At 44.6% G+C, this 121,896-nt stretch overlaps 9 protein-coding genes and 1 long non-coding RNA gene across 58 annotated transcripts; 4 read left to right on the top strand and 6 right to left on the bottom strand.

Annotated features, from left to right (window-relative positions):
- Positions 1 to 4,337: 4,337 nt before the first annotated feature.
- On the bottom strand, positions 4,338 to 17,436 carry LOC117645853. 18 transcript variants are annotated; one of them, XM_034386336.1, is made up of 7 exons: positions 17,385 to 17,436; positions 12,228 to 12,391; positions 11,288 to 11,418; positions 10,222 to 10,400; positions 8,956 to 9,239; positions 7,456 to 7,614; positions 4,338 to 4,571 (listed from the first exon to the last, which is right to left on the bottom strand). In XM_034386336.1, the coding sequence occupies exons 1-7, from the start codon at positions 17,401 to 17,403 to the stop codon at positions 4,392 to 4,394; spliced, it is 1,116 nt and encodes a 371-aa protein (XP_034242227.1). In that variant the 5' UTR covers positions 17,404 to 17,436; the 3' UTR covers positions 4,338 to 4,391. The 18 variants fall into 18 exon arrangements, with proteins under 18 accessions (XP_034242227.1, XP_034242225.1, XP_034242233.1 ...); XM_034386334.1 differs by lacking the exon at positions 17,385 to 17,436 and adding an exon at positions 16,017 to 16,085; XM_034386342.1 differs by lacking the exon at positions 17,385 to 17,436 and adding an exon at positions 14,958 to 15,135.
- A 1,463-nt stretch (positions 17,437 to 18,899) lies between these two features.
- Positions 18,900 to 21,909, bottom strand: LOC117645870. Its single transcript, XR_004587750.1, has 2 exons — positions 21,849 to 21,909; positions 18,900 to 19,547 (listed from the first exon to the last, which is right to left on the bottom strand). It is a non-coding gene; the product is annotated as an uncharacterized LOC117645870 (long non-coding RNA).
- LOC117645862 lies at positions 21,909 to 27,533 on the bottom strand. 14 transcript variants are annotated; one of them, XM_034386392.1, is made up of 5 exons: positions 26,467 to 26,485; positions 26,169 to 26,235; positions 23,702 to 23,756; positions 23,062 to 23,242; positions 21,909 to 22,204 (listed from the first exon to the last, which is right to left on the bottom strand). In XM_034386392.1, exons 3-5 carry the CDS (start codon positions 23,737 to 23,739, stop codon positions 21,938 to 21,940), a joined length of 486 nt encoding a protein of 161 aa, XP_034242283.1. In that variant the 5' UTR covers positions 23,740 to 23,756; positions 26,169 to 26,235; positions 26,467 to 26,485; the 3' UTR covers positions 21,909 to 21,937. The 14 variants fall into 14 exon arrangements, with proteins under 14 accessions (XP_034242283.1, XP_034242282.1, XP_034242277.1 ...); XM_034386391.1 differs by lacking the exon at positions 26,467 to 26,485 and adding an exon at positions 26,403 to 26,458; XM_034386386.1 differs by lacking the exons at positions 26,169 to 26,235; positions 26,467 to 26,485 and adding exons at positions 24,865 to 24,931; positions 25,405 to 25,474.
- Positions 25,975 to 47,030, top strand: LOC117645858. Of its 5 annotated transcripts, XM_034386365.1 has the most exons (9): positions 25,975 to 26,110; positions 26,723 to 26,887; positions 27,078 to 27,182; positions 31,321 to 31,483; positions 31,811 to 31,935; positions 32,569 to 32,747; positions 32,874 to 33,169; positions 39,867 to 40,025; positions 40,715 to 42,131. In XM_034386365.1, the coding sequence occupies exons 4-9, from the start codon at positions 31,331 to 31,333 to the stop codon at positions 40,886 to 40,888; spliced, it is 1,086 nt and encodes a 361-aa protein (XP_034242256.1). In that variant the 5' UTR covers positions 25,975 to 26,110; positions 26,723 to 26,887; positions 27,078 to 27,182; positions 31,321 to 31,330; the 3' UTR covers positions 40,889 to 42,131. The 5 variants fall into 5 exon arrangements, with proteins under 5 accessions (XP_034242256.1, XP_034242260.1, XP_034242255.1 ...); XM_034386369.1 differs by lacking the exons at positions 27,078 to 27,182; positions 40,715 to 42,131 and adding an exon at positions 46,833 to 47,030; XM_034386364.1 differs by lacking the exon at positions 27,078 to 27,182.
- On the top strand, positions 47,020 to 56,662 carry LOC117645864. 2 transcript variants are annotated; one of them, XM_034386401.1, is made up of 6 exons: positions 47,020 to 47,036; positions 47,492 to 47,613; positions 47,685 to 47,918; positions 52,046 to 52,215; positions 54,879 to 55,077; positions 56,025 to 56,662. In XM_034386401.1, the coding sequence occupies exons 4-6, from the start codon at positions 52,088 to 52,090 to the stop codon at positions 56,274 to 56,276; spliced, it is 579 nt and encodes a 192-aa protein (XP_034242292.1). In that variant the 5' UTR covers positions 47,020 to 47,036; positions 47,492 to 47,613; positions 47,685 to 47,918; positions 52,046 to 52,087; the 3' UTR covers positions 56,277 to 56,662. The 2 variants fall into 2 exon arrangements, with proteins under 2 accessions (XP_034242292.1, XP_034242291.1); XM_034386400.1 differs by having other exon boundaries at positions 47,026 to 47,036; positions 47,685 to 47,891; positions 56,025 to 56,650.
- A 122-nt stretch (positions 56,663 to 56,784) lies between these two features.
- Positions 56,785 to 68,435, bottom strand: LOC117645851 (probable cytochrome P450 12a4, mitochondrial). 2 transcript variants are annotated; one of them, XM_034386330.1, is made up of 13 exons: positions 68,301 to 68,435; positions 66,092 to 66,155; positions 65,523 to 65,682; positions 64,884 to 65,017; positions 64,264 to 64,367; positions 63,802 to 63,918; positions 63,272 to 63,348; positions 62,995 to 63,193; positions 61,150 to 61,312; positions 60,292 to 60,428; positions 59,902 to 60,013; positions 59,120 to 59,326; positions 56,785 to 57,122 (listed from the first exon to the last, which is right to left on the bottom strand). In XM_034386330.1, the coding sequence occupies exons 2-13, from the start codon at positions 66,137 to 66,139 to the stop codon at positions 57,012 to 57,014; spliced, it is 1,569 nt and encodes a 522-aa protein (XP_034242221.1). In that variant the 5' UTR covers positions 66,140 to 66,155; positions 68,301 to 68,435; the 3' UTR covers positions 56,785 to 57,011. The 2 variants fall into 2 exon arrangements, with proteins under 2 accessions (XP_034242221.1, XP_034242222.1); XM_034386331.1 differs by lacking the exons at positions 65,523 to 65,682; positions 66,092 to 66,155; positions 68,301 to 68,435 and adding an exon at positions 65,239 to 65,349.
- LOC117645865 lies at positions 57,323 to 78,383 on the top strand. The gene is made up of 3 exons (XM_034386402.1): positions 57,323 to 57,334; positions 74,104 to 74,206; positions 77,373 to 78,383. The coding sequence occupies exons 2-3, from the start codon at positions 74,136 to 74,138 to the stop codon at positions 78,004 to 78,006; spliced, it is 705 nt and encodes a 234-aa protein (XP_034242293.1). The 5' UTR covers positions 57,323 to 57,334; positions 74,104 to 74,135; the 3' UTR covers positions 78,007 to 78,383.
- Positions 69,760 to 71,282, bottom strand: LOC117645867. Its single transcript, XM_034386404.1, has 2 exons — positions 71,046 to 71,282; positions 69,760 to 70,079 (listed from the first exon to the last, which is right to left on the bottom strand). Exons 1-2 carry the CDS (start codon positions 71,242 to 71,244, stop codon positions 69,832 to 69,834), a joined length of 447 nt encoding a protein of 148 aa, XP_034242295.1. The 5' UTR covers positions 71,245 to 71,282; the 3' UTR covers positions 69,760 to 69,831.
- A 5,837-nt stretch (positions 78,384 to 84,220) lies between the features above and the next one.
- On the top strand, positions 84,221 to 90,881 carry LOC117645859. 13 transcript variants are annotated; one of them, XM_034386382.1, is made up of 3 exons: positions 84,221 to 84,407; positions 87,340 to 87,447; positions 89,839 to 90,881. In XM_034386382.1, exons 2-3 carry the CDS (start codon positions 87,368 to 87,370, stop codon positions 90,572 to 90,574), a joined length of 816 nt encoding a protein of 271 aa, XP_034242273.1. In that variant the 5' UTR covers positions 84,221 to 84,407; positions 87,340 to 87,367; the 3' UTR covers positions 90,575 to 90,881. The 13 variants fall into 13 exon arrangements, with proteins under 13 accessions (XP_034242273.1, XP_034242262.1, XP_034242272.1 ...); XM_034386371.1 differs by lacking the exon at positions 84,221 to 84,407 and adding an exon at positions 84,469 to 85,014; XM_034386381.1 differs by lacking the exon at positions 84,221 to 84,407 and adding an exon at positions 85,277 to 85,486.
- Positions 90,882 to 94,072: 3,191 nt separating this feature from the next.
- LOC117646565 lies at positions 94,073 to 98,264 on the bottom strand. Its single transcript, XM_034387606.1, has 5 exons — positions 98,132 to 98,264; positions 96,292 to 96,519; positions 94,447 to 94,638; positions 94,247 to 94,367; positions 94,073 to 94,110 (listed from the first exon to the last, which is right to left on the bottom strand). Exons 1-5 carry the CDS (start codon positions 98,234 to 98,236, stop codon positions 94,073 to 94,075), a joined length of 684 nt encoding a protein of 227 aa, XP_034243497.1. The 5' UTR covers positions 98,237 to 98,264.
- Positions 98,265 to 121,896: the final 23,632 nt, after the last annotated feature.

Raw genomic sequence — 121,896 nt, 5'->3', positions numbered from 1 at the left:
GTTGTGCATGCTGGGATCTTTTAAAAATGAATCGAAGAAGTGAAAAATATCCAGGTCAACCTTTTACGACAAAATAGTATGCGCAAGGAGATTTTTTTGGCTGAAAATCCATTAAAATCTGTCACCAAACTTTAAACGCCCTTTTCTCCGAAGACATTTTTTTAACATTTGAATGGTCCTGTGCGCATACAGTTTGAAGTGTCGTCAATGATATTTTTTCCACTGACTCAGTAGGTTATTGCGAGGAAACGCAAGTGACAGTTTTTGTATATTCCACCCAGAAGTATGGTTTAGGAAATCGGTTTTTACAAAAAAAGGGAAAATCTTTGGTTTTTGAAAAATATCAAAATTGAAAAGTTGGTATTTTGCTATCAGTGCCGGAAACTAAAATCTGTCACTTGCGTTTGTTCTTTGGACTTAGACGAACAAAAAAATATGTCGGTCAGGTCATTAACCCAAAATGGGAAACGCACAGGAATTTTTTAACAAACACTTAAAAAATTATAAAAAAGCCTGTATCTCAGGAACCGCTTGATATTATGGGATGGGATTTTGGGTGAAATAGTTTATCATCAAGAGTAAGATTTTGACAGAAAATAAGAAGTTTTGGACCAGCAGTTTCTGAGATCATTTTTTCACCTGTCCCTGGCCTTATCCCCAGAATGGCGTCGATTGGACGTCAGGGAGCGGAGCGGCTACCAATCAAATTTTCGTCAAAAATCGAACTGGTGGAAGTCCCTCAGTCCGCAAAAATGAAGATATCTCAACCCCGTTTACGCCATAATGTGGGTAATTGAAGCGGCTACCGCATGAACTAGAACCATGAACATTGAGCAACCAAAAGTACAAAATTTCATCCAAAAACATTTTTTGATGAATTTGCAAAGATGACTCAAACAGGTTTTTCCGAAAAATTTTGTGCTTTCGATTGCTCCATGTTCATGGTTTTAGTTCAAGCGATAGCCGCTTTAATTACCGTAAACCGGGGTAACTTAAGACAATATTTCACGTTTTTTGGACCGTGTGTCCACAAAACTTCTCTCACCAACCCGAATCCCAACTATGTTTTATTTCACATGATTACATTCGGTTTGGACCCCACGAATTTTTTGGGGGTCTCCTAAAATGAGAGTAATGGGCCTCTAAAGTTGTCTCAAGTTACCCCGTCATTTGGGGTAACTTGAGACACACCTAGTTTTTACTTTGCTTTTTCACGGAAGTGGGGTTTTTGCCAGTCCATACTGATTTTCTGAAACATTTAACTCATTTTCAATGAAAAGTACTACTTGTGGAATATATTAGAAGATTTTTGATCCTTATATTAAGATTTTTTCATCAAGGTTACATTTGGTAAATAGGGTACTTCGGCGTAAGTCTAGACCGGAAGTCAGCGACAGAACGGGAGAAACAAAAGAGCGTCGCCCGTCCGTGCTGGGCGGTGGTGGGGGCCGGAATCGGCCGCGTGGGGGTAGCATGCGCGCGCTGCCTTCACCCCCACTCCGCCGATTTCGACCCCCACCACCGCTCAGCACGGCGGCGCGACGCTCTTTTGTTTCTCCCGTTCTGTCGCTGACTTCCGGTCTAGGCTTTCTCCGAAGTACCCTATTGAGGGATGACGGCACTTCAGAAGCGCAATGATTCTCCCATTTCACATCCAACTCTGTCAACTAAGTACAGCGATTCTCTCATTTCACATCCGACCCTGACACCTGTTAAGACATTTTTCTTTATTTCTACGTACACAAGTCCATTCCTGCAAAGGTATATAGTCTTAGTCAATTTTTAAAATTTACTCAAAATCCTTAAACTATTTTTACAGTTGTTTTTCTTCAAAAAAATCGACGGTTCTTGGGCTTTAAGTTGTCCGATTTCAATGACATTTAGCTCGTTGGAAAGGTAATTAAATTCCCCATCTTTTGAGACTTCAAGATTTATTATATCTCGTCTGGTCATCCGTGTGTAGTTGAGAAAACACTCCAACTTGAAGCTGCATAATCCACTTGGGACCCTCTACACTGTCTAAAAAAGTGATTACCGATCAAATGCGGCTTAGTTTTGATCTTAGAACGGAGAGGTCCGTTACTTTAAACCACCCTGTAGCACAAGGAGGTGCCAGTGTCAAGTTACGCCACTCAACTTCCGTCAAACTCAATGAAATTTGATGTCTCAAGTTACCCCGCACAGTTACCATTTTCTAAAAAAGTCAGTATTACCCGATGAATGATGGGCTTCCCTCAAAACCAATGCTGCATTTAGACTGTTGAAATAATGGGGTTGAAAGGTACTACAGTCATTTGGGTCTCAGCAAGACGTGTTTCGAGTACCAAGGGAGACTTGTAACACTTCTCTGAAATTGTTAAATTTACTAAAATTGAAAAATCGTCATAGATCTGACCAGCTTGGTCCTAACCCGCCGTTCACACGCTTAATTGTCTTTCCAAACAAGTATGAAAAAAAGTGCTAGGGCAGTTTTGACCTCCTAATGTGCCGAGCCAGGTGGCAGCTCCAAAAAGGTGGAAAAGCAGAAGTGTCTCAAGTTACCCTTGCTGTCTCAAGTTACCCCGGTTTACGGTACCCACTGGTGCTCCCTATACCCGCTTTTACGGTTCTCCCCAAACGGCATATAATGTATATGCGCTTGTCTTCCGAGCAGAAACCCTCCTTATATCAGTTTTTCTGTTTGCAGGTGCTGTTATCAATAAGTGGCTTGTCTATATTGGGCATCCAAATGGTAGGAGCTCTCTCTAAAGTAAAAGACGAGGGCCTCATACCGCAGAACTATACGCAATACCTGAATAGTATTGTAGGCACGTCGTAGGGTAATCGGCCATCCTTCTCGTTCGGCCTGGACACTTGGAAGTGCAGAGTTTTGCAGTCTACACTTCAAGTGGGGAGCAGCCCACGGGACAGCCCCACTATCTCTTTGCAAGCTCTGCACTCCTCCGCACTTCAAACGTGGAGCTTTCCACGTTTGGTTTCATAGTGCTTGCTTTGGAATCCTGCAGTGTATCGGAAAGTCCAAAGTGCTTCAAAGCATTGCCACTTCCATTCTAAACGTCCATCAAAACGTCGGTTAACTAACTCACGTCAGCTACGTTCAAATTTCCAATTGGTGCCCTAGACTCCGACGAAGTCCCGGCCCATAGGCCCCGACCCGACCCGACTCGGCCGGGTCGGGGCCGGATCAAAAGGTCCAATAAAATTTTTCAGTCGGTCGACCCCTTTTTTCAAGATCCTGATGTGAACAATTCTTCGAAGCGACCTTTGTTGGGACCAGATCTGGTCCTTCCTACGGCATTGACTGTACGGAAGAACGGTAACTACTGTAAAAAGACTACGGAATATTGTGTAAAACAAGTACGGTAAATACTGTAGGCTGTACGGTGGATACTGGTTTTTGAAGTACGGTAAAGTTTTGCCGCGTTGTGTTGGATAGACTGAATGCCTTTGCTATGCGTACATGTTACCGTGATTAATTCTTTTTGTTTCGTTTTTTTTGTACTGTTCACTAGAGGTTCTTCACCCTACGTTGACAAACGCAGGCCTCTTTCAAGACGGACTTTGACAAATTGCAAATTTAATGGACACTGTTAAAAAAAGTCTGAAAATTCAGAACTCGAGAGTCTTACATTTAAGAGTTTGGTGGTCTGAAAATTCAGTCCTGTACGAAGATTGTGAAATTTAAGGTTCGTGACATGTTCAATATGACATAGAAAGAATCTCAGCTGTGAGTGAACCTCCAGAGAGGACAACATTGAGTAAAAATTGTGATGAGGGAGAAGGTCCTTTGTCCTTCTCCCTGACTCTCGAGGCCGGCCTGTGGCACCCAAGGAAATGGCGACACGGAGCCACCCGCGAGAGGTGAATTAGAATGTGGATTGTTCAACTTCCACCCATATTACGGAGATAAATCTTGCAGCAGAGAATGGTTCTCATATGGCCGATTAAGTCCTGTCAATTTGGAACTTTTCAACTACTATATTTTCACATTAGAAGCCTTTTAAACAGAAGTAGGTATGTTCCACAACATGCGCGCCATCTAGCGGACAAACGAAATCTTGGGTTGGTCTGAATTTTCAGACTTAACCATCTAAATTTTCAGACTGCGCTGGTCTGAATTCAGGTTCTGAGACGATAAGGTCGCAATTTTCATACCGGAAGGCAAAATTTTCAGACAAGCAGTCTGAAACAAGTCTGAAAAATAGATTCAGACCACCAAGTCTGACAAAAGTGGTCTGAATTTTCAGATTTTTTTTAACAGTGGAGAACAAAACTGGTTGTCTCGATGCAAACTGCAACTGGATGAGGATTGCTTGAAGGCTGAATACAACTCTGAATTGTTCAACAGTGTTCTTTCAAACTTTAATTCGCACAAGTAACTTCAAAGACGTTCAAGCATAAGTGTTGGAGGTGAGGGTGTGCTGGTAGACGCGCGCGAGCCGCTCGTGGTGGCACCGGATCTCGCCGCCCTCGTTGCCGTCGCTGCAGACGCGGCCGCACGTGTCGCACGGCGAGTTGGGCAGGTGGTACAGGCGGATCATCGCCGCGTCGGCCGGGTTGAGGCGAATGGCCTGCAAGCACGGCAGAACGTCAAACATGTTGAATTCACTAAAATTCCTTGAAATTGTCTGACTGTAAGTCAGGCGCGAAAACACTGTGAAACCAAGAGGCAGGCGAGGAGCCGTGGAAATTTGAGTCTCCGCACCTGGAAGTGCCTGAGTTACCAGCAGGGGGAAATCACTGTGAAGTTCACAGTGTACCAATTCGATGAATTTCAGGCTAAAACTACTGAATTTTGAGAAGAATTTCGATGAATTTAAATAAATTTTGATGAATTTCAGGGAATTATAGTGAATTTCCCATGTTTGATGAACAACTTTGACTGCAGTTATTTCCCCTTGGTTTCTAATTCTCATTGAGGCCGTGGATCCACGGCCTCCACTCGAGTTCTCCACACGGTAAAACCGGCTCCTGCTTTTCCCAGGAAGCCTATAGTAGACAGGGATCCTTAACTTAACTTTTAACTAACACTGCTTTCATAACGTAACATAAGACAATGTTCTAACGTTAAGGGTACACTTTAAAGGGAAACCACACTTAAATGAAAAAAAACCTTTTGCAAAATTTTAAAATTCAGGAAACAAATTCGAGACCTTGAGGAAAATAACGTACCCTATTGAAAAGGGAATTGTTTACAAGTTCGGGTAAAACCAGGAACCTTATGGTCCACGTTAGATGCCAAAAAGGGGTAGAGTTAAGGACCCTGGTTTTAGTAGAATAGGGGTAAATGTTTACAGGGAGTAAAGTTGGGAAAAACCAGGAACCGTTGATACGGTAGGAGTTGGCGCCTAACAAAAGCTGAAGTGTCGGAATTCCCCAGCCTGCACTGGTCTTTAAAGCTTAAAGTATGCGTCATTGGGTCAAATGCATTCACAGAAGTAATGTAATCCCCACTTTACCTTTGGGGAAGATTACCTAAGGGCAATTTTCATGCACGTAGGGCAATTTTAGCGCCTAACACCAAGGCTCTCAAGTGTCGGGAAATTTCTCAGTTGGGGTAATTCCGGACGACCTATGGGGCAATTCCGGACGACCTTTAAATTTGACACTACTCGAGCTTACTTTCGCTTGTTTTGACGTGAGGCTTCCTTTTAGAAGGCGTACAAGGACATTTGCTGCGAACTGAAGTGTTTGATTATTACTCAAAGCATATTATAAGGAATAGTTTCTATCAAAACCCCTAAATGGACAACACTGTCTTGAGTAAAGCTCTTAAACATAGCTGCAATGCTATTTTTCGTTCTTTCTTTATCCTTCTGAACGGTGGGGATGCATGTCCACAATTTTGAGCCCCCTACCTTAACATTATGCGGGAAATTGAAGAAAATAACACTTCTTGTCCGGATTTACCCCACATGTAGTGAAAACCTTTGATGTTCAATTGTAAGAAAACGGCGAGCCATACGAGCACTCCCGAAACGCCAAAGTAAAGTCCAATGACCATATAATATGATAAAATTTTAGTCTTGGGACTGAACTTGACGGTAAGGTACGATAAGTACATGGAAATATGAGGGAAAGATGCAGCTTTTGCCTATTTTTGATGGTACTCAAATTTCGTGAAGCGACCACAGCCAGACGGTTTGACCTCCTACCTTGGCGATTTGGAATTATCATTTTTAACTGATTATCTTCCTCTGTTAGGCGGGCTTTTGAGTTATCTTCACTCAAACCCAGTGAAAATCGAAGTGTCCGGAATTACCCCGTGTCCGGAATTACCCCACTCTCCCTTAGATAGGAACTCTAGAGCGACACAGAATCCAAACGCTATGAATATAGCGTCAATTGGTGCAATGCAAAAGCATTGCACATGAAGTGCAATGCCTTCCCATGCCCATGCATTAGCATACACTGATAAAAATTTTGTAGTAACTTAGCCACACATTTGTCGCTAATTTTTTTAACAACAAGATTTGTTGTGGAAGGAATAGCTTGTTAAACCATAGTCGTACAGGAACTAAAGGATAATTTCACAACGTCTAACTTGTAATAACACATCAACAGTCCACTTTCAAAAACAAGTCGTTGACCAACAACAAATGTTGTAAGTCAACGACAAGTATTGTTAGTCGAAGATTTTGTTATGTCTGCGACAAGTACTCATGGAGAACTTTTGTCGCTAAATTTATTTTGCATGGTTCTTTTTTATAAATAGTAATTTAACTATGACTTGGCGAACAAAATAGATAAATTTTCATAATTCGCTTTCATTGAGCAGATAATTGCAAAAGATGTTGTTTCCACACAAATTGTATCGTTAAGGGTGATAACAAGAATATTGTTCTTCAACGACAAATTGTCGCTGACTTGAGTCAACAACATTTGTTTCGCTTTGGTTCATGATGAAATTCTATGTTTTGGAACGACTAAATTTTCACTCATCTGATTGTTTCTGTACAACCATTTTTTAACAGTGTAGGGCATTTTCGGGACGCATTGCACGTATGGTGCGAGATCTCAGCTGCATTGCACCATACGTGCTATACTCATAGCGTTTGGAATCTCAGTGTGGGGGAACAGACGTGCACCAGATAACGTGGAACAAATCCGTGTCCCGTGTTACCTTATGCATGCCTGTCACACATTTGGATTCGCAGTGCACTGAACTGGTAATCAACGAATGTGACGTCATATTCGTTCGAATGTGAATTTTGTCACGTTCGTTTGAATATGATGCTACATTCGTTTGAATGTCAATCCACAACGTTCAAACGAATGCGACACCTTTAACGGCCGAGTCACGTTCAAACGAATGTGACATCATATTCAAACGAACGTAGCAAAATTAACACTCCAACGAATATAACGTCACATTCGTTGGCTACCAGTGTGCGCTTTAAATCTGGGAATGAGACGGCGCGTTCGTGAGAATGGAGTTAACAGCATCATCCCTACCTCCTCGTAGTGTCGCGTCGCCTCCTCGCTGCGTCCACCCTGCCGTCGGCACAAGCCAGCCAGCCTGAGGTGCAGGTAACTCTTGTCTCCAGTGATGGCCTTGCAGCGGCCGAGAAGTCGCTCTGCCTCGGCCACGGTAGTCTTCGTCAGGCCGCGAATCTGGCAGGCACGGCAAAACCGCATTTTATAGAGCTGAATCGCCGAGGGGGGAACAACTGGAATTTTAGAGTTCGTTTCCCTTGAAATATCGAGAAGTTACGTCGAGATAACGGAGAAATAACGTTGAAATGCCCTTAAAATACACGGTGAAAACGGTTCCTGGTTTTCCCAGGAATTCCCTGGAAATCGCCTATGCCTCTACAGTATGTACCATAGGCTTCCTGGGAAAACCAGGTACCGTCTTTACCGTGTAACATTGAAATGATGTCGGAATGACTTGAACTTGAAATAATGGTGTACACTGGCAAAACTTAAGCGTAACTCTATGCTTGAGTCAAGCAAGAGTTACGCTTGAAGACGTTACGCTTAAAAAAAAGTATTCTCTGGAAATTCCCCCATGCATTTAGAGAGAGGGAATCTTGGCGGATGAGGCTGTTACGCTCGACTTCAAGCGTAAACTGATAACGCTTGAAAACAGAGGGTAGTAGTACAACGCTTTAGTTTTACCAGTGTACAAAATTTTGTAAGTTATTCCCCCCTTAGACTGAAAATCGATGGACACGTTTCGAGTTGTTTATTTGCCTCCAGAGTGCGCCGCACACACTTGGAGTGAAGCTTACCTTAGCATGCGGCATTGAAACAAGGGTAAATCACTGCGCGTTCTGGTCCACACATGAGTGAGTACACCGCACAGTACACTGTTAAAAATTGTTGTTTTAAAACAACAACACAATTAAGAACCTCGACAACGCTGTTGTTTATGAACAAGTTTGCTTGTTTTAAAACGACGAATTCGTTGCTAATTATTTTTATGACTTATGCTGTTTCAAAACAATATTTTGCTGCGTACAAACAACCCGGACAATCTAAGAAGTGGTTACTGCGGGGTAACCGGGACTCTACTAGGTCTGTGACCTAATCGGCAATAAAAATTGATGCAAATAAGGCTGTCTACCGGTTTACAAACATCTTGTGGACGAACGACGCAACTCGTTAGTAAACAACGAAAGTCATTTGAAAACAACTTTGATCATTAAGAAAATTAGCAACATATTTACTGCTAAATTACAACATAATTTTTAACAGTGTAAAAACTTTACGAAGAGTCGCTTCGTAATACAAAGAAAATGAAGGCATTGTAAAATCTACGAAGAAATGCTTCGTATTATGAAGCAAAATCCTTCGTAATACGAAGCATTTCTTCACAATACGAAGCAATTCTACAATGCCTTCATTTCCTTTGTAGTTACGAAGCTAAGCTATGAAGCAAATGCTTCATAGGCTTTTAAGATTGCGTTGTCTTCCCAGAGGGTCTCCGCAAGACGGTACTCCGGTACTCACCTGGATGAGGACGTCGCCGGCGTTGGTGAGCACGTGCGGGTGGTCGGGGTAGCGTCGCAAGGCCTCCTCCAGGAGCTGCCGCGCCTCGGCCCTGCCCTTGGGCTTCATGGCCAGCTCCGTGGCCAGGGCGAGCCCGGTGTGCGGCCCCGGCCGCAGCCGGTGGGCCGTCCTCAAGTGCTGCACCTTGACCGCCCAGGTCGCGGCGAGCCTGCCGCCCATGGAGTGCCACTCCCCCTCCCGGTCGTTGAGCTCGAGGCTCCGCGCCACGCAGGCGAGAGAGATTTCTGCGGGACATAGCGGGTACACTCACTGCACTAAAAAAAAAGCCTACAAAGCATTTGCTTCACGTAGAAAATGACGGCGTTGTAGAATCGCTTCGTATTATGAAGCAACGCTCCGGATTATGCATCATAATTGTTCATAATACGCAGCATTTCTTCGTAAATTTTTAAAGAAGCGATTCTGCTCAAGGCTGTAAATTTTTTGACCATCCTCCGTACCCAAAATCCAACATTTTCCGTAACCTCTTATCAATATTCTCCATGCCACTTACAGTACCCTCCGTGAGACTTCACTCTCATTCCAGGAACGTGACATCACGTTGAAACGAACGTGACAAAGTGTCACGTTCGTTTGAGCATTGTGTCACATTGGTTTAGTGAATCCGCCAAAAATCAGCTTGTTCACATTCAAACGAATGTGACACAATGCTCAAACGAACGTGACATTTTGTCACATTCGTTTCAACGTGACGTCACGTTCCTGGCATGAGAGAGTTACAGTGCTCTTTCTCCGTATGTGCGTTGCAGACCAAAGAGGTGCAAGCACTGCACTGTAAATTTCTTACGGTGAAAGGCTGCACCAACATAATATGGTGGAGATTTTCTCCATAATACCAACGAAATTCGTCAAAATCTCTATAAGGTATAGTGAATTCTCAATGGTATGTTACGAAGTCAGCTGCACCACCATAATATGGAACATTTTCACCACAATATGGAAAATCTTCACTGTAGAACATTTAGAGTGTGCAAGGAGAAACCTATAACCCCCGGCCAAAATTCTTGACGCGTTTTGAGCTAAGTCGCTACATGGGACTCGAACCGACTCGAACCGAGCGTGTGACCCCACCAACGGATTGCTCTCCGAACGAGGAATCCATTGGTGGGGTCACACGCTCAGTTCGACTCCGGAGTTGAAACGCGTTTTAAGAGTTTTGGCATCCTGCCCCGGCTGTAGGGTCGCTCGATCGTTGTGCATGCTTACCGCGCTGCAGCCGGCTGACTGCGCCGCGGACGGCGTGGATCGCGGCCTGCAGGGCGGGGCTCAGCTCGTTGAAGGGCGTAATCGTTTTCACGAAGTCTCTCAAAAGGGCAGTAGTCGACGGGGCTCGGTGCCACTCAACCATTGCCCAGAACGAATCTAGGATGTGCCGTAAAGCCATGCTGCAGGAACAATAAGATGGGGCACGTGAATGCTTTGCGACCTTACGTGAATTCAAATCACCGCTTGGGAATTCATTCGTTTAGACACCGGTTCACTTATAGGTAATAACATTGCCGCATACCCCTGCATTAAAATTTTCATGTTAAAAAACGTATATTCAGGTAATTAAGTTGCATCAAGCGTGCAAAATCGTCTTTTAGAATGGATAACACTGTAACAGTAAATTGGAAAGTGCCGCCAGTGCGATCGGAAGCTTCTTCGGGAATTTCCGGGGGATTCGTGTTTTAAAAAGATTTTTCGGGTGTTATGCCTTCTGGAAATTAATTCAATAGAGAATTAGGAGATTTTGAAATTCTAGAAAAGTCGGGGCTACGTTTTTCCAACGAGGCATCTTAATTTACCCGTAACATATCGTCCAAGAAACATATTTGTCGGCTTATAAAAGTACGAGACTGGGCGATGGCCAACGTGCAACTGCATAACATGGGCCATCATCATTGCAAATATTATTTGGATTTAATTTCTTAGACTGTGTCTACACTGAAGACTCCTTACGGACATCATGTATCCGCAATACGGACATTTTTGTGCAATTGCAATTACGGATGGATTTTGTTTGTAATACGGATGATTTCATCCGTAATACAAAGGTTTTCGTGTCCGTAACATACAGACGAAAATATCCGTAAGGTACAGACGAAAAACTCTTTGTAATACGGATTACGGATTTCATCCGTATTACAAGCAAAATCTATCCGTAATTGCAATTGCACAAAAATGTCCGTAATACAGATAGATGAATCCGTAAGAAGTTTAGTGTGTATGTTAGCTGTTAGCTTGTGAGATAAAGGTCGACTACTAAACTCCAAGCTGTCTCGAAACTTACCGGTATTCCCCGATGATAGCACAGTCATGCTGACAGAAGGGCTGAGGCAACAGCATCATATAACAGTTCCTGAGGAGTGCGACGCCGTCAGTTTCCCTTCCCTCGGTCAGGTACGAGTAGGCCAGGGTAATCTGGAACCAACTCGTCAACATCAAGATACACTGAAAAAAATTCCGTACTTTTGTACGGAAATGGTACAGAAAAGTATAGTACGGAGGTACGGAGAAAAGTACGGAACGTTCCGTACTTGCTCCATATGAACCCATGTAAATGGGTACGGAAAAAGAGTACGGAACGTTCCGTAGTTGGCAAGTACGGACGGTCCAGGCAAATTATTGACCAGACATGTTCCGTACTTTTTCCGTACTTTTTTCTCACAGTGTACTCAGCCTCTGCCGAGTGAGGCACTGTTTCGTAGAACCTGAGAACAACTTTTGTCGCTTCTTGACTGACGATCAAAACATTATAATCAGTGAAGATCAGGAAAAAATAATAATGTTTCAGGACCCAAAAATACAAACATAAGTTATGAAATAATTTTCCAGACAATCTTTTCACTTAGAATGTGGAATTCAAAAATTTGAAATCTGACATTAAAGGTAATTTTCTCATGGTGTGACTCTTTTCAAAATTGCAAGATAGTTAAGGATACGAATGAAAATTCCGGCGTCAGTGGAAAATAATACAACCAGTGAACAAGTCCACTGTGCTGTGCACACTCTAAGACGGCACCGTTGCACCGTTGCTAAAATTCTAAATGCAAAAACAGTTAAGCGTGGGCACCGAAGGGGTAGTCCACGGGTTGTATTTCCCGTACACGCCGGAATGTTCACGCGTCTTCACCATCTTGCAATTTTGAAAGGAGTCATAATGTGATACAACCGCGCGCGCGCGCGCGCACACACACGCACACACACTCACGAGTAAAAGTTCATCATACCATGTCCACTAGGCGGTGCCAGGGCGTTGGCAGTGAGTCCAGTTCGTCGGCCACTCCACCGGCAGTGCTGAGGGGCAGCGACATGCAGGTCATCTCAGGGGTATCCCACGTGAGCGGACACGACAAAGCTTTCGTCCAAGCTCCATCCTCGGCCATAGTCATCCCTGGAGAAAATGCGAGACACTATTACACTGCAAATTACAGTCGACTCCCGTTAGCTGGCAGGGCAACCGGGAGGCGCGTTGGACAACTAACGAGAGGCCCGGGCAGGTAGGCCAGGCCCAGCCCGGCCGAGGGTCTGGCCGGTCGGCGAGGGATTACCGGCGGCTTAATCCCCTCGCTTGTCGTGTACTATTCCAGTAGAAATATTAAACCTTTTTTTCTGTTCATTTTTCTAACGATCTTTTAAAATCAATGCATAGATGAGTTAAAAAGACACAGGTTTAAAAAAAACCGCACCCCAAAATTCGAATTTTTACCATAACGGTCGGCATGTTGCGCCGGTGGTCAGCTAACGGAGGCCACTGGTCCGGGCGTATGCATCACGGAATGACAGATTTGCGTTGCATTTTGTTCTTGACTGTGATAAAATAATTGAAGACTCCGCAACTCGTCAAAAAGTCAAAAACAAAATCCAACGAAAATCTGTCATTCCCGTGATGCATACGCCTGGACCAGTGGCCTCCGTTAGCTGACCGGCGGGACATGCCGATCGTTATGGTAAAAATTCGAATTTTGGGGTGCGGTTTTTTTTAAACCTGTGTCTTTTTAAGGGGAGGTTCTGGTGAAAATGCTATTTTCTCCTAAATAGGTCCCACTGTGAAAATTTGTTAAAAATTTGATGTCTTATCAAGTATTTATTAAAATTTTTCATTGGGGAAGCACATTCTATGCCCTGAAACCAGTCGCAGAGCCTTTTTGTCCCATTTAGGCTATAACTTTAAAAATCTTCTTGCGCATACTATTTTGTCGTAAAAGGTTGGCTTAGACATTTTTCACTTCTTCGATTCATTTTTTTAAAATGCCGGCATGCCCATCTCAAAATGTGAATTGCATTTTTATTCGCAAGCTTTCTAACCAAGCATTTCACTAAAATTGATCAAAAATGTACAAAATAGACAAATTTTGGGGACTTTTCAGCTTAAAAAGCTAATAATTAATAATATAATGGAAGTTTCGAGCTATGCATGCCGGAATCTTTTGAAAATGAGTCGAAGAAGTGAAAAATTTCAAGGTCAACCTTTTACGACAAAATAGTATGCGCAAGGAGATTTTTTAAGATACAGCCTCTACAGGCTCAAAAAGACTCTTCGACTGGGTTTACAGCCTGGCATGTGCCTTCAAAAGTCAAATTTTAGTCTCCCCAATGAAAAATTTTATATTCCGAACAAATTATGACTGTAGGATCCATTTGGAAAATGGCAAGATTTTCACCAGAACCTCCCCTTAACTCACCAATGCATTTATTTTAAAAGATTGTTAGAAAAATGAACAGAAAAAGTTACAATATTTCTACTGGAATAGTACACGACAAGCGAGGGGATTAAGCCGCCGGTAATCCCTCGCCGACCGGCCAGACCCTCGGCCGGGCTGGGCCTGGCCGCGCTGCCCGGGCCGAGGTGGTGGGGATGACTCCGTGCCAACTATCGAATGGTCAAGGGTGGTCAGCTAACGGGAGTTGACTGTAAATGGAAAGACTTTGCGAGACGAAGAGGTCACGCCAAAATTTGCACGAACTGGCGACTTTTTGTGCGCACCACCACGGTTGGTTGAGGGCGCATGGACCGAATGACCTCAAAAGTCGACAGTGGTCACGTTCATTTTTGCCTGACCAAATTTGTTGGGACGTTATGGTCTCACTGTGAGAAAAAGTTACGGTAGTCAAACCGTTGATTTATTAACAAGGATTTATTTACCGTACTTCCAAGTACAGCGTCTATCGTACCTGGACGTACAGCGTTCACCGTACCTCGTACAGTGCACTGGTTGAGAGACACCCATTACAGCAAAGTCAATCTGTACGATTTCGAAAACTAACTCAATCTCCTTGGAATAAAATCCATGGTCACATCTTTACAATGCAGTGTCCAAACTACGGTAAACGCCGTAGTTCCAAGCACGGTAAATCCTGTGAAAAAATTAACGGAGAAAAACGTAACTTTTTCTCACAGCGTGGCCAAACCGTGGCGAGACTTTGCCTCTCGATTCTTCTGACCTTCGAATGTATTGTGAAGTTACGCAGGAGTGAGATAGGAAAATAGTGAACTGTTGATCTGCGCGGAAAGAGCGCTGTTTGGTGGCAAGTTGCACTGGCATGCGACTCGATCTATATTCCAGAACGATGAACGATGAAGAAGGAACAAGGTTTGACATTTCTCTTCCCAGATTAATTTTGATTCGGCATTGACTGCACGTTGAACTGAAACATTTGGTTTGGCTTCTGTTTCGAACGACAGATGTGAGTTATTTCATCCGCTGCTTCGGAAAGGAGCGTTTTGAGTACACCCTAGGAGGATTGTACTTGGCACCAATTGAAAGTCTCGTTCATCCAAATTTGAAAGCAGGCATCCGCAACCCAGCTGAACTCAAGAATTTTCAACAGATTAACTAAACAACTGATGGCAAATTAGCGTATCGGCATATGAATCAAGTAAGTGGTGCTGCACAGTGAAACCAAACGTGGACAGCTCCACCCCTTAAAACCTTACGAAGTATTTAGAGCATACATACGTACAAACTAATTTTCTTTGCCACACTGCTACTGCTAATCTAAGAGTGGACCAGGTCCATGCTAGGAAGCGTGGGCCACGAATGGTACACGCTAGGAATCGTGGACCACGAATGGTCCACGCTAGGAAACGTAGACCAAGCTGCGAGGTCCACGCTTCAAAGCGTCGAACTCCTCATAGGCCAATCACACTTCCAAGTGAGAAGCTCCAGGCAAAAAAAACCACTTGGTCGGCGACATCCTAGGAGCGGGCGCTTGTGGTGTTTTATCAGTTCCTTGTATGTATACGAACTGCCGAAAAGACACTTGGACGAAATCCGACACCCCCTGAGGCTTTGGTGCGGGTCTAAACACCCCAAAAACAGCTGTTTTCGAGGGTTTGGGACTAGATGGGTTCTCGCAAACCGAGATCCAAAAAAGTACCCAAATGGGTCTCAGATACTCAAAAAAATGCGCTCTTTCGAATGCCGTGTCGAACGAGGCTCTACGACGTCGGGTTTGGATGCTACGGGCTCTCTAAGTTGCTCAATTTCACCATTTTTACTGAAGATTTGAGCATATCAGAGCCGTTTGAAGTAGACCATCGGCGATTTCACTCTTCTTTGTCTTAAATGGTGCCTACCCATAGGTAAACACCCCCACAAAATTTCAGCCATGTCAGGCAATTATTAGAGGAACTGTGAACAATTTAAGTTTTGGGTCATTTTACCACTGGGCTTAGGTGGTTTTGGGTCCAGAAAAAATACTTTTTTTTAGCTATCTACTTTTGATCAGCACCTCTTGGAACGCCTTTTTAACATGGTGCCTCAAAACTTTTTTCGAGGACAACCTTGTCTTTTTTCTAGCTGTAATTGGAACATAACCTAGAGAAAAAGACAAGTTTGTCCTCGAAAAAAGTTTTGGCCAAAAAATCTCAGCTTAGCAGAACCGACTATATAAACATAAAAACCAACCAAAAACGCCATTCGTCGTTGCATAAATTCTAGGACCCCTTGAAATTGAGTCAGGACCCCCTTAGACAATTTATGCAAGTACAAGAAGGACGCTGCAGGGCTACCAACATTCACTTTTGCGAAAATCGCCTTTGGTCGTCTTGCAGCTGTCATGGCCACACTCTGTGACTTGCATAAATTGTGGAACCACTTGATAGTGAGTTATGACCGCCTCGGGCAATTTATGCAAGCGCCAGAACAGCGCTGCAGGGCTGCCAACATTCACTTATGCGGAAAATGCCATTTTGGTCGCCTTGGATCTGTCCTGGCCACACTCTGTAACTTGCATAAATTGTGGAACCACTTAAAAGTAACTCAGGACCACCTCGGGCAATTTATGCAAGCGCCAGAAGGACGCTGCAGGGCTGCCAACTTTCACTTATGCGGAAAAAGGCCATTTTCGTCGCCTTGGATCTGTCCTGGCCACACTCTGTGACTTGCATAAATTGTGGAACCACTTGAAAGTGAGTTATGACCGCCTCGGGCAATTTATGCAAGCGCCAGAACAGCGCTGCAGGGCTGCCAACATTCACTTTTGCGAAAATCGCCTTTTGGTCGTCTTGGAGCTGTCTTGGTCACACTCTGTGACTTGCATAAATTGGAAACCCCTAGAAAGTAACTCAGGGCCACCTCGGGCAATTTATGCAAGCGCCAGAACAGCGCTACAGGGCTGCCAACATTCAATCTTGCAATTCGCCTTTTGGTCGTCTGGGAGCTGTCTTGGTCACACTCTGTGACTTGCATAAATTGTGGAACCATTTGATAGTGAGTTGTGACCGCCTCGGGCAGTTTATGCAAACGCCAGAACAGCGCTGCAGGGCTGCCAACATTCACCTTTGCGAAAATCGCCTTTTGGTAGTCTTGCAGCTGTCTTGGTCACTCTCTGTGACTTGCATAAATTGTGGAACCACTTCATAGTGAGTTATGACCGCCTCGGACAATTTATGCAAGCGCCAGAACAGCGCTCCAGGGCTGCCAACATTCACAATTGCGGAAAATGCCATTTTCGTCGCCTTGGATCTGTCCTGGCCACACTCTGTGACTTGCTTAAATTAAGGAACCTCTCGATAGTGAGTTATGACCGCCTCGGGCAATTTATGCAAGCGCCAGAACAGCGCTGCAGGGCTGCCAACATTCACTTATGCGGAAAATGCCATTTTCGTCGCCTTGGATCTGTCCTGGCCACACTCTGTGACTTGCATAAATTAAGGAACCACTTGACTGTGAGTTATGACCGCCCCGAGCAATTTATGCAAGCGCCAAAACAGCGCTGCCAACATTCACTTATGGGGAAAACCGCCTTTTGGTCGTCTTGCAGCTGTCTCTGCCACACTGTGTGACTTGCATAAATTGTTGAGCCAATTGAAAGTGAGCTATGAGTGAGTTTTGGGTTTTTTTTTGTGAATGCATCCTTAGCATTGGCAAGGACAGACTTACCAATGCACATGCGCAGCATTGACTTGTACGTTGCCAAGCATGCAGTAGTCAGTGTTTACTTGCCAAGCATGCATTTATGGGAACTATGCAAGTCACAGAGTGTGACCAAGACGACCAAAAGGCGATTTTCGCAAAAGTCAGTGCTGGCAGCCCTGCAGCGCTGTTCTGGCGTTTGAATAAATTGCCCGAGGCGGTCATAACTCACTATCAAGTGGTTCCACAATTTATGCAAGTCACAGAGTGTGGCCAAGACAGCTGCAAGACGACCAAGGGCGATTTTCGCAAAAGTGAACGTTGGTCGCCCTGCAGTCCTTCGGTAGAGATAGGAAAATTATGCATTTAAAAACCTCTTATTATGCGACCAAATTTTGCACCTTTATGCATTTGAAACAGGGTGATTATGCGGCCATTATGCGCCCAAAATCCGAAATTATGCGGCTTTTATGCGCCCAAAATGGGCGTTTTATGCACTTTCGTCATTTTAACGTAATTTCTTTAAAACTCAAAAATCAGCAGACCCCTTCCGTCAGGGGTATTTTTAAAAAAGGGTCCTAGACTCATTTTCATTCTGGCCTAAGGGAAATATAGGGAGAGAGGGTGGGGGAAAGGAAAATCTTCAAGAAAATTGTTTTAATCGATTAGCCCCCCTTTCCCCGCCCCTCTCGCCCCCTTCCCGCCCAGTTCCGTCCCCGCAAGTTTGTGCAAGGCGGGGACTCGGAAGCGTGGGAAAATTTGAAATTCGGCTCACGGAATCGGTTTAGAGTAGGAAACGTGCTTGAACAGGGTAAATTGTTTCGGAATTGTGCTATTTTGGCCCATTTTGCGCGCATTATGCGTTTAAGCCAATATGCGCTAAACAATGGCCGATTATGCGTTATTATGCGCTACAGTTTCGGACTTTAGGGGGCACCAGGTTGATAAATATACCACTGCGAAAGCGATCTGACGATTTTAGAAAATTGTGCGATTATGCGCACCGCATAATCTTCCTATCCCTACCACTGTGCTAGGTCGGACCGACCTAAGGGCACTGGTCCACTTGCAGGCCTCTCGGGTTTTCTGCTTTCCTCAGCCTGTATGCTCGGAAAAGTGTCGCGGCTGGTTTTCTAAGGTAAAGACCAAACTAAGACCTGCCTGGAAAATATTTTTTTAGCTCGTCACATGCGTCGTTGGGGGCGAAAGGAAAAAATCCGGACCAATGTGCCCCACTCTCCCTTACCGCAAAATTCAAATCGACTTGATCACTAACGGACCTCCAGCGACCCGTCGAAAAAAATGGCCCACAATGGATTCATGACCCACAATTGATTTTTACCTCATTCGTTTGAATGTTGATTCATGCTCAAACGAAAGTGACATCCTGGTTAAACGGCCGTTTTTCGTTCAAAACGAATATGCCATCTTATTCAAACGAACGTGAAAAAATTTACTTTTTAACGAATATGACGACACGTTCGTTGAATAACAGTGATTGTGAAGGAACAGTTAGGTGCGACACCAATTAGAGTAGAGCAATATGTTTTATAGTGTGTAATTAGATTCAAACGAAAGTAACATCCGTAGAAAGGAACAAAAAAGGCACTGACAAACACAAATCTATCCACCGCACCGTTTCCTGCCGCGGTAAGTCCGATGGGCGTTGAGGAAACGACAAACAACGGTACGACTCAACAATAATAATCATGTCAAAAACAAAAAAGAACTGAAGCTGTCCACGGATGTACCTTGCTGGTGCCACACGAGCACATCCAATCCAAGAGCACTGGTTATTACGGGGGAAGGATTCTCCAGTAACCACCATCGTTGCCACAGTCACAGTCAGAATCGCTACAGTCGCAGTCTTCTTCTTTTGCCCTCTCATGACAGAGGTCGCAGTAGAAGTAGTCCTCAAACTGCTCCAGATCGTCGGAGGCGACGCTCCTGTCATCGTCGTCAGTTGCTGCCGGGTCGACATCTTGATCCAGGTCATGAGTCACTTCGAGACCAGCAACGCCCAGCAGCTCAACCTTCTCGAACTCGATCGAGACGTAGTTGTAGTGCTTGCAGTAGGCGCAAAATCGAATCGAGCGTTTGTTGGGCGTGTGTTCGTAGGCAAGGCTCTTGAGACCGTCCTCCTGGAGAAACCCCAACAGCTTGGCACCTTTGCCCTCGTCAAACCGGCACCTGCGAGGGGCAAAATATCATTCTGTCATATTTCTAAAAAGAAAAGAATTATCAGTTTTTTTTCAATGAAAATCAAAAACTGGGAATCGGGAATGCGACGTCACGTTCGTTTGCACGTGAACCGTGTCACATTCGTTTGAACGTGAATCGGCTGGTCCCGGGCCTGGACGAGGCCGGATTCACGTTCAAACCGATGTTACATAGTATTCAAACGAACGTGACACGATTCACGTGTAAACGAGCGTGACGTCACATTCCCGGATTCCAAGTGAAGTTGAGACATGACCTTTTCAGGGGTGAGACATTAATGTCCTGACCGATAAAGGGTAATTCCAAAATGAAAGGCAAAAAAGGGTGATAACTATTTTGTTATTTTCTCATGGAAAACAAGGGACAGTCTTGGCGAAGTCAGATCTTTTTCCGGTCATACATGGAAGTATCACCGTACTCGGTGATATATTCGTATATGACCTTTTTTCGATGATACTTTTTGTATCGCCGAAAATAGGTCAGATGTCTCACCCTTTGAATTTCAGTGATTTTATATTAGCTGACAGTCACTGAAATAGGACGAAATGTCCAAGAAAAATGTCAAAATGAAAGGGAGGCCGGGGATTCATGACAACTAGTCAACCGGCATAAAAAAACGGTATAAAAAGTGGTCATGGATCCCCAGCCCCGAAACTCCAAATTTAAAGGTTATACTTCTAGAACTTTTTTTGTTTGGCGATACAATTGAGAATCGCCAACAAACGGCCACGCCAAAAATTTTTCCTTCAAAACGGCCAACATTTGGCTATACTACTATCCTTTTGAATATTGCCAAAATTTGGCAATTAACTATGAACTAGTCCCCTTGACTTGTTCAAAGTTTATTGCCAAAGTTTGTGTATTGCCGTTTCGAAGGCAAGAGTTTCGGCAAGGCCGTTTGTTGGGGATGCTTAATTGTATCGCCTAAAAAAGGGACACGAAAAATATCACCTTTAAATTTGGAGTGATCGTCTAGAAACAAAACGGATAAATTTTCGTCTTCCCCCACACCAAAAAACATCAGAACGTATGTAAAACTCGACATCCAAATATTGAAAACAATAAATAAGTTTTGAAAATTTATATTTTTGCCCGATAGGTCAAAACATTTACAAGTAGACCACTTGCCCTTTTTTTTGGCATTATGGGCACTTTTCAATGGTAAATAATACAGGTCTATCATAAGTTGTGAACCTCCTCGCCTCGCTCATTAAAAAAGTCCACTTGGGGCAGTGGTTCCCATCCCCGGGGTCGCGAAAAAATTTTGAGGGGTCGCGGCAAGGTGGTGGGGTCGCCTGGGGGGGCCCGGGGGTTTCCCCCGGGTAGCCCACACGCCGAGCACTGGCGGGAACAAATTTGCGGCATTACTGCTCCCAAACTAAGGCAGATAATCGCACTCCGTAACCAAAGCATGCTAAAGGAAGGCCCAAAGACCAATTGTCTATTAAAGGGGGGACGAAATACCCCCTCAAATCAGACGCAGTGACTTCTTAAATGCCGCAAAGTTGATCAAAACGGTCACAAATGTCTGTGAAAAATCGTGTTTTTGGGGCCCACTTTAAGCACCTACTGTGGCTGATCCGAGGCGGTATTTCGTCCTCCCTCAACGGACAAATTTGGGCTTTGTACCTTTCTTTTGCATGCCTTTTTACGGAGTGCGATTTTCTGCCTTAGTTGGGGGGGCGTATTGCCGCAAAATTAATCAAAACGGTCACGAATGTCTGAAAAATCCGAGGGGGGGAAAAGCTTCCCACATTCATTGTACAAAATTTGACCACATTCCACATTCAGGTGGCAAAAACGCCTGTAAGTAGGCAACAAGTGTGGCAATAGCGCCAGAAATCTTACACATTTTTGCACATTCACACAATCATTGTACACAAAATTTTTCGGTGGTCACCCCCCGGAAAAATCGTGTTTTTATCAACTTTGCGCCAATACTGCTCCCAAACTAAGGCAGATAATCGCACTCCGTAACAAGGCATGCAAAAAAAGGTACAAAGACCAATTGCCCGTTGAGGGGGGACGAAATACCGCCTCGGATCAGACGCAGTAGATGCTTAAAGTCAGCCCAAAAAAAAGATTTTTCACAGAGATTTGTGACCGTTTTGATCAACTTTGCGGCAGTACTGCTCCCAAACTAAGGCAGATAATCGCTTTCCCTAACGGAGGCACGGAGACATTTTGCTGCACGCCAAAAAGTGTGACTGCCTAAAAGTAAATGCAGATCACTGCACATAGCTCCTTCATTTAAGTGGGGCCTAGACTCACTTTCGTGTGTAGATCTCCAGGCGGTGACGGCCCCGGGGAGACGAGCCGGTCCCCCGAAGCCCATCGTTGCCGTAGCCCGGGGGAAATCCTTAAGGTTCGGGAAGAGTGCGAGGACCTCGTCGGGGATGCGCAGCCCCTCCGCGTAGAAGCAGCTGAAGGGACAAGGGGCAGAGTCCCCCAAGCTCCGAGACGTCCTGCATCGCCTCGCGCAGCGCCGCGCCGAGCTCCCGGGGTGAGCGCCGCGCAGTCCCGGCCCGGGACACCCACAGGGGGCCCGGTTCCCAGCCCTCCCCGTCGTCGTTCCCCCCGCCGGGGTGCAGCACAGCCAGCGTGGGGGAGCCGGACGCCACGCCACCCTGCCAAGCGGAGCAACAGAGTCAACACCCCATCCCAGGAACGTGACGTCAGTTCTTTTGAGTACTAATGTCACTTTTAATCTCAAAACCTTACAAACTATTTTGGGCTTTTAATAGGGAAAATACTTGTTATAACAAGTATTTTGAGCATACACAAGCTCACAAAGAAAATACTGTCACAATTTACGAACCATTTCTTCGTATAACAAACTATATAGTTTGTACCTTACATATGCTCAAAATACTTCGTGAGGTTTTATCCGTGTTCGTTTCAGTGTAAATCGGGGCCTCATTGGACCCGATTCGGCCCAAGTGTGGACGATTCACATTGAAAAGAAAGTGACAACAGTATTCAAACGAACGTGACTCAGTTCTCGTTCAAATGAACGTGACGTCAGGTTCCTGGAATGAGAATGAAGTTTCAATGAAAATAGAAAGTTGCGATATAGGTGGACTAATATTCGCGCAACACGGTATGAATATGCCTCGCATTGTGTCGCGCGAATATTGGTCCCTCTGTATTCCTGTGTGTGTCTTGAACGATAAAAGGTGGTATATATTATTTTTCAAATGTCTTTTATTACCTCTGTTATTTACACTGTTATTCAACGAATGTGACGTCATATTCGTAAGAATGTGAATTTTGCTCGGAATTTTGTCACGTTCTTATGTATACACGTAGTCACATATGTCGAAGGTGACTCGGCCGTTTAGTTATCATGTAACACACGTTTGAACGTGAGTCAACATTCAAACGAATGTCACATACTTTTCAAACGAACCTGACACAAATCTCATTCTAACAAATATGACGTCACATTCGTTGAATAACAGTGAAGGAGGTGATGATCACCCACCTGGGTCTTGGTTCGCTGAAGAGACTTTCGAAGGGCGTCCACCATGAGCTGGGCCTTGAGCAGCTTGGACTCGGCAGCGTTGAGTTGCTTCTGGATCGAGTTCGGCCCAGCGTGGCCCACCATGTCCGGAACGTGAATTGGGCACGCAGCCTTCCTGATGCAATTGCGACAGTCCCACCACCTGTTGATCAAGACACACACACCGTTGAGTAAGCCCAGTGACTTCGTTTAAGAAAATTTACGATGCTCATCTGCGAGCCCTGTCGTCTTATTTGCAGTTAACACGACCATTGAACCGCAAGATGCACAATCCCACTGCACAAGCGTCATAGTGACATGAGCGACATACTACTTCTACAGATGTCTAAATAAGACGTTAAATGTCTATCACTTGCCCAGAGCGCAAGGAGACTCACATTAGAAAGACTACTCTTAATTTGGTTAAAATTATAGTACACCTTGAAGTAACTTGAAGACATCTTAATTTTCTGATAGAATAAGATTTAACACTGGTAAAACTCCCGTAATGGCTGATGATTAATACTTCTTCCGGTCTAGGTTCTTCTTGTTCTTCTCTTCAGGCCCTGCTAGGAGTGTGTTACGCTAAGTTTAAAAAGCCGGTCTTGGGCGTCAAACTTACTTATCTCCATTCACGTCTCCTCCCGCAGCGGCAGCCATGATGCACTCGTATTCAACTGTGCAAAAGAAGATAAAGTTCTATTACCATACGAGAACGCAGGGGGTGGCAACGGCCTAGGGAGAACGTGAAGCTATGCTCGCGCCGTCAGTGCAGAGGTTGCGCACTTGTTCGAGATTATGAAAACTAGACTGTTTTTCAAAACACTTTGCACCGATAGAAAGGGCTTGAAATTTAGGGTGCATTAGGCTAATTGCCCTTCTCGAAACTCCTCCCTTACCTAATATTAAGGTGCAGTAAAAACACCGAAAAACACAAAAATCATAAAATTTGGGGAAAAACTCGAATGCGCCATGTTGATGTAAATGATTTCGCCCTTGTGTTCGGTTGAATTGGAAGTATCGGGCAGTCTACTAGGCCTAACGCACCCCAAATTTTGTGCTCTTTCGATCTGTGCAAAGCGTTTTGCAATCAACGGTCTAAATCTTACGATCGAAGCAAAATAAGTAACCCCTGCACTTTACTCGCGCATGGCTTCACGCGCCTCCTAGGCCGTTGCCGACCCCTGCCCGAATACAGATAAAGATCACAAACATGTTCACAACATCCGTCCCCGTAGGTCCCCTTGCCTTCAGAGAGGGGAGAGATGCCGACCCCTTGAACCCCCTCCGAAGATGACACGGATGATATAAACAGATTTAGTGGAATACACTATGGCTGTCCGATCCACGTAACAGAAATAGCAAGCACCGTAAACAGTACCGCCGAAATTGATAGGCCTATAGGAACGTCAGAGCTGAAAAATGAAGCCACTTTCAAATGTTCAGGAGATTAATTCGATAACTAGATGAGTTTTCGGCGAGGGGTTACCCACTCGGTACTTGGGCGTACACACGATTCCGGATTCCCGCGATTCCTGAACAAATCACATAAAAGGAGAGGTTTTTGAAGATTTTTCTTAGCTTTTGAGTGTTTTGTGTCTATTACATATCCCTCTCCATTGAAACTTTTAAGATTTTCGATAAAATTTTGAGCAAATTACGAACGATTCCCGGACTGAGTGTACACACGATTCCCGGAGTGGGTAACCCCTCGGTTTTCGGTATCGGGCGATTGTAATTCTGCTTTTCTTTTCATTCCAACCTCTGTCAAAGTCGTCTTTTCACCTTCGAATCCAACCCCGCAGCCCACAATCAACGAATTAGAACGGATTGTGTAAGAGTGTGTCGGGGTCTACACAGAAAAGACTACGAATTATCGCTTCGTAATAGGGTACCCCATAGGAGCTCTGGCCCTGAAGGATGAAAACAGAAATCAGAAATGACAGTATTTACGAGAAACGTACTACTCCTCGGATTAGGTCTGGAGCTCTTCCGCAGCGTATATTTCCCATAGAAACTGTCATTTCTGACTTCCGTTTTTGTTCTACTTCTTCCAAGCCAGAGCTCTTTCCGAGTACCCTATACGAATACGAAGGCATTGCAAAATCTACGAAGAAATGCCTCATATAGACCCTTTCGCTCGTCCCCTAGTAAAGAACAAAAGTAATCAAAACGCCAGGAAACAGTAGGAACGTTCGTAGTGGTTTCTGGCTTTATGATTACTTTAGTTCTTCACTTGGCGACGAGCGAAAGAGTCTTTTATGAAGCAAAATCCTTCGTAATACGAAGCATTTTTCATTTTTTTGTAATAAGAAGCAATTATACAATGCCTTCATTTTCTTCGTAGTTACGCTGAAGGCCAGTCCTTAAACGAACGCAAACACACCAGGGCATTCGTCACAAACCGTACCAGATCCCAGTAAAGAATACTCCCGGCCCTGTATCCGTTGTGACCAATCGCGGTGGTTGAGCACTTCTCTTGCGTAACCATGAGCCGTAGCTACGCGCTCGGTAATCGGAGCTCGACCTCCGCCTGGGGTAGTTCCGGAGGAACCTGTATTTTTGTCAAACCTTGGTTGAGTCTGATATGATGAGGGAGCAAATGCTAAGTTAGTCCGTCGACAGAGACTTTCTTCAAACTTCACACTAGAATGCCACTCAAAGCCACTATATCGAAGTGAGCTGATTATTGCCTGTGTGTCTAACTCACATGTAATATACTGTAAAAAATAGCAAATGGGCCAAATCGTCCATTTGGGTCTAAAGAACACGTGTGCAAAGTGACTTGCTTCAAAGCCACTTTGAAACGTTCTAGGGGATTTTCCGTTTCGTTAACCCCACTTTAAGGGCGTTGTTCATATGGCTTTGTTTTACCAGTGCCGTTGTACGTGTGAGCAGCGTTGCTTCTAGGTGCAAGTGCGAAACCGGAAGTCAAACATCACACTGCTGTCCTTTAGGAAGTATACTCTACGGGCTCTCTTCATACTCAATAGTGAACATGTGTAGTACTGTTCGTACCGGGAGGGAGCATGTAAGTTTAATTGATGTGGCGCATGCTTGTCAAACACACTAGAGGGGTCATTACTTGCCTGCTCTGAACGTGTGAGATAGGGAGCGTCAGCAACGGTGTCCCTGCAGATGAGCGGTGTGCGCTACCTGGATTGTAGTTAGGAAAACATGCCATAGGCATGATAAAGGTCGTGTGTTTATGGACACACCATTTATCACGTTACGCAGTTATCGACACGTTTTGATCCCCCCCGGCCGAAACCCTCCTCCAGCGTAACGTCAAACAAAATTTCTCATGAAAACACAATATTTACCCTCTTAAATCTAACGAATTTAGCGTAACGTTACGCTGGCTCGGAGCCCCCTCCCCCCATGTACCGCAGCGTTACGCAGACCAGGTACTAGGTACTCCCCCTCCCCCTTAGTTCTTAACGTAATTAATAGGCGTCCCCTTATGCATGCACCTTACCATGTACTGTACACCGCCGTCTAGTTTGATAAGTAACTCTAGATGAGTTTCGATCGCAGTCTTTAAATGTGCCACCCACTAACTTTCGTTGCAGAACATCTTCCGCACCTAGGAAGTGTTTCTTGTGGGAAACAACGTAGATGCCATCATCCTCCTCTTCGACAGGTTCTACTAGCCGCGTGCACCGTCTGACTTTCCCTTGAGCGCTTGTTGAGTGGCAGCGACCAACCTCACCTCCAACTGCCGACGACGCCAACTCTCCGGCGGCCCGCCTACGTCCTTCAAGCCTCAGTCAACCTCAAGAAAGTGAGCCAGTGGTGTCATTCTAAGGTAAGTACGCCGTGTGTATTTACTGAGTGGTCAAGCGATGTAAACGCAAGAAAATTAAACGCGATCCATAGGAAAGACGACATAAGGCACGGAAATTCTTGCTGGCCTGATTCCGGTTGAGGTCGTGAATTGAGAAAACACCCGGTTATTCGAGATGAAGTTGGTGCATGCCTGACCGCACTGTCTACAGGTTTCGCGGGGCTTCGCCTTCGCCGGCGCCGTCAGGCTGTTACCAAACAACCGGAAACTTCAAGAAATCAGCTCATTGAGGGCTTCTGGCTTTTTTCAATAGTGGGTCGGTCTCAAATAGACAACTTTCGGGGATCCTAAACTGGAAGTCTTGCATAATGTTCCAAAGTAACAATTTGCACTGTTTGCTTGCACGGTGGAATGCCGAGAGGTTAGGCTCCGGTCAATACGGCTTAAAGTGACTTCCGGTCCACGATCGTCGACCATAGCGTTTCTTGACTTTCGGTCCACGATTCTACAAACTATGCAATCACGTAACGCTTCTTGGGGAGCCACAATTATTTAACTAATGTGACGTCATATTCATTAGGATGTGAATTTTGTCTCGTTCGTTTTGATAAACCTTACGTTCGTTTGATCGTGACCCGGCCGTTTGATCCATCGTTTGAACGTGGATCACAATTCAAACGAATGTGATATCGCATCTTAACGAACGTGACAATATTCACATTCTAATCAAATACAACTTTTATTAATGTGGCATTGCAGGTGTGTTCAGGATTTTGAGCAATTGAGCAATTTATTACAGGACAGTATTACAGTAGCTCACTGTAGTTCATTACACGATAATTTAAAGTCGGAGGACGATGATCTGGTAACCCCTAGAGTGTATCTCTTTGTGGACTCCCTGACGCACTCTTAAAACCTTACGAAGTATTGTGAGCATACATATAACAAACTAAAATACTTTGTTATACGAAGAAATAGTTCGTAAATTACGAAGTATTTTCTTTGTAAGCTTACGTATGCTCAAAATACTTTGTTATACAAACTACTTTTCTTTGTAAGGCCCAAAACAGTTTGTAAGGTTTTCTCAGTGCGGGGCACAATGTTGGGCCTGACCGGTTGGTTGCGGCTGGGCCTGGGTCATCCTCGAGGTAGACGGGAAAGAACACCTGATTGAGCCGAGGAAATCAGACGCGCCCATCAAATATTACGTCCGCAATAATCAGCTGTATGACATCCTCCTTGAGGCACACGTAACGACGGGAAATGGGCGCCGAAACATAAGGGTCATTCCATATAAAATTTACACGGATCTGTGTGACCTTCGATGAAATTTAGCACAAAGGTAGTCCTAGTGGTCAGGAACATGCCAATAAATTTATAGGTCGATCTCAAGTGGTTTCGTCAGAAGCGGCATTTTAAACTTTTACTCAATAAATTGCAATTTCTTCAAAATCGCTCAAAATGGCCATTTTTTGTCGGATTTTCATGCGCTACAGCTTATTCTGACGGAAAATGCCACGAGGAATCCGAATCTGCTCTCGGATTTGGTCTAGCTTGATTGCCAGTGCGGTAAATTGCGAAAAACATGAAAATGAAGGTATATGTCACGAGCATGTCTACCCTAGTACAAAATCCAAATCTGCACTTCCGAAGCTGGGCATCGAAGGTTACTGATGTGTCATTCTCCGTGTTGCTCTTAATTGGACTACGCTGATCGAGGAATGAAGTAGCTTCTTCAAGTAACCAGGAGAATAGACTATTCTAGTCGTCTCCAACTGAAGAACAAGAAGAATAACGAAACCGGAAGTGGCGCAGGCAACTTAACCTCACTCACCCGTCCGAGTACACCATTTCAGAAGTTCTTCGATTCAACACTCGTTCAAAATCAATTAAGCTTGTGTCAAATACCTTTTGGCAAAGGAAAGAAATATATTTGTCAGCATTCCCATAAACCAGGCTCACTACCTACTCTCGATCTACTCTATTTCCGGTTTTGTGATTCTTTTTGTTCTTCAGTCGACGACGACTAGAATAGTCTATTATTCTAAAGTTAATTAGGTGAAGGTTTCCTCACTGAAATTGGTGATTTTTTTCCTGTGCCGGGAAACAATCTAAAAGAAAACTGCCATTATTTTTGCACGGACACTAACCCAATTTTGATAAGGGCGCCTTAAGATACCTATTTCTCTACCAACCTAAATCTATCGTCTACTTACCTCTACTGACAATCTACAATCGTCTTCAGCGATCGGGATGTGTCGGGGCAATGTGACCCCGTGTAGACCCCAGCCAAACCGAACCGGACAACACCAACAAAGACTGAAACAGAAGCTGAAACAACAGGACGCGCGGGGTGGCGACACGACAGCGTTGCTAAGACAACAGCGTAGGGATGTGCGAATCAAGGATTTTCATTTCAAATCAAATCTAAAAAAAAAAAGTTTCAAATCGAATTTGAATTGAATTGAACTTTTAAAAATTTAGAGTCGAATCAAACTTAAACTAAAACTAAAAAAATAGTGCGTTTCAAAACAAATTTTCTGTCATAAAGGAAGGGCATAGAGCAGGAATACAAACAGAAGAAAATTAAAATATCTGATCTTGCTTTGGTACAAAAACAACGCTATGCGCGCGACATTCAACCGTTCCTGAGCAACCGATTCGAAGACGAACCACTGTTGATTCGAAAATTTCGAATTCGAATATTCGGGGTCGAAGCAATGACAGCCGTCCCCGAATCGTATCATCACCCCTGTTTCGATACGATACCGAACTATTCGCACATCCCCACAACAACGAGGTGCGGAGTGGCCGCGGCTTTGACAACACTGCGGGCGCAGGGCCAGCGGCTCGCGCTTCAGCGAGCGCGAAACAACCACCGCGCAGCGCAACCGACGCGCGGAGACAGTAGGGGAGGGGCAAGCATTGTTGCATCGGGTCGGCGGTGATCGGCGGCCGCGCACCGCGCACGAGGGAGGCAAGCGGCAGCACGCTCTGCTCGCGACCTGTTGCGAGCACCCGACCACGGCAGTTCCCAGTTTGTTTGCAAGTGTTGAGTATTTTGCGGAAGCGCGACTGCGCGTCGTCACCGTCTCCTCCTGTAAAGTGCATTTTGGAGCTTCGGCGCTTGCCCACTGCGGTGAATTTCAGGTAAGTTTAAGCTACCAAACAAACCGATGCGTGTTGGCTAGGGCAAACAACTGCTCACACCACGAGAAGGATTCTCGCTCTTACTTTCAGATTTCTCTTTCACCCTGAAAAGTCAATGGACTATTGCTTCGTAAAACATGGCTGATAGGAATAGCTGGTGTTTAAAAGTAAGAATGGATTTATTCTTAAGGGGTCAACGTCTCAATATGTACAACAACGGGTACCACCAGTTTCAAAAGTATCTGATGACACCTCTGCTGGGGGTTTGGAGTTTTCAGTTTCGGCGACTGAACTTTTCCATTTCAAGAGGTAAGCGAGCCGATCGCAGGTCTCTGTTGAAGGCACAATCGGCTTGCTTACAATTCCGCTCATGATTGAACGGCTTACAAGCTGCGACCGAAAAACCTAGCCGGAGTGTCAGATACTTTTGCAAGAGGTACTTCGTTGCTTTAAAAATTGAAGTTTGAGATCTAACATGAATAAGAGCCGCATTGAACCAACCTTGCGAGGGATTTAGTTCAATATTGTCTTCTTATTAGAAATTGCAATAGACTGACTCCCTTTATTTTTAAATTGAGTAACTTTCGCAATGGCAAAGAAAGTGCTTTAGCAAGTTTGACAAAGCTACCGTATTCTTCCCAGATTTAAGCTGTACGTTGCCTGAGAGAATACACTGCAATGCCAGTGGTAAGTTTACTTGCCACGAATTTGGCAAGCCGTTTTGAATGCCAAAAATTGGCAAGCTTGGCCCGGAAATACTCTCCAGCTTTTGGCAAGCTTACGAAGAGTGCCGACCAAACCTTGCCAAATTTGGCATTCAAAACGGCTTGCCAAATTTGTGGCAAGCAAACTTACTACAGGCTTTGCAGTGTAAGTGTGTTTAACGCCCTTAATACCTTACGAAGTATTTTGAACTTACATGCGTACAACCTAATTTACTTTGTTATACCAAGAAAAAGTTCACTCTCATTCCAGGAACGTGACATCACGTTGAAACGAACGTGACAAAGTGTCATGTTCGTTTGAGCAATGTGTCACGTTCGTTTGAATGTGAACAAGCTGATTTTTGCCCAATTCACACCCAAACGAATGTGACACAATGCTCAAACGAACGTGACATTTTGTCACGTTCGTTTTAACGTGATGTCACGTTCCTGGAATGAGAGTGTTCGTAAATTACGAAGTATTTTATTTGTAAGCTTAGTGTATGCTCAATATACTTTGTTCTAACAAACTGCTTTCCTTTTTAAGGCCTGAAATAGTTTGTAAGGTTTTCTCAGTGAACAATTCATGCTTTTTTTTAGGGCCGCGACAATGGCCGAGGAGTGGCAGGGCAAAGTGTTTTGTCCTTTGACGTGGACGGCGAATGGAGCCCCTCTCGTGCCGATGACCATGGCGATGGCAAGGTCCATCGAGGCGGAGGGACTGGACTTCTCACCTACACCCTGGCATCGTCTGCTTGAGCTCGTAAGTATTGGCGAATTTGCTCCGAAGATTGAACGAAAACTAATTTTGCTTTGCGGAGCGAAGCTCCCTGTTCGGGATTTTGAACGTTCGCAGTGTCACTCTCAGTGTCATTCCTCACACGAGTTCTATGCGAGGTTTCCCTCGAATGAAAACTGTCCCAAAATACTCAAATAGATATTTTTTAAACAAGGTCTCAAACTATCAGGACGATCGTAGGGGTCCATGGAGAGGTGTGACTTCCCCTCATTTTGATTGGTACAGTGAGCCCTCCATAGGTAACAGCCACCCCGACCGGGATGATCAATGTGTTCCACCTTTTTGTTACAGATAGGACTGGCGTACGCCTACCACCAACTTAGTCGAGCAGACGCCTGTGAGAAAGTGATCAATTGTTATGCAATCATCTTGCCTGGAGTTCATGATTCTGATTGCCCACTGATCAAGGAATATCGGTGAGTGTATACACTGATTCAGGGTGCTTGCACGCCAATGCAACGCACTTTATGTCGATATCTCGTATATTGAAATGAGTTGAATACACATGGAATCTGTTTCTAGAGCGATCAACATCGACTTTTTTTTTGGGGGGGGGGGAGGGGAGGGTTTCTATCGAATACTTTTCACTTCGGGTATCGAAAACCAATTACGTGCCCTCATCTAAGAAATGGTAACTTTTCAATCTAAAACGCCTTTGACAAGCAACTAGACGTTTCAAATACAAATAAGTTCTCTTCGTAGATTTGTTAAGGGTTAAGCGTGGACGAATGGTCCACGCTAGGAAACGACCAAGCTGTGGTCCACGCTTCACAGCGTTTGACTCCTCATAGGCCAGCTCTCTCTCAAGTGCTATCTCAAGTGTGGACCACAGCTTGGTCCACGTTTCCTAGCGTTGCCCATTCGTGGTCCACCTTTTCTAGCGTGGACCACCGTGGTCCACGCTACCTAGCGTGGACTTGGTCCACACTTAAATTAGCAGCGTTGATAGTGCAAACCTCCTCGGTTTCGGCTTTAAAAAATTGATGGTGTTTTCAATCACATGTCGCTTTATTATTAATTGCGTCCTGTATTTGTCTGTTCGCCTCCAGGCCGGCAATTAGGCACCTGCTCGACGGCTTCTGGGCCATGTTGGAGTGGGAGAGGAGGCGAAAAACGTCTCCACTGCTGGCGGCCTTCATCGAGGAGATCACTCCCTTCGAGGAGCTGTCGCCGCGCCTCCAAGCTGCCGTCCACGCGGTGCACGCGACCATCAGCAAGGTGCAGAGAGGTGCGAGCAGACGGCAACAGAACGCGGCACGGTGTGCATCGTTCAGTTGACGATGTACACCGTGGAACGAGGTGACCCCGATACTTTTGCCGTCCATCCTAACGGTGTATCCGACTTGTCCCGCAGACGTGGCGCTGACCCACGCGCAACTGGCGGTGCAGAAAAGCCCCGGCGAGGGCGAGTGGCACCACCTTCTTGGCTTGTGCACGGGCCTCCCCGGTTCCGGCGCCACGCCGGCAGAACACGAGGCGCACCTGCGGGAGGCGCACCGCCTCCGTCCGGGCCCGCACACCGCCGTGACGCTGGCGAGGGTCTTGGCCTCCAAGGAGAAGGGCCGCGCCAGGGAGCTGCTGGACGAAGCGCTGCGGGAGCACCCAGATTCGCCCTATGTGCTGAGCCTCGCCGGGGAAGTTCTGGTTGCCGTAAGTCTACACACCCTAAAACCGTACGAAGTATTTTGGGCATACATAAGTGTGGAGGCAGAAGCTGTAGCTCGGGCACCAGGACTCGGGGTCTTGCTTGGGGCTGCGGCTGTAGGGACAGGGGCAGCGGTGCTGATGACAGGACAGGACGCGGCTGGTGCAGGAGTGGCCGTGGGAGTGGGCGCGGCGTGAGGGGCTGGAACTGGGGCTGGGGCGGCAGTGGTGGACAGCAAACGGAACAGTTGTCGGAAGGCCTGGGACGACTGCGCTCGAACCGGCAGCGGCTGCATGCGGAACGGTATTGTGGAAACCACCGAATTGAGGCCCAATTTGCAGCGCTTTGCTCGGCTTTGCGTATCTAGGTAGTACCTTGGCGGCAGGCCTCTTAGGTGGTGGAGGGGTTGGCGGAGTAGTTTCCTTCCGCTTGTCCGCCATGTTTGCCTTCCGGAAATCCCGTCCGCCGTCCGTCCCCTGCCTCGCCGCTGTTTACCGGGACGCCCGGGAATTTCCCGCCTCGGCTTGCGTCGCCCGTTGCCCCAGCTGGCCTGGCACCCTGGGAAACTCCGACAATGGCACTTTTCGGCTGGTCCGCCGGGCAAATATCGCCATTGTCGCGAGGTGATACGCGTATACCTGCGTATGACCTCCAAAAAATTATAGGTTATACGGTACCCTTGATTTCATTTATAGGTCGTACAGCGTATGACCGCGCATACCTTAGCCGGCACCTCTGGAAACAGGGCGGGAATCGGGTGTATCAGGATCAGGTGAATTGGCCTTTGGCCAGAATTCTCAAGCAGAGCCCGGAACTCCTCCTCCGTTGTTAGGCACTTGACATCTCGCGGGAAGCTGCTGAGCATGCCCACCCGCATGTCCATGCCGAACATCGCCTTGTAGGGAGACATCTTTATGCCGGAGTGCAGGGCATTGTTTTTGGTGTATACTGGACAAATTTTAATTCAGCAGCCCAAGCTATCCGTCCGCAGGTACGTAGGTGCGTGTTCAGCATTTTTTCAATGTCTTGGTTCGCCCTTTCGACAGAGCCCTGCGACTGGCTGTGACGCGGTGAACCATGGACAAGTTTCAGTCCAGGCCACCGCGCACAGAGAGCACGCAACGCACCAGCTGATTGGCGAACTCACGCCCGTTGTCCGACTGCAGAATAAAGGGAGCACCAAAGAGACAAAATATTACAGCACCTGGTCCGCTACTTCCGCCGCTTCCTTTTTCTTCAGTGGCCTCAGGATGCAAAATTTGGTCAGGTGGTCCTCCTGGTACACCATTATGTGATTGAACTCGCCGTCGGGCTTGGACTGCATGTCAATTAAGTCGACTTGGCACCGGCTGTTCATTTCAGAATGCAAAATGGTGGCTTCAGCACAATCCCCTTCTTTTGCTTTTTTTGTTTCATGGCGCAGCCTTCACATAGAGTTAAGAACAATTTGACAACCTCTTGGGTAATGTTGCTGTACCTGAAAATGCCATATATCATGATTAGATTCGAGGACTGCAATAATTCAATACAGCACTGCACTACAGCACTTACATTTTGGTCACCTCGCTGTACAGCCTGTGTTTGCCCCAAGGCCAGAGGCTTCATGAGCCTCGTAGAGTACATCAAACATCTCCTCAATTGCGACATGATACTTGATTGCAGCACCGGGCTCGGCTGAGGCCTCGGCGAGCTTCTCTACGCTAGGGTGCCGCGAAAAACACTTTTTTCTGAAATTGATATCGGCTCGGGTGGCAAAGTGTTCTCTCAGGGGTCAATATGAACGGTTTTAAATATCACCCCGATCGGATAATATCTTCAGCCCCCACAACGGCCTTGAAAATCGGAAAAATGGTTAAAAACGCCTTGTGGGTAGGCAATTTGTTTGCACGCTTCCGGCCACTCCCAGGCATGTCCTTAGGCTTAAAAAGTCGAAAGGGGACCCCCTAAGCCTAAAATAAATTTGTGGACAACCTCACTCTATGATTAATACCAGTTTCTGCAAAGTTAACGCATGATATTTAACAATTCTGTCATGATTTGCCTCCAAATCCCCACGTATGTCACTTTCGCCCATTTCGACCGTCTTTTTCTCCGATCTGACTTACTTCCTGATATCAGAAGGGTCGATTTAGGGCGGGTGCATTTTGGGTCAAAAATCGCTAGGACGCTCTGTTTGGCGGGAAAATTGGGTCTAATTAATCAATTTTTCTGCAATTTCGGTTATTTTGACCCAATTTTCCCGGAAGCGTCCTATCGATTTTTGACCCAAAATGAACCCCCCCTAAATCGACCCTTCTGATATCAGGAAGTAAGTCAGATCGGAGAAAAAGACGGTCGAAATGGGCGAAAGTGACATACGTGGGGATTTAGAGGCAAATCATGACAGAATTGTTAAATATCATGCGTTAACTTTGCAGAAACTGGTATTAATCATAGAGTGAGGTTGTCCACAAATTTATTTTAGGCTTAGGGGGTCCCCTTTCGACTTTTTAAGCCTAAGGACATGCCTGGGAGTGGCCGGAAGCGTGCAAACAAATTGCCTACCCACAAGGCGTTTTTAACCATTTTTCCGATTTTCAAGGCCGTTGTGGGGGCTGAAGATACTATCCGATCGGGGTGATATTTAAAACCGTTCATATTGACCCCTGAGAGAACACTTTGCCACCCGAGCCGATATCAATTTCAGAAAAAAGTGTTTTTCGCGGCACCCTACTCTACGCCCTTCCACTTCCTTATTTCATACCGCTTCAGGCGCCTCCGGTCAGTCGTACTGAGAAACTTTTTCTTGTGCTGGGCTGCTTTGACCTCGGACATTAGTTGGGCGTACCGCGGCAAGTCCAGTAGTGAGGCGTTGTCCTTTCTCTTCGAGCTCATTACAGCACCTATTTTCTCGTCGAACTTTTCTTTCATTTTGGCCTTTTCTCTTCCTTTATTGGCCCTTCTCTCAAGCTCGACATCGTCGATATCTTCCATTTGGTCTTGTCAAAAGATTCTCAGCAGCCCGCCGTCAAAGCAAACAATCGAACAATACCCCCCCCCCCAAAAAAAAAAAAAAAAAAAAGAAATGAAGGTCGGACTTTACCCAGTCAGCCTTTGGTAATGTCCGAAGGCGCTGGGTTATGTCCGGCGAAACATGGTCGGACTGACATTACCCAGAGGCCACTGGGTAATGTCGAATCCGCCGGACATTACCCGGGTAATGTCGACACTTCCCGCCCGCCGGACGCCGGACATTACCCGTAACACATACAAATTTGTTATGAAAGCACGAAAGAGCAAAATTGCACACTGAAAACCTGACGAAGTGTTTTAATATATGTAAGGCACAAACCATTTACTTCGTAAATTACCAACTATTTTCTATGTAAGCTTAAGTATTTAAGTTCTTATGTGGGGCTACTTTACTTCGTAACGCCTCAATGGTTAGTAAGGTTTTCATAGTGAGAGAATATCAGATACCGGCTGATATACCTCCTTAGATAGGCTGCAACGGCATCTGTAAGAAACACCACATTCTTTGTTGAAATTGTTGGATTCTTAATCGTACGAGGTGACCTATCAAAATGTCTGACGCCAACTTTTGGAACTAGAGGCATCGTTGTCAGACAGGTCTGTTCGATCGAACGAAATCTGAGCTTGGCATGGAACAATCGGCTTTTGTTGATGCTGATCCTTCGCTCTTCAATGTCTTCCTCAATATACGAAAAAAAAAACATTTTTTTTTGTAAAGACTGCAAAGTTTCAAAACCAATGAAATGGACAGTGTTCACTGCGAATGTCAGAGTGAGAAACAAGACTTCCAGAAAGCCGACGAAGGGGATAACTCCATTTTGACCATTTTTCAGGAGAAACAAAAGACTGTTAGCAGGGAAAATTAAAACTAATCAATAGAATGTTACAGATGATAACAAGTTCAAGGAGCGTTAGTTAAAATATGAGATGAACATCAGGAGTGTCAGGTCACTGCGTATAGGAGTTCTGTGACTTATCACTTTCCGTTAAAATGGGAAACAGAGTCATCGCAACTTATATTTTCTAAACGAATTGGGATTTGGAGACAAGTCAAGTGGAACTGTAGTCGGGAGAGAGTATTGGGGTGATTCCGTGCGTAGAGGGTCATTTTGGATGTACCAAATGTTCTTTTTTAAAGTTCAACTTTAGGGGCTCAATTTGGTGTAGATGGCATACATAGTACACCACAGTACCCCTCTGAGCGTGGCAGCGCTACAACTTGACTTTTAATTTCACCCCCTATGAAATACGGCGGAATTTACAGAAATAATGACGGAATTTACAGATTACGGAATTTACAAAGCGAAGTGTTTAGTCTCCTGACCCGCTGGGTTACAAGATAGGTAAAAACTGTTCACGGTGTCATTTTGAGCATCCAAAATAGCGTTTTTCAGCGAAGGTTGTGGGAACTTTCTCCCTCAGATGGAGGAGCTACGGCCCGAAACGGAATTTACAACTATTTTTACACCCTTACCGTTTTGAACAATTCTGACGGCCTGGAAGCGTCATTTGACCGCCCCAGGTCCCGCGGGCACGGGCTTCTGGAAGCGTTTTTTATGTTCTTTCGATCCCAAGTGGTCGTGAGGTTCTAAAACGAAAAGGAACCCCAGTAGACCGTCATTTTTGAAAACAGCATAGGTCACATGGAATGACATTTTCCCGGTGTTTCGTGGCGACCAATGATGATCGGGCCCCCTTTCCAAATTTTTAAGAAAAAGCAGGGGGGGAATACCAGTTTTCTTTTATGTGGGTGAACCATGTCACCAGCTGGAAGCTGGCCATCAGAACGTGTGTTGATTGTGACAACCAAGAATAAGGTATCCTAGAACCGTTTGTCCATCATGCAGGGAAGGTCTTGATTTTAGTGCTCTTGAAGACGACCAGAAAGTTGGTTGAGAGAACCACTCATCTGAAAAACTTCAGCCGGATACCTTTGTTCGTGGGGAATTTCTATGAACGCTCAGCAAACTCTGTTTCACGTCTATGGTCCTCTTAAATGTAGTGTTATTTACACTGTTCCAAACTGCATCACATAAAAATGAATGAGACGGCACGGCGAAGAGCCGCACCGCATGCTCTCTCCCGGTTTAGCAGAAGACAAGTGGTTGGGGATCTGCCTGAACCTAACCCATTGACCGAACGTAGACGCCAGCGAGAGGCAAAATGAAAATCGTTCTTCTCCGAAATTCAGTCTAATATTTTGTTCCAGAAAATTTTAGCTTTTACGGCTAGAAACATATTTACCAGGCAACAAAACAGTGATTTGCGAAAATTATTTACTTGAGTAACATAAATCGGAAATACCCCAATAGGCGAAAAGGGCACCCGTCACCAAGGGCAGGTCCGTGAAACCTCGACTCTCAGGGAAACAACTTCCTTGAGCAGATGTCGGAGTGACGATTGGCTTTTGGGCCACCAAGTGACTTGTGAGGATTTTAAATACCTAGTGGTTGTGTGAATAGCCGTTCGATGCCCACAATTTTTACTGTAACGACAATGAGTACATCCGATCGTGACACGGAACAGCTTTTTTCAGTGACATGGTCCCCACGGTACCATTTTCGCAAAGCTGTATCGGGTTCAACAAGTGAGTACAAGGTCACCTTTCCGTAATTGGTGAAGAATAAGTCAATGGGGCGAGAGTGAAATCGCCAGTTTTCTTTTGATGTGGCTGAGTCATATACTACAGCATGGCAATTTGACTTATTGTTGGTGACCATTTACGGAACTTACAAAACGACACTTTAGCAGTTGAATGATAAAAAAAGTTGATCGACTTATCACAATGAGGACATAAATCTTCGTTTAGTAAAGCAAATTGAATTGCCCAAGCCTACCAAATCAACCTCAGTTCAGGCGCAAGGTCCGGTGACCTGAAATTTACCCCTACGCACGGAATCACCATTTGGTTCCTCTGGTGCAATTTTTTTTGGACTTAGCTCTTTTTTCCGTTATGGTTCTTAAAATGTAAGTGGTTAAGCCTGACCATTCTTTTTCAATCAGCCCTAAAAACACAAGTTGAGTTATCTCATGTAAACAATAAGTTCAACGGAGTCATGTTGGCTTGGAATGAGTGATCTTTTTCAAAGTGGATTTCCTCCTTACCTGCTAGGAACTGGATGAAATAATTTGGTGCAATGAATTTTCAACCCATTCTCGGCACATTATAACTAAAACTCAATTTGGAGATAAGTCGAATTATTCCCTTCTTCCGCTTCCTGGATCATTTGGTGTGCGGTATTCTTCATTACCCAATTTCGGGTGACAATCTCTTCATCGCCCACACTCTCATTCCAGGAACGTGACGTCACGGTTGAAACGAAGTGACAAATGTCCGTTCGTTTGAGTACTTGTCACATTCGTTTAGGTGTGAATCGGGCAAAAAACGGCTTGTTCAAACATTGAAACGAATGTGACACAATTTCTAACGAACGTGACATTTGTCACGGTTCGTTTCAACGTGACGTCACGTTCCCCTGGAATGAGAGTTTTCAACATTGTGGAAGGTTTTCAAATCAAATTTGGGCGAGGGAAACACGGTCATCATCCGAATTTTGCTTATAAAATGAATTTCACCCATATTCGGTTGATAACACATAGCGAGTCCAAAATTGGCTATTGATCAAGACTCTTTCATTCGCAGTGTTGTTTACCTTTTGTTTGACCGGATTCCTTGCGTCTGTTTGCCAGATTGACGGCCTGAACGTTGAGACCGCGACGCAGGCCAAGCGGCTGCTGGAGCGTTGCTCTTCCCTCATCGGGGACAGGGGCAGCACGGAGCTCAAGCTGGCCAACCTGTGCAGGCGACAGGGTGGGCGAGAAGCGGAGGCCAAAGCCCATTACCAGAAGGTGAGTTCTTGCCTACACTTGCAGGAAAAGTGGGAGGAGTGCGCGGAGGAGTGCAACAGCAGTTGATTGAAATTCATTGAAGTTCATTGAAAATGTGCACAACGAGGATTGTTAACAGCCTGCACTTGTCATGCCGGCCCCTTCCCGATTGAACTTCGAAAGTACAATTCCACTGAAAAGCCATTGGTAAGTTTGCTAGCCACATATTTGGCAAGCCGTTTTAAATGGCAAAGTTTGGCAAGTTTCGGTCGGATATCTTCATAAGCTTGCCAATTTTTGGCAAGCTGATGAGTATATTGCCCGGCCAAGCTTGCCTATTTTTGGCATTCAAAAAGCTTGCCAATTTTGTGGCAAGCAAACTTACCACTGGCTTTGCAGTGTCAACCATGATAAAAATATTGCCAGGATTTGTTGCAGTTTTGTTGAATTAGTCTTTTCTGGCAGTGCAATTTATCGGATTCACCGTGAGTGAGTTCCGTGGCATTTAACCACAGCGAGGCAGCAGCTGAGGCACAAACCATGCAAGCGTAAGACACACGTGGTTCACACTTGAATAAGCGTGACACATTCTGGTTCACGCTAAAGCGTGACTATCTCGTCACACACTTGGATTTTCAGTGAGCAGGGTTTTCAGGAATGAGGGGTAGAACAACCTTTGACAGCTCTCTGCGATTGGTGTGTGCTTCCAGGCCTACAGCTTAGGGATGGTGTCTGCCTACATGCCGGGACCCCTGGTGGGCAGCGCGGCGCCTCACCCGCACTTTTACTCACACGCAGCAGCAGCATGCATGTGCTGCAGCCGCAGCCCTCAGCCAGCAAACAAGGCACCGACCAAAGTCGAACGGATTTCGCGAAGAAAATGATTGACAATAGGTTTAGATAAGTTGTACGAAAATCTACCTTCTCTCTTGTCTTGAATATATTGAGAGGTTAACTTTTATTCACCCGGACATTCCGATACGGAACTGTTTATATTCTGTCTAAAGTCGCTTCGTAACGCGGTTTCCCGTCGCCGAGAGCCGCTAGTTTGGGAAAAGAACTTACCTTACATATGTATGTTGATTCCCCCCTGTTAACTTACTTACTATCTCATTCTAGGAAAGTGACGAAACTTACCGCTAAAACGAATGTGACAAAATGTCACGCTCCTTTGAGCATTGTCTCACATTCGCTTGAATGCGAATGAGTCATAAATTAGCTTATTCTCATTCAAACGAATGAGACACAATGCTCAAAAGCTCGTCACAAGGTTTGTCACATTCGTTTTTACGTGATGTCACGTTTCCCCTAGAATGAGAGTGTAACAAAACTGTAACTGAAACGTAAAACTTCCTCTCCCGAATTTGTTTAATTGTTGGTTTTAGAGATCTAAGATTTGATTTCAGAGTTTTATCCCCATGAAAATGTTACAGTAGCATCTAGAAAACTGTTTTTACACCCTTAGCCTCATTTTTCTGGTTTGAAAAGGGTTCCCCGCTATTTGGAAGGTTAACCTTTTCTCCTCGGTGCGGCAGGCCTCGGACAGCCGTACTGATTGATCTTGGTTCTCAAAACGTGTTTCATGCTTCAATTTTTTTGGTGTTCATTGTAAGAACTCATGAATTGCACGGCTTATCATTTTAATACATTATTAAGCTTATTTACTGTACCCACTTCTATGGTAACATATCCTTCTAATATAATAATGAACTTCTTTATTATACCCCCTTTGATGATTATGTATCCTTCTATTGTGTTATTGAGCTTCATTATCCTTATAAGGTAATATTAAGTTTCTTTATTATATCCCCTTTGATAACCTATCCTTTTAATATATTATTAAGCTTCTTTGTTGTATCTCCTTCGATGGTTACCGCATTGTACAAGCACGTCTTGGCATCCAAGGGGATCTTGTTCCAAGGAAAATCTCCAATCCCTGTAGTGTTTTGAATTTCTTTTACTTAAGTGATATCATACGTTCGTACGCACGTAAGTTGGAAAACGAAGCAGTGATTTTTTAGTGTTTGATGCAAATCTTTATAAAGAGCGCGGAAATTTTGTTTGAATCATAAATTGTGTCTGGATTGAATTTTGTTTCTTGACGCTTGGAGTACTTTTTGAAGCTTGTGAACGCATTTTCAGTTTGCCTTCAGCTTGTGTTTAGGCCCGGACTGGCCCGGGCCGCAAGGGCGCGATCGCGCCCGGGGCCTCGCGCGAAGCGCGGGGCCTTTCGGCCGCGGGCCACGGGGCCTTTTCACCGCGGGGCCTTTTTGGCCGCGGCAAAGTCGCGGTCTTTAACTATTTACGTACTTAAATCGAAGGGGCCCCATTTGAAAATTTTTCATACACAGGATAATTTAATGGTAGGGACTCTGTAGAGGTTTCTCAAGATTTCGCAGGATTTCGCGTCAAAATTATGCCGGATTCCGCGAGATTTTGATGGTATTTTACGAAATTTCTACCGATTTTACGCAAGATTTCGGCAAATTAAGCGCTTTTTGACCAACTTTGGTCCTAAAATCGTTGCGGTCAAAGGCAAAATCGTTGTGGTCAACGTCTTCCCGATACAGGCCATGAAAGAGTGGGGTCTTAAGAATACTAGAACGTCGAGGGAGGCCTTTTACGGCTACTAGATTGGATGCAGTGGCCGCCCAAAATCAGCAAATTTCCGAGATTCGACCACTTTTTGACCAACTTTGGTCCCAAAATCGTTGCGGTCAAAGCCAAAATCGTTGTGGTCAACGTCTTCCCGATACAGGGCATGAAATAGTGGGGTCATAAGAATACTAGGGCGTCGAGGGAGGCCTTTTAAGGCAACTACATTGGACACAGTGGCTGCCCAATGTCAGTGAAAACGGCTACTTTCGGAGATTCAATCACTTTTTGACCAACTTTGTGACGTTAATGGTCCTAAACCCGAAGGCCCCGGCATCTGCCTGTCTGCCCTGGCCAGTCCGAGCCTGCTGGCTACTACCGCTCAAAGAAAAGCGGCCCATTTTCAAAATAAACACTTCCTAATTTACTACTGATGGAAATGCATTTCCATCTCCAGCAGAATCCAGCTCAGCAGCGAGACCGAAGGCCTTCACGGTAAAAACGGTTCCTGGTTTTCCCAGGAACTCCCTGGAAATCACCTATGTCTATACCATAGGCTTCCTGGGAAAACCAGGTACCGTTTTTACCGTGTTCTCCTGGCTAGTAAATTTAAAACAATGGACGCATATCGGAAAAGGGGGCCCTTGACGTCACACTGCGACCGGGGCCCTGACTTAGCCAGTCCGGCCCTGCTTGTGTTAAAACACGCGAGATTGCAAACAGAACTGAGCTCTTGCTCTCCGCGATGATCCAGTTGAACACCACCCTCTCATTCCAGGAACGTGACATCACGTTGAAACGAACGTGACAAAGTGTCACGTTCGTTTGAGCATATTCGTTTGGGTGTGAATTGGCCAAAAAGCAGCTTGTTCACATTAAAACGAATGTGACACAATGCTCAAACGAACGAGACATTTTGTCACGTTCGTTTCAACGTGATGTCACGTTCCTGGAATGAGAGTGTACACTATAAAGAGATCACAATTTTAAGGACGGTTTGGGGCATTCTGAGTCTAATACTCCGTTGCCTACGCGAATTTAAATAAAGAGTCTCACTCTCCCAAAGGCGGGGCACCAGCTGACAATTGAAGTCACCATTCTAGTCGTGGCTGAGTGAAGAACAAGAATCACAAAAGACTCCATTGCGGGCATTTAAAGTGTATATATTCGCTCATAGTATGTTGTATTTACTAAAAAAATAATTTCATTAACTTATACCAAGCAAGGGGTCTTAAATATTTGATGTAAAAGTGCAAAAAATGTACACTTTTGTGATTCTTCTTGTTCTTTAGTCGGCCACGACTAGAATGGTCCATTGCAAGCCTTTTTATGACAGCTCATCTACAGTATATGTTGACTTTCGACCAAATATCCGCCCAGGCCTTTGTAAAGTTGAAGGTTCAAAGAACCTTTTAGACTGAAACGGGTTCCCGCAACTTTATCTCCATGGCTTCTGAGAGGCGCTGAAAAAAGGCGGTAGTATGTGCCCCACCCTCTGTTACCTCGACGAAGTGCGTAGCAGGGGCCGCTAGACGGTATGGTGTTGGTTCCTATTGCTTTACTGTTGAGGGATTACATTTGTGCTTTACTTTGATGATGGCTGCAGGGGCCTGGCGTTTACACCTACGATTACACCTGTGGCCATGGCCTGTGGCACTGACCTGCCGTCGGCAGGCTTCGCTGCCGGCCGCCGTATCAAATGCTATCAAGTCTAGTTCCTTTTCGCTCTTTTGTTTCCGGACCTCCTTTTGGACCTCCGTTTTAAACATTAGGTGGCAGAGAGTTCGCAAAGTTTAACTGCGCGTCAGTGTCGGCTTCTTTACCCTTGGAAACGAAGACGCCGTGAAAGGTGAGGAATCTATTACGAGGTTTGGGATCGGAAGTAGAATGGGTTGTCAGAGAGAGAGAGAGAGAGAGAGAGAGAGAGAGAGAGAGAGAGAGAGAGAGAGAGAGAGAGAGAGAGAGAGAGAGAGAGATAAATTTACTGGACAAAAGCCAAGCTGGAAAATGTGGTTCAAGTAAGAACTGAACTGAGATTATCGTAACATTTACTACTACTCGTTAATTTCTTAGAACAGGATCAACGTTAGGTCGATTTCCGTCATCAGCTTATTCTGAACCGCATTTCTGTGGACTCCTACCTGGGATGTCCTGGCAGGTCATGTCGCACTTAATGCCTATCTTCAGTATGATTGTACTGCGCATTGCCTAAATTCGAGGGAATTGTGTTGTGGGTTGTCTACACACTAAATGTTTTAGTACTAATTCTGTACGAGACATCACAGCTTTTGGTGCACACGAACTTTCCGTACAAATTCGTCCGAGATTTTGCACAAAATGAAGAATTTTGTGCAATTTTTCGTACAAAAATTGTACGAAAAGTTCGTGTGCACTAAAAACTGTGATGTGTCGTACAAAATCGTATATGACATTTAATGCGTATGTTCAGGTAATAGTTTTGAGGGTTGCGTAATATAAGGCTCCACAGGGGGGGGGGGGGGGCGTTGAGTTTCCTTATATGAGCAACCGGCCATGCAGTACCGAGGAGATAATCAATGTGCGCTGTTAGTACACATGAACTCACGAGTACAGATGAGTACAGCTCAAGTTCCGCGTAATTTCCCGGTAAGGTAGGTGTACGCCAGACTGTAGCTGTTACGACAAGCCACAGTCTGGCGTACACCGGCCTACCTTGTCAGAAAATAGGGTACTTTCGTAGATCGTGAACCGGAAGCACACAGACGCCATGTTGGCGGAAGTAGATCAAAACTTGACATGGGAAAGTAGACTATAGTCAAACGTACCGGCCACACTTGAACATTAACGGTCGTTACATACCGTAGAACGGGGTAATATGAGACAAATTTCGAGTTTTTTTTGTGAATTTCCCCCTTTCAATTTCAATTTGAGGTACTGAGGTGTTCATCACTTGTTCATTGACCCTTTGGCTACACTCCCACTAAATTTCAGATTTTTAGGTGCAGTAGGGACCTTTCAATAACCCTCGGAATGCCGTCCCATATTTCCCTGCAATGTGGGGTGAGACAAAAGAAAGAAATGTTAAAGAAGTATGGATAATTAAATCATTTAGGCGGGTTTGGAGCTTTTTAAGTTCTTTTCATTCATTTTAAAGATAATTGGAAACTATAATGGAGACGATATAAAATCTGGAGGGGAGAAAAATAGGTGTCACTTAAGAAAGCTGCAAAATGTATAAGAAGTCATGAGTTGTGCCTGTCACATAAAAATACTAAACGAAGAGCATAGATGCCGGTCAGATAGTAAAGCATTTTCGTGTTAAAATCATTCTTACTTGAAATTATTAACAGTGGAGTATGTCTAGCCTCATGTTTCAAACGAAAAGAGGTGTCTCTATTTTCCCTGCAAGGTAACAAAATTGTATTCCATCTGGAACGGGCAGCCCGAGAGTAGACATAACGGAACCAAATTTTGTCCTGATTATGTTGACATAATTGCCTACAGATTTAAACCTCGTTCGGACGAGAACCCAAGTTCTAACCGAGGTTTCTGGGGAGGTTTTTACTAACTTTATAAAACTTGTTAAAATTAAGAGGCTTTTCCTTTGGTTCTAAATAATCCCGGTGAGTCTCTGATAGCCTTCGTGCGTTTCCTGTAAGCTGCCACGGCCTCCTAGATCACAAAAAAAATTCACGGTGGTCTTCTGCACAACCGCTAGAGAGCAACGTGACAAAAACCGAAAAAAGTGCGCTTTGTCTCGATTTTCCTTCATGTCTCATGTTACCCCGTTCTACGGTACTTATTTGCAGTTCATATGTGTTTCGCGAGCAATATTTGTACAGTTCGGCTATAGTTTTAGATGCGAAGAGAGGTGAGTTTCCGGCCAATATGGCGTCTGCTTGCTTCCGGTTCAGGATCTACGAAAGTACCCTATTACGCGTCTCGAGCTGTGCTCATCTGCCCTCCGTTCCGACACCTCGGCGAATAGGGTACTTTTGTAGATCCCTGAACCGGAAGCACACAGACGCCATGTTGGCGGAAGTAGATCCTAAAAGTACATGGTAATTTAGTGCGAACAAGGGTCCAATCGTTTAGAAAATCCACGACTGCAGGTTTTCGACTTCTGGTTTTGTTCCTCCTCGTGTGTAACTGGCGACGGTGGTTACAATGCTTATTGTGAAAATGATTGGTGGCATCTCAGTTTCTTTTTTTCCCTCGTCTACCCTTTGTAATGTTGAGTTACTAACTTTGCAGGTCCTTGTGCTGCTTCATGAGTCGCACTTTGAAGATGGCGACGGCATCAAGGCGTACTGAGTTGGCGGAGGAGAGAGCCTGTTCTGGGATTGATCCGATGACCGTTCTGCCTAAGGAGCTTCTAATCCTCATATCATCTTTCCTTTCGCCTCGTGACTTATTCACGCTTGGAGAGGTGAACTGCGCATGGAGGGAATTCGCCCGGTGAGTACTATCCTAGAATCTGAACGGTGTGCACACTGAATTACTTGACAGTTTTTGTGCACAAGCTGCACTGCCAATCCAAGTGTGAGACAGTCTCATGCGAACCACGATGTCTCACGCTTGCAAGTGTGAGCCCCGTGTGTCCTACGCATGCAAGTGTGAGACACGGCATGTCTCACACTTGGACCAGATCTGGTTCCTCCTACGGCATGGACTGTACGTAAGAACGGTAACTAGTGTTAAAAGACTACGGAATATTTTGTAAAACAGGTACGGTAAATACTGGTTTTTGAAGTACGGTAAAGTTTGGCAAAAAATTATCCAGGATTTACCGTCGGTTTTTCTCAGAGTGCAGGAAAAGCACCGTCCAGTTTTACGAATGCATTGCGCGCATGACACAGCACGGGTTTAGACCCCGAGCCGCTTCTTGAGATGGTGCACCCCGCCTGCTTCAGGGACCGCGCCGTGTGGCTGCAGCTTCGCGTATGCCTCTCCTTCCCGATACCGTACATCTACAGAGAGAGCAACAGTGTCGACGACGAATCGTCCAGCAGCGACGACTGCTCCACAGAGACAAGTGTGTAACTAAGCATGCTTCAGCCTGCATGTACACTGCACCTGGAGCCAACCAGGCATGCCAACCTGAAGCATGCTTGGTACACACTTGTGTTTGTAGAGTGGCCGGCCAGCAGTGACGACGACTCCACTTCCGTCGAGTCGACCTTCGACAAGCAGTCGGAGAGGAACCACCGACTTCGTTTGATGGCGACCGCCGGCCACCTGGACACACTCGTCGTAGACGCCGACACTCTAACTAGCAGCCAGCTCGAGTCCATCATCCATTCACGCGCCTCGGTGAGTATGCAGATACGCTTGTGACAGGTAAGCACTGGTTTTCTTTAAAATTATTTGAATGTCGAATTAAGTTCATGGATTTTGAAGAGAAGGTTAGGTAAAATTCAAGATTTTTCATGAACTTTGGTGCACATCTGGAGTTCTGCTCCCTCGCTAACACAACAATCCTAACTGTTTACTAAGTACACACTTACAAATGCATGCTTGCAAGTACACACTTACAAACGCATACTTGGCCAAGTACACACTTACAAATGCATGCTTGCAAGTACACACTTACAAGCATGGAGTTGTACGTCGTCAAGCATGCGTTTGTAAGTGTGTACTTGCAAGTATGCATTTGTAAGAGCGTACTTGGCCATGCGTCTGTAAGTGTGTACTTGCAAGCATGCTTTTGTGTACTTAGTAGACAGTTAGGTTTGCAGTGAAGTCGTGTGTACTCTATAGATCAGATCGAAAAGCGTGCACTGTTTGCTCTAACTGGAGCATGCCTGCCAGAAACGCACGTACTAGTACAGCCATGCCGTGGCCACGCTAGCTGAAGCATACATCTCGTGCACAAGAGATAGGGAGTTGTCTGTCTTCTACATCAGTAAGCGAAAGCGTGTCCGTCCATGGTATGTAGCACTAGTTAGTGCATGCTTGGCAGGCATGCGCTAAAAAGAGCGTGCTTTCAGGCAAGCTCAGGCATGTACAGTTCTCTTCAGCTTTAACTTCGAGGGGTCCTGTAGATAAGATACTTTACTGTTTCCGAAGTAGGTCTTATTTGGTTGTTTCCGCTTAAAGAATCCTACATAAAGCTTTAAAAAAATCTTAGTGAGGAAGCTTTCCCCAATCGTTAGGTTGATTTAATTGAGTTCTTAAAACAAAATTTAATCCAAAATATTGAACGGTGTCTCAAAAAAGTACTGAAAAGTACCTTTTATATGTTTTTTAGAGCATCACAGGAGAAATCTTCCTGCATCTTTCATGGGGACGGAAAGTCTAGAAATTTTTTTGGGATTATCCTTTAGATGTATACTAGAGATTTTAATGAGGAAGTCTTCACATTCAATTCTTGTTCCAAGCTAGAAATTTCTACATTTTAATAATTTCATAAAGTGAATATTTTGCCTTTTGTCAAACTTATTTGTGTCTTTAGACAAAAGAAGGGCTCCTATTGAGAAATCGGCATTAAAACTTGTGGACAAGTCACCAAAGAATACATTCCATGCAAGGTGACTCATGTAGTGTCAACCAGGAATGCATGACTTGTTTCTACGACAGAATATTTTGTCGACTGAGTAAAGCAGTGGAGTTGAGGATGTAAGTCAGCGAAAATTGATCTTAATGTTATTTCTTTCCGTATGATAAAGAAATAACCCACGTAGATTAAAGGTTGAATCCCATGAATCTGAAACCTTCTATGCACATATTTAGCAAAGAACTCTGGAAATAAGGGAGGGTGGGGAACCATGACCACTTTTTTTTGTGTCTCCCGGGTGATTCCGTGCGTAGGGGGTCATTTTGGATGTACCAAATGTTCTTTTTTAAAGTTCAACTTTAGGGGCTAAATTTGGTGTAGATGGCATACATAGTACCCCACAGTACCCCTCTGAGTGTGGCAGCGCTACAAGTTGACTTTTATTTTCACTCCCTATGAAATACGGCGGAATTTACAGAAATAATGACGGAATTTACAGATTACGGAATTTACAAAGCGAAGTTTTTAGTCTCCTGAACCGCTGGGTTACAAGATGGGTAAAAACTGTTGACGGTGTCATTTTCAGCATCCAAAATAGCATTTTTCAGCGAAGGTTGTGGGAACTTTCTCCCTCAGATGGAGGAGCTACGGCCCGAAACGGAATTTACATCCATTTTTACACCCTTACCGTTTTGAACTCTTCTGACGGCCTGGAAGCGTCGTTTGACCGCCCCAGGTCCCGTGGGCACGGGCTTCTGGAAGTGTTTTTTATGTTCTTTCGATCCCAAGTGGTCGCGAGTTTCTAAAATGAAAAGGAACCCCAGTAGACCGTCATTTGTAAAAACAGCATAGGTCACATGGTCACACGGTGGACATTTTCCCAAAGGCTGTTTCGGGTTCAACAAGTGATGATACAAAGGTCACCCTCCGTAATTTTGTGAAGACTAAGTCAGGGGAGAGAGTGAAATAGCCAGTTTTCTTTAGATGTGGCTGAGTCATATACTACAGCATGGCAATGTTGTCTTATAGGTGTTGGTGACCATGGCGGAACTTACAAAACGACACTTTAGCAGCTTACGAAACCCAGATAAACAAAAGTTAGATCGACTTATCCACATGAGGACATGGTCTTCGTTTAGTAAAACAAATTTGAATTGCCCAAGCTACCAAATCAACCTCAGTTCAGGCGCAAGGCCCCGGTGACCTGAAATGACCCCCTACGCACGGAATCACCCTCCCCCTACTCCACCGTGTGGTTCGAAAAGAGAAGTTTCCAGCATGAGGGGATTCTTTGGACCTCCAAGGACCTCTTCCACTCATTGGAACTTGTCTGCAATGCACGGCAGGCTCACAGAACACTTTGGAAAATAAAACGCAAAGTGGTCATGGCGCCCCACCTATGGGGCACCATGACCACAGTATTTTTTTGGCCCAAGAAGTGTACTTTCTACCTGTATTCTCTCTAAAATTGTTTTTATCGCTGTCCTTGCCATCAGGCCAGTCAACTTAACAAACAAACACTCTAAAAACCATCGAAGTTTCAAACGTTCTAAGATGCCTTAAATGGACGGTTTAAAACAATTAACGCCCTAAGGCTTTCAAATTTCACATCCAAAGAAGACGAATCCAAATTCGTATGCAGATTTCAATTTGGTAAATTTTAAGAAAATTATCGCGGTTACTACACTGCAAACAAGTGAAATAAATGCTGTTTCTCATAATGCCAGAACCGTCTCGGTGCAAAGTAGCCACGGATCGCTTTCGCGGCCAACTTTTGCGGTTTGGAGCTCATTTAGTGCTATAGAAACTACCATTTCAAGTCTCAGTTTCAGAACCATTCTTAATCATCCTGGTGATTCACGATTTGTGATGAAACTATCTATTCTGCAGCAATTATTCAACCTTTATACATTTTCTGAAGCTCTCCGAGCAAGACAAAAGCTACTTAGAATTAAATGTGATGTTGGATATTTTGCCGGAGAGCCGACACTTTGAGAAAAACGTAAGACATCGAACCTATCTCCTCAAATGTGACAGTGAGAAAAAATATCCCAGATTTGAAATACGCCCAATTTAGCCAAAACGCTGTAACAAAAATTTTGGCGAGGTGCTATGGTCGTACCCTTGAAGCTAGAAGGTAGGGCTCTGGCTGAAAATAGTTAGAATGCTATTCTCTCGAAAGTCCGGTCGACCGGTTGCCGTCGGCAAAGAAGTTCCCGAGAGCGACGGGGGTGGTCATGGTACCCCAGTGGTCATGGTGCCCCACCCTCCCTTACTGATTTTGGCCATTTTGGCCCATTTTTTCACCAGGGATCGTCCTTAAGCCCAAGTGTATTTCGCTTAGTTTGTTCATTTGGTGCGGATAATAGAGTGAGCGGAGTGTATTTCTGCAAACACCACACCTCTGGTTTCTTCGATCTTTCATCTTCAGCTTGTGGATTCCATAGCAGTGCCTTTTTACTGTTAGTTGTCCCAAACGATCGAACTTGATAGGAAATTCGCCGAGCTGTTCCTGAAGCTCTGCCCTTTGCCCCCGCCTTTTTTCATCACTGAGTAGCCGTCTGCAAGGTAGTCAAAACCAGCACCCCTGCAAGTGCCCCCCACTGCAATAAAAAGTGAACATTACAACAAAAGTTCAACAGAAACTGTACAATAAGAGTGCAACAGGGGTTGTAGAGAGTACAACGAGAATGGTTCAAACCACAAAGGGGCCTGGACTGCACAGCACTCATCATGCCGATTCCATTGTACATTGTACATCAATTCTTGTACTCGGAAAGTACAATAAATTCCTGATAAAAAAATTTGCCAGTACTTGGAAAGTACAATAAATTCCTGATAAAAAAATTTGCCAGGAATTTGTGTACTTGGAAAGTGTACAATAAATCCCTGATAAAAAATTTGCCAGGAATTTGTGTACTTTTGTTGTGGTTATTCTCTTTTTTTTGTCACTGGGCTGTTTCCTCTGCAGGTGCGCCGCCTCCTGCTGCGGACCAGCCACTGCGAGCCGCACATGGACCCGCCGTGGGCACTGCGGCTGCTGCGTCGCGTGGCGCCCTACCTGGAGGAGCTGAGCCTGGTGCCCGCCACGCGCAGCATGCTGGCCGAGCTGCACGCCATGCCGAGGTACCGTAAACCGGGGTAACTTCTGCTTTTCTTTCTTTTTGGACCTACCCTCTGGCTGAGCACATTCGGAAGCTAAAGGGTAATTCTTTCCCAAGTCACCCGAGGTCCCGAAATAGATGTCTCGAATTCCGACGAAACTTTGTGGGTGTGTTCCCTATGTAGCAAAGAGCTCCAGAAAAACTTTTCAACTTTTTTGGTCGGCCCAAAATTTTTTAATCATGTATTTTGTAAAAAAAAAAAACAAAAAAAAACAGGAACCTTCACTAAAAATTTGTTTGTTGCCCGAGGGTGACCTGCCCGGTGGATTTCCCTTCTTTTCATGGTACTGAAAAAAAAAGTCTCCGAGAGCCACCTCAGAAGTCACTTGTTCCAGGAGATATGGACCAAAAAATTCGTTTTTCGCGAATACCCAAAAAATGCATCCGAATTTTTTGATGATAATTTTTTTAAGGAAGGTCCTATGGTGGTCTATCACCCTTATTGGTTTTGGGTTTGGCTAATGGAAAGCAGAATAATAATCGCGTTTTTCCGCTTTTTTTTCGCAGTTTTTGGCCAACAGTATCGCCATTTTAAGTCTGACTTAATGTGCGCCATTAGACTTTTTTTTCGCGTTTCCAAGACGAATCGATTGATATAAGTTGTAGTCAAATCGGAGTATTTTGAAAAAATCGCCCTTTTTACGCATCTAGATTAGTTGGATTCCAAGACGAATCGATTGATATAAGTTGAAGTCAAATCGGGGTATTTTGAAAAATCGCCCATTTTACGCATCTAGGTTAGGGTAAACTATACAGTTATCGGCAGGGGTACAGTTATCGTCATCTCGGCGAATAATTGGGTCCTGCTCTGCAAGTACGCGTCCGTTAGTGATGCGGCCAATGCAGGTCGCTAGAGACACCTTTTGGGCATGCAGGACCGAGACAGCATCGCGTTTGACTGAGCATGTCAGCCAACAGAGCCATGTTTCTAGTCAAGTGCAGAATGAGGCCGCTTCGGCCGCCCGTTCTTATTTTCTATGCTAGGAACAGGGGTTCAATCTTTCGTTAAATTCGTGAAAGTGGGCCTGAAAAAACTATTCTCCTTGCCAGGTTTCTTCTCCCCATCTATTGAAGAAGGCATACTGTGCTTGGTGCACAGAAATTCCTCTTGCTTGCCCTCTTTCGGGGGGTGCCGATAACTGCACCAGAGAAATCACCCCAAACACAGTTATCGTCAGGGTGGCCTCAAACTTCACTGGTGTTTCGGGCGTCGTCCGGGAGTTAATATTCTGATGCATTATGACCGTAGGAAGACCCCTGCCAAATTTGAATGAAATCGGACCACTATTTCCCAGTGATCTACGTGATTTACGAAATGTCCTCCTCGGCGCTTTGAGAGGTTGTTTTTTCGCAGCTCATGGTGCTAGTTGTCCGTGAGTCTAAAATGAAGGGCGCAAGAGGCATAACAGAAGAGAGAGGGGGTTCGTGACATGTCAAGGGGTGATATAGAGTGTCTGTGACGACTGTTTGAAATTTGCGTCACTTTCGGTCATGTTTTGCCTTTTTAACAAGGGGTGCCGATAACTGTCATAAAGGGTGCCGATTACTGTGTTTTTGGTAACCTTTTTCTCAGGTTAAATAAGAGCGTCACTAAAAGTTTTTAGTGAAATCTTTGTCAGCCACTTCGTTGTCTAGATCCCTCTGAGGTGTCTGGAACAAGTCGCACGGGTCTAAGTGTCAAAACCTACCCTAGAGGCCCTTGAAAAGAAAGCGATGCTCTTAAACTGACGGTAACTGTGTAGTTTGCCCTAGTTGGATTCCAATCGTAAAAATGGCGATTTTTCAAAACACTCCGATTTGACTTCAACTTATATCAAAAAGTCTAATGGTCAGACTTAAAATGGCGATACTGTGGGCCAAAAACTGCGAAAAAAACGGGAAAAACGCGATTTTTATTCTGTTTTCAATTGGCCAAACCCAAAACCAATAAGGGTTATAGATCACCATAGGACCTTCCTTAAAAAAATTTTCATCAAAAAATTCGGATGCATTTTTTGGGTATTCGCGAAAAACGAATTTTTTGGTCCATACCTCCTGGAACAAGTGACTTCTGAGGTGGCTCTCGGAGACTTTTTTTTTCAGTACCATGAAAAGAAGGGAAATCCACCGGGCAGGTCGCCCTCAGGCAACAAACAAATTTTTAGTGAAGGTTCCAGTGTTTTTTACAAAATACGTGATAAAAAATTTTTGGGCCGACCAAAAAAGTTGAAAAATGTTTCTGGAGCTCTTTGCTACATAGGGAACACACCCACAAAGTTTCGTCGGAATCCGAGACATCTATTTCGGGACCTCGGGTGACTTGGGAAAGAATGACCACAAAACTGTTCAAGCACTTTGTTTCATACTTGTTTGGAAAGGTGATGAAGCGTTTGGACGGTGGGTTTGGACCAAGCAAGTCAGTTCTATGAAGATTTTTCAATTTTACTAAGTTTAACAATTTTAGAGAAGTGTTACAAGTCTCCCTTGGTACTCACACAATCTTAAACGATCAAAATTGTGCATAGCTAAAGAGAAAACAGTACAATTGACGTGTGTTCATAAAACTTAATGAGCAAGAGGTTAAAAAGTCCACAAAGAGACTGAGAGTGTAGGGGCATATGCCTTTGTTTTACCAGCGTGTCACTTATCCTTGTGCCGCAGGCTGCGTCGCCTGGAAGCAGAGTTCTTCGCCATGGCGAAGGATGAAGAGCCAGTCATGGAGATCGCTGCCCCCAGCGAGCCTGGGACGGGCATCGCGTGGCTGCGGGCGTTCGACCTGCCGCAGAACGTGACTGAGCTGCTGCTGCGCGCCTACGGCCATTCGCTCAAGGAGGTCATGCTCTCTGCTGGAGCGTCCAAGGTACGGTCCGCGACAGCCAACACATCTACACCCTCATTCTTCAATCGACATTTTATCAATATTCATTGACGTTTGTGCGCATTAATAGAGTTTTGCTAAGAATTTGTTAAGACTAAATTGATAGTAATGTTTGTAGGACAAACAAAAATGTTAGTATGCTTATTAAGGATACTGTGAAGTGAAACTAGCATGTCCTAGAAATATTTATCACAGGAAGATCATTTTGTGGTTTAAATTCAACCATTGTAAGATGAATTCAATCCCAAAGTAGGAGGCCTCTTCTCCCACTAGTTTCTGAGCTATGGAGGTTTACATTAACTTCCACTCGTTTCTACCAAATTCTCCTCACGACAAAGGATTAGCTACCCAGTCTGCAGATTCTGGCAATTTAATCTAGTTTGCATAGGAAAAAAGATAGCGTTGGCAGATTTGAAAATATCAGTCAAGAAGAGGCTGTAACAGCTATTTTACCAGGCCTTTTTTATTTTTCTTCAAATTTGAGAGATTTTGCCCCATTTTGGCCTTGTTTTTGGTTTTTCAGAAAAACTAAGGCAGATGTTTTTTAAAAAAAAGGGCAACACTATCTTTTTCCTATGCAAAAATAGAAAAAACTGCCAGAATCTGAAGACTGGACTGTTAATCCTTTGTCGTGAGGAGAATTTGGGAGAAACGACTGAAAGTTTATATAAACCTCCATAACTCAGAAACTAATAGGAGATGAGGCCTTGGTCTTAGGGTATGAGGTTATGTAGTAGAAACAAACTTTTCCCCTTACATTGGGACATCTGACATAAGTATTCAAAAATGTCAAATAGCCACTTTTTCACTTTACAATTACCCTAATGCGTACAAACGTCAATACGTTATCAATCAAACACTCAGTCCGAGTCCTGTGAGTTGATGGTTTACCCCCTTTCGACCCTCTCTGGTTCCGCCACTGCCCCCAGGACGCGGACGGCGAGGAGTGGCCCGTGACGGTTGCCACGGAGACGCTGGTGCCGATGATGGCGCGGTGCGGGCTGCGCGTGCTGCGTCGCTGGGTCCGGCCCGCACACCGCTGCGCTTACCCGGACCACTGTAGGGCGCAGCGCAAGGCGCTCCAGGCCGTCCTGCCCGCGTCGTGCCTCGTCCTGTGTGGCGGGCTGGACTGCGACCGCCGCGGGGCGCACTCCGGGGAAGACTTCGACTTCAACTTTTAGCTGTGGCCGGAAGCAGTTCCCACGCCTATCCATGTACACCTACACCTTCGACAAAAGGTTGCGTCTCTAGAGACACTTATATAGGCGCAAAGTGTGAATTCCCTGATGCGTGATTCCCCAAAATGCAAATTTTTAACTTGTCAAGGTAGATGTGATTAAGTAACGAAGTAAGGAGACCTCCTGTACTGTATTCTGACTTAACAGATCAATGTTTTAATCCGTATTAATGGTATGTGACAGTAGGAATTGCGTCCTTTGCTTTTGAGATATTTTTACTGATTTATGTGGTAAGTTTACTTGGAGGTGCCCACTTGACTGTGTTTCTTCCTTGTTTTGTACCAATAGAGCCTATTTTTCACCCATGACGTTCATCAAAATCCTTTATTTTGGGTGAATTTTAATTGTAGTATCCAGAAATTAAACGTTTTTGGGGTAATTTTAAAACAGAATTTTTTGAGTGCGTCAAGGTCAGGGCTTACTTATAAATAAAAGTCATTCAAATCAAAGATGAGCGGTTTCTTTTCAGCTTTATTACAATATGTTCAATTAATAATAGTTGGTTTGTATAAACTGGATCACAGTGCCCGCCATACGATTCCTAATTGGGCCTTAGCCTAAACGTCCCTCTTAAAATTAACCTATAGTGATGTTCGATAGATCTCACAGGTGGAGTGCGTGTGCTGTGCCTCCCACCCAGTGCCTTGAGACATCCCGAAATTGTAGTTCCTAAGTCGGTCACACCCTATCCTTAACAGTGAAAGTGAGTGGATCGACGAAACTGAACAGGATGCGGAATTGTGTCTTGGCGGGAGGGCGATTCCATTCCAGGGAGAAGTTCCGGAACACCTGCAAGGAAACCCAAGGAAATTACACTGCTGATGCTCAAGTTGCGTTTGTGGCGAGGGGTCGTCACACTGCAAGAAAAAGTGTGAATAGTACAACAAATGTACAACTAAAACTGTGCAATAAAAGTACAACAGGGATTGTAGAAAGTGCAACGAGAATTGTACAAACCACAACGAGGCCTGGACTGCACAGCACTCCACTGTGGCAAAAAGGTACGGAAAATTCTTTTAATTTTTTTGCCAGGATTCTCCGTAGCCCTTTTATCAATATTCTCCGTAGGCTCTTACAGCATTCTCCGTAGGGCCGTACAGTATTCTCTGTAGGACCGCACAGTCTTCTCTGTGGCATGGAAGACTGTGTAGTCCTACGGAGATCACTGTAAGGTCCTACAGAGAATACTGTGCGGTCCTACGGAAAATACTGTAAGAGCCTACGGAGAATACTGACAAGGGGGCTACGGAGAATTACCACAAGCTGTTTACAGAATTTTCCGTAGCTTTTAGCCACAGTGTCGTCATGCCAGTTCCATTGTACTTTGTACAACAATTGCTGTACTTTGAAAGTACAAGGTAGGTTTACGCCAGACCGCGTCTTGTCGTAACAGGCTTCGCGATGTCTCACTGCCTGTTCCTCCAATCCACGCCTGGCGTCGACCTTGGCCTGCGGCGCAGTGCCTGGAGACATCCCGAAATTGTATTTCCTAAGTCGGTCACACCCTATCCTTAACAGTGAAAGTGAGTGGATCGACGAAACGACAGGATGCGGAATTGTGTCTTGGGGGGGCGATTCCATTCCAGAGAAGTTCCGGAACACCTGCAAGAAACCGATTTTTGCTCAGTTGGGTTTTGTGGCGGGGTATAAACTGGAACCAGTTGACAATAGTCAAATTTGACATTTGAACGACAATAAAATACCAAATGGCGATGAGAAATAGCAGACTCCGGCAGGAAGTTGTACAAACAACGATCATGACTGAACAACTTTCACCATTGAGTAACGCTTCCATATTAAGCACAATAAAAATCTGATAAAAAATTTGCCAGAAGTTTGTGTTTTGCTGTGGTTTTTTCTTGCAGTGCAACTCACATCACGCATGTACGAAGAAATGCAGAAATAAATGATAGCATACGTCCAATTTTACGGTTTTTTGGCTGATTTTTCATGCTAACTTTGCTTCAAGTACACTCTAAATGTTGTACAGTGAAGATTCTCCATATTGTGGTGAAAATGTTCCATATTATGGTGTTGCTGCTGACTTCATAACATCCCATTGAGAATTCACTGTACCTTACAGATGTTTTGACGAATTTCGTTGGTATTGTGGAGAAAATCTCCACCATAATATGTTGGTGCAGCCTTCCACCGTAAGACATTTACAGAGCAGATTATTTGGTAATATGGATTTTAAACGATAAGTTTTAATCAAGTAATAAGCTGCCTGTGTTCGAAGTGTGTAGTATGCGAGTTGACGATCCCTCGGTTTGTGGTGTGGTCTCCAGGCACTCAGCATCGGATTGACTCTTTTCTCTTGCTTATCAAGGTTTCAGAGCAGACGTGAAATGCATTATTTTCTCTTTGGCTGTACACAATTTGACAGTTTTATAAATTGTATTGTTGGTATTTACTAAAAAGTACATTTTATTCTGACAAGTCAAGTTGAATGGATTAAATGCTGTGCATAAAGAACAGTATCGTGCGAAGCTGAAGAGAAGCAAGTACACGTCTGCACGAAAGACTTGATAAGCGAGAGGGAAAGAGTCAATTTACTCAGAAAATGTCGGTACGAGCTTGACAGTGTTGACACAGACGCAAAGTAATTGTAGTAACCCGATACGACGATGTTCTTCTGAGATACACGATTTCAGTGATAACTCTGTTTACTCCCATTTGACCTATTCCCACTGCTTTCCCCTATGTCTGACAATGTCTAACATGCAAATGTTTTTTTATGACAAATAAACAATCCGAATCTGAATGTGTTTCCATGCTCGACCTACCTTCGCGACAGCCGTTTCGATCTCCAGGTCGGCGAAGCGACGGCCGACGCACATGCGCGGCCCGAAGCCGAAGGGCAGGAAGGCGAAGGGGTGCTTGCCCTTGATGTCGTCCGCGCCGGGAAGCCAGCGCTCCGGAATGAACTCACTCGCCCTCGGGAAGTAGAGCTCGTTGGTCGATATGGCCTGCGAGTTCATGCTGATCATACTCTGCAAACAAATTACTCCAACTGATCAATCGATGTCCGACTCGATATTGAGAACATGACCTCATTTGACCCTGAAGGAAGTAATTTTCTCGTCGTGAGGACATCAAAAAGGAAAAATATGGGATTTTAACGTGCCTGTCTAAAAGGCACCTCAACCTTTCTGACTGTACTCGTTCACGGGAGTTAGACACGGAAAATGGACGGAAAAGCACTCACTAACCTGTTGAAGTGAACATTTTTGTCCCTTAATAACTTTGCTAACGTCAACGTGAAAAAAAGTACATCACCAGTTAGTGTGTACATACTATGACAAGGGGCTTTTCTATGCGACGAATGTTGGAATTTTAAGCACGTTCGTCAATGTTACAATTTTGTGTCCACCAGGTGATACAAAGTGTCTTGATATTTCGTTGGACAAGCTCAATCTGTGTCCCGTATGGACATGAAATTTTAACACCGATGGATGTGCTTGTGCTTAAAATTGAATAAATCGTGGAACAAAATCCCATTTCATTTAGTGTGTGCGCTTAGTCACCTAAACTTTCCAAAGCGAATGCAAATTGAACTGTAACTCACTCCACTTGGCACCTGGTATCCTCCAATGACCATGTCTTTGATTGTGCTTCGCAAATTGCCTATCACAATCGGCGTGAGGCGCATGGTCTCCTTGATGCAAGCGCGCAGATATCTGAACAAAACAAATGTGTAAGACATGAGCTCATTTCTCAGTTTTGAATGATTGGGGAACTGAAAACAAGGAAACAAGGCATCAGAGGAAGTAATGGCAGGAGTTTCCCGTGTGCAAAGCACTATAGACGAAATGGGCGTACAATTGACGTTCAAAACTTTTCTCCGTGCCTACGTTTTTTAAAAATTATTTTGTACATTTTCCGCACCATTTACAGTGAAAATAGATCTAGACAGAAGGTAAATGTGAAAAACCGTTCATCCACCACCGTTACATACCTCATCTCTTCGAGCTGCTTCGTAGTCAGAGACTTCGTCGGGTCTTGAATCACTCTGTCTAATTCTTCTTGCAACTTGGCCTGCTTCTCGGGATGAATGGCCAATTGATAAAGGACTGTCGCTACCGAGGTCCCTGTCTGAGAAAGATAAAATATATTTTAGCGAGCGAATTCAGTAATTCTTGGCATGATTATTTTCTACTCCACAGAACAGAACATGCGCATAGACCGTTAGTGTTTTATTTAACACCCATGACAAGTTATTCACTTCACAAACATGAACAAATTGCTTTGAACAATGGGTGAACAGAAAAAAGTAGTTGGTGAAAACATTGAAAGAAAACATGCAAGGGGTACACCGTGAGAAATAAGTGGCGAATGTGCCTCTGACAAAATTGTTGCCTTAGGTTCACTCACGAAGATTGTACGTATGTTGGGAACGTGAATTTGCGGAGATTTCATGTGATAGTGTAAGCAGGGTTGGCAACGAAGAACGAAATTCATCTTAACATTTTCTCCGATTTCTCCGGAATTCGGTGTCCAGTCGGGGTCTTGTTTGCAGTTTGAGGCAGATCAGTTCTTGTCCGATTCTTGAGGCTCTCCTTCACATTTTAACTCCCTTTGCTATTTCATTGAAAAATCAAAATCTTAATAATGTTATTGCAACTGTGATCAAAAGAAAAAACAAAAATTTATAAAGAAGTTCACACACCCAAAGAAGTCATTTAACAACAAATTTAGTAAAAGGACTGTTCCATCTTGTGCGAAACAGGACCTGATCGAACCACGCGATGTGGAGATGCAGAGAAAACTTGAGAATGACTTTCGTTTGCGGTTGCCAACCCTGAGTGTATCTTACTGTGTCAATGCCTGCAAGAAGCATGTCGAGGGCCATGGTCACGGCCCTCTGCGGGTCTTGGGTTCGAATGAGGAGATTTTCCAGCACACTCAAAGTCCGCTCCTCGTTGGTCGGAGCCTTCTTGAGTCGCTCCATAGCCAAATTGACGTACTTCGCAGACACCCTGCAAAAGCGATTGGGAATTAAAACAATTATGAAGAGTAAATGAATTTGAACTTTCTACAGAAATTCATCGTTTCAAAAGGGTTTTAGACAGGGTACTTTGAACTCCATCACAACAAAATACCTTGTAAAACTTTTAAAGTCGCACTTGCTTTGAAAAGAAGTGAAGTCTTTTCATTCTTATGAACTTGTGCAAGTAAGCTCAACGGGCTTCTGCCCTCGGATTTCTTTAAGTGTCTGTAATCCCAGAATTAGAGCCATAAAACAGCCAGGAACAGAAAATGTGGAATGTTCAATCATGACTTTATACAGTAGCAGTTGAACCGAACCCAACTTTGAAAGGTTTCTTGTCCTTATGACAACTTGCAAAAGTGGGCAGTGGAGAAATACCTCATTTGCTTGTGCAACATTTTGACCCGTCCTAAGACAAGTATTTGTTCCGCGCGAGAAAGATCCTCCTAAGTGTGCTGCGCGAGAGAGATCGTAACTACCTTTCTGAGGAGATTAGGGTTAACATTTCGTTTTTCGGCCTATCCCGTGTTATGTTTTTTGTAAAGAAAATACCGGAGGGACGGGCATATAGTATGACGCATGCTGTGCGTCCGTCCGTTCGTCCGTCCGCGTACTTCCCGTGGTCCAATTTTGACCAAATTATTTGATATGCAGCCTCCTTGGGTGACCCTAAGAACCGCCTGGTGGCAGCAAATCCGATCCGAGCCCCGGGGGCGCTGCTGCAGGTGCATCATGATCTACGGGGTCGAGGAGGATTTCGGCAACGGATACAGCTAGAAGGGCATGTAGGGGTATTTTAGGAATCGGGGCACCGACGCAAAGCCAACGGTGCTAGGTTCGATCAAATCAAAGAAGTTTGGACCCGGGTTCAAATCCAATTTTATTATTAACGTTTTTGTACTGTTCCCCATGTTCCCTAAGGGTGCTGATGACGAAAATTATATCTATTTTAACCCCAGAGAGGTTCAAATTCAGTTAGGGTTACACATAGGTGAAATTCGCACATTTCTAAATGTACTGGACGGGCCAAAGTTGCCGATGTGTATTGCTACTTGTCCTGTTATTATCTGCAACATGCCATAGATCACGTTCACTACTCGCTTTGCTCTGACAACGTTGACCCATTTTTGGTGAATCTTTAGTGAGGACAAATCTCCTTCAAAAACTACCGATGCCGTAAGTCGCGACGCGGATCAAACCATACGAAGTATTTTGAGCATAAGCTACTGAATATGTAGTTTGTTAAAGGCAGATATTTTCTTTGTGAGCTTATGCTCAAAATACTTAGTAATGACAAGCTACTTTCTTCGTAGGGCCGAAAATGGTTTATGAGGGTTCGAAAGTGGAGGTGAAGAAAGCAATAAGGATCTTTCTCGCGCCGCACACAATTAAGATCTTTCTGGGGCGGAACAAATAAGCGATACTTCTCTTAGGAAGGGTCGATTTCTAACAGCACTGAGAATCCAAACGCTATGAGTATAGCGTCAATGCAATGCCTCCCTATTCCCATGCATTAGCATAGGGCATTTTCGGGATGCATTGCACTTAAGGTGCAATATGGCTGAGGCATTGCACGTATGGTGCGATATGTCGACGCATTGCACCATACGTGCAATACTCATAGCGTTTGGAATTTCAGTGAGGTGTCACTCTTGAGCGCCTGGTACTTACTGAGTAACATAGTCCATTGAAGCGACGAATCGTCGGTAGGCTGGCGTTGAGATGAATTTGTAAGGGGACGGCTTGAAGTCAAGTTCGTACATGCCGTCGAAGACAGCATGGACTGCCTCTATCATCTTACTCGCTTCGGAGTCGGGAGCAAGGTTCTTGAACAGATTTAGTCGGGTGTCCAGGGCAACGAACGTGATGGCTGCGTGAAAGAAACAATCCTTAAGCCACTGGATTCATCGACACATTCACAGCGAACGGACTTGGTGCTGATTCTTACACTCCAAGGCCCACTTGGCTATCTCGTGGGAGAAATCCGGGGGCATTTCCTGAGAGTCGTTACGAACTTCTCTCATCCTATAAACAGAGACGCCCAGCTAAGACGAAGCATACGAAATGGACCTGTAAGTTAGTGGTCATACTAAATTCCTATGTTCATTTTTTTAACGTGATCTCACACAAATTTGCGCACACGCAATTTGCCTTTCGCTCAAATTTGTACGCGAATTCGAACGAATTTGAGAAGTACTGCGTATACAAACTTGCACGAAAACGATCGCATGTGTGCGAAATTCTATAAACACATTAAGAATGCCTCTTTCTACTGCACAAACCCGCCCCCAATGTATCACAAGGCTCCCTCCATAGTGCAGCGGTTTGAACCCTGTCGAATCAATGTGAAAAAATATACTTCTTTAAGGGGCAACAAGAGTTAAATTTGAAATAGAAAACCAATGCTTGGTAGTCCCCTTACGCCCTAGTGGGTTTATTGTCTTTGTGACTGAAGTGCGGTGATGCAAGCACACCCACCTATCGATGAACTCCTGGGTGACCATGTCGATCGGCTCGACGTACTGCTTCGTGTTCCTCGGCTGCATCATGACTTGGTTCACGGCTGAGCGGAATTCCTGCCACTCCTGGCCCTGGCTGAAAGCGTGAGAACATCAGTGAATAGATCTAGTCTTATTCTGCTTCGCTGTCTTGTCTTAGCCCCAAGGAGAAAGTTCCCGTTGAGAAGATTGTGGTACAATCTATCTTATATGACAGTCAGTTTCTTCGTGTCAAAATAGCCTTTTTATTGCTACCTGAGATGCGATAATTTAAACGAATCGAATTAGACTTTTTAAATGGCAATTATTACAATTAAATATAGGTTGTACTTTGTACTACGGCAGGCCATTTTCACAAACAGTTTTAAAGAGAGAGGGGGAGAGTTTCAGCTTCATTCTCGTAGTTTTTAATGGCACCAAAGTGACGTTTCTTTTGACTTACGCGACAGTTAGACTGGGAGGGAAGTCCTTCCTCAAGTTGCGAAAGTAGTAGTCCAAGCAGTACGCGCCCATCCGAACGGGCCATGGCCCTTCGCTGCGGAACACCTACGTAGATTATACAGACGGTTTTGGCATTCCTTGGTATAGTCCTTGGCTGTCATCGCTGCAACCCCGTGAAATTCAAAGCGTCTGAAAGTACTTCAATGGTCAAAAGAATTTTACCCCCGTTAGGCCTAGGCCTACTGGGGGTTGGTTTCTTTTGACCATGGTAGTACTGCGTGTGTGCAGGACAACCCAACACTCCCGAGTCTTCGAGTTCTTAACGAGACTCGCACAGAAAAAAATTGTTGGGGTGATAAATTCTATTCGATATGCTGAATTCGACTTCAATCAAAAATCCGATAGTATCAATCGAAAATACGATACCCGCATACAAAAGCAGGCAGTTATGACCACGAACCACAGCTCATTTATCCAATCGCCAATGTTTGATAGTGGCTACAAGCGTTTGGCTGTGGGTACCGGATTTTCATTGCAGCTAAAGAACTAGCCTATCAAACTAACTTGATCACCACAATTTGATTTTTTTTTCCGTGCAGCATAAGAGCGATGAAAACTCACCTTTGCTACCTCATCGGCGTCGTACACAAGGACAAAGTCAGGTTTGCCGAACATTCCTGGTAACTTGGAGACAGGTCCATAGGTTTCATTGATAGTTTTGAATAGGTCGGAGGTGTCTTTCTTGTAGAATTCACCTGGAAAGTCGGAACAGATCATTAAAAAAGGCATCCTGCGACGCACCCAAACCAAAGGCCTCTTGGGTTACAAAAAAAAATACTAATAAAGGTTTGTTGTTTTTTTTTCATGAAAACTTCTCTTGATCGAAACTTCTTTTTTTTTCTTGTTTGAAGTAAACATTTTTGGGTCAAGTTTTTTTTTCTTAAAAGAAAAACAAGAAAATTAAAAGTAAAGATACCATTTTTCTGGGTGTATTCAGGGAATGCACCCTAGCTCTGTGGGTTCAAATTTCAATCTGAAGTGTTTCTGTCTCATGGTTCGAGCGCTTTTGGTTCAAGTTGAATAAAATGGCATGAGATTTACAACAGCAGAAGTCGTAACCTCGACCCCACATTCCTGGATTGTCCGGGTATTCCGCGAACGTACGCAGGATTCTGTAAGTATTGATGCGTTTTCCTCAGATATCTTTAAACTTTTTCATTATGATAACTCCTTTATTGTGAAGAAACTAGGGTTTCTTACCGCCCGGCAAAAACCGATGAAGATTGCCGACGACTGGGAGTGGTTTTGGCCCGGGGATATCACTGTAGGGCAGAGCATCGTCCCAACCCAACTCGGGGCTGACATCAGCATTTTTTGTCTCAATCCCGACACTTAAGGTAGACTTCAAGCGACCAGGAACCTGCAGACAGACATTCGGACACTGAGAACACAAGAAATAAAACATGTGACAGTGGCTAAAAGGATACAAAGAGTTTTTGGCACTGTGTTCTTAAAAAAAAAACTTCGAGGGGGAGCAACCACGCGAGTAAGACTGTATCCCCTGGAGCCCTTGAAATCTCTGGAAATCCGAAATCGTCCCCCCAAACGGCAAAACAACAGGCAGATTTTAAGGTGAGGTGTGGGTGAAAATGGAAACTTTAGGGCGTTAAAGTACAAGGTAGGAAACTATTATACACCACATTTCATCCCAATTTACCCACTCATTAAGCCAGAGAATGATGTTTTCGTTCTTAATCTAAATCTTCCTCTGACCAAACGAGCACGCATGGTAAATTTGCCGTTGGCCCCTAAATATCGAAGCAGCTCACCTTAGGTCCCACGAAGATTGAACGGGATGCATTTGTCACCCGCAACATGATTTCAACGAAACAGCTGTAAACAGAAAGCAAATCCACGTATGACGCACTGTTTCAAGTTGACGAAGCTGCCTTAACAGCTTTTGAAATGCTCTGCTGTCTTTCCGAAACCGCTGAAACAAGCGCAGTATTTGTCGCATTTGGAATCGGCCAAAGCTCAATGCGCGGGTTCATGTTGTAGATTTGCCTTTTGATTGACTCAAGGCCTAAAGGCCATGGGACATATACGTCCTGAAATACAAACTTCAGCCCCCCGGGGCCCCTGACCGGTACATTTTGTCCATCACCAATTAACTCCTTAACAGCGCCCAATGCACCAAGGCGCATTGAAATGCATATGAAAGGTAACACATTTTACGCGCATTTAATGCGATTGTGCACATCAAATGCGCATTAATGCGCGTAAATGCACATTAAAGACGCACTCTAAATGTTGTTCAGTACAGATTCTCTATATTATGGTGAAAATGTTCCATATTTGGTGGTGCAGCTGACTTCGTAACATACCATTCAGAATTCACTGTACCTTATAGATATTTTGACGAATTTCGTTGGTATTATGGAGAAATTCTCCACCATTATTTATGTTGGTGCAGCCTTTCACCGTAAGACATTTACAGTGCGCCCAAAATGTGTTACCTTTTATGTGCATTTCAATGCGCTTCCCAGCTTTAAATGCGCTTTGATGCACATTGGCGCTGGGGGGTGAGAATGGAAATACCGCAATGTCATGTTCATTTTGTGATACGGCGAAATACTTGCGAAATACTTCCGAACGTCAGAAACCTGTCAGAAAACCAGATCAAAATTCGCGCACCTCTGACAGCTGAAAACTTTCAGTGGTGCGCGCATTTTGATCAGGATTTCAGACTTGTTTATGACATTCTGACAAAATTTACACGAGTAAAGGGAGTAATCGGGTGCAGGAGACGACAAGGCGTCAGGCAAGAGAGATAAGATAAGCTAGCCGCACTGAATATTAAATGGAAAGACTCCGCCAAAACACGGTGAGACAAAAAGTTTAGCCAAGTTGTGGTCAGACCTAAATAGGCTCGTTAGAACTCGGTCTGCCGAAAGTATCCCACCATGAAATGATCTGACTTTTTTGCCTAACCACGGTACAGGTTGCATCGCACAGACTATATTGATATTCTGACCCCTTAGTGGTCAGACAAAAATATGTCACCCTGATGCAGGGGGACATTTTCTTGTGACAACAATTTGGCACGACCTTCAGGCCTGACCAAAACTTTGGGATACTTTTCGTCTTGCCTCTGGCAAGGAAGAAGTCTGCCCTTTGAATTTGTCGTGTAGGTGCACATACGGTCTCGGCGCTCACACTGAATGTTGGTGTGCTTTCAGCATCTACACCTATTGCCATATTTGTGTGTGGTATGTACAATTTAATAAATAAATTGGGGACAGTATTTCCATAGTGTGCTCATGCTTTTGAAAAATTCATGCTCAAATTTGTACATACAACGTGCTGGTTTGCGGCTTGGTATTGGAAGGTCGGATTTCTCTCGAACTGCGTCTTTTTTCTACCTAAAGATAAAATAATCATAGGAAGATACCCAAAACCTAAGGGGATTGAAGAAGAGGGCTCCTCGAGCTATCGAAGACAACAGCCTGCTCCCGCCCAGCAAATAAACAAGCTGGCAGTCAGCTGGCGAGACGCGCGGCCAGGCACTCCACGTTGTGACCTTGAATGTCTCCGCCGCCCGCCCGTCCGCTCGTCATGGCATTATCAGGCTGGAGAGGTCCCCGCCGGCAAAAACAAACCGCGCGGGACCAACGCCAGTTCAGCTTTGTTTTTGCTTTGGTTTTTCTTGAACACAATCGAAAACCCTTCACATGTTTTCAGCGAGTTCCCTCGGAGGCATTGCTCAATCTTTCGCAGAGAAAATCCTTTGCAAAACGAAAAGAGTGCCGATTGTAAAGACAAGAGGGGAGTTTCTGATGACTCGCTAGCTGATTGCAAACGAGGCAGGCGCATGTTCAAAGCCATGAATCAGCTTGTTTCACATTCAAACAAGCGTGACACAATGCTCAAAGGAGCGTGACAGTTTGTCACGCTCGTTTCTACGTGACGTCACGCTCCTGGAATGAAAACTCTGCGTGACTGACATGTGGCTGTCACCCAGTTCCTCACTTCACTTACTTTCAGCGACCGCTTCACCGACTTGCAACTTCGGCACCGCCGCGTGTATGCGCTCGGAACCGATGGAGCGCTTCAGTGTTTGACGACGAACAGCTGCGTCCCGCGCGGCGAACTGACTGCCTGGCTGCGGCGCGACTGCCGGTCGGACGGAGGTGTACAGTACAGCCACGGGCCTGGCGACGGAGGCGGCCACTTTGCGCAGCGGTGGGGGCACGGACGGAGAACAGCGCACAGTGGGCCAGAACGTTCCCGCCCATTTTTCCCAAAAATAAATTCCCAAATATTGTCTTTCCAAAATACATTTTCCCAAAACTATCCTTTCCCCAAAATTTAAAATCCCAACCTACATTTTCCAATCCAATGTTACCAATTTTTTTCCCAAAGTTACTCCCAAAAATTTTCCCAAAAAAAATTTTCCTTTGAGCTCACGAACTCCATAAGGAAAAAGGCGGAGGTCATATTCACCGAAAAGGGAGGAGCCTCCGGAAGAACAGATAGTCCTGATGAGTACTAAATTCTAGGCGAGGTATACTCAATCAATCACCCTAATCTGGGTAAAGATTATTTTATCATCTAACTTCGGTTACTGGAGGTTTCCTAATCGATATTTAGGGGGGAAAAAGGGTATATGCTTCCTTTTAGCTAGATGTTTTGGCGATGAGACCTGTACGCTAACTTAAGCGATACAAAAATCCTCGCCAACATGAGGTGACGATTATCCTTATTGAAAGTTGTAGTCCTGGACTTGCTTTCGCTTGTTTTTGACAAGCCTGATGTGCATGTGGCTGAGTACCTGCGCACTCCAGACGCCACTCAACACACTAAGCTGCACCGATTATGCTGATAAAAAAACTATTTTGGAAAAAGACATTTTTGGGAAAATAAATGATTTGGGAAAAATTTCTTTGGGAAATCTATATTGGGAATAAAAGTTTTAGAAATATTCTCCATTGGGAAAATGGGTTTGGGAAAAATGACCGGTAACCGGGCCAGAAGACCGGCACAGGCGGCCAAAACTCTCGACGCGTTTTGGGCTCCAGAGTCGCTAAACGGGACTCGAACCGAACGTGTGACCCCACCGATAGATTCATCGATCGGAGAGCAAGCAAAGCATTCTATTGGTGCGGTCATTCACGTCCGGTTTGAGTCACATTTAACGCCTCTAGAGCTCAAAAACCTTGAGGGATTTCGACCATCGCCACCGGTCTTTGGGGCCCACTGTGCAGCAAGGCTTGGAAAGCAACGCTGGAACTATTACGCACAAGGAGACAGGGCAGGCCGGGAAACAGAAAAGTTCCTGCAGCACTGATATATCAGTGCTGGCATATTTTATAGACCAGTAGGACTGAAATTCACTGAGAAAGTCGCCGGGTTCAGTGACGATGTCGATTAAGAGCATGATTACTTATCCTGGCCTAGTTTGAAAACATAAGTGGCGACGTGGGGGAAGGGCTTGGCATCATTAGCATACACTAACAAAAATCTACTAACTTTATTTCTCAACTATTCTATTTGGTAACTCTAAAGACGCTTACAAGTCAGCGCCATCGACACCCTGGACCTTCAAAAGGACCTGCAGGAAGCTAAACCACTTCTCCATGACGGCGAGGTAGAAGGGCCTGTTGAGGTGGCCCATCCCCTTGACGGGCATACTCAGTCCAGACGCACTGCCCTGAATGAAGTTCAAGCGCGTGTAGCGCTGTGACGGCGTTTCCTCCAGCCAGGGGCCTTCGAACAGACTTTGCGTCAGCAGCAGACTGTTCTTCTCCAGCTCGTCACCTGTAACATCAATTTCACGTCGAATCAAATTCTCGCAAGAGTATAAGTCCTTGTGGCAAGCTCGCCTTGCCTCAAAATGGGCAAGGCGTTTTCAATGCCAAAAATTGGCAAGCTTGACCCAGATCTTTCATTAGCCTACGAATATTTGGCGATTTGGCGAGTAGGTCGGGGCCAGGTTTGCCAATTTAAACTTGCCACCATATTTGCAAAGTCGTTGTGAAATCACTGTAAAAAAATTAAACGACGACATTCAAATCTACAGCCAAAGTGCAAAGTCATTATTCCCCTCCTGACATAAACTGCCAGATCGAAAAAGGGTGATACTACACCCAGAGGAACAATGACCAGTCTCGCTGATGTCTGACTTTCATTCGGTCATCCTATTTTCGGCTGCGCTTCATCGCACAAAAAGTGTCGAGATGTCTCACCCTTTGAATAGTGAACACACTATACAAAGTAGATGTACGCCAGACCGTTTCTTGTCGTAACAGGCTTCGCGATGCACTCTAAATGTTGTACAGTGAAGATTCTCCTGTTAAAATGTTCAATATTATGGTGGTCACATACCATTGAGAATTCACTGTACCTTATAGATATTTTGACGAATTTTGTTGGTATTACGGAGAAAATCTCCACCATATATTTTGGTGCAGCCTTTCACCGTTTGACATTTACAGTGTGCTGCGCCAGTTTCGGAAATCCACGCCTGGCCCGCCTACCTTGGCCTGCGGCGCAAGCCCTTACGGGGGCTTCTTTGAATAACGTTAAACACTATACACGAATAACGTATCTGTACAGATTTCTTAATGTTTACGCCTTGGCCTAGCCCTTATGGCAAAATGATACGTTAAAAATAAAAAAACCGCATTCGACGAGTAAACTTTACCCTACCCGTGTGTTTTCAACCCCAACCGAGTAACGGGCTTTACTATCGCTGAGGCAAAATTCGAAGAAAACACACGGTACCTGCAAAGCACAGAAGGACGAGGGCGTTGGCGACGAGGCGGAACAGCAGCGCGATGACTTTGCTCCAGAGCCGCGTCTCGTGCTGGTACGTGAGGATGAGGTGCACGGTGGCGGCCAGCGGCAGCGCGGCGCACGCCAGCACCACCACGATCATGGTGTGCTCCAGACCCGTCCGCGTCCACCGCCAGCCCTGGAGCATCAGGGCGTGCAGCGCGGCCAGCTCGCACACACGCGGCCCTGCGACCGTCAGGTTTACGACACTGCGTCATTCCATGCGAACCCCTCAGGGCTCGAGACGAGTATAGTGTGGTGGTGGCGGCACGGTCTAGGGAGCGCTCAGAGGGCCAGAGGACCGGCGCAGGCGGCTGAAACACTTGACGCGATTTGAACTCCTGAGTCGCTTAACAGGACTCAAACCGAACGTGTGACCCCACCAATGGATTCCTCGTTCTGAGAGCATTTCATTGCAGAGGTCACACGTTCGGTTTGAGTCCTGTAAGGCCAATCTGATCAGCTCAGAGTTTAAGCCGCCTGCGCTGGTCTTCTCGCCTACTGTGGAGCGCTTTCAAAGTTTAGAACGCTTGCCGAATCAGAGCCAAGGCTCCCAAAATTTTTTACTCGTCTGAGTCCTGCCACCACGTCTCTTATACACGTGTATATCAATTCTTAGTTCAATTCATAGCCTACAGGTGATTCAATTAAATTCTGGTAGCATTTGGTCGCACGGGACGCTTGCTAGGACTTATTCTCCCACTTGCATTTTTTAAACCACACTGCAAGAAAAACCCACAGCAAAAGTACACAAATTTCTGGCAAATTTTTTTTCAGGTTTTTATTGTACTTTCAAAGTACAACAATTGTAGTACAAAGTACAATGGAACCGGCATGACGAGTGCTGTCCAGTCCAGGCCTCGTTGTGGTTTGTACAATTCTCGTTGTACTTTCTACAATCCCTGTTGTACTTTAATTGTACAGTTTTTGTTGTACATTTCTTGTACTATTCACACTTTTTCTTGCAGTGCACTGTGGGGAGGGGGCCGTGTCCGGAGCCGAGCCGAGCCGCCGCCCCGGCCAGCGGTGGCCAGCCGAGACAGGTGGGGCAGGGTAGGGCGGGCCGAGTCGGCGCAAGGGTGCTGCTTTCGGAAAATCACCGCTCGTCGACCGGCGAGCCGAAGTTTACCTGGACTCGGCGAGGGGTCGCGTAAGCCTCGGGCGCGGTGGAGGGGATTCGGGACTCGGGATTTCTGAGAAGCACTCCTGCGTCTGCTGCGTCGCTGCGCTTTCAGTGTGTCGTGTGTTCTCAGTGCTGTGCACATCGCATCCGAGTCCAAGCGCTCGTTCGCACCATCAATTTTATGTTCCGCTGGACCGTTTAGCGATTTGCAGCGTCTAGGTGTGGTTTTCGGTGCAGTGCGCATAGTGCAGGCGTGTCGCCTGTGGTGCCGTACAGTCACCACTCGTGTTTCTAAAGGTATTTTGGAGATCCTCGGGAAGACGGTTTGTTTTCGCAACGTGGCGTTACTAAGTGCTGTTATTTTTATTATTTTTTTGAAAAGAGGGGGGGTGTCTGAAAGTGTCACTAAATCCGTAGCATGATTAATGTACAGGCCCGTACAGCATTGCTGGAAAGTAAGAAAAGAGAAAACCGCACCCGAAAACAGTGTTGAGCCTGAGGACCTCCTTTGATAAGGAATCAACAATTAACCTAACCTCTAAAAGGAAGCCGAGTTTGTTAATCCAAATATCGCTCAATTAGGTACTGTATCCGGTGAATGCTATTCCTCTTCTACCTATTGTTGAAAGGATACTTTCGTGGACTCTAGACCGGAAGTAAACCATTCGCCCTGTTAACGTATAACATACAGGATACAGACAATAGTCGTATATAGGCGTTCAGAAGTTTACATCGTCCATTACTTATTTGCAATACATTTTTTTATATCTCAAGGCCAACAATTTTTAACCACCCGGTTCCACTTTGACAACCCGAGAACGTCAGTTCCGGCCATCATGGAGTCTTTCATTCCACGAGCCATACCCAATTATTGCTGTTGTTCATAGATAAACGTGTTACGTTAAATCGATGCGTTGAAAGGAGGAGTCTTCCTTAAGGGGAGGTTCTGGTGAAAATCTTGCTATTTTCCAAATGGATCCCACTGTCACAATTTGTTCGGAATATAAAATCTTTCTTCGAGGAGACTAAAATTTGACTTTTGAAGGCACATGCCAGGCTCTGAACCCAGTCGAAGAGTCTTATTGATTGAGCCTATTTTGGCTGTATCTTAAAAAATCTTCTTGCCCATACTATTTTGTCGTAAAAGGTTGACCTTGACATTTTTCACTTCTTCGATTCATTTTGAAAAAATGCCGGCATGCATAGCTCAAAATTTCCATTACATTATAAATTGTAAGCTTTTTAAGCAGAAAAGTCCCTAAAATTTGTCTATTTTTTACATTTTTGGTCAATTATAGTGAAATGCTTGGTTAGAAAGCTTGCCAATAAAAATGTAATTTACGTTTTGAGTTCTGCATGCCGGCATCTTTTAAAAATAAATCGAAGAAGTAAAAAATGTCAAGGCCAACCTTTTACAACAAAATAGTATGCGTAAGAAGATTTTTAAAGTTATAGCCTAAATAGGAGAAAAAGGCTCTGCGACTGGGTTCAGCACACAGAATGTGCCTCCCCATTGAAAAATTTTAAAAATTACTTGGTAAGACATGAAATTTTTAACAAATTTTCACAGTGGGACCTATTTAGGAGAAAATAGCATTTTCACCAGAACCTCCCCTTAATGCCTGAAGGGTTACTTCAGCGATTCTTGAAAAGGCATTAAGCAGGAAACAGCTGAGTATTTAACTTCCATCCCCTCACTCGAGGGGCAGGAAGTTGTGCACGCAGTTGACATTTAATTTCTGTTGTCTAAGATTCACTGAAATGCCCCAACGAGAGTTTTGTTGAGAGGCTACTGGTCAAGCTTTTGGTTTTAGCCTCTTTCACTGACGCAAGAGCTGAACAGGAGCAACTTCGTCACTCATCCCCGTTGGTTCTGTGTTACAGGCCACTCCCTGAAGGACAAGAACGAGATCATCATGAACGGACGAGGCAAACGGGTGCAGGCTGAGGAGACCGACCAGCCCCACGCGAACAAGCAGCAGAAGATGTAAGTACTTCCACTTCCTGCTACTTTTCATGATCTAAAAGCCTCAAGTGCGGCCTCACACTAAATGTCGATGTGCTTTTATTGTCCGTAACTATTGCCATTTTTGTGCACATATACTCTAAATGTCTTACAATGAAATTTGACCTATGTTATTCGTATGTTACAGTGAATTCGGCGCAAGCATAATACGAAGCAATATTCCTTCGTAATACGAATCTTTTTAGCTTCTTCATTGTAAGATGCTAAGAAAAACCTTCGTAATACGAAGAAAAACCACCTTCGTATTATGCTTGCGCCATTTCCTTCGTAATATGGGAAATTTCTCCCTAAGACATTTAGAGTGTATAAGCTAAGTTCAATTAAAAACTCAAATGAACAACTGCACTGCGCTTTGGTATTCGTAACATTGTACTTGATTGATATGGAAATTTGTACATAGCTCACATAACGCGCAATACTTCGTACAATAAGTCCAAGGCAATTTGTGTGTTTGAGTGTCTTTCTTGTAAAAGTCAACTTTGAAAATACAAATCGGTGGGAAGGGCTTGACCAAGGGACTTGAAAATTTACCTTTGCCCTGAGGGATAAATTTTGTACTTTTCCAAAAAATTGATCTTTAATTTATCTTTGCTGAATGTCTAGTATATATAAATTTATTTGTATAGTTTTGAAAAATTTGAGAAAGTGCCATTCCTTGGTCCTAATAGCTGTGCAAAATTTCGGCCTAGGCACGGACTTGGAAGAATGCCTAAATTTCTTAATGAAGATTTGAGGAACTTAGCAGTGAACTCACTCAATTGCAACCAGGGTGTATCAGAATGGAATAACTAATAATCCCGAGCTAGAAATAGTGGTCTGGTGGATATCTTATACGTCCTTACTTGTGCTACCAGCGTTTCCAGCCTGTCAGGGTCTGTGTTGAGTTGCCCTGTTATGGGCTTCACAAATCGTATTGCAACGAAACCTTACATCCAGTTTGGACATGGTACACTTACCTTTGTGGGAACCAGATCACAAGCTATTCACTTGTGTTGGCTTGTATTGTTTGTCAAAAGGTAAGCCTGTTTGCGAGAAGCTATATACTGGTGACAAATGAATGAAAACACAACTAGAGAATACTGTCAAGCAGAATTTCAAATATTCAACATATTTGTGACCAGAAATTTATCGACTGTAGAAAATTCCATGAATCTAAGATGAATTAGTTCCTAAACTTGGAGGATGCAACTTCTATTATTTTCTGAGTAAATTAGGTTTACGTTAACTTTGAGTCGTTTGGGACAAACTTGTAATTTGCTTTATCGTAAGCTGGTCTTGAGCTGACCATCTTTTTGCTCACAAGTCTATACAAGTAAAAATCTCGTGATATGGTTCTTACAACAATAGCTCAGTGTACCATGTCCCATTTGGAAGTAAGGTTGGATTACGATACCAGTTGTGAAGGCCATAACTGGGCTCCTCGACAAAGCCCCTTCAGGCTGAAAACACGATTAACTAAGAAGTAGAAGATACTCACCACACTCTATTTCTGCGTCGAGATTATTATTTATTCCATTCTGATAAACCCTAGTTACAAGAGTTTACCGATAAATTTCCTAAACCTGCCTGAAGAAATTTACGCTTCCTTCAGAGCTCCGAAACCAAGTCTGTGCCCAAGCTGAAATTTTACACCGTGCTTGAGACCAAGGTAAGGTACTTTCTCAACTTTTTTGAATTGTTTAATAAAGTATATTTTTAAGATCTAGAACATAAAATTGATGTTCAATTTTTTTTAAAAGTAACTTTACTTTCAGATTTGTCCAAACTCTTGAAAAAGTACTTAAATGTTAAAACTGTTGTCCTTTTGACCCTTGCGACCTGGGTAAAATTTTAAGTCCCTGGGTGAAGCCCCTCCCATCGATTTGTGACTTAACCGTTCACTATCAGAAAAAAAATAGCAAAACACGCCTTTGCCCGCTGCTCCGGACTTGGTCGACCTACGACCTTCAAACTTTTTGGACATCTTTCTCTGCCCTTGGGGCACATATAGTTTTGGGTTTTTTTTTCCGGGAAAAAATTTAAAATCACCCGGGAAAAAAAAAACATATTTTCCATTTTTTTTTCCGGGGAAAAAATGGAAAAGTATAAAAAATTTAAAAAAAAGCGTTTTTTACTTTAAAAATTTTATGGATAAAGATTATCGTTTAAAAGCTCGGATTTGGTAAATATGACGATGTATGACACGCAATATCTATTTTGCGGGGCCTGAAGGCATTTTTACTTTTGGGGTTTTTGAAGTTCCCGCTTGATGACACGTCTCCCCCGATTGGTTTTTACTAGGGGTACGTGCCGTTTAGTCTAGGCGGGGTGTGTGGCTGGCGATGCGAATTGACATATTTTGTGCACTTTGGACTTTGCTTGAGTAGACGAAATATCCATCTTACGGGCTCATATTCAGTGAACTTTAGACCGGGGGTAGAAAAGGTAGTGATTTTCGCTATCAGAACCCCAAAAACTGCTGGGATCAATGTCAAACTCGATTTAAAAATTGCATCAATACTTGTTGCATCAAAACTTAAAAACCCTTATTCGTATTTTTCAGAATTTTAATTCCCACACCATACAGTCTTAAGGGGCTTTTGAGGTAATTGGGGTATTAGATAAATTAAGATGTTTCTCATTTACACAAAAAGAGAAAACCTAGTTAAAACACTCAAAAGTTAAAAAAAATTTCAAAATTGGAAAAAAACGAAAAGTATAGCCATGGCAAAAAAACGAAAAAAACATTGGAAAAAAACGTATTTTTCCATGTTTTTTTTCCAACTTCCCAACACTAGGCACATATGATACAATATTGGTCCGAATCACAGATACCAGAATCTTGTGCTCCCTAGACATGCACTTCTAGAAGCAGAAGAATCGACAATAGTACAGAAATTTCTGGCATATTTTAATTAGGAAAAAAATGTTTTTCATAGTACAACAATTGTTGAACAAAGTACAATGAAACTGGCATGACGAGTGCAGTCCAGGCCTCGTTGTACTTCCTACAATTCTCACTGTCCCTATCTTTCAAATTTTTCATTGTACTTTGGTTGTACTATCCACAATTTCTCTTGCAGTGTTGAGTCACTTGACAACGTTTTGTAACAGGAAGAAGCTGACATGTGTCCCTCTCTCTGCGCAGGACGGACTGGTGCTTGGACTGCAAGGCCGTGCTGCAGGTCGCCTGCCTCGGTGCCCACCGTGTGCTGGACATGGACGCTGCGGAGAAGGACGCCCAGGCCAAGCTGCAGGCTGCGCTTCAGGAGGCGGCTCTGCAGCAGGCGAACCTGGACGCCCTGACCGCAGCCCGCGTGCTCACGGGCCCCGTCCTGGAGGCTGAAGTCGCCAGGGTGGACGAAAGCAACATGGGCTGGTCCGTCGCGGGCGGCGACATCCGCATCGCGCTGGCCGCCACCAAGGAGCTCACCGGCGAGGACGAGAAGGCGCTCTGCGCGGCGCTCGAAGAAGTGGAAGTGGCGTACGAAGTAGACGAGGCAGAGTCCACCATAGCTTGGACGGACATCGAGCTAGACGCACTCAGTGGCCTCATGGACAAGCTGCCCGACTGCGTGGAGGGCCAGGCGGCGGGGAAGGGCGACGTGCTTCTGAGCGCAGCCGGGCGCCTGGAGGTCTTTTTCAGGGACATGCCGTCCAGGGGAGAGCCGGGCATGAAGATGTTCGGCCGCGTGGAGGACGGCCTGGGTGCCCTGGAAGGCAGTGGCTGCGACGGTCGCGACGACGAAGTGTCCAGGCAGGCTACAAGGATAATTGCGTAACCCAGAGCGTGGACTGCTTCTGCAGGGGCGTCGAGCCCGGCACCACCACCCTTAGCAACGTGCAGTTTGAGGTGGAAGGATGCCAATGAAGTGTCAATAGGAACAGGCGCTCGATTTTACTTTATCAACTTCTTCAGTATTCTCCGTGTTTTTAAGACGAATTGTGTTGAGATTTTAGGATGAGCGGAGTGGGCTTTTTAAATTTTTCATTGCTGCAGTCATTTTACGATGTTCGTTTCCACTAACGTTCCCTCAATTGATCGATTGTTTCCGTTTATCTTTTTACTCATGTAATTTCATTTCATTTAACCTTGAAGGAAGTGAAAACCCTTGCTTCTACTATGTACTGGTACTTAATTAAAAACCTTTTAAAAATAAACGCCTTTTTACGAGCTTCAATTCTTCACTCTGATGTGTCACTGGCGAAATCTAGATTGAAACAAATCAAATTTTTTATTTGCGCATGGTCTTCTTTTGATCGAAGGCTACGTTCGGTCGTAAGTACACTTGCGATATTTGCTTGAGATAATTATAAGATGTCGCGATCCTTGGGCCTGCACATGGAACTCGATGCGAGATATGCACACACTATTAGCCCCCGACTTTCTAAATAGGGCATTTCAGAGAAGGTCTGGACCGGAATCCCAGAGCCTCAATTTTTGACGGTTAATTACGAGGGGTAACGGCCTCAACGACGAAATAACTTGGACAATCGGGTTAATTTTGTGTCATTCTAGTGCTAAAATACGTTAACACGCTGATGCTCATCGAAAAGCTAGTTTCTCAAAAACCATTATGAATGTTGCGATGACACTGCAGAAAATTGTAGAGCAACAAATTTACCTGTCCATGGCCAACCTGGCATGTACTCTCTAGGCTGGAGCGTGCTTGCAAAGTACACGCCACGCTGCAGTTCTTTACCTTTGGAGTCATCCATAAAATACGTGCATAGTTTCAGGGGGGGGAGGCAATAGAAAACGGACAGCCTATCTTAACACATGGAGAAGGTTAGGTTAGATCGCGGACATACACTGGTAAAACTATGGGGTAGTTCTACGCAGCGTAGGGCTACGCTTCAAGACTACGCCACGCTTCAAGACAATTCCCCCTTGCGTTTAGATAAGAGGAAAGGAACGCATGCGTTCACTACGAATTAGCATTAACAATATTGGGGTAAAAGGGGGGGGGGGAAGGTCATTGTATTGTATTGTATTATCATTCTTTCTTACGTCAGTTTTTACAATAAAAACATTTTGAACATCGTCATTTTTATCCTTATTAAGTTAATATTTGGCGGTCCAAGATAATAATAATAAAATAGAATTGTACCATCTAAAATCAATAGATTAAAGAGAAGTAAAAAAACAGAGAGATCACAGTACCAACCCATCACAGAAAAAGTCTTCTAACCTATAAAATTCTTTATTAAACAGCCAAGCTTTCAATTTTGATTTAAATTTCTTTAAAATTGTTTCGTTCTTTATGTAATTCGGGAGATTGTTAAAGATTTTTTTGATTGTAAAGTCTGGTGCATTTCTGGGTCTATGTTCTAAATGTATATTGTTCAATCCTCTTGTCCTGTATTTATGTACTGTGTGATTTTCCATGTTCCTGAAGTATTTGTGGGCATATATAGATGCTTGAAGGATGAAAACTGAGTTAATTGTTAAGATGTTCCATTTTTTGAAAAGTCCTCTACAGCTTTGACGCCTCCTAGCCTTCCCAAATTCTAGTATCTTTATAGCCCTTTTTAGTTTTCTGAAAATTTTTTCGACTAAGTTCTTTTGAACGTTTTCATTAGCCCATAGTATACTTCCATAGCTAAGGTGGGAGTGGAAATGAGCATGGTACACCTTGAGGATATCTTTCTTATACATAATCTGTGATATTTGTGACATCATAAAATGTCCACTGTTTAGTTTTTTCTCTAGCTTGCTGATGTGGTCATCCCATTTTAAATTTTTCTGTAGCTCTACTCCTAGGAAAGTTCTTTTCTCCACTTGACTAATAATATTCCCTTCTAGTTCCAATTTAAATTCATTTTCATTATTCTCAAATAGCATATATACTGTTTTACCCCAATTTAGTTCCAGGTTTAAAGACGCGAAGAATGTTTTAAGAGCCATAAGGATTTCTGTTGCCCTATCATTGAGTTCTCTCCATGTTTTACCCGTGACTATAACTGTTGTATCATCAACATAGACTATGGATGATGCCCCCATGCTGTCTATTAGTTTCTCTATGCAATTTATATATACAATGAATAAATAAGGTCCTATTATGGATCCCTGTGGGACTCCATGTTTAGTTTGTAAGAATTCTGAAAAAGTTTTTTGAATGAGCCCTTTTTTTCCAACTTTTGTAATTTTGACGATTTGATTTCTATTGGCCAGGTATGATTTTAGAATCTCGTAGGGGGTTCCTCTTATCCCATATTGGGATATCCCATGTGGTCTACACAGTCAAACGCTTTACTTAGATCCAAAAAGATTGCTAGTGATTTTAGTTTAGCTGCTTTTGCGTCGTATATTTTTGTTATAAAATGTGTGATAGCATCCGCTGTAGATTTTTGTTTTTTGGTATCCAAATTGGTTTGGTGAGATTATATTATGCTTTATAAAGAAACCTTCCATCCTTGTCAGAAGCATTTTTTCAAATACCTTTGAGAAGGGCGAATTTTGAGCTACTGGCCTATAGTTTTTTGGTTCTAATTTATCATCTTTTTTGAATAGTGGAACTACAACAGTACTTTTCAGTGCTGTTGGGAATTTACCTTTACTGACCATATTATTAAAGATATGCATTATTGGGCCTGCTATCTCTTCCTTGCAAAATTTAGCTGTTAGATTCGAAATTTCATCTACCCCTGTTGAAGTTTTATTGCTAAGAGATTGAAAAGTTTTCAGGACTTCGTTTAACTGACAGTTTTGAAACACTACTGAATTACCTATCTGGTCCAAGACTGAAAATTCAAAAGGCACCAAACCGACCCTTCTTCTAATCTCCTGCGTTATGTTTACATAATACTGATTGAAAGCATTGGCAATTTGAGTTGGATCACTACAAGGTTTCCCTTGAACATTTAGTTCCATATTGCTGATTCAATTTGATTCATTTGTTTTATTTTGATTAATAATGTTCCATGTTTCCTTGGATACATTCTTTGCATTGCTTATTCTATCCGAGTAATATTTTTTCACAGACACACTGTGAGAAAATAGTACGGAACAAGTACGGAACATGTCTGGTCAATAATTTGCCTGGACCGTCCGTACTTGCCAACTACGGAACGTTCCGTACCTTTTTTCCGTACCCATTTACATGGGTTCATGTGGAGCAAGTACGGAACGTTCCGTACTTTTCTCCGTACCTCCGTACTATAATTTTCCGTACCATTTCCGTACAAAAGTACGGATTTTTTTACAGTGCAGATCGTGGGCTTTCTTTAGATCAGAATAGCATATCCTAATTTGTTCATCCAGGAACTCCTTCTCACTGCTATTTCTTCTATTAAATTTTAACATAGTCATTTTTGCATTCAGGTGATTAATGTCCTCGCTTATTTCAACACACATTTTCCTTTTTTCCATCTTTTTTTCTATTTTTGGACAGGCAATGTTATAGCAGTGAGAGAAAGTTTCTAGGAAGTTGATGTACGCCGTTTCCGGGTCATCTGATTCATAAACATTAAGCCAGCTTTCTTTAGCCAGTAATATTTTTAGCTCCATTAAGGTTTCCCTTTTGATTTTCCTAGCCTCTATTTTATATTGGATTCTTTGAATCTTTGATTGCAATGTAGGTACTATTCCTAGGGCAAAGTGGTCTGAGAAATTCACATTTAGTATACTTCTACTTAATACTGTTTTTATATCGTTAGTTATTATATTGTCAATACAAGAACCTCCATACTCTGATGGTCTAGTAACCTCTTCAAACAGATGTAGGAATTCATTAGCGTTTATAGTACTTAAGAAGTCTTCAAGTTTCCCATCCGACTTTCTAAAATTAATATTTATATCACCTAGCACATAGGATTGATCGCACCGGATGTTACCCACACCCTCAGATTCTTATGATGAAAGGGTCATCATAACTTGCGTTGAAATGAGAACATACGTACTACAATGAAATTCATGCGTAATACGATGAAATCATGCGTACCTTATGAAGAAACCATGCGTAATACGATTAAATCATGCATACCTTACGCTGAAATCTATGCATATTACGTATGTGCAAATTTATGCGTACCTTACGATGAAAAACCATCGTAATACGTATAAAAACGATCATAAGATGTTGAGAGTGCAGTACATCTTGCATCGTTTCATTAAACAAAACTAGATCATTACAGCTTGGGGACCTATATAGCCCTACTATATTGACAACTTTCCTGTCTACCTTAATTTTTATAGCTGCTAGCTCACAGGTTTTCTCGATGGCCATATTCTTTACTGATTGATTTTTCACTAGGTCCACATCAAGGTCTGATCTAACGTAAATTGCAACACCACCTCCTTTATGTACCTGTCTACAGTAGTAATCTGCCAAATGGTAATTCATTATTTTAAAGGCCTCTATTTCACTATTTTTAAAACAATGTTCGACTAGAACTATCACATCAGGCTGGTGTTCTTGAGTAAAGACTTGAATAAGATTTTTCTTTCTCCTAATACTTTGTACATTTAGACATTGGATCCTGATACTATCCTTACTATTTTTGACCTTGTCTTTTCCATTTAGAAATTTACCTTATACATAAGCTGTACTATTGCATTTGCCACCTTTTCTTTACCTTTAATATTCAAGTGCAGTCCATGTTGAGTATACATGTCCCTACAGGTCACTATTTGATTAATATCTAGCACAAAGATCCTGTGTTTGAGGCCACTTTTCACTGCATAGTCATTCACATATTTCACTAGTTCACTATTATATTGATCTATCAGAGTATTCACTTCACTGCAGTCATATCTTCTAGGTACCGTAGCTATTATCACATTCGTATGTGCTGCTTGTGATAGCACATATTTGTAGTAGACTGTATTCACCTTCACTGAGAATTTAGCATCACTGGGCTCGAAGTTGTTTGTACCCCCAATGAATACGAAGTAGTCCATTGGTGAGAGGTGCGCTGTCCTGGCGTTAAGGTTCTTTGTAAGGTCTTCTAGCTTGGCGTTTGGCATAGCAAAGGCTGAGGCATATTTGTAGATGTTTGAGGTTTCAGCTCCCAGATTTTTGGCATGGCTGTCCCCTAAGATTTCAATGTGGGGGGGTAATTTTGGTTTCTTCCATTTTGTATCTTCTGTTCCTAATCTTGAAGCCATCTTCTTTCTCGGGTGACAGGTAAATCACTTTAACTTTAGTTTTGGAGTTTTGAAAGGCATGTTTGAGAACTCTCATGACCTTTTCCCATGGGATGGCGTCCAGTCCAGCACCAAGATTAGGCACGGCTAGCTTTTCAATTTGTAGTTCTTCGCACTTGGCCGCCAGGTTGTAGATTGTCTTCTTGAAATCCTTGATATTCGGTGGGATGTGAGAGGCTTCTTTGGTTATGAGGTGGAGTACTGTTTTGCCTAGTTTTCTTTGCACTATTATACAAGGTAGGTTTACGCCAGACCGCGTCTTGTCGTAACAGGCTTCGCGATGTCTCGCGGCCTGTTCCTCCAATCCGCGCCTGGCGTACCTACCTTGGCCTGCGGCCTTCGGCAGGCATTGGCTTGTCCATCGTTGGTGAGTTCTAACTTGTTGCTTACTGGGGGGCTGCCCCCCTTTATTCCAGATAGAGTTGTTTCATCAACAGATATCACGATCTTGACCCTTGCAACTTTTTAACTTCTCGAGGCTGGGGGGCTCCGTCCCCCAGACCCTTCTTCCTTCAGCACAGAAGTGATCTGCCTGATGAAGACTAGATTTTTCGCCGTTTTTTAAGCGTTTTTCGGCTATAAAAACTGAACCACGTGAGCTAGGATAGTGAAATTTCGCGTGTGCCGACCCAAGAATATATCAAATAAGCCTGCAAAATCTCACCGAGATCGGCCGAGCCGTTCAGGAGGAGTAGTGTACACACACAGACACACAGAAAAAACTTTTCAACCCCACTGGAGTAACAGGCTTCGCTATCGCTCAGCCAATTACCGATAGCTTGATTTTCTTTACTTTCAGGTGGGAGCTCTCCAAATTCAGCCTTCACCGCTTTGGCCAGTCCATCTGACATCTTCAGGTCCTTCGCCACGCAATGAGCTATCACGTATTCTTTCTCCAGCTTTAGCAGGTCACCCTCCTCCATCGCTATCACGTTTTCTGCGAAGTTGTCCAGTGTGTTCCTTGTCATGGACATTTTGATGTTTTTGACTCTGCCTTTGCCATGCTCGCTGGGGTGCTGATCTACTTGTTTACAGGTTATGTTGTCCATCTGGAATTTGTCGAACTTATCTTCCAGCTCGGAAATTCTTCTTAGTAATTCCAGATAGTGCTCTTTTGGAATGGTTATGAGCTCGGTAGATTTGACACTGTCATCGTCAGACTCCAAAAGCCGTTCTTCCTCCCATTCCTCCAGGTTCTGGGAGGTTACGTTCAGCAGCTCCGAAGTCTTCTTGGTCAGATTTATCCGAATGATAGGATCCCTCTTCTCTTCACGTGTTGGAGTGTAGTTTCCTACATACTCCAGTTGCTTTTCCTTCCCTATTTTAATTTTTGTTTGGGCCAAAAAACAGTTTTTTGACGTAGCGTTCTCACGCACGTCTGACCCGTCCGCCATCTTGTTTATCGTGAAGAACCATACGTGAAGACTACACAGCTACTGCCAAGGAGGAAGTCTTTGACGAGAAAAGAAAGAGACTCATCCTAAAGCTCTTTCTGAGAGGTGTTTGCGTCAAAAACTTTGGAAAATAAGAACTCATGTCCAACTAAGTTGCTCTCGGATGGAGGGAGTGTCGCTCGAATCGTCCTTCCATTCAGGACCGTCAGGGCCTTCTCGCCGGCCTCACTGCACGGCCTCAGCCGCAGGTACGTGCTGACATTTTCTTCTGCCACTTCACTGGCGTGCTGGAAAGCTGACATGGCGGCCATATGCGTCATGACAAAGCGGACATATGGAAGATAGGTCTGCGCAACCGAGATGCATGCTGGGAATCCATATGCACTGTTACAAATAGTGATGCAATTTATCAGTTAATATGTTGCTAGTTCTGTATGATCAAAGTTGGTGACAAATGACTTAAGTTGTTCACTAACGACTAACGCTGTTCGTCAACAAGATGTTTGTAAACCAGTACACAGCCTTGTTTGCATCAATTTTGATTGCCGGTTGAGTCACAGACCTAGTGGAGTCCCCGTGACCCGCAGTAGTCACTTCTTGCATTGTCCGGGTTGTTTCTACGCAGCATGTTTAAAAACAGCGTAAGTCGGAAAAATAATAAGCAACAAATTCTTCGTTTTGAAACAAGCTAACTTGTTTAAAAACAACAGCGCTGTCGAGGTTCGTAATTGTCTGGTTTTAGAACAACCATTTTTTAACAGTGTGGGCTCAAACATAGCGGACGTGCTTTAGGGATGGCCCCTTTCAAATGAAAAGCAGAGCAACCGTGCACCTGGAAAGTCATACTGTATATTTCGGACTTAAGGTTAGACAGCCCCCAGATTACTTCCTGATTTTTGAAATAAGCACAGACACACCGTGGGGTGTATAACTGCAGGTTTCTGTCCCTGTACTGGAAGTCACAGATCTAAAGTAAGAAATAACACCGCTAATGCGCAGGCGCCCCCCTCTACTCGTCGAAGCATGTACGCAAGCGGGTTCTGAGCGGGTTCAGTTTTAACTTAAGCACTTAGACTTCCGGTTCAGGGTGTCGTTTAAGAACCCCTGTTGAAATAGAGGCTTCAGAGTTTCAGTTAAATCGAGCTTAGTTACGAGGAGGCGGGACGCTCAGAGGTAAATAACCTTTATCACTCCGTGTAAGGAGTTGCGCTTTGCTGTTTCGTTTGCTTTTGTCACTTCCGGGTTGGCCATAAGCCCTTTTCGTTTCCTCTATTCAGCGACGCTTCTTCCAAAATCTGGTCGTATTCGATAACCAATTTTGATGTTTCACCAAACCGGTATCTCCGGTTACTGAGTTGCGGCAAAGGCATCGACGGTACGATAATTGGATTGCGGCAGTCACGAAGTAACTTCTGTTCTTACTTTAGCCATCATGCCCTTAAGTGGGTACGGCGTATAGTTCCAACCGGCAGCTCCCGGCCCCGACATTTTTCCTCTACCTGAATTTTCACTGGAAAGTCTGCTGGCGTACTGAACCTTGTGGCAGGCTTTTCAATTCACGTAGACCATTGTTCCAAGGTATAGACTATATCAGGAAACACTGTTATTCAACGCATGTGCACTACAAACCTAACTGTCTACTAAGTACCCACTTAGAAATGCATGCTTGGCAAGTACCCACTTTTAAAAACGCCTCTGCTCAGCATGGAGTTATAAGGCGCCAAGCATGCGTATGTAAGTGTGTACTTGCCAAGCATGTATTTGTAAGTGTGTACTTAGAAGACAGTTAAGTTTGTAGTGTGACGTCATATTCGCTAGAATCTTGACGCAACATCGCTTGAGCGTGATACGGCCGTTGAATTTGAGGTCTAATTCGTTTGAACTTGGATCAACGTTTAAGTGAACGTGACAAAATTCGCATCGACTTTCTCATTCGTTGGATAACATAGTGAACAGGATAATGAGCTGAGTATCAAGTTGTTTTTTTTAATAAATGAACAAGACAACTTCCGCTGGGAGACCGAGCGTGTTAATGGGGTGCTTTCGAGAATCCTCGGCCGGCAACCGACAGTCTACATTTTTGGCGGAAGTAGATTAGCTGATATGAAAAGAAGGCTATAGTTCCATACAACCACCACAATTCAACATGATTATAGTTTAAAACTCATTTGCGATGGATTTGTATCGCAAAGTATCAGCTTAGCGTGCTTTGCTCTAAGATCCCGAGCGAGGTTAGTTCCGGCCATCATGGCGTCTACTCACGTCCGTATTACGAACCACGAAAGTGCCCTTTCGTACCATTGCTGCATTTAGGTACCAAATCCAGTCTTTGTTATTCCTCTTTCAACTGTTTTCGGGCATTGCCTTATTGGTCTTTCGTGATCGGTTGATGTTTTGTTCATTGACGCTTAGAAACAAGGTTGCCTCTAGTCTGGAGGTACGGGACGCTATTATCAATATCTTGCATTCTGGATTAGGTTACGAAATCTAGCTCTTGGTTTCATCTTTTTCCACCGGCGCAAGTGCAGAGCGGAAATAAATCTTTTCACTTATCTGTTCGTTCTGTTTTATAGGCCACTTCCCCCCAAAACCAAGAACGCCATGTACGGAATGAACGGACGAGGTAAAGGAGTGTATACCAGGGACACCGAGCAGCCCAACTTCGCCAAGCAGCCGAAGATGTAAGTACTTCCACTTCGTATTACTTTTGACGGTCGGAAATCGTACACTGTTAAAAATCCACTGTAATATTACAACACAATCACCTACAGTAATGCTGTTAAATAACAACAGTATTGTTTTGTGTCGGAACGGGAAACCCATCCAGAAACAACACTTTCGTTTTATAACAACTTCCTTGTCAAGTAACAATAATGTAATCTGGATTCAAAACAGTTAGGTTGTCGTTCAACAGGTTTCATGTTTAGAAACAACCTTTTGCAATCTTAAAACATATATTGTTGTCAGGTTACAAGGGTCTTGTTTAATAACAGCACGATGAAATCAACACCAATGTTGGGAAGACATCATGGAAGACTCCAAAGAAGTATTGTTTTATTACAATCGAACTGTCAGAAAACAGCACCGAGGGCTACAACATGCTTGTAATAAAACAAGTCGTGCTGCTATCAAACTTAACAGCATAAGTGCTGTTAATTTACAGCACTATTTTTAACAGTGTATACGTACTATAGTACCGCCAATTAGGGGTGATTGATACAGTAAAAAATATGACATACCAACATATCGCAACTGCCCTTATTTGAAGGCCATTGGATTCAAAACTTCCTAAACACCTGCTCAGTTAAAACTCTGAAGAATCATGCTTCGTAGACTTTCAGGAGTGTGAGAGAGTGAGTGCATGGCACACGTTAGATGTTCATGTACAATTTTGTACGTGATGTCACTCTCATTCCAGGAATGTTACATCACATTGAAACAAATGTGTCAAAATGTCACGTTCCTTTGACCGTTTTGTGACATTCGATTGATTCATTGTGAATGAGCTAATTTATGGCTGACTACAAACTAATGTGACACAATGCTCAAAGAAACGTGACATTTTTGTCACATTCATTCAAAGTAATGTCACGTCTTTGAGATAAGATTGGTTCCTTGATTTTAAAACTTAATGCGTTTTTACGTATTTGACACAAATTCCACGTACGCACAAAATCGTGTGTAATACGTTAAAAACTGTACCAAATCATTTAGTTTGCATGTTCCACCTCGGAGTAAACCAACCACGATGCGCGCTTCGTGCTGGAAAGCACTCTCCCGGATGGAACGTGCTTTCTCGTCTATAGGAGGCCTGTTAATATTCTCAGAGCTTGCTTCCAAGCATTCTTTGTCACGCATGCTCCAGGCAAGAGCGTGCTTTGTGATTTACTCTTAGGTGGAGCGGGCATGCACTCTCGTGACATCCTACACCCTTGAAACCCTACGAAGAACGCTCTTCGTAATGCAAAGTAAACGGAGGCTTCGTAGTCTACGAGGAAGGTAATGTAATACCAGGAAACCTTAGTCATGCCAAGAAAATATCCTTCGAAGGCTGTGAAGAAGTTCTGTGGGCTACAAAGGATTTTTCCTTTGTATTGCAAGCACATTTCCTTCGTAGGCTGCGAAGCCTCAGTTTTCTTTCAGCTCACCGAGAATATCTTACAAACTATTTCAGGCCTTACAAAGAAAAGCAGCTTGTTATTACAAAATATTTTGAGCATACAGAGGCCTACAAAGAAAATACTTCTTAATTGACAAAGTATTTCCTCGTACAACAAAGTAAATCAATTTGTACTGTATGCTCTAAATACTTCGTAAGGTTGTAAGCGAGTATAAAGGACGTTCTTTGTACAACTAATTGTTATTGTACAAATTTTGTACCAGACATCACAGTGTTTTGTACACACGAACTTTTCGTACAAATTTGTACGAAATCTTGCAGAAAATAGGGAAATTCGTGCAGTTTTCCGCTCAAAAATTGTATAAAAAGTTCGTGTGCAGGAAAAACTGTGATGTCTCGTTCATAATAGTACATAACAGTCAGTGTGTAGGAATTTATCTGCACTGCAAAGCCAATGGTAAGTTTACTTGCCAAATTTGGCAAGCCGTTTTGAATGCCAAATTTTGGCAAGCCTTGAACGGAAATCCTCACAAGCTTGCCAAATTTTGACAAGCTGGGAAGTGTTTCAAGGCCAAACTTGCCAATTTTTGGCATTCTAAACGGCTTGCCAAATTCGTGGCGAGTTAACTAACCACCGGCTTTGCAGTGTGTGTAGCCCAAGACTTCCAATCATCTTTTTAAACAGTGCACTACAAACCTAATTGTCTACAAAGTACACACTTACAAATGCATGCTTGCAAGTACACACTTACAAACGCATGCTTGACGCATGGGAGTTATACGGCGTCAAGCATGCGTTTGTAAGTGTGTACTTGCAAGCATGCATTTGTAAGTGTGTACTTGGCCAAGCATGCGTTTGTAAGTGTGTACTTGCAGGCATGCATTTGTAAGTGTGTACTTAGTAGACAGTTAGGTTTGCAGTGTGAGACTGACAAGCGTTCGCTCTGACCAGGTCGGACTGGTGCATGAAGTGCAAGGCCGCGGCGCAAGAGGCCTGCCGCCGCAGGCACCAGTACCGGGTGCTGGACATGGACGCGGCGGAGAGGAGCGCCCAGGCCAAGCTGCAGGACGCGCTGCGGAAGGCGGAGCGGCAGCAGGCGCACCTGGAGGCGCTGGCCAAGGCCCGCGTGCTCACGGGCCCCGTCCTGGTGGCCGAAGTCGCCGGCGTGGACCGAGAACACCAGGGCTGGGAGGTCAGCGGCGGCGACATCCGCATCGCGCTGGCCGCCACCAAGGAGCTCACCGGCGAGGACAAGCAGCTGCTCTGCGCGGCGCTCGAAGGCGTGGAAGTGGACTACGAAGTGGACGAGACCGAGTCCACCGTCGCGTTCACGTCCCTGGGACGAGTCGTTTCTGCCAGCCTCAAGGACAAGCTCCGCGACTGCGTGGAGGGCCAGGCGGCGCGGCAGGGCGACGTGCTGCTGAGCGCCGACGGGCGCCTGGAGGTGTTCTTCAGGGACATGCCGTCGAGGGGCGGGCACGGCACCAAGGTGTTGGGCCGCGTGGAGGAAGAGGACGAGGACGGCAACGGCCTGTGCTCCCTGGAAGGCAGTGGCTGCGACGGCCGGGACGACGCGAGTGTTCGGTCAGGCTGGGGGGACGAATGCTGGGCCCAGAGCTGGAGCTGTTTCTGCAGGGGCGGCGGCACGGCCTCCACCACCCTCAGCAAGGTGCGGTTTGAGGCCTGAGGACGCCAGTGGGAGCCTCTCAGTTCTTGCAGCCGGCTGATTCGCAACTTTTTCAGTCCTCGTTGATTTTGTGAAGAATTCTCGTCGACGTTTTGGTGCAAGTAGGCTGTAACTGTATTCTCATTGCTGTACTTCTGTCATCATGGTCGTGACCGGTAACGGTTGCTTAATTGCTCGGTCTGTTCCGTTTGACTATTTCATCGACACGGAAAGTTCTTCGCGTCATTGAATTTCAGTTTTATTGTACCCTGCCCAAAATGTACCTCTGACGTGTACTAATCACTGTATTAAACATCCTTTAAATCAACCTTCATTTATTATAATGCCTCATGTCTTATCGTCAGATCCAATTTCGGACTGTCACGTCATCTTGTTTCGAACAAACTTTCCCGGCTATAGCGCAAACTAGGATTATGAACATCGAACAATCGAAAGTACAAAATTTTACGAAAAAAAAAACTGTTTTGATCATTTTTGCAAAATCCTCAAAAAGTGTTTTTGGATGAAATTTTGTACTTTCGGTTCCTCGATGTTCATAATCCTAGTTTGCGCTATAGCCGCTTCAATTACCTACATTTTGGCGCAAACGGGGTCGAGATATCTTCATTTTTGCGGACTGAGGGATGCCCGCCAGTTCGACTTTTGACGAAAATTTGATTGGGCGCTGCTCCGCTCCCTGACGTCCGATCGATGCCATTCTGAGCTTAAAATGCTTCTTTTTGTAAGGTCTTGACACATGAAAAGTTTGAACAACGCTCAACAACGCGTATGGAAGCAATCGCACAAGTCAGTTTTTGGCCATTTTCAGTGTATTTGCCCCCTTAAATCAGATAACGCACATGTGGCTACATGGTTCTGAGCAATTGGCTTCGTAGTCATCTGACTCGGGAGTTAAGTTCAACTCAATTTTTACGGAAGAAATTTTAGAGCTTAGCATTAGACGTCTATACGCTCTTGTAGGGCTGTGTGAGTGGGGTTTTCTTGTTGATAATATTCGTCTACGGAGTCATTCACGCTCTTTCAACATTTTTGACACGCGTAGTTTCAGAAAACATGATGGGAAATGTTCCATCAAATACCAGGAACCTAAGTTACGACCACTGATATGGTATGGCGTAAAGTTGAATGATCCAATGGGAGTTCAAAAAAGTTTGCCATTACTTAAACTTAAAATTCTTAAGTCTGTTATTGAGATGAGGTGTGGGTCAAAGTATTATTTTCCAAACGAATGGACGCAGGGGGTTCTACTTTGCAGTTTCAAAGGGCCTGAATAGAACCTAAAAAAAGCCTCAGTACCACCCAGATCTTTCAAGCGGTTCCAGATCTACAGGTCATTTTCAGGAAATCTAGACGTTTGCCAAAGGGATTCAGCGCAAGAGATTAAAGTTGGAAAAGCTTGTCAATCTTTGTTAAACTTTTTAGAAACTTTTCTTGCAAAGTTGCGAAGTATTTTCTGTTAAGAAAGCATTAGTAGAACCATAAAATAACTTGCAAAGTTAAAAAGTAAAACTGAAAATTTGACATTTTTTGGACGTTTGACAACATTTTAATTTAGAGCTATGAACATAAACACATTAACCAATTTTACTTCAGAACCTTCAACCATATTAGGAACTTTTGAAGTAATAAAAATACGATTTCAAGAAATCCTAGGAGTCACGAAGTCAATTTGAGTAGGAGTGTGGGGAAAGCAAAAAAGTTATGTAAAAGGTAGGGGGTTGCTCAAGGGTGGCCACGAATGGCAGTGGTCTATGTGCCACCCGTCAAAATTTAAACTTGGCAATATAGAGAAATCAAAATGCCGGGAAATTTAAGAAATTCCAATGCTAATTGTGTTCCACAGTGATCTGACAAAGGAACATCTTTGAAGTCCATCATTATGAAAATGTTGGTAGCAGAAAGAAGGCAGTAAATTAATTTTCGCGGGTTGGCAACAATTTTGTCGGCGTCTGCGCCCTTGCGAAAATCGCGAAGCTGAAAACACGAGTATAGTCGCGCATTGAAACTGCCCCTCTATTGTTGCTGACGTTGAATTGTTTGGCTTATTTCAAAAGGCTACGGTTCTCTAGTAATGTTTTCTTCAATTCTGTTTAATAGTTGTCACTCACAACGTAGCAACACCACGACGGTTGGCTTGACAAACTTTATAAACTCGAGAGGGACGGTCTCGAAACGCGGGTGAGTCTTGTTCGAGGAACATGAGCACTGAAAGTCGCGAGGTGGAGCGAAGTGATCATGGTGCTAACTGAATCAGAAGTACCATCAAACCTCGCTAAAAGGAGCTGCTACATGACCAGCTTATTCAAAAAGAAACTAAAAGTCTTAAAGCAACTCTTAAACTACATTAAGGAAAGATAATTCACATATGCATGTGCACAGGTTCGCAGTTAAATGGCTCAATTCACTCCGATTTAAGGAGTAACAAAAATTTTCAACAAAACAACAACAAAAACAACAACGCAGCGGTGCGCGATTGGTGCGGGACACTCTCATAAAAAGTCACTGGCCGGCCGGCCGATCCAAATGGCCACGTTCGAAACGACATCAATTCTATTGTTGCATCTTGTCTACCTGCAGTCAAAGAAATTTTTCATTTCGAACGTGCTATTTCAGCTTTTGGAGTAAGCTGTACAGACCCAAAAAGAAGCTCCGCTATTGGTCCGACTCGGCTCGGCTCCCCCCACTCCCTTTTTTTTCCTTTGACGAGTCGAGTTTTGCCATGGAGACGGCGATTTTGACAGCAAATTTCTCAAAATTGGCCGTTAAATTTTTAACCAGATTTCAGCATCAGAATCAGCGTTCAAAGTTCTACAAGTCTGCAAAATCTCATTAAAATCGTATAGAAAATTTCCGAAATGCGTAAAGGGCCACACAAATCGAATCTCGGGCCGGCTGAATCCTGGGTATACTATAAGGCTACTTCGTGCCTAAAAATGCCATCAATCAGACTAAATCTGTTGCGTAAAATATGCTTTGAGTGTTAGAACTTTTCGAGAGTTAAGGGCAATTGTGAGTAAACGACTCGTTAAAACTTTGTTTATGGTAGAAAGATGGTTTACAATCCATTGACCCTCTATAAATAGTCATAGTGTTAAATTGCTCTTGATGTAGCATTTTAAAGCTTTTTAGCAGATGATACCTTCACACTTGAAACACACTTAAAACTACTATACACATGAAGGTGTCAGCGTGCTTTTACTCTCGAGTGCAGAAACCAAGCGCGTATCCTAACAATATAATAGGGGCTGGCTGCCGGGGCGGGCTGGTGTGTCTGGCCGGCTGGCGGTGAGGCGCAGCCTGCGCGGAATTCGACAATCCCTCCGCGGTACAGCGCCAGCGGCACCGGGCGTCAACAATGGTACATTGACAATCCCTCCCCGCCTGACACGGCGCGGAATATCGCGCAACAATGCCACATGCCATAGCTCGGCACGGCTACCAACACCGGCTAGCTTGCTCGGGCCTGTGTATTCAATTGGTCTTGTTTCATACACAATTTTAAATACTATCTTTGGATTGAGCTTGCATACTACCCCCTATAAGAAAACCAGACGAGTATCATCTGCTTTCATTAACGTTCGTTGAATGAGATTTTTATTTTATTTTTTCTTAAGCCACACCTCATCTTAATATCCCCTCTCGGTTTGAGGCGGTCTTGTGGTGGCAGCTCACCCCGTGCAGTGACGCACTGTATGGCCATGCCGCGGTAGAGCACCGAGGCGACGCCGAACAGAGCAGACGCCATCGCAAGCATGCGGTAGTACGCCAGGGGCCCCAACACGCTGAGCCACAGCTGGAGTACACAGAAAATACACATCAAGGAATCATTTTTATTTTTACTTAATTTTGTGAGTCAGCACTCGATCTCAAACCTGAAAGACCACGAAGACCCCGTTGACAGCTTTGTACCATATGCCACCGATGGGCACAAGCACCGCGTTCAGGGGCGAGATATGCTGAGAGCTGTGGACCGTCTGGAAAGAGGCCAGGATGTGGGCCACCCAGGCGGCCAGTGAGAACGCACTGACCCAACGCTGGCGGCGTATCATTTTGCGAAACACCACCTAAAAACAAAAATCTGTGAGAATAGCCAACTCCATTGATTTTGTTTTCTGTTCAGTTGTGTATAGTGTTGGGAAGTTGGAAAAAAAACATGGAAAAATACGTTTTTTTCCAATGTTTTTTTCGTTTTTTTGCCATGGCTATACTTTTCGTTTTTTTCCAATTTTGAAATTTTTTTTAACTTTTGAGTGTTTTAACTAGGTTTTCTCTTTTTGTGATTGGGAAGTATTTAAATGAGAAACATCTTAATTTATCTAATACCCCAATTACCTCAAAAGCCCCTTAAGACTGTATGGTGTGGGAATTAAAATTCTGAAAAATACGAATAAGGTTTTCAAGTTTTGATGCAACAAGTATTGATGCAATTTTTAAATCGAGTTTGACATTGATCCCAGCAGTTTTTGGTGTTCTGATAGCGAAAATCACTACCTTTTCTACCCCTGGTCTAAAGTTCACTGAATATGAGCCCGTAAGATGGATATTTCGTCTACTCAAGCAAAGTCCAAAGTGCACAAACTATGTCAATTCGCATCGCTCAGCCACACTACGCGCCTAGACTAAACGGCACGTACCCCTAGTAAAGACCAATCGGGAGAGACGTGTCATCAAGCGGGAACTTCAAACAACCCCAAACGTAAAAATGCCTTCAGGGCCCACGCAAAGTAGATATTGCGTGTCATACATCGTCATATTTACCAAATCCGAGCTTTTAGACACGATAATCTATTATCCAGTAATATTTTTAAAGTAAATAACGCTTTTTTAAATTTTTCATACTTTTCCATTTTTTCCGGAAAAAAACATGGAAAAGTATGTTTTTTTCCGGCTGATTTAATTTTTCCGGAAAAAAACCAACACTAGTTGTGTATCTTTTGTTAAACTTTTGTTACTTCAATGTATCCCACTTAGTCCTAAGCACCATGCCACCGTCATAACTTGTGAAGTCCACAACAGGGTTCGCCCTTAAGACATGTACTTTAGTAAAAAAAAAAAGGACTTTTCAAAAGTCTGGGTGAGCAACACCACATCTCAAAGAATCCTTAACTTAACATTTAACTGACACTGCTCTTATTGCAACGACAATGTTTGCTGAAGGTTATGGGTGGAGACTGTTGGAAGTACTACTTCCAAATACAAATTCGAGACGCTAGAAAAATAACTTATCCTTTTTGACGGAAGTCGTTACCGGTTTCAACTTAAACACCTACGATAACGTTCGGCAGCGCAAGGAAAAGTACAAAAAAAGTGCAACAAAAATTATACACCAAAAGTACAACAAAAATTGTACAAACCACTACGAGGCCTGGACTGTGCAGCACTCTTCATGCCGGTTCCATTGTACTTTGTACAACAATTGTTGTATTTTGTAGGCACAATAAATTCCTGATATAAAATTTGCCAGAAATTTGTGTACTTTGGTTGTGGTTTCTTCTTGCAGTATGACGCCCTTTCGAGGTAAGTTGAGGATCCCAGCATCCCTGCCTGGACACTGAGAATGAAAGAGTCATGATCATGACTAAAATTTTGGGCGAGGAATTCCTTGCCAGGAAGGTTTTCTCGCCCAAATTCGGGCCCAAACTCGCATCCTTCGTCCAAAATAAGGTATTGATCATGACTTTTTCATTCTCAGTGTCGAAGCACTGTCAGATTTCTACCTGAGTGGCGGGATCGGCCTTCCGCTCCAGGCAGCGCGTCACTAAGATGAGACAGCCGAGCGCGTTGGCGCACTCGGAGCCGCGGAAGGCGAACACGTAGACGCCGAAGATGGCCAGATGCAAGGCCGCGAACTGGACGAGGCCGATGTTGAGAACATCTGAGTTTGTCGCCATGGCCGTCTCCACCAAGCAGCGGCCCACCCACACCCATCCTATCACCAGCAAAAACTGCAGAGGGAGGTCAGTGCCACGCCGTCGCGTGCATCCGAACACTTTGGGCAGGAAGTATGGGCACTCAGGTGGTCTTGACATCAGATTCCAATCTAACTCTGATGTCACTAACGGAGTGTCCGTCAAACTGGGGATGTTTTTTTACCACTCTGCGTTGCTGCAGAGAAGAATTAGCGGGTACCGTAAACTGGAATCATATGAGACAACTTTAGGATAGCTTGAAAAACACTTGAAACTCCAGTAAGACTCACACTGAAACACATGCACTTTTTTGATGATACCATTTCTCGACTTGAAAATAACCAGTGGTAACAGTCATCAAATGGAACTAGAATGGCAGTCTTGAAGATCAAGTCTCAAACTACCCCAATATTGTCTAACGTTAGCATTACGTTACGTCAACACTGCAAAGCCAGCGGTAAGTTTGCTTGCCACAAAATTGGCAAGCCGTTTTGAATGCCAAAAATCGGCAAGCTTGGCCCGGAAATAGTCCCTACCAGCCTACCAGCCACAATTTGGCAAGCTTGTGAAGATTTCAGGTTAAGGTTACTGTAAAGTAAAAAAAATGTGCAATATCATTTTTCTAAATAATTGTGGCATCATATTTGTATTTAGGTTTCAGGTTGCTTACTATAAGATGAACTTAAACCCAAAGTTGAGGCACTCAACTCCCATTATTTTCTGAGTTATTGAAGTTTACGTAACAAATTTAGTCGTTAACTAAAAATTCTCCTTGCGATGAACCAAAAGTTGTCGAGACTTGATTTTTGTTTTACAAGTTCTTTATTGATTTGCCTACCACGTAGCAAAGCCGGATTTCCGAAATTCCAACATGAAACAGGAATTTTTCACAAAAAACACAAAAAAACACCAATAAATAGCAAAATTTTACCAAATTTAAGTAAAAAATTCAAAACGCATTTTCCAAACAGAAGTTACAGCTTATCAATGCATATATTGTGAAATCCGGCTTTGCTAGTCTGTTTGTATGTCCATTGGGCCTTTAAATAAAAAATCACACCTCCGTAAACTTTTTGGTTCATCGCAAGGAGAATTTTTAGTAAACGACTAAAATAACACTAAAACCCTCATAACTTTGGAACTAATGGGAGTTGGGAGTCCAGTCTGTGGCTGTAAAAGTTTTTCATGGTAAGCAACTAAATCACCAAAAACGAAAGCACTGCCACCTATACTTTGGAAGATAGTTTTTTCACCTTACAGTAACCTTAAGCTTGCCAAATCCTGGCATTCAAAACGGCTTGCCAAATTTGTGGCAAGCAAACTTACCGCTGGTTTTGTAGTAAGTGATGGTTGAAACGGCGTCAGTAAAGAATTTGATCTTGGGCAGCTGACAATTGACCCGCCGTTGATGCTTAGGTAACACTGATTCAAGGGTCAGCCAGGAAAGCTGAGGCGGTTTCACTCTCCCATCGGACCTTGGCCTGACGGTACAAATCATTACGTGACCCAGTCGATTATCAGCTCCACATTGGCAAACCGTTTATTTCCATGGCAGAATTTTATTTTATCTGATCAACTCAAGCCACTACGCCGAAGTGGCAAGATGCGTAGTGACTTTTAACTATACGCCTAAGTGGTTGAGCCTGACCTTGGACCTGCGAATGCGCCACAGGGCCCTCAAGGCAGCGCGGGGCTGCGTCTCGAAGGCAACTTCCCGACGCCAGCCCAGCAGGAACTCCTCCAGGGGCGCCATGCGGCCGACGGGGATCTTTACTTCATAACTCCGATAGAACAGCTACTGCGGGTATGGCTTCTCCATGCCAAAGAATAGATGTTGCAAAGACGAATGAATTAAATTCGTTTTCTAAGAAGTTTTTCAAAAGTTTTGAAGTTTGCTGCTTTTCTACCAACACGCCTTGTATTTCCAATTACAACAATGCGCTGAGGCAACCTAACAAACTACTTTGGGCCTTAAAACGAAAAGCAATTTGTTGTGAAAAACAATTTTGAGCGTACATAAGCTTACAAAGAAAATACTCCGTAACTTATACGACCTATTTCTTCGAGTAACAAAGTAAATTAGTTTGTATTATGTCTGCGCTCAAAATACTTCGTTAGGTTTTAAGCGTGTGCACGTTTACAAGAAAGTGCGTGATAAAGGTACTGGCAGCGATGCTTGTACGTGCTTGTACGTCACACTCTCATTCCAGGAACGTGACATCATGTTGAAACGAATGTGACAAAATGTCACGTTCGTTTGAGCTCCGTGTCACATTTGTTTGGATGTGAATCAGCCATAAATTACCGTACTTGCATCCAAACGAGTCCGACACAATGCCCAAAGGAACGTGGACATTTTGTCACATTAGTTTCAACGTGATGTTACGTTGCTGGAATAAAAATGAAAATATAGTTAAAATTTTGAAACAAGTAAATTTTTAAATGTATACGTTGAATGTATGTTCCAGTTACGTTGCTGGAATAAAAGTAAAATTATAGTAAAAAGTTTGAAACAAGTAAGTTAATTTTTTAAATGTACTTGTACTTGATGAGCACGCACTTGGAGGCGCATCAGTATATTTCGGTCCAGATTTGGACATTTATTTAGACCAATTTGAGACGTCCTGCTCTACAAATCGAAGAGCGTGCATTGTATGCTCTAACTGGAGCATTCCTGCAAGCACCCTCTAGCTAGCGCATGCCCGCCAAGCATGCACTTACTAGTGCATACATGCCACGTACACGCTTACTGAAGCTTGCATCTAGTGCATAAAGGATAGGGAGTTGCCTGTATCAGAAAGCGTGTACATGGCATGCACTAGTAAGTGCATGCTCGGCAGGCATGCGCTAGCTAGAGCGTGCTTGCAGGCATGCTCCAGTTAGAGCGTACAATGTACGCTCTTCGATTTGTAGAGTGCCGGTGAAAATACCATCCCCTTCCGAAGTTTCATGTTGCGGACTTTATGCCTTACAATAATGAACACCCAAAACTATTTTAACCATATTCAACGTGTGTTGTACTTGGACATTGACAACAACGTTTATTTAAAGGTTTATTGTTCATAAATTTGCAACAGGTTTTTAACTTTATCATACTGTTGAGTGTGAATTTTGGTCCAAACCCCTGCGCTAATAGGTTCATTTTATATCTGCGGTTTCACTACAAAATCAAATGTGTGCTGAGTACACAGCTGTGGGAGTATGCTTGCAAGTACACATCTACAGGTGTGTACTTAACAAGCATGTGTACTTGGGCAAGCATGCATCAATAGGAGTGTGCTGTCAAATGGGTGACATGTATATGTGCGCTTGTCCAAGTACACAGCTGTAGATGCATGCTTGCCCAAGTACACAGCTATAGATGTATGCTTGTCAAGTACACACCTATAGATGTGTACTTGCAAGTACACTCCCACAGCTGTACGCTAAGCACACATTTGATTTTGTAGTGTAAGGGTGCAGGACACATGTGTGTTCGGGTAGGTTACCCTCGAAAAGAACAGCTTACCCTGATGCAAAATCCATGTCAAAGATATGACCTGCGTCCACCCAGGTTTTCTCCACGTCCTCCAAACTTAGTTCAAAATCGACGCTCTTAAAGGACAATGGCCCTAGAGGAAAACTCCCAACGTTTGTTGGACTTCGAGGGCGCTTCTGTCTTGGAGGCACTACTAGTAGAAAAGAAAAGGGACGGAAAATGTCTGGTTAGTGGTCTATCACCAACTACACGGAAGTCCCGTGCCTGCTCTGCAAACTCAAGTGTATGCCTAGCACACTCTCATTCCAAGTACGTGATAAAATGTCACGTTCGTTTGAGCATTGTGTCACATTCGTTTGAACGCGAACAAGCTAATTTTTGGCCGATATTCACATCCAAACGAATGTGACACAATGCTCAAACGAACGTGACACTTTCACTGGTAAAACTAAAGCGTAACTTTATGCTTGAGTCAAGCATAAAGTTACGCTTGAAGACGTTACGCTTGAAATCAAGCATAGGCTTGGAATTCCCCCGTGCATTTAGATAGGGGAAATCTTGGCGGATGAGCCTGTAACGCTTGATTTCAAGCGTAAACTGATTACGCTTGAAAACAGTGGGTAATACTACGCTTTAGTTTTACCAGTGTTGTCACGTTCGTTTCAACGTGACGTCACGTACCTGCAATGAGAGTGCACTTTATATGGAGTTAACCGGGAGGCGCGCACTTCTTTGCTGCATGCTTCCAGGCACACACTGCAAAGCCAGTGGTAAGTTTACTTGCCACAAATTTGGCAAGACGTTTTGAATGCCAAAATTTGGCAAGCTTTGGTCGGCACTCTTCATAAGCTTGCCAGATTTTGGCATTCAAAACGGCTTGCCAAATTCGTGGTAAGTAAACGTACCACTGGCATTGCAGTGCACACTTGTCTGTTGCAAACATGCACCTACGAAGGCCACCAACCAATGTAGATGGGTACTCATGATCACACTGTTAATTTTGCAAAGTATACCAATTATTCTGTGCAATTTATGCAACCATACCGTGCCAAAGATCGGAAGGTTCTAAAGGGGATGGCAACGAACCCGCGTTGTGGAGCATTCCAGACGTTGCCAACAACGTGCTCGTCGGCCTCCGCCACTCCAGCGAGTCCTCCAGCCAGTCCGGCCAGCCAGGACCCACGTCGACAAGCAATCCATTCCAATCAACCGAAAAAATATTACAAGATTCAAAGCCTCATTGTTAAAATTGGATGACCGTTCCCCAGAGAATCGTTGAGGTTTCCGACGCATTATGTGTAATCGTCGCAATCATCTTCTCTGCGACGACAAATGGATTGAGTGGTGACCCCCGCGCCTCGTGCGTCTGATCTTCACCTCACCCCGGCCGAAGATTCCACCTCAGTGCGAGGGGTGAATCACTAGTGCACTTGTACAAATTTTCCCGTAGTCAGTGTACTCTCAAGTTTTAAAAGGGCGAAATTCACTAGTTTTTCGACTGATTTGGCGTTGAGTGATGTTTAAAACGCTTTGAAACGCCTTAAAATGTCTACAAATGTGAAATTTATGAGTAAAGTAAGGTGTACTCACCCGCACTCATGTGTACAGCAGAACGCAGAGTGATTCACCCCTCGCCACAGCGTGCCTTTGCGCGAACATTCGTCCAGCTTCCCGTTTGTCTGAGTGACCACCAGTATGAACGGATAGCAAGGGCGCCGGAAGTGGGGTGCGGGGGGGCGACTTGACCCCCCCCCCCCAAAAAAAAAAAAAAAAAAATCTGGTGGGGGGGCATCGCCCCCCTCCCCATTTTCAGACACAAAAGTGCCACTTTGAGCTCGGAATAGAGAAAAATATAGGGAAGTCGCAAATTCTTTGATTTTTGGCTTCTAGCTCGCTTCGCTCGCAAGTTTCTTTCATTTTCCTCTATAATTTTACCGTTTGGCTCGCTTCGCTCGCCAATAAAGCGTGTAATTATGCTCTGAAAAAGGCAAAAGTTGTGCTAAAGTCTAGAATTGTGTGAATTTTCGCTTTAAGCTCGCTTCGCTCGCTGGATTTGTAACATTATTAAAGAATTCTAAACCATATTGGGTGTTGCCCCTTAACAGTAGGCAACCTATCAATTTTTCATAAAAATTTCGCCCCCCCACCAGAAAGTACTTCTGGCGGCCCTGACGGATAGTCCAGAATCGCGTGCAAATGAGCGTTAGATGAAACGTCTTTTCATTTCCTCCTCCTTCAGGCGCCGATCCAGGGGACGGCAAAGTCGCGCGTTTTGCCGATTTACAGGGGCAACGTAGTGCGTCGTGCCCACCTTCCAGGCGGCCTATTTAACCCAAGGAAGGGGTAATTACCCACATTTCCCCCCACCCCCCGCGCGCCTGTTCTCCTTCATTTGCTACCTTGACGCAGACAATCATCGTTGACAAGTAAATTGAATTCGTCGGCTTCACATGTGTGTCTGTGAGTGAGGTTACCGTGTTGTTCAAGGCCATGTGACATGATGCCTGGAGCACGCCACACCGACAAGGCATGTGCATTTACTATGCAGGTAACCGACTCGATGCTCGGCGCACCCAGCCAACGTCGACTAGGGCGTGTGCATTCATTATGCAAAAAGAAGTTGCCCTCAAAGGTCAGAGTCAGAACGCCATCGCGGTATGGAGGCGATGGGACTATTACCTACATTACCACACACCAGACCAGGAAAGGTTGTTGCGATGAAAATCTTCAACTTTGACCATTCTCCCCCATTGGGAGGGTGTGGCGAAAATCTTACTTACTTTCTTCAAAACGGCCCGACTTCGTTACAATTGTCGCATCTCATGATGGAGGGTCCAGCTGGAGGAAGGTTGGCTGGCTGGCTCCGACTCTGCACTGCGGCAGTGTGGGTTCGAAGCGAGCTAGTACACTGCCCCTCCGCTTCCTCGCCAATTGAGGCCTGAAGAGACCTCCTTTACTGCAGGGCCCTTCACGTAAAGGCTCTTTATTGAAGGACCCTTTACTGCAGGGCCCTCTACTACAGTGAAACTCTATGAAACGCTCGTCGACTTAGGCTGGCATCATTGTGTCTCCACACTGTGGCAAAAACCTACGGAAAATTCTGTAAACAGCTTGTGGGAATTCTCCGTAGCCCCCTTATCAATATTCTCCGTAGGCTCTCACAGTATTCTCCGTAGGACCTGGAAGACTGTATAGTCCTACGGAGATCACTGTAAGGTCCTACGGAGAATACTGTGCGGACTTACAGAGAATACTGTACGGCCCTACGGAGAATACTGTAAGAGCCTACGGAGAATATTGATAAGAGGGCTACGGAGAATCCTGGCAAAAAAATTAACAGAATTTTCTGTACCCTTTTGCCACAGTGCATGCTGGCATTTTGTGGCCGGCCCTCGGGGCACCCCCCCGAGTCGAGCTTCGCCGAGTCCCTGCCTGGCTCGAGACAATAGGATAGCAGCAGAAGTGCTCGACACCGTCATCTGGACAGAACGAAGGCAGTCCGTCTCGCCATAGGGCTAGCAGGTCGGCGTGCGCCTTCAGGACTTCGGGCCACACCAGTGCCACAGGGGATTAACCGGCCGGCCGTTTACGGCCCTCTCTTGTTCTCGAGCGCTCGGTGCGGCCCGCGGTAACACGTGCAGAACGTTTTTGATCTGATAGAGCCTCAACGGCCCTCCCGAACTGCGAGCGTATCATGGAGTTTGATTGGACTGAAGGGCCCTTTAGGGCCCTTCACTGAATGGCCTCCACCCTCGCAACAGCGAAGCGTAGGGGGCCGCGGCCGCGGCTTTGCCCCACTCGAGTAGAGCATTGCTCTCGCTCAGCCAACAACCCACCGTTTCCAGACTTTGGATCAGCGGTTCCCCAGCCTTATTTGGGTCGCGACCCCGAAATGGCTTTCAAAATTTTTCGCGACCCCACAGCTGACAATTCGCGACCCCATTACCCCCCAAAATTTAAATTGTCTGTTGTGTTTGTACATTTTTTAAGAGGGTGTGTCAAGGGGGCAACCACTCGAAATTTTTTTGTACTCAGGATTGGTTGGGATTTCGTCTATATTTCGCGTCAAAATTTTGCCATATTTCGTGAGATTTTCGGGATTCCACGAGATTTTACCAAATTTTGATGGGATTTCGTGACATTTCACCAGATTTTGAAGGGATTCCGCGAGATTTCTACCGATTTCGCGCAAGATTTCGGCCAATTAAGTGTGCACAGGATTTCGCGAGTGGTTGCCCCCTCGGGGTATATTCTGCAACCTCAATCTGGCGTGATTTATATGTCTGTAGGAACTGTAGTGCCTACAATTTCATGTTTTACTTCCTGCACCCACCCACTTTCACCCCGCAACCCCAGGCTCCACGCCGCGACCCAACGAAAATTTTTTGCGACCCGAAATGGGGTTGTGACCCCAAGGATAGGGATGTGCGAATCAAGAGTTTTCATTTCAAATCGAATCTGAAAAATAAAGTTTCGAACTCGAATCGAATCTGGAAAAAGGTTGTCGAATCGAATCGAACTTTTAAAGATTCAGAATCGAATCGAAATCGAACTTAAACTAAAAATAATTGGTGCGTTTCAAAACAAATTTTCTGTCATAAAGGAAAGGGCATAGAGCAGGAATACATAAAGAAGAAAAATCAAATATCTGATCTTGCTTTGATATAATAACAGGAAAAGTAGCGATATACATCGGCAACTTTGGCCCGTCCCGTACATTAAGAAATGTGCGAATTTCGCCTTTATTTTACCCTGACGGGATTTGAACCTGAGTCTGGGGTCAAAATAGTAGTTATTTTCGTTATCAGCACCCTCAAAAACATCAGAAACAATGCAAAAACTCGAATAAAAAGAATGTTCAAGATATACCCCACCGGGATTTGAACCCGGGTCCAAACTTCTCCGATTCGCTTGAAACTGGCACCGTTGGTTTTGTCTTGTCGCCCTGATTCCAAAAATACCCCCACATGCCCTCCTAGCTGTATCCGTTGCCGAAATCCTCCTCGACCCCATATAGACCATGATGCACCTGCAGCAGCGCCCCCGGGGCTCGGATCGGATTTGCTGCCACCGGGAGGTTCTTAGGGTCACCCAAGGAGGCTGCATACCAAATTTGGTCAAGATCGGACCACGGGAAGTCCTCGGACGGACGAACGGACGGACGCACAGCATGCATCATACTACATGCCCGTCCCTCCGTCATTTTTTTTTTACAAACAATACACGGGACGGGCCAAAAACAACGCGATGCACGCGACATTCAACTGTTCCCGAGCAACCGATGCGAAGACAAACCACTGTCGATTCGAAAATTTCGAATATTCGGGGTCGAATCGAATCACCCCTCACTGGTAGCCAAGGAATGTGACGTCACGTTCGTCAAGTACACATGTCGTGTCACATCCAAACGAATGTGACATCCATGTGCGCAGTCATGTGCACATTCGTTTGAATGTGTCATGCTCACTTTGTCACGTTCGTTTGAATGTGCTGATTCGATTCGATACCGAACTATTCGCACATCCCTACCCTAGGATAGGAATAAACAGCTGCTTTAGATGTATTCTTCAAATCAAGGAACACTTTATTCAGATACTTAACGAGTGAATTCGGCGCCGGTCGAGTACCTCGACCAGACTTCTTTAAAAAATGCCTCTTAGCGCAGTGAAGCCCTGCTACTTTACATACCTCTTGTACACGTTTTGTACGTCTCCCTCATTTAATGCTAAAAAAAGGTTTTATTTGTTAGCAATGGTTGATATGCTCTTTATTTCGACATCGTGCCCACCGTTTGTTTCTTGCATTCATTCATGCCAATCATTTTATTGAGGTCTGCACCGTTAAAAACCATCAAAATGCGTTCCTTTGGCGCTACTGGCCTCCTGAAAATGATCTTCTTGTACGTTCTTGAATGTTTCTCGTCGACTTTATGTGATGGGCGCCTTTAGGTCAGCGCCGTCGGCGCCCTGGACCTTCAAAAGGACCTGCAGGAAGCTGAACCACTTCTCCATGACGGCGAGGTAGAAGGGCCTGTTGAGGCGGCCCAGCCCCTTGACGGGCAGAGTGAGTCCCAGCGCACTGCCCTGCATCAGGTTCAAGCGAGGGGGGACCCACTAGGCACATTCGTTGTACATCCTGAGACCCAACTCCCGAAAAACTCACTCACATTCAAGACACATTCCACACATTCTCATAGAATCAAAACAATCAGCCACAATCCAGCACACTCTTACACATTCGCTAACATTCCCTAACATTCTCACACAATCGCTGTACATTCTCTGACATTCTCATACATTCAGTCACATTCTGGACACATTCTTAACACATTCTCTGCACATTCCTTACACATTCTCAATGACAGTCCCCTAAAAATATTTATTTTAGTCTAATAACTTCGATTTAGGTTTACGTTCCTTTCAGCTCTAGCAGTACTTCCCTCCCTCCAGTGCGGTAGTGCGGTAGTTCGTGTCCATCCCGAATCCGAACGGAGCCGCTGTCCCGTGCTCGCGTCGGGATCGTCCCTGGAAGCGCGCGAAACTCTGTCGAAGTCGGTCGAAGTCGAGTCAGCCAAGCCCCAGCCTAGTCCCAGCCCCAGGTCGAGGACAGGATATAGTTTACTCGAGTTTACTGGTTATGGATAAGGTTTGTCACTTGAAAGTGTTAATTTACATTGCCCTTTGCTTAAGTTCAGTTTTCTTTTCATTCAAATTTGAATCCTTTCATAACGTAAGCCAGAGCACGACTAGTGTCGTTTACAACTACCCAAAAAATAAAAAAAAACCGTTTGGAACTGGCAGTTTGAGATAATGCTTATTAAACTGTGCGTTACTTGAACACTAGCCGCTCTGCGTGTTTGTGACTAAATCTGACGTCCTCCGCAGTTTCTCAGGGGGGCCAGCCACCCTGGATGAGCACGTCATATGGAAGATAGGTCGGCGGATTTGGGCAGTTGCAAAAATTTCTTACATTATGCCCTGGAGCACGACTAAGGAATGAAAGGAGTTGTCCAAAATCTGGCAACTTCATGCGACAAAGCAAGATTTATAGAAGCAAAGAAACACCACTATGATGAACGGTTGACTACCTCAGGCGTGAAATTGGTTGCCTACCTTCACGGCGCTATGTAGAGACGTCGGCCGCACGCCCATTCAGCACACAATCTTCACACATTCTCACACATTCTCGCACTTTTTCTTACATTCTCACACATTCTCATACAATCTCTAACATTCCTGACACATTCTGTCACATTCTCACTACAATCTGTAACATTCACACACATTCTAGACAATCTTTACAATCAGTACATTCCATTACAATCTTTACATTCTCACACATTCAACACATTCTACACATTCTACACTCAGTTGTACACTTTTTGGGGCAGTGGGTCCCCCCTCGGGTTCAAGCGCGTGTAGCGCTGCGACGGCGTTTCCTCCAGCCAGGGGCCTTCGAAGAGACTGTGCCTCAGCAGCAGGCTGTTCTTCTCCAGCTCGTCACCTGCGGCAACATTACCGCATCAGTTCCTCGTGGTTTCGAGTTCTCGGATTCAGTCATGGGAACACTGTGAACGTCTCTGGTACACACTCTTCCCACTTTGCTTTTTCTAAGTAATAGGAAAATCTAAGTATCAACACATACTAGTTAGTAATTGATGAAGGATGGTCCTCGGCAACTTATGATGACCACTCTCTTCATCATACGAAAAAATCTCATTCTGATGCCACTTTCCTATAGAACAGTCTCAAACCCTTCCAAATTATTTTCGCCTTACGAAGAAACACTGTGAGAAAAAGTACGGAAAAAGTACGGAACATCTGGTCAATAATTTGCCTGGAACGTCCGTACTTGCCAACTACGGAACGTTCCGTACTTTATTCCGTACCCATTTACATGGGTTCATATGGAGCAAGTACGGAACGTTCCGTACTTTTCTCCGTACCTCCGTACTTTATTTTTCTGTACGATTTCCGTACAAAAGTACGGAATTTTTTTACAGTGAAAGAAGCATTGATATAACTAAATATTTTGAGTAAGCTTTAAAAGAATTGTTCGAAATTAATAAACTATTTCTTCGTGTTACAGGCTAAATAGTTTGCTCCTTACATATGCTTCATGCATATGCTTCAATTACTTCGTAAGGCGGCTTTGAAAAGTGAATTTATTCCCTCAACAGTCCAAGCACACCCATGGTGACGGCAGATCAGCTTCAGGGGTAGTACACTGGTTTCCTTAAAATGCAGACGACACGCACGGTACCTGCGAGGCACATGATCAGCAAGGCGTTGGCGAAGAGGCGAAACAGCAGCGCCATGACTTTGCCCCAGAGCCGCGTCTCGTGCTGGTACGTGAGGATGAGGTGTACGGTGGCGGCCAGGAACAGTGCGGCGTACGCCAGCACCACCACGTTGATGGAGTACTCCACGCCTCTCCGCGTCCACCGCCAGCCCCTGAGCATCAGGGCGTGCAGCGCGGCCAGCTCGCAAACACGCGGCCCTGCGACAGTCAGGTTTCATTGTCAAAACGAAGTGTTAGGGGGGGGGGGGGGGGGGGGGGGGGGTAAAGTGAAATTTTGAATTTTTTCATGTTTTTTCAGCCTTCTATTCTTAGATATTGGTCACCCTGACATGAAAATGGACATCACCATTGGATTCTCCATGCCTTTTTACCATTTTACCATCTTTGGTTGCGGGTCTGGTGGCACTTTTTGAATTTTCGCAAACATTTTACATTTAGTCCATATTTGGGTTTTAATCCTTGCGCGCAGGATTTCAATTCCAAATGTTGTTCCAAAAATCTGACGAAGTTGCCACATCTTTTTATGGTCAAAATGAAGAAGACAAGGGAGCCGGATTTCAAAAACATGTTTTCTTTCGGCATTAATCTTAAAAACTAGAATCATGACTGTTTTTATGCCGCTTTTGGACATTCATTGACCTGTATCTAAAGATTGAGACACATTTTTGAAAAAAAACTCTCCCTTGTCTTCTAGCTATTTGCACACTGGTCATTTTAAGCCGTCGCACAACATTCTACCTCTTATGGTCTCCGAGATATCCTGCGCGCAAGGTCAAAAAAAAATATACCGAGAAAAACCGGTTAGGTTAGGTTAGGTTAAAGGGCCTAACCTAACCTCACAGTGATTCTACGAATTAAAAGCTCCCTGTGCCGATTTAACGGTGCTGTGGGTCGAAATATGGTCACGTTTGGTTGTACCAAGGCCCAAAGTGTCGATAAAAAGCAAAAACCGAAAATCGACCACACCTTCAGGTGGGAGGTTTTTCTCGAGACTCGGATTTGGTCTTGGTTTCTGGAGCCAACGAGTGAAAGCGCTTAGTTATGAAACACCCACGGTGCTTAGAGAATCCTTCGACATCGACATGAACTCGTTTCATTGTGAACCCACCAAAACTGATGCGAGTTCCGGAGAGATCTCATACGGCAAGAAGTTACCCCTGGAATTCTCAGAAGGCTTCTGGAAAATGGACCCTTTTTACCAGGATGTGCCTAAGCGGTACTTACTTTAGACTGAGTTTCGACCTCTGGGGTGGTTCAACGCAAGCCTAAAACCTTTCAAAGTTTTTTCTTTGAACACATGTTTGGAAATACTTTCTTAGGACAAGCTACTTTTCTTTGTAAGACCTAAAACAGTTGGTAAGGTTTAGAGAGTACATGGAGCGGAATCGACCAAGTTTGAAATAACGTTGCAAAAGGAAAAACACATGAAAATTCTAAACTCTGACATATAAGTTCCTGTACGAAAAGCGATGGGAAGATTTGTTGCAGCTCGCCCCGTGCAGTGATGCACTGTATGGCCATGCCGCGGTAGAGTGCCGAGGCGACGCCGATCAGAGCGGACGCCAGCGCCAGCATGCGGTAGTACGCCAGGGGTCCCAACACGCTGAGCCACAGCTGGAATACACAGTTCGTCAGTGTTGCAGGAAATCAACTCAATAGACCTTTCGGAGTTAAGATTCTCGCACGAAACCCCAGTCTTAGCGTCGCTACACAGAGAAAACATTACAATCTATTTTGGGCCTTAAAGAAAATCAGCTAGTTATCGCAAAGTATTTTGAGCATGCATAAGCTTACAAACAAAATACTTCGTCATTTACGAACTTTTTCTTCGCTCAACAAAGTAAATAAGTTTGTACTATGCAAGCTCAAAATGCTTCGTAAAGTGTGGGGTGAAACAACATATAATAATTGTCCAGGGAGTGGAAGAAGGAGAAACTCTATTTTGACCATTTTTCAGGAGAAACAAAAAACAGTTCGTGGGGAAAACTAAAACTAATCAAGTGAACCCGAATGTATAAATAATAAGAAGTTCACGAAGCATGAGTTAAATTTTGAAAATATGGTAGACAGGATCATCACTACGTAAAAGGAAGAGGTTTCGAGACAGGTCAAGTGGAACTATAGTCACTATAAATTGTTTGTTACTCCGATGCATTTTTGGATTTAGCTCTTGATTGGATGTTGACTTCGGTTAAGTTCGAACCCTACATTTCTTTGAAAAACATTGTCACCCAGACTTCACCTTTCTAGAAACACTGCAAATGCAAAGGCGATACTTGAGTACATTTTTCGGCGATACAATTGAGTACCGACAATAAACGGCCTTCAGAACGGCGATACACAAAAGTATCGCCCAAATTTGGCGATACTTTTTGGTATCGCCAAAACCACGGCATTGAATTAGGAACTTGTCCCCTTGATTTGTTCAAGGTTTATTGCCAAGTTGTGGCAATACTCCGAATCGCAAAATTTTGGCGATACTTTTGTGTATCGCCGGGCAATACTTTTTCGTAAGGCCGTTTATTGGCGATACTTAATTGTATCGCCAAAAAAGGTCCCAAAAGTATTGCCTTTGGATTTACAGTGAAGGTATATATCATTCTTTCACTGAACTGCTATAAGTCTAGATGGATGTCGAAGTGATGCTACTCATTGTATATTTCGGAGAGCGTACGAGAGGATAGAAACGTCAAACTCAAAGGTCCACTGAAGTCTAGTTTCTGCTACTCTCAGGTACAAGGTAGCCATATTACATTTCTCACAAGGCGGTGATTCAGAGCTGACAACCCACATATCCAACATCTCCCCTTTTACGCACAGTTAGGCTTTTCATTTATTTACATTCACAAAATATATGCACAGGTAGCAGCAATAAGAATTCAAGGGCTTACTTGCGACATCACGTAGACCCCATTTACAGCTTTGAACCAACCACCGCCGAAGGGCGCAAGCATCGCGTTCAGGGGCGAAAGTTTTAGAGAGCTGTGGACCGTTTGGAAAGAGGCCAGGATGTGGGCCACCACGGCGGCCAGTGAGAACGCACTGACCCAACGCTGGCGGCGCACCATGCCACGAAACACCAACTGCCAGAATAAGCTTTGTGAATGGAGTTCATGGTGTAACACTTGAAGGACGGACACTGCAAACTCCACGCTAATACAAGAGTGCGGAGTAATACTACTCTACAAATCGAGGAGCGTACATTGTATGCTCTAACTGGAGCATGCCTGCAAGCACGCTCTAGCTAGCGCATGCCATGCCTGCCAAGCATGCACTTACTACCGTCAACGGGGGTAACTTGGGACACTTTTTCACGTTTTGAACGACAGAGGCAAGATTCTCAACCCAGACCATTGGATCCTAACTATGTCAAAGTTTGACCCTTTCCCCATGATTTCATGCTGGTCTGGTTCATTTGCCTCGATTACATCGTTTCCAAGCGGTCTCGAAAGAGTGTCCCAAGTTACCCCATGACCGGGGGTAACTTGGGACAGTAGGTAATTAGCTACGTTCCCATGCATCTATTGATGTTAATGGACGTAAAAAATTTAAGTCACAACATGTAGACCAGGAATTCAGGCCTAGGAACTCTTGTAGGACCGATATTGGACTATATCTAGGGCTCTACGTGGAACTCTTTTTTCAACTGGTATTTTCCAGGCATTTTCTGAAAATTTCAAAATATGGATTACCAGAAGACAAAACTGCAGAGCAAGGCATCTCTTTCCATCATGAGCGTAAAATACGAAGTTTAGGTTATGTCAGGAACCGGGTCAGTCAACTCCTAGGAGGCTAAAACTGCTGGAAACATGAGGAAAAGACTGTCCCAAGTTACCCCGTAAAATTTCGATTTTTGAGAAAATGTAGTCTGGACCGAAGATGGGAAAAGTATAATCAACGCCCTTTTGCGAACGTTATTGTCTGTGTATGATCTAACAACCCAGAGAGACTAATCGGCCAAATCAGCATTTCACTTCTTGCACTGAGGTCAACTTGTCAATGTTTGACATATTTTGTCAAAAACCCTATTATGTAGTTTCCCGTTTCTCAAATACTAATTGTGATGTTATGCACCTTTTCTACCTTTCCGCGCGTGCCCTGAGGCCTCCGAAACAAAACCCTGCCGCGGGTTTGACGCTAGGAACCCCCGTCGCTGAATGGCAGCACTAACTAGCTGTACAGGGCAGACTGTCCCAAGTTACCCCCGGTGTCCCAAGTTACCCCCGTTGACGGTAGTGCATACATGCTTCCTGATGCAGGCAACTCCCTATCCTCTAAAGCTCAAAACAAGTGCAGAGCTTTGGCCGCTTGCGCCGGTCTTCTGGGCCACTGTGCAGGTGACCGAAGATACTCACGAACCGGTAGACGCTTAGAATTTTTCTACCTGCGTGGTGGGGTCGGCTCTCCGCTTCAGGCAGCGCGTCACTGTGATGAAGCAGGCGATCGCGTTGTCGCACTCAGAGGCGCGCAAGGCGAACACGTAGACGCCGTAGATGGCGAGGGGCACGGCCGTGACTTGGACGAGGCCGATGTTGCGCGCGTCGGAGTCTGCCGCCATGGCCGTCTCCACCAGAGCGCGGCTCTCCCACACCCACCCTATCGCCAGCAGAAGCTGCAGAGAGAGGTCAGTGCCACGCCCTTGAGTGCACTACCACACTTGTTTAGGCCACGCACTCTCAAAATAATCTGGTAATTAAGCAGTAAATATGTTGCTGATTTATTGAATGACTTAAGTTGTTTACTGATGGCTGAAGTCGATCGCCAACAAGATGTTAGTAAACCACCTGACAAGGGACATTCCATGTGAAGTCAACCAGGCCTTAGCCACCATGGGCTCCGATCCGGTTCTCGTTTTCAGGGTTTGTTACCCCTATGGTCCCATGAAATAATCGGTACTTGGTTTGGGGTCCGGCCCCCCAGGGGCTGGGCTATGGCCAATTTACTTTTTTGCTAAATATTGGAACAATGCAACTTTGGAGGGCAATATCTCAGCAACCATTGGTCGTAGATCAAATCCGAGACCAGATTTGGAAAGAGGATGAAAAACTGAATCTTCTTTGTCTTTGAAGTTTTTATGTCCAAAAACTTTTTATAACTTTAAAACTTTAGTGAAGTTTTAAAATTAGCGCCATTTCCTAGATCCTCAACCGATTTTGACCAATCTGGGCTTAAAAGATAGCCTAAACCCTTCCCTAAACGAAAATGTTAACCAAAAAATGTGTTCGGCGTCGTTCCCGAGAACGAGCCATTTTCGTGAACCCGTGCAACCACGTATTTCACCAAATTGTAGTGACGGCCGCTCTCGATACCACACTGGACTCTCTCTCTTAGGTGTTTTCGGCTCAAAGCAAGTTTCCGGGTTGCTTTTCTAAGGTCAAGGGACCCCAGCGCCTGTCAGGTAGGCCAACAACCAGCAGACCTGCAACGCACTAGTGACGACTGGGTCGCCTACGCTACAAAATCAAATGTGTGCTTAGTACACAGCCGTGAGAGTATGCTTGGAAGCATACATCTATAGGAGTGTGCTTGTCAAGCATACATCTATAGAAGTGTACTCGGGCAAGTATGCATCTATAGATGTGTAATGGGGCAAGCATGCACCTATAGCTGTGTACTTGGGCAAGCATGCATCTATGGCTGTGTGCTTTTAAATGGGTGATATGAATGCATGCTTCTCCAAGTACACAGCTATAGATGCATGCTTGCCCAAGTACACATCTATAGATGGATGCTTGTCAAGCACACTTCTATAGATGTATGCTTATCCAAACATACTCCTATAGCTGTGTGCTTACAAGTATACTCCCACAGCTGTGTACTAAGCACACATCTGATCTTGCAGTATACCTTGCTCCTGAAGAATGGGACAGGCAGCGCGCTCTGGGCGATCGGACCAGTACTACACCCCGCCACCTCGCCGTGATATCTACACGTGGGGGTGGTTGTTGTTATTGTTGCACGCCAGGGTAAGGGATGTTTGAGGCGTTTCAGTCAGCAATTGGGTAAAAATACATGTTTGAGTTTTCTTTGTCAGTCCCAGCAGATTTGAGAGCACGCTTCAACGGCATTTAAGAATTAATCTGAAGGCATACCATAGTCAATGACATTGAAGATAGAGGTTAGTAATCTTAAAGAAGATACTTTTATTTAGCTGGCCAAAGAAAAGTATCTTCTTCGTATGCCTTCAGATTAATGCCAAAATGCCGTTAAAGCGTGCTGTCAAGTCTGCGGGAAAGCATAAACAAAAGTATCTCCTTTAACTGTAGCTACCCTCGTCACTAGTGCGTTGCAGTTCTGCTGGTTGTTGGCCTACCTGACAGGCGCTTGGGTCCCCTGACCTCAGAAAAGCAACCCGGAAACTTGCTTTGAGCCGAAAACACCTAAGAGAGAGTCCAGTGTGGTATCGAGAGCAGCCGTCACTACAATTTGGTGAAATACGTGGTTGCAGGGGTTCACGAAAATGGCTCGTTCTCGGGAACGAAGCCGAACACATTTTTTGGTTAACATTTTCGTTTAGGGAAGGGTTTAGGCTATCTTTTAAGCCCAGATTGGTCAAAATCGGTTGAGGATCTAGGAAATGGCGCTAATTTTAAAACTTCACTAAAGTTTTAAAGTTATAAAAAGTTTTTGGACATAAAAACTTCAAAGACAAAAAAGATTCAGTTTTTCATCCTCTTTCCAAATCTGGTCTCGGATTTGACCTACAACCAATGGTTGCTGAGATATTGCCCTCCAAAGTTGCATTGTTCCAATATTTAGCAAAAAAGTAAATTGGCCGTAGCCCAGCCCCTGGGGGGCCGGACCCCAAACCAAGTACCGATTATTTCATGGGACCATAGGGGTAACAAACCCTGAAAACGAGAACCGGATCGGAGCCCATGGTGGCTAAGGCCTGGTTGACTTCACATGGAATGTCCCACAACAATACTATCTGCATTGAGATTGCGCTAAGTTTTATTTCGAAAAGAAAACCTGTTCGACGACAACACAACTGTTTTTCACCACGATCGCATTAAACTGACAAGGGAATTGTTAACTTATAAAACAAAAGTGTTGTCCACGGATTGGATGTTTCCCGTTCAGACACAGAACAGAACTAATGTAATTTAACGACAGCGCTGAAGGTGATCGTGTTGTAACATTACAGTGGATTTTTTAACAGTGTTGATCAAGTGGTTGAGCCTGACCTTGGACCTGCGAATGCGCCACAGAGCCCTCAAGGCATCGCGGGGCTCCATGTCGAAGACAACTTCGCGACGCCAGCCCAGCAGGAACTCCTCCAGAGGCGCCATGCGGCCGACGGAACCACCTTTACTTCATAATTCCGGTGGTGCAGCCACTGCGCGTATGGCTGCTCTATGGCCAATTTGATCCCCTTGAGGTGCAACAAATGGGCAGGAAACAAGTTAAATACTTTGGGCAGAATCGTGCGCACAGTGATGTCATGTCATGAGACAATGAGACACTCTCCACTCTCGTCAAAATGCATTCAGATAAGCACACTCTCGCAGGAGTTCATGAGTACACGCCGAATAGGAGTGTACTGAACACCGAGGGGCAAATCACTCAGCTTTCTGGTGTATACCTTTTAACACTCATCAATTTCACATTTTCAAACGTTTTTGATAGCGGTTTGACGACACACAACGCCAAATCTTGTGACAAATGAGCGAATTTTGCTCTTTTAGAACTTGTGAGCACACTGAATACGGGCATATTTGTACACACGAGTACAGTAGGTGATTCACCCCTCGCTGAGCACTTTGTTGAGTTTGCAGAGTTCTGTACAGTGTCTCTATACCGAAGAAGTTCGTTTGATGGCGGTCAAGGGGACGAAGACGACCTGTGTGCACAGCATGCATTGCAGACGACACGGCGGCGGCTTGTTGGCCATGTGTTTGTCGACCTACGCCACTCCAGCGAGTACGGCGTAGTCAGGATCCAGGTCGACATGCAAGCCATTCCGATTGGCCGGAAAAACATCACAAAATTCAAAGTATCATTGGTCAATTTGAAGATCGTTGAGGTTTCCGACGTAATTTTGTGTGATCGCCGTAATAATGTGGTCTATAATAAACTCCGTGCCTCAATCTTCACCCTCCAGGGTCAAGGGTGCCACGCCGCAGGTCAGGAGTTGCGTTGCACGTTCTGTACAAACGTACTCAGTATGAATCTACAGATGCATGCTTTGCTGAGTACGCATCTATGCAGATGCATACTTTGGTGAGTTCATACCTCCAACGTATGCATGCATGTGTTACTCTACAAATCGAAGAGCGTACATTGTATACTCTAACTGGAGCATGCCTGCTAAGCATGCGCTTATAAGTGCATACCACGGTGTAGGATAGCGAGCTGCCTGCATCAGGAAGCGTGTACATGGCATGTATGCACTAGCAAGTCTATCGCTTGGCAGGCATGCGCTAGCTAGAGCGTGCTTGCAGGCGCTCCAGTTAGAGCATACAATGTGTACGATCTACCACAGGCAAGCCGCGACCCCGCAGGCCGACACCGGAGTTGAGTCGCTCCGTCTCTCTCCCGCACACGGAGAGGCGACGAGGCACTTCTTGGAATCAGCCTTGCTGTGGACCGCGAGGGGGCAAAAACTCGGGATTTTCGTGTACACATAATTCGGAAAACGCAATGATTTCATGGCTGATTCGCCTTATTTCGCGACGCACCAGGGTGATGTTGAGCGTGATTGTGTGTGATTGTGTTCGGAAATAAATGATTTCGGACTGATTTTGCCTGGTTTCGTGTGATTCTGCCTGATTTCGGTCGAATTTAGTGATTTTGGTTGATTTCGGATTGCTTGCGTGATGCAAAATGTGCCATCTAACATTTGCATAACTTTTGCAGAATGCATATTTTGACGAAAATAGTGTTTTTGACTACCCCTGAAGAGCGTACTTTTTCCAAAATATGCATTCTGCAAAAGTTAGATGGCGCATTTTGTTGCATTCTCTCTCCCGATTCCGAAAATATATTGTGATTTTCAAACGGAGAAAAAGTAAAGCCTTAAAAATTCGCATTTTTCGCAATTTTTCAAAACTTAAAAGGCTGGTAGCGCCCTCAGTTTCACCCCTTTCTCAAAACCAAGTTCATATTCGGAATCAGCAGAAAAAATGCTACAAAATGCGCCATCTAACTTTTGAGATTTCGAAAAAAGTGTTTTTTTCGACCACCCCTACTGCCCACCTCTGCCTCCCTGCCCCTCCCCTCACACCCGCCCCGCGCTGTGCCTTGGTTGAAATGTAACCAAACACCATGTTTGAAACGAAAAGGTTTGTGATGCTTCGCCCGTGTGATATTGACGTTGAACTTCTCACGTATCTTCATCACAATTTCGTGGCTCGCTTTGCCCTTTATTCTTGCCGCCACCGGCCGGTGGACCGGCGGCGGAGGTGTGATCGATGCTCGACGAGCGAGCACATCTTGCATCTCTCTCGCACTCAAGGCGGCTAATGGGTTAGACGAGGATGTCTGCCGAGCGGCGCGCTCTCGGCTACGCAGCCGAAGCCAAGCGTTGTGCCGATCGGAGCGGGTTGTGCGACGGCCCGCTCCTCTGACGGTCCACAGTGGGCCAGAAGCCGGCGGAGGCGGCCAAAACTCTCGACGCGTTTTGAGCTCCAGAGTCGCTAAATGGGACTCGAACCGAACGTGGGACCCCACCAATGGATTGCTCTCCGAACGAGGAATCCTCTGGTGGGGTCACACGTTCGTTTCGCGGCCTGTCTAGCGACTCTGGAGCTCAACGCGTCTAGAGTTTTGGCTACCTCCACCGGTCTTCTGGCCCACTGTGCGGTCCGGGCCGCCACCCGGCCCATGCTCAGGGTGGCGGGCCGGGCTGGGCGCTCTGACCAAGCAGCCGCAGGACGGGATGGGCCGAGCCGGACCGCCCGTTTGAGAACACTGCAATCTGCAGAGTCACTGTAACGCGGCGCAGCGCGCCCCGGGTGCCGCGGCCGCGCTGCGCTGCGGGCTTTGCCCGGGTGATGCCTCAACAAGCCGGACAGTTGCACAAAGTTGCCCGATAGTTGCTCAGAGTTGCCCGGGTGTTGCCCGGATGTTGCCCGGAGTTGCCCGGGTGTTGCCCGGTAGTTGCCCACCGGGTGCCGGGCAGGGCTCCGGCTGTGCCCGACCCCTGCTCACCTTTGCTCAAAGTTGCCTGGATAAATTTTATCTGGGGCGAGCATCGAACACCCGCTTTTGAACTAGATTGCCAGCTCGCAAGCCACAGCGCCAATGTGTCGCTCTGTTCAGTGTGCCTCGATAAACGCTATACACTTCGACGCCTGCTCGAGCGCTCAGAAAAATTGAAGAGAGGACCGAACGCGGAAACTGAGATCAGCTGATGAAGCCCCGGTTTAACAGACGGCAGTAGTGTAGTGGTAACGGTCCCGTCTGGCACTTCGGTGGACTGCGGTACAAAACCCGTCCACTTCGATATTTTTGTTTGAACTTTAGGTCCCACCCCAGCCTCAGATCCGTTGACCAGCTTCAAATCCCGGCTCTGCGGTCATTTTGTTTCAACTCCAATTGAATACGTCATTACAATTTATCGCCGTGCACAGACGCAGCGCTGTGGTAGCGCAGTGGTCAAGGGGCGTCTCCCGTAGTCTACGCACTTCGGTTCAAATCCCATCTGTTTTTTTTCTTTTTCGTCTCTTTTTTTTTCAAACAAGTTAGCACGCTTATTACGCAGAGCTCAACATGTAAAGCTGAAAACGACCAAAAACAACAGCCCGCCCCTTTGCTATCCATCTAAAGTCCCCGGCATGCGAACGGTCAGGTTGGCCGGGGAAAACAGACGCATCGGCTGGGAACCGAACCCGGATTACTATCCTGTGAGGCAGACACTCTACCACTGTGCTATTGGGCTGTTGCAGAGCTGTCAGGGTGGGCTCGAGAGTGTTGATGACGAAATGTAGCTGCTCTGAAGTTATGTGGTGGGGGACAACAGCCACCCCATTGGTCCATTCGCCACCTAGTGCGCATGCTCCATAGCTTCAAGAATGTGTTCTTGGCACAAGAAAACCGAATTTTCTCAGGCATTGATGCTGGTTGCAGGATTGAACGGAGAAAAATTTGTCTCATAGAATTTTGTTGACGTCACACCAAAACTGATCGCATCACGCCGATTGATCCGAGTCAACTATTCTCTCCTCATACCAAATTTTCTTCGCCTGAAACTATTTTTAACATACAGGCAAGAGAAAGTCAAGATCCGAACTGATCCAAAAACTTTCTTGCTCGCAAGTGATCCTAAAAAAAGATTGCAACAAGAAAATTTTACTTGTTACAAGAATTTCCTTCTCTGAGTGCGTTATGCGGCAAAAGTCCCTCCTCCCCTCCTTTCGGTTTCAGAAAACTGATAGCTCCTGAAGCGAACAGATGACAGTTGAACCTCAGCCCCCCCCCCCTCTCTCTCCCTTTGTGGCTGACGTTTTCGGTGGACATCAGCAAGTACCCGACATTTTGATAGAGGCGAAGTGCAGACCGCAACTACCCCACCTTGTCGGCCCACACTGAAAAACCAAACGTGGTCCAGACCGCACCAACTGGTGTGGTCAAATGGATGCCATTTTGACCACATCAGTTGGTGCGGTCTAAACCACACCAAACGTGGCCATACGTGGTCTAGACCGCACCAAACGTGGCCAAACGTGGTCTAGACCACACCAACTGATGTGGTCAAAATGGCACCCATCTGACCACAACAGTGGTGCGGTCTGGACCACGTTTGGTTTTTCAGTGCAGCCATTCGTCGCATCAGTCGTCCCGGCACCCTGGTGCCAACATGTCCTTCCGCCGCGCCTCTCTGTGCCTCTGGGTGCTCACACTCAAAAAAATTTCAATACAAAATTCTGTAACATGGTTACGCAGTAATTTCCACTACAAATGTTACAGAATTTTGTATCAGCACTGATACAAAATTTTGTATCACGCGTTGCGGTAATCTGTTTCCCGGTTACAGAATTCTGCAATGCAAAAATCATAAAAATTTGTCGTTTTATAAACAAAATTTGAACCTCAACGATCGTTCGTTCCTACACATTCGCTCCGTCGCTCCTGTACTCCCGAACACCCGGAGAAACCGAACTGCGTTCTCCAGAACCGAACCCCGGTCCCCCGGGTTGCCAGCTCGGCATGCTACCGCTTGCGCCACCGCGCCGTATGGGGAGGCACGCCTCAGACTGTCGATGACTCAGAGCGGGCACGCTGCATGCCCAGGTAGTGGTGGGAAACGAGCCCTGCGGCGCGACAGTTAGAGTTCCTGGCCCGAAGCTTCTTAAGGGGAGGTTCTGGTGAAAATGCTATTTTCTCCTAAATAGGTCCCACTGTGAAAATTTGTTAAAAATTTGATGTCTTATCAAGTATTTATTAAAATTTTTCATTGGGGAGGCACATTCTATGCCCTGAACCCAGTCGCAGAGCCTTTTTCTCCCATTTAGGCTATAACTTTAAAAATCTTCTTGCGCATACTATTTTGTCGTAAAAGGTTGGCTTAGACATTTTTCACTTCTTCGATTCATTTTTTAAAAATGCCGGCATGCCCATCTCAAAATGTCAATTGCATTTTTATTCGCAAGCTTTCTAACCAAGCATTTCACTAACATTGATCAAAAATGTACAAAATAGACAAATTTTAGGGACTTTTCAGCTTAAAAAGCTAATAATTAATAATATAATGGAACTTTCGAGCTATGCATGCCGGAATCTTTCGAAAATGAGTCGAAGAAGTGAAAAATGTCAAGGTCAACCTTTTACGACAAAATAGTATGCGCAAGAAGATTTTTAAAGATACAGCCAAAATAGACTCAAGAAGACTCTTCGACTGGGTTTACAGCCTGGCATGTGCCTTCAAAAGTGAAATTTTAGTCTCCTCAATGAAAAACTTTATATTCCGAACAAATCATGACTGAAGGATCCATTTGGAAAATGGCAAGATTTTCACCAGAACCTCCCCTTAAGTACCATGCCCCACGTTAGGACTTTTCGCCCGATCAACTGTGATGTTAAAATTAAGCTCGTAATTTGACTTTAAATTTGCGTTATTAATTTTTGCATCAGACGATATGTAAACTTGTAACGATATGTTACGGTTTCTGTATCAGTTACAGTTATTTGCATAAAGATCGCATTTTTACATGGAACTATATCACTGATTGTGAATATTGAAACAAAAAGTACAGAATTTTGTATCAGTTTTAGAATTTTGAAGCACTGATTCGTAAATTCGTAACATTCTTGACGTGATACAAAATTTAGGATCAAGGATACAAATTTTTGTTTCCGACTGACGTGTTACAGAATTTTGTATCTAGATCGTTACAAAATCCTATATTATTTTTTAGAGTGCATCATCAAGGTGGCGGCCTGCTTGGCCTGCGGCACAATATGCCCGTTACCCACCTGTACGGGAAGAGCCCAGCCGCTGGAAGGACGGCAAACAGATGATCCAAGGGGAGCGAAGACAAACGTCACTGACAGAGCGTTACTTAGCGGCGTGGCTGGAATGGGAGGGGCGCCGAAAGGATGGAGAGAGAGAGAGAAAGAGAGAGAGAGAGAGAGAGAGAGACAGAGACAGAGGGGAAGGGACGAAGAGCGTGTTTGAGTTTGGCTGTATCAGT

The sequence above is a fragment of the Thrips palmi genome, unplaced genomic scaffold (assembly GCF_012932325.1).
Source record: "Thrips palmi isolate BJ-2018 unplaced genomic scaffold, TpBJ-2018v1 HiC_scaffold_19, whole genome shotgun sequence".
In the NCBI taxonomy this organism is placed as follows: domain Eukaryota; kingdom Metazoa; phylum Arthropoda; class Insecta; order Thysanoptera; family Thripidae; genus Thrips; species Thrips palmi.
Note: the sequence above shows the minus strand (reverse complement) of the source record. Positions and strands in the feature narration are given on the sequence as shown.

Bases quoted from the DNA above. Each gene is read 5' to 3' on its own strand.
- LOC117645853 (XM_034386332.1), bottom strand. From the start codon at position 14,600: ATGTCAAACCTTGTTCCTTCTTCATCGTTCATCGTTCTGGAATATAGA. The intron at 11,419-12,227 runs GTATGATGAACT...AGTTGGTTCCAG, and splicing joins GGCACCGCCTAGTGGACATG to ATTACCCTGGCCTACTCGTA. The intron at 10,401-11,287 runs GTAAGTTTCGAG...TTGTTCCTGCAG, and splicing joins GCTATCATCGGGGAATACCG to CATGGCTTTACGGCACATCC.
- LOC117645862 (XM_034386386.1), bottom strand. From the start codon at position 25,473: ATGCCCTGGTGTGTTTGCGTTCGTTTAAGGACTGGCCTTCAGCGTAAC. The intron at 23,243-23,701 runs GTAAGTTTGACG...CTTGATCAACAG, and splicing joins GGAGACGTGAATGGAGATAA to GTGGTGGGACTGTCGCAATT. The intron at 22,205-23,061 runs GTGGGTGATCAT...TCCGCTTGGCAG, and splicing joins TTCAGCGAACCAAGACCCAG to GGTGGCGTGGCGTCCGGCTC.
- LOC117645858 (XM_034386364.1), top strand. From the start codon at position 31,331: ATGGCCGAGGAGTGGCAGGGCAAAGTGTTTTGTCCTTTGACGTGGACG. The intron at 31,936-32,568 runs GTGAGTGTATAC...GTTCGCCTCCAG, and splicing joins CCACTGATCAAGGAATATCG to GCCGGCAATTAGGCACCTGC. The intron at 40,026-40,714 runs GTGAGTTCTTGC...GTGTGCTTCCAG, and splicing joins CCAAAGCCCATTACCAGAAG to GCCTACAGCTTAGGGATGGT.
- LOC117645864 (XM_034386400.1), top strand. From the start codon at position 47,799: ATGGCGACCGCCGGCCACCTGGACACACTCGTCGTAGACGCCGACACT. The intron at 47,892-52,045 runs GTGAGTATGCAG...TTTCCTCTGCAG, and splicing joins TCATCCATTCACGCGCCTCG to GTGCGCCGCCTCCTGCTGCG. The intron at 52,216-54,878 runs GTAACTTCTGCT...CTTGTGCCGCAG, and splicing joins CCGAGGTACCGTAAACCGGG to GCTGCGTCGCCTGGAAGCAG.
- LOC117645851 (XM_034386330.1), bottom strand. From the start codon at position 66,139: ATGTTGCGGGTGACAAATGCATCCCGTTCAATCTTCGTGGGACCTAAG. The intron at 63,919-64,263 runs GTAAGTCAAAAG...TCACGCTTTCAG, and splicing joins CCTCCCAGTCTAACTGTCGC to CCAGGGCCAGGAGTGGCAGG. The intron at 57,123-59,119 runs GTAGGTCGAGCA...GTTTCCTTGCAG, and splicing joins TCGAAACGGCTGTCGCGAAG to GTGTTCCGGAACTTCTCCCT.
- LOC117645867 (XM_034386404.1), bottom strand. From the start codon at position 71,244: ATGCTCCAGGGCTGGCGGTGGACGCGGACGGGTCTGGAGCACACCATG. The intron at 70,080-71,045 runs GTACCGTGTGTT...TTGATGTTACAG, and splicing joins CGTCCTTCTGTGCTTTGCAG to GTGACGAGCTGGAGAAGAAC.
- LOC117645865 (XM_034386402.1), top strand. From the start codon at position 74,136: ATGAACGGACGAGGCAAACGGGTGCAGGCTGAGGAGACCGACCAGCCC. The intron at 74,207-77,372 runs GTAAGTACTTCC...CTCTCTGCGCAG, and splicing joins GCGAACAAGCAGCAGAAGAT to GACGGACTGGTGCTTGGACT.
- LOC117645859 (XM_034386370.1), top strand. The intron at 87,448-89,838 runs GTAAGTACTTCC...CGCTCTGACCAG, and splicing joins TTCGCCAAGCAGCCGAAGAT to GTCGGACTGGTGCATGAAGT.
- LOC117646565 (XM_034387606.1), bottom strand. From the start codon at position 98,236: ATGGCGCCCCTGGAGGAGTTCCTGCTGGGCTGGCGTCGGGAAGTTGCC. The intron at 94,639-96,291 runs GTAGAAATCTGA...TTTTGTTTTTAG, and splicing joins AGGCCGATCCCGCCACTCAG to GTGGTGTTTCGCAAAATGAT. The intron at 94,368-94,446 runs GTTTGAGATCGA...TGTGTACTCCAG, and splicing joins GGGTCTTCGTGGTCTTTCAG to CTGTGGCTCAGCGTGTTGGG.